General features: G+C 34.9%; 17 protein-coding genes across 26 annotated transcripts in view; 9 read left to right on the top strand and 8 right to left on the bottom strand.

The window, feature by feature from the left end:
• Window positions 1-701, top strand: part of LOC121754054 (protein SPA1-RELATED 2-like) — a 4,218-nt gene extending 3,517 nt beyond the window's left edge. For both annotated transcript variants that reach the window (XM_042149394.1, XM_042149386.1), the window contains exon 8: window positions 339-701. In XM_042149394.1, the coding sequence (XP_042005328.1) occupies window positions 339-545 (207 nt within the window). In that variant the 3' untranslated portion in view covers window positions 546-701. The remainder of the gene's footprint in view (window positions 1-338) is intronic.
• Window positions 702-9,186: 8,485 nt separating this feature from the next.
• Window positions 9,187-12,452, top strand: LOC121754045 (probable xyloglucan glycosyltransferase 12). Its single transcript, XM_042149377.1, has 5 exons — window positions 9,187-10,193; window positions 10,263-10,571; window positions 10,749-11,039; window positions 11,133-11,246; window positions 11,346-12,452. Exons 1-5 carry the CDS (start codon window positions 9,492-9,494, stop codon window positions 11,985-11,987), a joined length of 2,058 nt encoding a protein of 685 aa, XP_042005311.1. The 5' UTR covers window positions 9,187-9,491; the 3' UTR covers window positions 11,988-12,452.
• Window positions 12,453-24,448: 11,996 nt separating this feature from the next.
• On the bottom strand, window positions 24,449-28,083 carry LOC121801102. The gene is made up of 7 exons (XM_042200562.1): window positions 27,813-28,083; window positions 26,524-26,565; window positions 26,313-26,447; window positions 25,671-25,909; window positions 25,266-25,302; window positions 25,053-25,110; window positions 24,449-24,958 (listed from the first exon to the last, which is right to left on the bottom strand). Exons 1-7 carry the CDS (start codon window positions 27,957-27,959, stop codon window positions 24,873-24,875), a joined length of 744 nt encoding a protein of 247 aa, XP_042056496.1. The 5' UTR covers window positions 27,960-28,083; the 3' UTR covers window positions 24,449-24,872.
• Window positions 28,084-32,572: 4,489 nt separating this feature from the next.
• LOC121754035 (probable pectin methylesterase CGR3) lies at window positions 32,573-35,512 on the top strand. The gene is made up of 6 exons (XM_042149366.1): window positions 32,573-32,908; window positions 33,020-33,059; window positions 33,640-33,672; window positions 34,305-34,679; window positions 34,857-34,903; window positions 35,173-35,512. Exons 1-6 carry the CDS (start codon window positions 32,780-32,782, stop codon window positions 35,323-35,325), a joined length of 777 nt encoding a protein of 258 aa, XP_042005300.1. The 5' UTR covers window positions 32,573-32,779; the 3' UTR covers window positions 35,326-35,512.
• Window positions 33,735-37,887, bottom strand: LOC121754007 (pentatricopeptide repeat-containing protein At2g13420, mitochondrial-like). Of its 4 annotated transcripts, none has more exons than XM_042149355.1 (2): window positions 35,592-37,887; window positions 33,735-34,029 (listed from the first exon to the last, which is right to left on the bottom strand). In XM_042149355.1, the coding sequence occupies exon 1, from the start codon at window positions 37,506-37,508 to the stop codon at window positions 35,865-35,867; it is 1,644 nt and encodes a 547-aa protein (XP_042005289.1). In that variant the 5' UTR covers window positions 37,509-37,887; the 3' UTR covers window positions 33,735-34,029; window positions 35,592-35,864. The 4 variants fall into 4 exon arrangements, with proteins under 4 accessions (XP_042005289.1, XP_042005276.1, XP_042005283.1 ...); XM_042149342.1 differs by lacking the exon at window positions 33,735-34,029 and adding an exon at window positions 34,487-34,618; XM_042149349.1 differs by lacking the exon at window positions 33,735-34,029 and adding an exon at window positions 34,686-34,850.
• Window positions 37,888-39,051: 1,164 nt separating this feature from the next.
• On the top strand, window positions 39,052-43,943 carry LOC121792325 (CSC1-like protein RXW8). The gene is made up of 9 exons (XM_042190227.1): window positions 39,052-39,332; window positions 39,717-39,863; window positions 39,961-40,024; window positions 40,353-40,562; window positions 40,644-40,833; window positions 41,477-41,777; window positions 42,251-42,539; window positions 42,792-43,301; window positions 43,764-43,943. The coding sequence occupies exons 1-9, from the start codon at window positions 39,052-39,054 to the stop codon at window positions 43,941-43,943; spliced, it is 2,172 nt and encodes a 723-aa protein (XP_042046161.1).
• Window positions 43,944-46,882: 2,939 nt separating this feature from the next.
• On the bottom strand, window positions 46,883-50,080 carry LOC121753996 (homeotic protein knotted-1-like). Its single transcript, XM_042149324.1, has 5 exons — window positions 49,464-50,080; window positions 49,261-49,386; window positions 49,053-49,173; window positions 47,448-47,701; window positions 46,883-47,360 (listed from the first exon to the last, which is right to left on the bottom strand). The coding sequence occupies exons 1-5, from the start codon at window positions 49,794-49,796 to the stop codon at window positions 47,151-47,153; spliced, it is 1,044 nt and encodes a 347-aa protein (XP_042005258.1). The 5' UTR covers window positions 49,797-50,080; the 3' UTR covers window positions 46,883-47,150.
• Window positions 50,081-56,687: 6,607 nt separating this feature from the next.
• LOC121801085 (putative lipase ROG1) lies at window positions 56,688-60,521 on the top strand. 2 transcript variants are annotated; one of them, XM_042200555.1, is made up of 10 exons: window positions 56,688-57,254; window positions 57,417-57,484; window positions 58,161-58,231; window positions 58,581-58,850; window positions 59,284-59,444; window positions 59,519-59,574; window positions 59,707-59,759; window positions 59,834-59,948; window positions 60,063-60,164; window positions 60,261-60,521. In XM_042200555.1, exons 1-10 carry the CDS (start codon window positions 56,962-56,964, stop codon window positions 60,263-60,265), a joined length of 1,194 nt encoding a protein of 397 aa, XP_042056489.1. In that variant the 5' UTR covers window positions 56,688-56,961; the 3' UTR covers window positions 60,266-60,521. The 2 variants fall into 2 exon arrangements, with proteins under 2 accessions (XP_042056489.1, XP_042056481.1); XM_042200547.1 differs by having other exon boundaries at window positions 56,689-57,254; window positions 60,063-60,160.
• A 1,321-nt stretch (window positions 60,522-61,842) lies between these two features.
• Window positions 61,843-62,498, top strand: LOC121805421 (EPIDERMAL PATTERNING FACTOR-like protein 2). The gene is made up of 3 exons (XM_042205267.1): window positions 61,843-62,044; window positions 62,137-62,162; window positions 62,259-62,498. The coding sequence occupies exons 1-3, from the start codon at window positions 61,981-61,983 to the stop codon at window positions 62,496-62,498; spliced, it is 330 nt and encodes a 109-aa protein (XP_042061201.1). The 5' UTR covers window positions 61,843-61,980.
• Window positions 62,499-63,653: 1,155 nt separating this feature from the next.
• Window positions 63,654-65,592, top strand: LOC121753990. Its single transcript, XM_042149311.1, has 4 exons — window positions 63,654-63,764; window positions 64,157-64,214; window positions 64,292-64,644; window positions 64,742-65,592. The coding sequence occupies exons 2-4, from the start codon at window positions 64,160-64,162 to the stop codon at window positions 65,345-65,347; spliced, it is 1,014 nt and encodes a 337-aa protein (XP_042005245.1). The 5' UTR covers window positions 63,654-63,764; window positions 64,157-64,159; the 3' UTR covers window positions 65,348-65,592.
• A 264-nt stretch (window positions 65,593-65,856) lies between these two features.
• Window positions 65,857-71,122, bottom strand: LOC121753976. Of its 2 annotated transcripts, none has more exons than XM_042149291.1 (6): window positions 70,998-71,122; window positions 69,207-69,321; window positions 68,047-68,126; window positions 67,295-67,826; window positions 66,559-66,784; window positions 65,857-66,455 (listed from the first exon to the last, which is right to left on the bottom strand). In XM_042149291.1, the coding sequence occupies exons 2-6, from the start codon at window positions 69,228-69,230 to the stop codon at window positions 66,004-66,006; spliced, it is 1,314 nt and encodes a 437-aa protein (XP_042005225.1). In that variant the 5' UTR covers window positions 69,231-69,321; window positions 70,998-71,122; the 3' UTR covers window positions 65,857-66,003. The 2 variants fall into 2 exon arrangements, with proteins under 2 accessions (XP_042005225.1, XP_042005234.1); XM_042149300.1 differs by having other exon boundaries at window positions 68,386-69,321; window positions 70,998-71,119.
• Window positions 69,254-71,112, bottom strand: LOC121792316 (ergosterol biosynthetic protein 28-like). Its single transcript, XM_042190216.1, has 3 exons — window positions 70,998-71,112; window positions 69,743-69,966; window positions 69,254-69,292 (listed from the first exon to the last, which is right to left on the bottom strand). The coding sequence occupies exons 1-3, from the start codon at window positions 71,110-71,112 to the stop codon at window positions 69,254-69,256; spliced, it is 378 nt and encodes a 125-aa protein (XP_042046150.1).
• Window positions 71,123-72,492: 1,370 nt separating the features above from the next.
• LOC121753966 lies at window positions 72,493-74,564 on the bottom strand. Its single transcript, XM_042149281.1, has 2 exons — window positions 73,698-74,564; window positions 72,493-73,456 (listed from the first exon to the last, which is right to left on the bottom strand). Exons 1-2 carry the CDS (start codon window positions 74,324-74,326, stop codon window positions 72,724-72,726), a joined length of 1,362 nt encoding a protein of 453 aa, XP_042005215.1. The 5' UTR covers window positions 74,327-74,564; the 3' UTR covers window positions 72,493-72,723.
• A 7,098-nt stretch (window positions 74,565-81,662) lies between these two features.
• Window positions 81,663-85,672, bottom strand: LOC121753958 (auxin-responsive protein IAA8-like). The gene is made up of 7 exons (XM_042149270.1): window positions 85,516-85,672; window positions 84,358-84,777; window positions 84,057-84,280; window positions 83,734-83,960; window positions 83,496-83,637; window positions 82,771-82,832; window positions 81,663-82,029 (listed from the first exon to the last, which is right to left on the bottom strand). Exons 2-7 carry the CDS (start codon window positions 84,736-84,738, stop codon window positions 81,992-81,994), a joined length of 1,074 nt encoding a protein of 357 aa, XP_042005204.1. The 5' UTR covers window positions 84,739-84,777; window positions 85,516-85,672; the 3' UTR covers window positions 81,663-81,991.
• A 5,462-nt stretch (window positions 85,673-91,134) lies between these two features.
• Window positions 91,135-108,032, bottom strand: LOC121753939 (DNA-directed RNA polymerase III subunit 1-like). 3 transcript variants are annotated; one of them, XM_042149241.1, is made up of 28 exons: window positions 107,931-108,032; window positions 107,205-107,284; window positions 106,693-106,822; window positions 105,656-105,805; window positions 104,775-104,952; window positions 104,363-104,541; window positions 104,101-104,213; window positions 103,601-103,703; window positions 102,367-102,588; window positions 102,147-102,295; window positions 101,871-102,012; window positions 101,654-101,794; window positions 100,670-100,858; window positions 99,581-99,776; window positions 98,654-98,747; window positions 97,614-97,848; window positions 96,823-97,014; window positions 96,490-96,588; window positions 96,000-96,203; window positions 95,588-95,914; window positions 94,893-95,040; window positions 94,637-94,788; window positions 94,235-94,393; window positions 93,996-94,109; window positions 93,786-93,874; window positions 93,158-93,362; window positions 92,351-92,553; window positions 91,135-92,056 (listed from the first exon to the last, which is right to left on the bottom strand). In XM_042149241.1, exons 2-28 carry the CDS (start codon window positions 107,276-107,278, stop codon window positions 92,008-92,010), a joined length of 4,236 nt encoding a protein of 1,411 aa, XP_042005175.1. In that variant the 5' UTR covers window positions 107,279-107,284; window positions 107,931-108,032; the 3' UTR covers window positions 91,135-92,007. The 3 variants fall into 3 exon arrangements, with proteins under 3 accessions (XP_042005175.1, XP_042005183.1, XP_042005193.1); XM_042149249.1 differs by lacking the exon at window positions 107,931-108,032 and adding an exon at window positions 107,649-107,741; XM_042149259.1 differs by lacking the exon at window positions 93,996-94,109.
• A 19,510-nt stretch (window positions 108,033-127,542) lies between these two features.
• LOC121792307 (glutaredoxin-C9-like) lies at window positions 127,543-127,941 on the top strand. Its single transcript, XM_042190203.1, has one exon. It carries the CDS (start codon window positions 127,543-127,545, stop codon window positions 127,939-127,941), a length of 399 nt encoding a protein of 132 aa, XP_042046137.1.
• A 9,285-nt stretch (window positions 127,942-137,226) lies between these two features.
• LOC121801071 (transcription factor bHLH93-like) lies at window positions 137,227-139,795 on the top strand. Of its 2 annotated transcripts, none has more exons than XM_042200537.1 (4): window positions 137,227-137,887; window positions 138,134-138,301; window positions 138,376-138,549; window positions 139,457-139,795. In XM_042200537.1, the coding sequence occupies exons 1-4, from the start codon at window positions 137,348-137,350 to the stop codon at window positions 139,541-139,543; spliced, it is 969 nt and encodes a 322-aa protein (XP_042056471.1). In that variant the 5' UTR covers window positions 137,227-137,347; the 3' UTR covers window positions 139,544-139,795. The 2 variants fall into 2 exon arrangements, with proteins under 2 accessions (XP_042056471.1, XP_042056475.1); XM_042200541.1 differs by having other exon boundaries at window positions 137,231-137,887; window positions 138,376-138,543.
• The last annotated feature ends 2,000 nt before the right edge of the window (window positions 139,796-141,795 follow it).

The raw sequence follows: 141,795 nt of genomic DNA, 5'->3' as shown, positions 1-141,795 counted from the left end.
AACGGAACGAGGGTAGAAACTTTAACAAGGGCTAAAATTGTAATCTGATAACGTAAGTTTTTATCAAATCAAAATGATGTCATTCGACTGTCTTCTTCTATTTCAAAAAAATATGTGTAGAAAAGAATGGCGGTAGTATCATCAAATCTAACTTCATTTGATCGATAATTTTGAATCGTACTATTAAGATTGACATATATAGATACAAGCTTTTTTATTTATTTGTAAATTTGAGCTAGAAAGACATCATATGATCAAAATATAGGCTATAATTTAAGAATAACATTTTTAGAAAATAAAGTAAGATGAGAAGATGAAGGGATTTGTTTATGTTTCAGGTATATGCTTATTACAAATCTCTACCCATGCCTATTTGTTGCCACAAATTTGGAAGCATTGACCCAACATTAGAAGAAGAGAATATTGGTCATTTTGTAACAAGTGTGTGTTGGAGGAAAAAATTTCAAATGATTGCTGCTGCTAACTCCAGTGGAATCGTAAAGATACTACGGTTGGCAAATTCGGCCGTGGAGAGGGAGGAATGATATGCTACATCTTTTTAAATTGCTCATGTCTAGCTTGTTAGTACGTGCTGCTACTATTTTGGCCTTTGTACATAAAAATTAAAGCTTGATTAATTTGTCATCGAAGTTAACCAGACATGGGATTAAAATTAATAAAAAAAAATCGATTTTTATGAATTGACGGCGGTGTCAGTCGACACCTTCTCCCGCGCCGGCAGTAATCTCCTGCAAGTCGGCATCGTCATAAATAACGTCGGCATGCTCGTAGTTTGTATGATTATCATCTGTAAAAAAAAAGCCCCCTTTTCGACCTATTTTAACTGATTATTTAGTTGAAATCTCAAGGGGTTTTGGCAATGTTTGATTATTATGAGTTGTGTGAATTGAATCACTAACTATAAATTCTGTAATTTCTAGCTAGTGAGATGAATTCGTTTAGGGATTAGAGTGCCAATTTTCCGGTGTCTGAATTCTTATATGAAAAGAGATTTTCTTGCTCTTTTTGGTTATATCTTTGGATGATTGTAATTTGTAAAGCAATAGCCACGTGTGACAGGAAATGTAGAATAATGCCATATGCGGATAATAATTCGGAATTTGGATAGTGTGATCTGATCTGGTCTAATAAGTAATCCAGTCATATTTGTCTTTCAATGGTCATTATTAAAAATTTAAAACCTTTACTGATTTTAATTAATTAAGACCAATGTCATTATGTCTCTCCCAGTATTATACTGGCATAATGATTATCTATTCTTTTTCATTCTAATATTTTGAATTATTTAAACATTGATGGCTATGGAATCCAGAGAAGATCAATGTAATGGTGTCGAATTATTTGTTAATTATAGTATCACATTCATCATTCATTGTAAAAAGGAAATGTAAATTAATAACCTCAATGGGTCATTAGATACTTTTCCTTTATTCACATATATTCAATAGATATCTACTACCCAGAGGCTACTTGTAAAATAGAACAAAGGAATAATGGACGACAAAGAAAGCGTTCATATACAAATTATAAAAACAAATCAATGTAAACAAATGAGAAAAAGCTCTATCTAAAATTAATAATTACGTATATACGAGTAGAATCAGATCGAATAAGAAGTTCCAAACAACAAATGAGAAAAAGCTCTATCTAAAATTAATAATTATGTATATACGAGTAGAACCCGATCGAATAAGAAGTTCCAAACAACATAGTAACAGTAGAGAAACAGTTCATACTATAAATTATAATAAATCAGCGAAATCAATGTAAATACAAAAGCAAATGCCACGTTCTGCCACGTCATAAGGACATCCCACTGCACAATAGCGGACATCCCCAAGGACATCCAGGCGAACAAGAACAATAAAAATTCACCAAATTAAACAATTTACGGAATTAAAATTTCAACATGAATACGGACGGAGAAAGTGCAATAATAATTTCATTAAATAAAAATAAATAAAAAAAGTACAATTCAAAAAAAAAAATTAAACAAATTACATTATAAATATCAACGTGCACCCCTCCACGTCCATAGCTCTTCAATTATATCGTTCTGGAGTCGAATATGAGCTTCTTGTTGGCGCATGTCGGCAAATGCACGGACCCGATCGGCCTCTCCATGGGGTATCCCCATACGTACATTGGCGGTGGCCACGCCGTGGCTTGGACTGGCAGCATCAACATCATCATTGGTCCAATCAGTCGGTGCTGACCTTCATTTTCGACAACCATGTTGTGCATGATAATACATATGTACATGACATCAGCGATGTAGTCGATATACCACAGCCGTGTTGGACCCTTCGCTGCCGCCCATCGAGCCTGTAGCACACCAAATGCCCGCTCCACATCCTTTCGCGATGCTTCCTGACGTTGCGCAAAGTAGATCTTCTTTTCTTCTACTGGGCATCTGATCGTCTTCACAAAGACGTGCCACATAGGGTATATCCCATCCGCCAAATAGTAACCCATATCGTGCTGATTGCCGTTAGCGACGAAACTGATGGCCGGACCAACGCCCATGCACTGCTCGTTGAAAAGGGGCGACGACTAGAGGACGTTGATGTCATTGTTCGACCCGACTACTCCAAAATACGCATGCCAAATCCATAGCCAGTAGTCAGCTACGGCTTCGAGGATCATCGTGGAATTCTTGCCTTTGAAGTCGGTAGTGTACACCCCTTTCCAGGTGGCGGAGCAGTTCTTCCACTCCCAATGCATACAATCTATGCTGCCCAACATTCTCGGAAACCCGGGCTGATTCCCGTGCATATCCATCAGAGCCTGGCAGTCTTCGGGGGTAGGATTCCGAAGATACCTATCCCCGAATCTCCCTAACGCCCTCACAAAAATACTTCAGACAATCACGGGCAGTCGTCTCACCGATGTGGAGGTACTCGTCGAAGATGTCGGCCGCGCCTCCGTATGCCAGCTGCCTGATTGCGGAGCCTTCTGTATGGGCGCTCACGATACTCATAAATAGCGGACGATGCATCCTAAAACGTCGTCAGAATAAGTTATCCCCAAATCGCGGCTCCGGAGCGAAGTAGTCCTCGTACAACCGACGATGTGTAGCGAGGTGGTCCCAGGGTACTACAGCTCGACGATGGATGGGGCGGGGTACCGCCGGCTGCTGCTGCAAGGCCGCTTGTATCTTGCGATTTATCTCCCGGGACGTATAGGCCCGCACCTCTTCATTAATTTGCCGGCGTGCGTCATCAGCATCCCCACCACTGCCACCCGCATCACTACCACTACCACCAACACTAGCCATTTTGGATATACCGATAGAAACGTAGAGAGAGAAGAGAAACCCGTTAATACAAGTGGTGCGAATGAAATGAAGCTCAATGAGCCGTATATATAGAGTTTAAAAAAATAAAAAATCGGGATGTCCGTCGTGGCACCACAATGGCGGACTGCCGTGGATACCTCACGTCCGTCGGGGACGTCCGCGTCCGCCTCTCCCGACCTAATAGCATAACATCGAACTATGCTAATCTACCGTTTTCGAGAATTTAAATACTCTCTTTGTCCCACAAAAGATGTCACACTTGTGGGACAACACGTGATTTTAGGAGATTTTATTTTGTGTGTTAGGTGGAAAGAAAAAATATAATATTTATATCACTGTGTGAGAGAACTTTTTCTAAAAATGAAAATATGACATCGACAAACTAAAAAGGAAAGTGAGACATCTTTTATGGTACGGATAGAGTATCTTTGAGAATCGGAAATTATAATATGACGACGATTTGGTCAGTATAACAAGCATTGAGGTTGTGAATTTAACATTAATGGCGAGAATATATAGTAGTATTTGATTGTATTAAATGTGAAGCTGAAGCCCAAAATTATAAAAACATATAAAGCGACAAAACTATAAATGTAAGATAGTAAAATTCAATTTTAGTTATTAGAATCATACATATAATCTGAAGTGGCGACAAACGCCGCTCGCCGGCGGTGGCTGACACTCTACCAAATACTGTCTATACATAGTTCGAAACAGATTCATCTGCCACGTGTCACTCCATCCGGCTATCACGCTTCTCTGCTTCACACTACATTCCAAACTACTATTGACCTAGCAATATTCCACCTAATTAATATTGTAACCTTATTTTATTTATTTATTTATTTATTTTCAAGTTATAAAGTTGGACTTTTAAGTCTTAACAAAAATAATAAAAATATTGCAAATAAATATAATATGCAGTTTACACCATCATAAAATTATAATGTTCAACATAATTAGGAGTGTATTAGATTATTAGCATTACTTGGGGTGTTTTCTTGAATTTGTGTTATTTTTTTGCGATTAATAGATATTTCTGGATGGATGGTCTGGAAAGATGGCAGTATAATAATTGGTACGCATGTATTTATGGAAGACGGATATATACAATGAATGTGAAAATATAATAACTTTTTTAATTTATTGGTTATTCACAGAATATTAAATATCTACTATCTAGCAAATGCTAGTAACTACTCGTATGTAAATTAGGCCATAGAAAATAAAAAAAAACAAGTGTTTTGGATTTTTAACATTTTTATTTAAATTATCAATTTTGTTATAGTGTTATCAAAATTACACCTTACCAGCTAATATCACTTGGTTGAAAGTTATAAATTTGTTAATTGAATAAAGTTAAGTGAAACTAATAAAGACAAGTGAAATTATAGCTAAAAGATAGTATTTCGTATTAATGGTAAATTAAATCAATGTCACCTTCAATTCCTTCCTACCATATTAGACGTGTAATCAATTAAAATATTAAAGGTGTAGTGTAATTAAAAAAATTCGTGAAAATGGTTATCTCACACTTTTGAATTGTATGATGTTGATGCAATAATATTTCCGAGTACGATACACCATTTCTTACTTTAGAGTTTAGACTTTTCTTTCTAAAATCTAATCCATTATTTTTGGGCAAAAATATTCAATTTTTAGAATAAATATGTGCAAATATACAGAACGCAAATTCTGGTTTTATTATTTAAGGAATATCCACCAAACATTTTTATCCAATTTATCTTCGTTAATGTGTTTCATATATTTATATAAAGTATAATTATGTTTCTCCAACAACTAAATGTACGTAGCTCTATTTCCGGCAAGTGTTTGATATCGGTAATAGGTTAATTAATTTATTGATTTTGATACAATGTTTTACTCGTATTTTTTCCGAAAAATGTCTCACATTATAATCGTTTTATCATTAAGCGTTTTAGTCAAAATTAAAAAAATGTCTCAGATTAAAATAGTTTCAACCTAATGTTAATGTGAGATATTTTCGACAATTATGATAACGCGAGATATTTCTCTGGTAAAACCAGAGTCAATCTTTTGATAATTTTCTTGAATCGAAAAATTTCGTTAGACAATATTATATATTTGAATTATCCGACCTCAACTAATCAAAAAAGAAGTAAAAATATGTTTCGATGTATAAAATCGAATAATTTCACAACCCGTTTAGTAATTCAATATAATTGGACTATTGATTATTTAATTGTTATCCAAGATATATGCATAACATATTTAGAGAATAATGTAGTATGCGCATGTGGAATATCATTGATGTGATAGTTTTGTTATAATATTCTATAGTTTTTTTTTTTTATCATATTTCTCTGACTTGACCTTTTATCACTCATGAGTCATGACTTCCATGTAGACAGAATAAAGAAATTAAAAAAGAAATAAATAATAAAGGGATTCTGAATATATTATAAAAAAAATTATCATTGGAATTTTGTCAAACAAGATTGAACCCAGCCATATTTTCCAACAAATACAATGGATGATGATGTGAAATTAAGTACTCCGTGCTACTAACATAGTGACGTTTCTAAACAGTTATTCAAATTGATTAAAAAAGAAAAATAAAATTATATCCTTATTATACCGCACCACACAAAGACAAGATTCTTAGTGAAATAATACTTCTTCTATCCCATAAGAATATGAACAGATAATATAATAAGAGAATTAAGATAAAACTAGTAAAATAAGAGATATGAGGAAATAATAGTTAAGGAAGTGTTAGTAGATAGTGAGATCCATATTATTAGTAGTATTGTAATGGTGATATAAGTTGTAAATAACTTGATATATAGAATAATAAATTGAGATAATTTTGCACAAATGGAGTTGCCATACGTTTATAGATGGACGAAAATAAAAAGGTGTATATATTATTATAATAATAGAAAGAAAAGTTGAAGTACAAAAGAATGTTCTTTTATAATTGAATGGAAGAGCTTCGAGACTATATCCCCGGCCTAAGCAAAGTCTTCTAAAGTAGTAGGAGTATTAAATTCGGTTAAAACCAAAATAATTATTTCAAAATAAGTATTATTAAAGTAATTATAATTATTTTAATCATAAATTTTAATCAAATCATAACTAGTCTCATAAAAATTTAAAATAGAATATAACATCACCAGGTTTTAATTATTCTTATACTACAAAATATCGTTATTGGGTGATGCTCGAAATGATATTATTTCATTAAAATTAAAAAATAAAAAAAATAAAAGAATATTATTTTGAACATCACATTAGATTGTACAATAAGTTAATTGCAATAAAAAAATTGAAATTTCGTGATTTAAGTTTTTTGACTTTGTAAAACTAATTACAAATTGGCCAAATATTGTACTCCACTTATTCCAAAAATAAAAATACTTCTACATTGAATTAAAAATTAAGAAATAATTAATTAATTTAAAATACTACACCTTCATGAATAATACTCCTATATAAGCAATACGAGTATATGCTCATTCTTTCATCATTTTTTATTTATCAAATCATATTACACGCATCACAAGCCATTCATTAAAAAATGCACGACATGATTCACATCCAAGTTTAACAATTGTTTGGTGGAAAATCAAACAGGATCTGGATAAAGTGATACTAAAAAAAATTATATATATATATATATATATATTTCATTATACTGTTTATAATAAAGTCCAAATATTTTATTTGGTGTTATAATGTTTTAAATAAGTAGACAGTAGTTGACGTCTCTTTTCTTTATCAATATGCCTTTACTCCCTTTTAGCACCGCATTAACTTGTCGATGTCGCGCCTTTATGTAAATTTACGAAAGTGGACATCATAGATTTAAGCTACCTACTACAAAAACTGTCGGTGCATGAAGTACACGGGAGGGCTATTTTCGTCATTATGTCGATTATTTAATCATTATTTTTGAAAAATTTTATTTTCCTTTGAATGGATCTTCAAAAGTATATCCTATTTTTCAAATAGTGATGATTTAGAACCTCTACACTAAGTACACCTACTATAATGAATGAATTTTTTTACTGCATAACATTTGAAAAAACTCAATTTTGAAAAATTATTGGCTTTCTTCTCCTATCACATTAACCTTATTCGTTATATTTCGATCTTTTCAACATATTAACCGCACACACTAACGTTGAAATGCACGAGTGAGTGTGCCATAGTTAGCACACATTTGCTACTCTAGAGAAAAAAACTCAATCAACGAAACTTACAATTTCATTACAAACAATTTTTGGGGGGTTTTAGGCTTTAAATAGCATTTGTAGGCTTTATATCAGAATCAAGGTATCTTTATAGCAGTTGAGCTATACTAAACCATCCCAATTCTAGCATTTTTAGGCATTTCTATTTACCTATGGATATGTTAATTATTAGGTCAATTATCTTGAAATTTAAACACTAGATTTGTACTCCTAAATTTCAAGTAAAGAGGGAAATTAGGTCATTAAAGACATTAAAATTCGGCTATACTTTAGATTACGATGGTATAATGCGATTTTTAATACACAAAACTTCACCCTCAAAAATATGGATCTGTGTCAAATTTTGGCCGTAGTTATAACCATTTTAAAGTAAGGTTGAAATCCTAACTAACTAATTCCATATATTTCTTAAGGTAATTGGCTCCGAATTAAATAAAAATCGGGTATTGAAGTGGCAATATTTTGTTTGCACATTTGTCTTCTGCTGAATAAGTATATATAATTGCTATAGTTTAGTCAAACACACACTTCCACAGACAACATAATATCATAACATAAGCAATCAATTTGGAAAAATCCAACTATACCAGAAAATATCTGACTAAGTCGTTAAATAAAAAAGTAATTTAATTCCTTCCTAACTAGCTAGAAATTGACAAATAAAATTGCAATATCATTATCCTTTTCACATGCAATAGAAAAGGTTGAGTTAAATTGTTGATATACATATATTCAATATTACTTTTGCTAATATTATAAGTAGTGCGATCTAATTGTCCACTATATTAAATTTCACATTTTATAAATTTATTTTATTATAAAATTAGTATATAAAATATAAAAATATTATTAACTTTTTTTACTCATTTTTAAATTTTTTTTTTTCGTTATGTTAAAGTCAGACATTTATAGACTATCATTTTTTTCACCACAATTGGTTAGTCAACTAATCAATTTTGTAGTAAGAGATAAAATGATAAATTCAAGAAAATGAAAAGGAATAAATGAAAATTTGCTTTATTTCCACTCCAAATCAGAAAAATAAACTTTTTAGTTTATATCTTCCAAATCCCATAATTGAATATATTTCACCGCACAAATCCATTAAATTCTTCTCCCCTTTCTTTCTTTTAAAAGTTAGGATTTTCTTTATTTCCAACATTTAACTCTTATTGAACAATTTTTGCTTCTAGGCTGCTATACATTCATTTAAAAATTACTACAGTAGGAGTACTATATTTCCACATTATTATTATATTAATAAATCCTTGTTTGCCCACAATATTGTGTCGGTTTTATTGTATGATCTATTCTTATTTCATTGATTGGCCTTTTACCTTTGTCCCTCTTTCCAAATACCAAAAACTCACATTTTCCCAATCCCTTCATTCGCAAAAATCATAAAAAAGATAGATTTTGAGATTAAAATATTTATCTTTATTTTTTTCTTGAGGGTTTTTGGTTTGGTAGTGGAGAAGATAGTCTTTCTTACACAGAACATGCTGTCGGTTTTATTTTTGGTATTTTCATAATTTACCTTTTCTTTTTCCAATTAATACTAGTATAATTTCTTGATGCAAGCTGTAATTTTGTAGTATAGGACTATTGTACTATACTTGTGCTCAACAGTCTTTACATTACTCCATTTCTCTCTCTCTCTCACTAAATGGATAGTGTTTTTCATCATAATTTAAGCTCCTGCTGCAAATAATTCTCCAAACCAATGTCTCCATTGTTTTGGAGACGTCTAGCTTCATCTCATAACTCCCACGCGTCGTTCTCTCTCTGCACCTCTTCTCTCTCTCATCCAAAATGAAGTTTTTGTAGCATTCCCTCTCTCCAAAACTCCCCCCTTTTCACCTCTCAACCTTTCTGCAGCAGCATTACCCCCAATTCAAGAAAAGTGCCACCGAAAAATCCAATCTTGAATCGAAATGTCTCCTCCATCTCTGTGGTGGGCGGCGAAGGAGACACACCGAGGCACGCCGGTGGTGGTGAAGATGGAGAATCCCAACAATTGGTCCATGGTGGAGCTCGAATCCCCCTCCGACGACGACTTCCTCTGCCAAACCGAGGCCGTTAAGGGAGGCCGCAACCGCAACGCCAAGCAGCTGACTTGGGTCCTCCTCCTCAGGGCCCACCGCGCCGCCGGCTGCCTCGCCTCCCTCGCCGCCGCATTCCTCTCCCTCACCTCCGCCGTCCGCCGCCGCGTCGCCTCGGGCCGCACCGACACCCCCGGGAAGTCGAGATTATTCGCCTGCATCAAGGGGTTCCTGCTTCTGTCGCTCCTCCTTCTCGGTTTTGAGACGGCGGCCTACTTCAAAGGCTGGCATTTCCGGCAGCCGGATCTCCACCTCTACGACGTTAGGGGCGCCTTTGATTGGCTCTACTCCACTTGGGTTTTGATCAGGGTGGCCTATCTCGCTCCGCCGCTGCAGCTTTTGACCACTGTTTGCATAGTCCTCTTCCTTATCCAGAGCTTGGATAGGCTGATTCTCTGCCTGGGTTGCCTCTGGATCAAGCTGAGAAACATTAAACCTCTTGCCAAACATGGCATTGTGGATCTTGAGTCTGGTGATGCTGATGGCTATTTCCCAATGGTGCTAGTTCAGATCCCTATGTGCAATGAGAAAGAGGTATTTCTTTCTTGAATTCTTGAATTTTGGGGGTTGTTTATTGAGTTTGGGGGTTTTGGATTGTGATAGGTTTATCAGCAATCTATTGCTGCTGTGTGCAATTTGGAGTGGCCAAAGGGGAGAATGTTGGTTCAAGTATTGGATGATTCGGATGATCCGGTAACGCAGTCGATGATAAAGGAGGATGTGCATAAATGGCAGCAAAATGGTGCCAATATCATATACAGACATAGAGTTATTAGGGAGGGGTATAAAGCAGGCAATCTTAAGTCAGCCATGAATTGCAGTTATGTCAAAGATTACGAATTTGTTGCCATTTTCGACGCTGATTTCCAGCCCAATCCTGACTTTCTGATGAGAACCATTCCTCACTTTAAGGTATCTTTTGATTTTCCCTACTTTTGAGTGACTAAATTTGGTCTTGATTGAATCTTGAATTGCTTGTGATGTTGTGGGATTGAGTAGTTATTGCATTATGTCATGATGCTTTTGTTTGTAAGTGAAAAGTGTAGTGAATTGTAAGTAAAAAGTGTGGTTTCACTTTGGATTTTGTAGGATAATGAGGATGTAGGATTGGTTCAGGCAAGATGGTCATTTGTGAACAGGGAAGAGAATCTGCTTACGCGGTTGCAGCTGATTAATCTGGCTTTTCACTTTGAGGTTGAGCAGCAGGTTAATGGGATTTTCTTGAATTTCTTCGGTTTCAATGGGACTGCTGGTATATGGAGGATAAAGGCGTTGGAGGAGTCGGGCGGGTGGTTGGAGAGGACCACTGTTGAGGATATGGATATTGCTGTTCGCGCTCATCTTCATGGATGGAAGTTCGTTTTCCTTAACGATGTTGAGGTAGTAGCTAATTCAATTGTTGTGGTGATGGTTTTCGGCCCTTTTCTTGCTTTCCTTATGTGTGTTAGTTATGTTGCTTTGTTGAATGTCCAGTGCCAGTGTGAACTGCCCGAGTCGTATGAGGCTTACCGGAAGCAGCAGCACAGATGGCATTCCGGGCCAATGCAGCTCTTCCGCCTCTGTTTGCCTGACATTATTCGATCAGAGGTATATCGAAAAGGCTGCCTTTTTATACAAAAAATGTGTTGAAGATTTTGCTATTGTAATTAGAGGTAATGATATATGTATGTGAATGTGATTTTGCAGATAAGCATTTTGAAGAAGGCCAATATAATATTCCTATTTTTCCTTCTAAGAAAATTGATACTCCCATTTTACTCATTCACACTTTTCTGCATCATTCTCCCCATGACCATGTTCATCCCGGAGGCGACGCTCCCGTCGTGGGTCGTTTGCTACATACCGGCCACCATGTCGTTTCTCAACATACTCCCGTCTCCAAAGTCGTTCCCATTCATTGTCCCTTACCTCCTCTTCGAGAACACCATGTCCGTAACCAAATTCAATGCCATGATCTCCGGCCTCTTCCAGCTTGGGAGCGCATACGAGTGGGTCGTCACCAAGAAATCGGGGCGCTCCTCCGAGGGCGACCTCATCTCCCTGGCCGAGAAGGAGCAGTCCCCCGCACCGCCCCACAGGAACAACTCAGAGCCTAATCTAGACGAGATGCGTGAGGAGATAATGCAGCAGGAGCAGCTCGCGGCTGAAAAGAAGAAAAAGAAGCACAACTGGATTTACATGAAAGAGCTGGCGCTCGCATTCCTTCTGCTCACAGCTTCGGCGAGAAGCCTTCTGTCGGCTCAAGGTATCCACTTTTACTTCCTGCTCTTCCAAGGGATATCGTTCTTGCTCGTTGGCCTAGATTTGATCGGTGAGCAAGTCGAGTAGGGTGGAAACATCCCATAGCAATGTAAATCAGTAGGCAAAATTGTCTTTGGATCGGAATGTGGATACTTGAGATTAAGCTTATATTATACGACACGAACTTGGACACGAGAAACCCGCGATCATGTGGGATGAAAGTCGCCTTCTCCCCACATCGGGGATGGGATGATCTCTCTTTGAAGGAGAAGTGAAAAGGGAAAATAGAGACAGATCACCATTTCCATTGTTAGTTTTCTTGTTTGGATTCTTTTGTTTTTTTTTCTAGTAAAATTCCTTTGTAAGAAGAATTTGTGTTCCCTCACAGCTGAGGGATTTAGGAAAGTAGTGATCTGATAAAATGTGATTCACTTGTTGAGGTGTGGATGGAGATTCATCTATATATCTCTTTCTCCCCTCTCACTTTGTTAGAAGGTATATATTGTAATAAATCCATTTGTCTTCCAAGAATTTCTCTACCCTTCAATTGTACTCTTTCCACCATAAAATCTACTAGTATGTCAGTAGGGAAAATTGTCGGAAAATTTAGGTTGGTCAAATTCATGGTTTTTACTAAGCTGATTTTTTAAATTGTTGGACATACTAAAATTTGACCAAATTTCATGATTTTCGACAAATTACCCTTAATAAAATGTTAGAGATATTTAGAAAATGGTGAAAGTGCCTTATAAAGGACAAGTAGTATTAGGTTAAAATGGTAGATCGTGAATTATTAACCTAATACTATCAAATCAAACAGGTTTCATAAGTCTCGATCTTATCTAATTTAGGAAACCGATCAACACCTTGAGAATAATTCGTAACTACTACGATCCACCTTCTGTAACCAGCATTTAATTTGAACATTTGTCGTGACAATAAAATTTGGAGTTAAGATGAATAATTAAAGAAGCACCAAAATCAATTAATGAATATTAATGGAAGAAGGGCCTATCCGTTGTGTTGCAGCTAAGAGCATGGATGAACATTCATTGAACAATATGTTACACTCTGCTGTAATTGTTATGCACCATTAATTATAACCAACCTCTTTTCTTCTTCTTTTTTTCTTTTTAATTTAATTTTCTTTTTTTATAACAGTTGAAATTTATAAATCACGTTGCAAATATCATAACAATTAACAAATAAGTATTTGTGGAAGTTATTTCACCCTCTATAATAAAGACAAGATAGTAATGTAACATATACTAAGGAAAAAATAAAATAAATTAAATCCTAACTTGTCTCTTATCATATTTGTTGTTTAATGTGTGTGTGGGTGTGAGTCATAGATGAATCAAGTTGTTAATGGAAATGAACGGTTAGCATATTTTGTGTTGAGACACACATGTGGAAGAATATGACCTTTGTCCTTGAATGAATTTTTTTTCACAAACAACAACATGCTCCCACATCACCCAATAGGGACAATCTAACTAACTTTTCCAATTATTTTATCTTATTCAAAACCTATAAACTAATTTCTTTCATTTTACACAAAGAAGTAACATGAGAAAAGTTGAGTCCTATATATATTTATTGAATCATTATTCTACAATTGAATTTGTATTAATGCCTTGGATCTAGGTGGAATTGGAGTCAATTGATCCCACTATCGTTCTATAATGCCCGAAAACTTCATTAAATTAGGTCTTTAGACCGGTGCCGATCCCATGGTGTGATAGTCTCATCTCAATCCGTTCACTTTCATACTTCGTCTGCCATCTATTGCTAGCAACAACCACCGCACTGCATCTGCTTTTCAATACCAACGACGACCTTCTTCACTATATCCAACTTCACGAGTTTCATTTTCTAGATCCAACACTGATATCTCATCGCTTAAATGGTCACCCATTATTCATCTAATTTAAGATAAGTGTACCAACTTCACTATATCCAACATGTATACGTAATAATGTATGTGGAGTTTTTAGATTTGTTTGAGTCCAATTTCCCTGTAATTAACAGCTCATACAATACAAGTGAACTAGCTAGGGTATAATTAAGACAATCTTTAAAATCAATATATAATTGTGACCTCATATGTTTCGTGACCATATTACATATACCTATACCAATAAATAAGGTTGGTGGCGTAACCTACTACTGCCAAAATCATTACTTATTATCACCATCATTATTAATATAACTGTAATAATTTAAATATTTAAGTGTTATCTTAATTTTAATTTATTGCTGAATTAGTATTTTCTATTCATACTTTATATTTTCTTAATTAAGTTGGTTGGCATTGTTTACTGAATTTGTTTGGTTTTCATTTTTTTTAGAGGGGCGAAGTGCTCAAGAACAACGCTACAAAGATATAATCATACAAACTCCATAAATTTGATACTATTATTATCATTATTTCTTTTTTAAATAATAGTATATCATAAAAAAATTTAGCAGTTAGTTGGATGGATTCAGACATGTTTCAGCATTATTATGTGTATTTATTCACTCTTTTCTGCAACTGGGGCGACATGAATGAAGATTTTGTGGAGGTGGACTCTTTAAAAAGCAAGTGTCCAGCAATCAAGACCAAAGCAAGAAACGAAAAACAAAGATCAAGAATTAAATTAATTGGTTTACATGAACTTACATGCCATTATTATTTTATTGTTATAGGAATTAGTCTTAAGATTTTTTCGATGATTTTTGACATTTGAATTCTAAATATTTTCTATCACCCAACAAAAATAAACCACTAATAAGGGAAATAAGTGAAAAGAATACCAATGAAAGCGTAGCTACTAGAAAATGCGCATTTTGGATCTAGTATATATATAGATCAATAAAATTATTAAAAGGTGCGAATCTCGTATTCTCGTGAATCTTTATAATTTGCCTGCATGTGACCTAATATTCTAATGAATTAAATAAGGTAGAAAGATTCACATTTTATAGATATCTATTTTACTAATTAAAGGCATTTTTATACCAATTGATATGGATGTGTCTTTTCTATTTCTTTAAGGGAATGACATGTAGCTCTCTATTTTAAAAAGGCCACTTTCTTTTTTTATATAAATATTCGATCATGAGAAATCCACACCATTAATAACTTCATTACTTTCGTTATTAAAAAAATTTGTGAGGCTTGTCTCCTCCTCCTAAGGTCAAAATTAGGATATATTAAAATTCCTATTCCGTAGTATATTTTGAATGATATTTGTAATTATTTTATACTCTATCCATCCACTAACATGGTTCTTATTGTGGCAAATATTTTAATAAATAGTGTGAATTAAAATAGTTAGTATAATGTTTATTCCATTTTTATATAATACTACTAATATTAAAATGAAATGAGTTAATGAAAGGTGAAATCTATTAGTATCATTTATCATAAAGCGAAATGAGATTCTGTTTGATGGACGAACAAATTACTGACAGTCAATTTGTTCATGATTTGATGCATTGTGTAGTTTGATGCCTAACTTTATATGTTGAGCTCTTGAAACCTTTATTTCCAATGGGTCATCCTTAAGAATTTATTCGAATTCAAACACTTCTAATGGAAGTCCAATAGCAAGCCCGACCCATCGATTAAAGAATTTTTTGGATTTTATTAACATTTAATTAAAAAATTGAGACCCATATTAAAACTAAGAGTGAACTATAAAAATAGTCCATGGACTATGTGTTTATCTCGCTCATGGTCACTGGACTTTAAAAATATTATCAGACATCCCTGAATTAAGGGTTTATTTCAAAAATGGTCATTTTGGCTTTTTTCTCACCCAAAAATGCCCTTTTGGGGTGTTGGAAAATTTGGTCTTTTTACCCTTTTAACTTTTTAAATTTGATATTATTTCAGTGATTTACTAAATCTGATATTATTTCAAAATTATCAATTCTTCCCTTTTGCCATCTTTCACTTTGTTTCTTTATTTCAATATTAGATTTAATTTTATAAAATTAAATTTTAAATTTAGATTTTTAAATAATAATATTTTTTATTAATTATTAAAATTATTAAATAACAAAATTTATAGTTTTAATCAATATTTGATAGTGTCTAATATTTAATCAATAAGGTATGCCAACACCAACTTAGTTTTAACCAATATTTAATAGTTTATCATAAATAGATCATATAACACGATTTATTCTGAAATAAATATGCATCTAATGTAATACTAATATAATTTTCGCTTATTTATTTGTAAACAATCAAAATTAACTAGAAAATTTAAATAAAATACTCCTATATAAAATTTTTAGTTAACTTCATATTATTTAATCAGATGCAATTATAACAACCGAACAAAGGCTAAGTAGAATAGCTCTTGTTTTTCCTTCATGATTAATATTATTTTTCCATACTTTTTCAATTCAACTGAATATTATTTAAATAATAAAAATTAATAGTTTTAATCAATATTTATAGTGTCCATGAATTAATAGTTTTAATTAAATTTTTTTTATTGATATTTAAAAATCTAAATTTAAAATTTAATTTTATAAAATTAAATCTAATATTGAAATAAAGAAACAAAGTGAAGGATGACAAAATGGGAGAAGAATGATAATTTTGAAATAATATCAGATTTAGTATACCACTGAAATAATATCAGATTTAAAAAGTTAAAAGGGTGAAAAGACTAAATTGCCCAACACCCCAAAAGGGCATTTTTTTGTGAGAAAAAGCTAGAATGACCATTTTTGAAATAAAACCCTTAATTCAGGGATGTCTGGCGATATTTTTAAAGTTCAGAGACTATGAGCGAGATAAACCCATAGTCCAGAGACCATTTTTATAGTTCACTCTAAAACTAAAACAAAATATAGCCCACAAAAACCCTAGAAGCCAAAACCCTAGAATCTTCCTCAAAACTCTTTAAATACATTATTCCCATCACTAATTCTTCTCACCTCCATTCATATTCCTCCAACTAGTTCTTGATTTACGGCGACTAGGTATCATTTTCACTGATTTCCTTCTTTTCGTTTTTAACATTTTCCACTAGAATCGATTATTTACCGTTGATTTTGTTAAAATATTTAGAAGATCTTTATTCGTAGACTGTTTATTTTACCTGAAGAAGTTCTTTCTTTGTCGTACTGTTCTGATCATAGTAGACAGCAGTACTAGGTTGATTTGATGTTTTTTCGATTCAATTTGACGAAACTAATGCACATTTATGATTATTTGTATTCGTATAATAGTAGTACAATGCTTTTACTTTTGGAATATTTATTAACTGGTGTTTTTTTATTTTTGTAGGAATATTACTATGAAACGAGTGCTATTTTTCAGCGCTCTAATTAAGGGGCTCTATTTAGATAAGTTTGTTGAAGGTTAAAATTAATTTAAAAATAAGGCTGCTTCAGAAATTGTGTGGCTTAATGAATCGTCAATGTTTGTAATTTGAATGATTCATTAGAGCATCTGCATACGTGCTCTTGCGATTCATTAGAGCATCCACATTCGTGCTCTTTGGCAAGAGCACGAATGTGGGTCCGGATCCACTATTATTAGTTTTTTACTCTATGCTCTTTCCCAAGAGTACAACACCCACATCCATGCAAGGACATGCTCAAGGATCCCATCATTCCATTATTTAATTTAAATACTTCAATTACTTAAAACATTTCCATAATATTAAAATGCATTAAAAATATCTGATACCATTACAAATTACTAAAAAATTAAAAATTACTCTCTCCGTCCGCGAATAGGAGTTTCGTTTTTCCATTTTAGTCCGTCCGCGAATAGGAGTCTCGTTTTTCCATTTTAGTCCGTCAGCGAATAGGAGTCTCGGTTCACTTTTACCATAAATGGTAATAGGGCCCCACCTTCCACTAACTCACTTCACTCACATTTTATTTAACACTAATATATATATATATATATATATATATATATATATATATATATATATATATATATATATATATATATATATATATATGTGGGACCCATATTCCACTAACTTTTTTTCCACCAACTTTTCTTAACATTTCTTAAAACTCGTGCCGCCAAGAAATGAGACTCCTATTGGAGGGAGTACATAATTAAAATCCTAAAAATTAAAAATTACATAATTAATGTGTGAATGAGTAAAATGCATTTCTTCGCGCTCCGCTTCAGCCATGATATCGGTGAAATCCATTTTTAGAGAGGGTTTGAGTGAGAGAGGAAGATGTAGAGGAAGATGTAGATGAGTTGTATGAAAAATGATGATTTAGAGAGGGTTTGAGTGAGAGAGGAAGATGTAGAGGAAGATGTAGATGAGTTGTATGAAAAATGATGAATGAGAAATAAATTTGATGTGAAAAATGGATGATGAATGTGTGTATTTATAGATGATTTTGGGGTTTTAAAAAATTTAAAAAAAAATCCCAAAAAGGGTAAAAAACAGCTATATTTTTGGGAATTTGATTTTTTTTTTTATAATTTTTGGTATTATTTTCGATTTTTTTTAAAAAAAAAGTCATACGAAAAATCCATTGGCGAATAGAAACGTGTCACGTCGCCTGCTCAGCGGCACGGACGAGCTCGATGCATCGAGCAGCGCCGTGTTAGCGGTGAGCCGCGCCAGCAGCACGGAAGTCGTCCGTCCCAGCGAGCACCGCTGCGAATGCTCTTAGGCTCACACAATTTCCCAATCAACAATATTTTAAACGATTTTATTTCAACCAACTTATAAATGTATTTAGAGCCCTTTGATTAGAGTGCCAAATATAGCCATATGGACACATTCCTTTTGAGGAAATTTTGATGATTGGAAGATGCTATCAAATTAGCGATGACCTCTAACTCCTTAAGTAAAATGTTTTCTACTATCTTTTTATAATCTTTATTGCAATTTAATAACGTTTTATCTTCGTGTTTTAATTACCATGGATGAAGGTGCTGCACTTGTCATCGAGAGTGAGCTGTTGTGTGGACCTACCACTCGGATCCGTCTATAATTCTTTGTACACATTTTTTTTATAGTTTGAGCAAGATGTAATTCAATTAAAAATATCATGAGCCAATCAGAAAATTAAGGGATCATTCTGGAACAGTTTTCGCTCGTTTTTATTTTTATTTTTATTTTTATTTTTATTTTTTTATAATATGTATTTAATATGTGTGTATATATATGGGAAAAATAATTAATGAGTAATTCGACTCCACGCTTATTGTGTTGTTAAAAAATGTAAGCATCAACATGGTTCTTCTATCTTCAAATTTTATCTTGAGCCACTAATTTTATTGTTAGAGAGAATCATCTGTTGCATAAATCATAATGTTGAGCATGGAAACAAAGATACTACTACTAATTAGGAAGGCTTTGCTATGAATGTGGTTCAGAATTCCAAACATATAACATCACGAAATATAAATATGTGTGATTATGAAATGGATCCCAAGTTACCCAACAAATATTTGAAGATTTGTACTGAATATTTTAGTTGATTACTATGAAATTAGAAAGTAGTAGTTACTATTCGTTAAATGAGTCAATGTAATCTAGATGGAGAGGTAAAGATTTAATTTTAGTGGTCATACCAATTTACGAGTGTGACTGTGACCGATTGTAAAAGTTGATGACTAAAGATACACTTTATATATAAAAGAAATTACATTTAAAATTTGATGACTATTTATTTTTGTGAAAATCAAGATTCTTTTTGAAGGATATAGTTTTCTTTTAACCAAGAATATGCACTTTTGATTTTAGTGGCCATGCATGGGACACATTATATAAAATGTAGATTTGGTTTTCTAAAATTAGGTGGCCAAATCCATCCAACAGATAATTAATTAGGCATGGCAAATCAGATAGAAACCCATTTAATAACATTTTGAGAATAATTATACCGAAAGAATATGCTATAAAAAGGCAAAGCCAGGAGCACATTTTACCTATCAATAATATCATAATCAAATTCCTAGAAAATGGAATCGAAAAGAGTTGCTACCATCATGTTGTATGATGTTTATGTTGGACTCATTTGCATGTCTTTGATCTCAAGCTCTGAAGGCAAGTGTGTTTGTATGATCTTTTTTACATTAGTAATTAATTAAGTATTTTACATATGTATTTAACATTTTTATGTGTGATTTTCAGCTGCAGGACGTGACAAAGAAACATGGATTCTTCAAGGGCCATGCTCAAAATATCCAAATTGCAATGATCATTGTGTTAAATCAGGATATGCAAAATATGGAGGTAAATGTATTAGACTTATTCCTGAAAAAAAGTGATCCCATCGTTTGTGTATGCATAGTGCAAAATTAGATACTACTATTAATTCCATTTGGAGTTTAGAATAATAGTTCACTTTGTATGATGATAATTGTAATATGAGAACTTTTTGTTACCTCTTTCACTTCGACTTTTAGTTTGATGCATAATTTGTAATCATAGTGTCAAAAACTTACCACATTATTGATCTTTGATAAAAATTCAAGTAGCTTATTTTTAGACAAAATTAGCTGCTTGAGAGAGCAAAAGTGACAGAGATCAACCAAAGCAATGTCATCGATTCGATCATTAGCTCATAAATACTTGACTAATACACTCTCACAAGTATTTGGTTTCCTTCGTTTGGTTGATGAAAACAAAATAAATAAACTAACAATGTTTCTAAATACTAAAAGATTATGATATTTTAGATCCATTTTAAAATTAGTGAAACATAGCAAAACTAGATGAAAGTTTATAATTTTAGGAACCAATATTGATTTTTCGATTTTGTAAAAACCGAATCGGAAATCGAATACTCATCCCTATACATAGATCCGACTCAACTTAATTTATTTTTATTTAGTAGTAGGAGGGATGGTCATCAATTGCTAACTAATAATCCAAAATAGAGACCAATTCCTGACCGTTAGATGAGCAGATCTAGTGGTTGAAATAATGCCAAGTAGATTATAATATAAATTTAAATAATAATTAAATAGTTTCAAATGGTGTTAATCTCAATTCATAAATATAGTAGTTAAAACTAACTATTTTCTCTCTCTTCAAAATCATCTCAAAACTTTAAATTTACGTAACTCTCTAGATTTAAATTATTTTTTCGCAAAAAATATATCAAATTAAAGATAATTTTATAAGGATTCTAACGAGATCTCAATTGCATATGTTCCGATGACGTTCGAATGGTGAAATTTGATAATTTTTATTTCAGAGTTTTCATATATGTTGATAAGCAGATTTTTATCAATAAATGCATAAAACAATCTCAATATAATACATGTACAATATCAATAAAACTGTGTTAATATTTTCTGGTACTTGTATTGAAATTTTCATGTCATTGTATTGATATTTGTAATGCAATATGTTCATATAAAAAAACCACAAAAATTATAATATGTTAATTAAATGACTATCTTACCTAATTGTTGATATTTTATCTACTATTTATTGAAATTCATGAGATTTAATATCATCCATTCATTTTAAAATCTAAGAGTATAGATTTAGTCTTAATTTTGGATTATGATGTTATAAATAATGTAAGATGACCCATACTATGAATACCCATTGTTATTTATTAACACAATCGTTTTTATATTACGAATCTTATCACTCTTACAATATTACTTCTAATCACAAGAGTATCATTTTTTATTTAGAATATTATCACATTAATTTATTCATGTTTTTATTGTAACAATAATATTTACACAATGTCGAAGTTAAAAGTCATGCTACTATTTACTTAGTAATCTGAAACCACACGTGTTCAATTAAACTGAGTAATAGAGTAATAAAGATCCATCCATAAGAAAGTATTATAGATTTATAGTAGTAGTTAATATGAGAGACAGGATTTTATTTAGAACTAAAATGGTGAGTAGATGAAGACTATAGAGAGAGGAGAAGATGGGTAAGCCAGGCAAGGTGAGTGTAGAATGTATTGAGATGAGTCATGCATCAGGTATCGAACCAACAATGTGATTGCTCGATTTGTTTCTCCAAATGTTTTCAATGCTGCTATCCTCGTAGCCACTTTCAATGTTTTCAACTAAATCATACTTTCATCGTCTCAAAAAAAAAAAATAGACTAATCTTATCATTTTAGGCAATTCCCCAAAATTAGACAAAGTCTAAATATGTAAAATTTTTAACAAATAATAATCCTACACATTATTTATAATGTGGACACCACAATCCACTAACACTTATTTCACTACTCATTTTCCTCTTCCTTATTTTTTTTTCAGTCTCTTTATTACTTTATCAATTGTTCATTAAACTTCATACAATTTACAAATTTGTCAATTATTTGAAAACAGAAAAACATAAAATTCTACTCCTTGTAATCAATGTCCGTGTACCTCCACGCTGAGTCACAAGGAGTGGTGGAGTTTTAATGTATGGTTCAATCAATCATATACTCCATCCGTCTCGCTTTAGGAGTTCCGGTTGTGATATACTAATAAAGAAATACCTAGAAAGTAAATAAAAAAATGTTAAAAGTGGGTCCCAACATCCACTACAATATTTATTTATTACACACTCAATTAAAAGTGGGTCCCAACATCCACTACAATATTTATTTATTACACAATTAAACATTTTCTTAAAACATGTGTCCGACTCAACCGAGACTCCTAAAGCAGGACGGAGGGAGTATGATTCAGTACTGATATTAGCTGGTGTATAGTACTCTCCCGTCCTATCTTTTTTAGTTGGGACGTATATAATATATACTCTCACGTTCTATTAAAGATGATTCATTTTTTTTGGTTGTCCCAACCAAAATGATCAATTATTAAAAAATAAAAATACATTTATCTCTACTTTATTTCTTTTCTCTTATTATACACTCTCATGCCGCCCAAGAAGGTCACCTTCCTTGGGCCGAAGAGAGTAATTTTTTTGAAGCTTTATATAATCAATTTTAAAGTTTATAATATGTCAGCAAATACAGTTCCTAGTTATGATTGTTTTAAATAAATTACTCACATTATAAAAATAAAAACTTCCCTCATCCTAAAAAAAATAGATAAATTTGTAAACAACACAAATTTTAATGTGTAATTGGTAAAGTAAGAGATAGATGAAAAAACGTGAGAGAGAAAAGATAATAGTATTAGTGGATTGTGAGATCCACATTATTAGAGATATGAAATTAATTAAAACTTTTCCGTATTTAGACTTGGTCTAATTTTGAGAGGCGGCCAAAATGGTAAAATTAGTCTAATTTTTTTTAAGACAGAGAGAATATTAATTTATTGCTATGAAATTAGAAATAGCTACTATCCGTTAAATACGTTAATGATGAAAGTCGTATGTACGACTTAGAGGGATATCTTTTATATCTTTCCAGATCCACCCTACAATATGGGGTGAAAAGCCAAAAGAGTAGTACTCCATAATTTAAATGGAAAGGTAAATATGGTCTCCTACTAATTTACAGAAAAATAAAGTCATTTTCTATTTTGGGATTTCTTATAAAAATATCTCTTCTATATTTGGTAACTTCCTTCTCTCTAATAAGATGAGCTACATTCTCCACTAACAATATTATAATTACTTTTTCTTTTTATATCTCTCTTACTTTACCAATTGTGTGTTAATTCTCGTACCGTCCCAAATATCTATTTTTTTTATGGGACGGAGGGGGTATAAAAGAACCTACATTTTAAAAATATGATGGCTAAATATAGAATCTGTTAGTTTATTTTTGTGAAAATCAAGATTTGTTTTGGAGAATATAGTTATAACTACACTTTTCTTTATACCAATATTATAAGCCATAGGACATGGAGTATATAAAATGTAGATTTGGTTTCTTAAAATTAGGTGGCCAAATCAATCCAACAGATTAGGCATTGCAAATCAGAAACTGGCATATTATGAGAATAAATATACGAATAAATATGCTATAAAAAGGCAAAGCCAGGAACACATTTTATCTATCAATTTCCTAATCAAAAAATGGAATCGAAAAGAGTTGCTACCATCATGTTGTTTGCTGTTTATGTTGGACTCATTTGCATGTCTCTCATCTCAAGCTCTGAAGGCAAGTGTATTTATATATCGATCTTTTATTTTCTTTTATTATAATTAATTATTTTTGCATAAATGAACTATTTAACATTTTTGGTTGTGATTTTCAGCTGCAGGACGTGACAAAGAAACATGGATTCTTCAAGGGTCATGCTCAAAATATCTAAATTGCAATGATCATTGTGCTAAATCAGGATATGCAAAATATGGAGGAAGATGTGTTAGACTTATTCCTGATAAAAGTGATCCCATCGTTTGTGCATGCATAATGCAAAATTAGATACTATTAATTCCATTTGAAGTTGGAATAGTAGTTTGTATTATGATAATTATAATAATAGAGTTTTATTTTTTTTTACCCTTCACTTCAATTTATGGTTTTCAGGCATAATTTGTAGTAGTATATCTTGAGAGTTGAATATATGTTAATATCTGTCAAACAATTCAGATAAGGGAGATCATAATTTGGTTTCCTTCGTTTGTATGATGATGAAAACAAAATAAATGAAACTAACATTGCTTCTAAATAGCAGTTTCACTAAAATATCAAATAACCTTAAATGAGAACAATTCACCAAGAAAGCAATGCTCCATAGCCACTTAGAGGAGTCATTTAGTCTACAAAATATTCTCTAATCCTTTCTCTAATTTGATCCTAAACTGGCAAAAATTACCAAGCATTCCATCTAAGATATTTGAGCATGCTTATTAATTCCTTTATGATACGATTATTGCCTGCTACAACGATATGAAGCATGTCGACTATAATTACATTACAAACTCATCGGCCAAGTTCTTGATCATGGCTCTGCTTAGAAGAGGTTCAAATGGAATATACTGCAGTAGACCTCAACGTGGCGAATCTAATTACATTGTATACGAAATGTAGAGATGCTTGAATACGTACTCCTTGGAGAACATTGGAATGGAATCCTCGAGATCACCTGCTGGGGCTGTTGTTTTTTCTTTCGGACTTGATGGCCTCGTAAGACACCATAACTTCCTTGAATTTTGTTTCAGCGTAATCTGTGGGAAATGTGCGCATCATAGAAAGTTAGTGCAATTGATAGATGGGCAAGAGATAAAACAGTTTGTATGATATCTGCTGTTGATAAACAACCTTTATTGTCCTGATTCTGGTCCGGATGGAACTCCTTCGCCTTTGTTCTGAAGGCCGACTGCAAATAATGAAGGTATTAGGCAAAGAAGTTGACAACAAAATGACGAGCATAGATATCAACAACAGAGATAAGCTGTAATGGTGTTCCTAGGTGGACTATAGCAATTAGCAACATCTACGTATCCTATGTAGATGTCAAGGTAAGAGAGCTACCTTTATCTCTTCATCTGTGTAGGGCTTTGTCCTCCGCCTGAAACAATAAAGACATGCAGAGTGAATTGCAAGTGTTGTTCATAATAGAAAAGTAAAAGATTGTATAGATCCCGAGGGGGGGGATCTCATTCAGCAGCTACGTTTTTAGTACAAGGAAAAAAAGTAACTGGAATGGGAGAGTCAGACTCGGAAAGATGATTCCTCACTTCATTCTCTCATTTGAAAACGTGCATCATTAAGCAAAGCTTCTATGACCGCTAGCACAAGACGGCATACCAAACACAATATAAATCCATGAAAATTATTTCCTTCATTAAGAAGTGGACCTCCTGTTGAGGAGTAGGAAAACTATCAATGATATTGTATTTTCTCACTGTTACTCAAAGCATGGCTGCAGTCTTATACCTGTCAAGGCCAAGGACCGAGTAATGCTGTGATAACGAAACATTTGTGCTGGCCCTTGGATTGTTCTGCCTAAAATTGCTTTGTTGATATCTGTATGAAGCTTCTGCTTTCCAGTACCAATCATTCCTCTGAAAATTCTGATGATATGCACCTGAATCATGTTCGTTCCATCCCTCATAACCCCTTCTGAATTTATTTCTCTCTCTATTGAATACACTTTGCATCCTCCGAATTCGCTCCTATGAAAATCATCAATACAATAATATGTCAAATTACACAAAAGACTTAATTACACAAGCAAAGGTAAAATGAGAGAGCAAACCATCCAGGCAGGCAAAGAAAAAGTATAATTCTCCTTTGGAGAGAGTTACAATTCAATTAATTGGTTAGACTAAGAACAAGCTATATCAACTGGTATTCGATTCAGAAAAAAGATGTACACCAGTGTCTATAGCAAGGTATTATTACAACACAAACTTCTGAAAAAAAGTAGCCTTTTCACACTGAAAAATGTGAACAGAAAAACTAAGTACTATTAAGCTAATTTATCTACCTTTGCATGAAACAGGGAAACAAACAAGAAAAAATGAGTGTATATGTGCAATGGGATGTTCAAAATAGAATATTAATAGAAAATCTCACCACTCTCTCCATTTCTTCTTCATATTCTTCTTGCATACGGCGGTTATATCTTTTCCATGCTTCCTTTTGAAAACTAGATCGAAAAGAATGCCTGTTCTTCCATGCTGATTGAGAACTGCTCAACTTTTCGCAGGCCTATAACATTGAATGTTAGTATATGTTAAGGGCTGTCTTATTTCCTACATAGAAATAATAGAAAAACAATGACTACCTGACTATAAACCCAATCAGCTGTCCTTCGCAATTGAGTGACCTGCAATTTTCTTTTATCAGGAATCATGATTCTTCTGAAGCACATAGATATGCTGACAAAAAAAATCAAAAATTGCCAACTTTCACTTTCACCATCATACGGGCCTTCTAGAAAGCAAAAGCTAATGTTTTTCTAGACAATATTCACATAGGAACAACATTTAAAATAATTGCTTCTATTTCATAAAATCTCACATAACACTGAATTCTACCATGGTCCTTTGGGACTGGTATTTCTCAATCATAGATTTTCCAGACTTATTATCATGGTTGCATGCACAATCTTTTAGATCATGGACATAATAATATAGCCTCCAAGAACCAAATTTCGGGATAATTTTGTTGCCTATAGAAGAAACAAGCCTACAAAAGAACTACAATAGCTCCCAACACCTTCTAAGCAAGAAAAGCAAAGCATAAAAAAGTAAGCAAGAAACCAAACAGCACAGATGGTGGGGGATTCTAACTTTTCACTATCCCTATCGTTGTTACAAACCGAACAGGTTAGGACTGTAGATTGAGTCTGGCAGAGAGTAGGTCAAAGGTTAGACTCCTTCGTCATTCTTTACCTTCAGGTTAGAATACAAACCTGTGCTTATAAAGGAAAACATATAAAAAAAAACTCAACTTTGTGCCCGTCCCTTACCAGTTGTGCTCCTAAAGGATGACATGATATAATTATATTGGTTATTGCATACCAAGAAGGCAATAAAAGATAATTAGTCCATCAAATATCCATTAGCATACCTAGCAGTATGCAGAACGGCTAGATCTATCTTCTATCCAAAATCCCAAAACAGGGTTCTGCTTCTAAGTTCTAACTTTACAAGCGTAAACTTAAAACTTGGCAAAGTAGAAGTGAGACGCACCATCATGAATACCCCAAAAATAGATACATTAATCCTAAACCAGTATGCTAGCTCACTAATCAGGGGGGTATTTGTTGGTTACTTGGTCTACTATCAGAAACCAGTAAGGTAGCTCCTTTTATCACTGGCTTATTTTCTACCATGTCATACGCCTAACACCATAATCTATGTAGAAGTTGTAAACCAAAAAGAGTTTCAATATTTCACAAAATATTCAACAGTATATATAACCAATTCATCGAACACCATTGCTACACAAACTCATTCAAAAACTTTATCCCATTTGCAATGAAGTAGCATTCCCACAAAATCAAACAAAGCAAAATACCATAAAATCAAACAATTCTAAAAAAAATCGAAAGAAACGCAACAAACTTACGGCTAATGTGGTGACGGTGGCTCCGATTAATCCAAAAACAACAATGCCCCATAGCTTCATGTCCCCATCTTTATCCTGACAGCCACTGGTTTGTTGCTGCCATGGATTATTAACCTTGTTCCGTTTATCCTCCTCCTCGTTGCTCATTTTGAAGAACAATTATTCGATTAGGGTTCTGGAATCACTCAATCTATAGAAACAATTGAGGGTTTTGAAGCTCCGATTGAGTCTTCAAGCACCATCTTCAAATTTTAACGAACACGACCTTTCTCCTGCGAGTAGCTGATTTCTGTTCTTCGGGCCATCCACAATAGGAATAGCCCAGCAATAGCCCAGCCATAGCCCAGCCACTGCCACATCATCAGCACTAAAAATCCTCCTGCCACATCATCAAAACAAGCAAATAGCCCAGCCACATGCTATCCACATCATTATTAACAAATATATACAAAATGAAATAATTAAAAATCACACAATATACGGAATTAAATTTACGACACAAAAACGAGAAAATTCACTAATATTAATAAAATATAAAAAGTACATTAATTAAAAAAAATTACATAATTAAAAAAAACTAATGGCGGTCAATCCTCCGTGCCCATAACTCTTCAATTAAATCCTTTTGGAGTCGAATATGAGCCGCCGTTTGGCGCATGTCGGCGTGTGCTTGTAAGAGGCCGGCTTCATCGTGAGGTATCCCACTCCGTACGTTGGGGGCGGCCACGCCGTGGCTTGGACCAGCTTCATTATCGTCGTTGACCCAATTGGTCAGTTCGCCACCTTCATCTTCGACAATCATGTTGTGCATGATAATACATGCGTACATGATATCAGCAATGCATTGGACATCCCACAAACGCGTTGGACCCTTAATTGCCGCCCATCGAGACTGGAGCACACCAAATGCGCGCTCCACGTCCTTGCGCGCCGACTCCTGCCGTGCCGCAAAGTAGGCCTTCTTCGTATCTCCTGGGCATCGGATCGTCTTCACAAAGACGGGCCACCTAGGGTATATCCCATCCGCCAAGTAGTAGCCCATATCATGTTGGTTGCCGTTGGCGACAAAACTGATGGCCGGACCGACGCCCTGACACTGCTCGTTGAAAAGTGGCGACGAGTTGAGGACGTTGAGGTCGTTGTTCGAACCAGCTATCCCAAAATACGCGTGTCAAATCCAAAGCCGGTAATCAGCTACGGCCTCCAGGATCATCGTGGGATTCTTTCCCTTGTAGCCGGACGTGTAGAACCCCTTCCAGGCTGCGGGACAGTTCTTCCAGTCCCAATGCATACAATCTATGCTGCCTAACATACCCGGGAACCCATGCTGACTCCCGTGCATCCGCAACAGATCTTGGCAGTCTTCGGGGGTAGGCTTTCGCAGATACTGATCACCGAATACTTCTATCACTCCCAGACAGAAATTCTTCAGACATTGCAAGACAGTCGTCTCACCGATGTGGAGATACTCGTCCCACATGTCTGCCGCGCCTCCGTAGGCCAACTGCCGGATTGCCGCAGTGCACTTTTGAATAGGTGTGTGGCCGGGTCTGCCAGACGCATCGTGTCTGAAGCGGAAATACAGATATCGAGACTCCAAAGCGTTGACAATACGCATAAACAGGTTCCTGGTCATCCTAAAACGACGCCTGAAAAGGTTGGCGTTGAACCGAGGCTCCTGTGCGAAGTAGTCTTCGTATAGGCGCTGATGTGCAGCTACGTGATCCCGATCAATCACACTGCGGCGGTGGACCACTGGGGGAGGTCGAGGTATCGTCGGCTGCAAGGCCCTTTCCATCCATTGGTTTATCGCGTTGGTCGTATAGGCGTCCAACGCCTCGGCCATTCGACGTTCGTACTCCTCAGCATCCCCTCCGCTACCACCACTACTACCACCAGCATTACTCATTTTGCGTTGTTGATCTTGAACAGAAATTAAGATAGAGAGAGTACTCGTTAAAACAAGTCGTGCGAATGAAAATGACGAACAAAGCGCGTATATATAGTGTTTCGAAAAGAAAAAAATTATTTTTTCGCGCTAGGCGGTGCGCTGGGCCATCCGGGCGCTGCAATAGCGCCGAACGGACCGCCCAGCCGACCGCCCAGCGCCACATAACCGCCCAGCGCTGCGCGGTTTCTCTCTCCACTCAGCCGCTGGGCGGCTGCAATAGACCGCCCAGCGAACCGCCCAGCGCCGGCGCTTGGCTGGGCGGTCGCTGGGCGCCTATTGTGGATGGTCTCAATGAATCTATCCTTTGGTCTAATTAGAAATTAGAATCGCAATTTTATTTTAATATATAGTAAAAATTTGATATCTACGTAATTTTTAAATTTTTTTAGTTAGGTAATTATTTTTAAAGCTCAAAAATTCTATAATTTGATATCAACGTAATTTTATAATTTTAACTAAAGCCGTAATTCATGTCTTATTACAAATTAGTATTCCATTTAGGCCATCACAACGCTGTCTCTATACCGTCTCTTAAACTGTCTCTTAACTACTATTTGAGCACTATTTGAGGGCCCCACTGTCCTTTTTTCCTCCCTCTCTTAACTAAGAGACGGAACCTGCAACGCTCCATCTCTTAACCGTCTCTTAATTACTATTCATTCAATTTAATTTATAAATTTTTTTTAAAACCCAATTCAAACAAACACACTTTATTAAAATTAAAACAACATTACAACTTAACATTAAAAAAACGAAGACATAATTAAAATTCTAAAAAACGGAAATAGGTATCTCCCCAAATCGGGTTATCGCAGAAGTAGTCGCGTACTAACCGTGCGGCGGCTTCCTCCCGGTTCCGATTGATGTACTTCCGGGAGCGTCGTGGGGGTGGTGCGGCTTCCTCCGCCTCTCGTCGTCGATCTTCTTCGAGTGATTGTTCCATTAATTGACGCATTTGCTCAAAAGGATCCATTTGTTTGAGTTGATTGAAGATGGAAATTGGAGTGATAGAGAGGATTTGAGAGGAATAGATGTGTGTTTGTGTTTGAAATGAGTATGAAATAGAATTATTTATAGAGTAAAAAAATTAAAAAATTTTAAAAATGAAAATAAAAATTTAACGGTAATATTACCGTTTGAAAAAAAAATTAATTAAAAATCGATTTTTTTTTAAAAAAATGAATTATTGCGTCATCAGTGACGACGCCCACTCGCGAGCCAGCGAGTGGGCGTCACGCACGCATGGGGACGTGCCACGTGTCCCTGGCGCGTGACGAGCCATCTCGTCTCGTGTCTCGCCGAGACGAGCTACGCGACGAGACGGGCGCGAGATAGAGACGAGATGGGCGCTGCAATGCGTCTCGCGGGGGTCTCGTCTCTCCGAGACGAGACGCGAGCCCGGCGCGAGACGCATTGTGGATGGTCTTACTTGTCATAGGTATTTATAAGTTTCACACTACACACTAAAAATGATTAGCGTTATCTCACAAAAGTCTTAATACAGTACAAAATATATACTCCTAACTTTAGTAAATTAAATCTCCATTCGACATTTGACAAATGGAAGCTCCGACTTATGTAGATGATAACACTTTATAGATACTATATTCAAATTCTGAATTTAATCAATAAAAAATCCATATCTTAAGATAACAGAGCTATAAATTTAATTTGATCCAAATTATCCGAAAACCATTTTTTATCACTAAATAGGAGCTGGCAATTCAAAAAAATAATAACATAAAATCAGCATATATAAAACAAAAATCAAAATTTTGGTTTTTCTCAAATTTTTTTAAAAAATCAATAAGTACGTGAACGGAACCATATATTCAAATTTTGAAGGAAAAAAGTTCACTTTGCTCCGAAAATTTGAAAAATCAATACGAACATGAACGAAATAGTTTAAATAAAGTATTCAAAATCTGAAAATCCGATCGTGACAAGTCAAATTTAAAATATGATTCAACTTTTTTACTTTTCAATCGGATAGTATTTTAAAAAATTTTCGGATGTTCGGATTAGATAGGATATTTTAAATCTAAAAGTAATTTAAATTCCAAAATGTTATAATCTTTTTTATATAATAAAAATACAGTATTAAAACTATAAAACATTTGTATTGAACAAGCATTTGGTAAGAGTACTACATTTTCAGATTTTGATATTGGATTTTAGAATTTTTGATATTGCATTTTAGGAATTTTATATAGTGTAATACAATTTAAAATTTTTAGATCGAATCATTTCATAGTTTGAATGTTTCAAACGGGATGAATTCATTTTCAATAAAATATTAATTTTTTTTATAAGTCGGGGTTCGAATCACCGTAGGTGCAGCATAGATAAACGATGAAAATAATAGCTGAGTTATTTTTTGGAAAAAGGTGAAAAAACTATAGCATGAGGTTCAAATGCCATTCATTTGACTTTATAGTGTAGAGGTCAAAACTGGTTACGAACATATGTCAATTTTACGATTTTGGTTCTATAGTTTATCTTTTTAATTTTTGCATCTGGAACATTTTAACTCGGATCACAATTGGTCCTACACTAACAATTCCGTCAATTTTTAAACGGTTTTAACCCGATTTTGATCGATTTTTAAACGATTTTAACCCGAATTAGACTGTTAAAACCATTGAAATCGGGTTAAAACCATTTAAAAATTGATGAAATTATTAGTGTAGGACTAACTGTGATCCGAATTGAAATGTTCAGGATGTAAAAATTCAAAAGATAAAGTATATAACCAAAATTATAAAATAAACATATGTTTTGTATAACACAGTTGGATCATAAGCTTAGCGCCAACTAACCAATTTATGCTTTCAATATCAATTCTCTCCAATCCATCGATTCACTCACCAATCAACCAACACAAATCATAATCACAAATTTCAATCAAAACGGATCTGTATTGATTTCATTATCGATTAATTCCCGCGTTGTCGGCTGTTTACAGTGCATGTTGTTGATGCGTCAAAATCTGTAAATCACTCAAGTTTTGGGAACGATGATGGTCTCGCGACGGCCGGTGAATCCTGCTCGGCGCCATTCTGAAGGCGGCGCAGCTGCATTTTCATCTCCCGCCCATTTCAGATCGCGCCCTCCTCCCTACTTATCAATTGCCGCCTTAATTCTGGTTTTTTTTTTATGAATTCGCGATTTCGTTTTATAGTAATGTGATTAGGGTTTCTGCAATGAATTCGCGATTTTGTTTATGGTTTATTTTTTTTTTATTTTCACTTTGCAGGGAGCAATCCTTCTCATTGGCTATCTCCGTCTTGGTCAAGGTCTAATGCTTTCCCTTGCTCCGATATATATTTGGGTGATTTTGCTCTTGATTTCACTACTGAAAGATTTTGCTAGAATTGCTTCCAAATTAAACAGTTTTACTACCAATTCGCAGTTTCTAGCTCCGCTTGTTCTTGTTTAGAATGATAATTCTTTTATTCGCTAATGCTCTGTTGTGTTAAAGTGAGAGACGCGCTGTCACTTAAACGACATGTCACGTCCTTAAAGACGTGCTCCTGTTTTCGAGGGCTCTTCCTTGGGTGACGCGCTTCCATTTCGCGATTTATCCATGTTTGCAACTTTAAAAAACAGTCTCCCATTTTGGGAGGTTAGTTCCTATATCATGTTCAACTATCAGAGTTAACTTTAACAGAGATTAAAGTAGAAACCGATGTTACCTTCAAAATCCAAAATGGTTACCTCATTTTATTTCCAGTATTCTGTGCAGGTTTTCATAATAGTAAAATGTCCTACCTTTCTTGTGGTTAGGAATTGTATTGATTGTTAGTTCGACTTTATGCTTTTAGGCAACAAAGCTTTATGTTTTGCTTTGACTGATGAGCAATGATTGTGTTGTAGATTCCTTGGGGAGTAAACTCAGTTGGGTTCAAGGTAATTATATTTGCTTGCTCTTTGTATAATTTGAAGTATAATCTGTTATATCCATCTCCTTATAACTGGATGCAAGACAGCATGTTATTTGATACCCTGTCTTAAGCAGCAATTAGTGATACATACCCTCTCCAAGAACATATATTGATTTAACTGATTGCCACAGTCATGTTGATTCGACGAGTGTGGTTTTCTTCTCCTTGAGATGGGTCTTTTGATCTTTTGATACACAAATCTTCTAGATGTTTCTCGTGCAAATCTTCCAAAGCCCGTCGTTGAACTCATTCGACCTGACGAGCTAGATGGAAAGAAAACCGCTCCTGCAACATCTGTCTCAGTGTTGCATGGATCCAAACACTGCCAACATTAGAGACAACACCAAGATCTCAGCATCTGATCCATCTTTATACATTCAGTTGGGGGATTGAGTTTGCCAGATATTAAAAGTTGATTGCATTTTAGATAACAACTTTCACCAACAAAAAAATACTACTACTAATTTAGTGTTAGTTTCCATTAAGATATCAACTACTACATCTAGTAGTAGCTGTTATATCTGTAAATTGAACAAAGAGAAAAAAACTGATGACTGATACACTGCATCTCACTAAAAACTCCTAGTCTCTGTTCAGGTGAGGTTTCATGTAGCGGAGAAGTTCAACGCGCCATTCCAATTCTGAAAGCGGCATATGGGGATAGCTTGCACAAGGTGCTGCATGTTGGTCCAGAAGCTTGTTCTACTGTTTCCAGATTGTTAAGAGAGGACGAGGCTGATGCTTGGGGCGTGGAGCCATATGATATAGAGGATGCTGATCGGAAGTGCAAAAGAATGGTGCAAAGTGGCCTCGTCCGAGTGGCTGATATAAGGTTTTTACTTCCCTACAGGACAAAGTCATTTTCCCTAGTGATTGTGTCGGATGCATTAGATTACTTGTCTGCAAAGTACCTGAATAGGACTATTCCTGAATTAGCAAGGATGTCATCGGATGGCCTTATCATTTTCACTGGTACGAGAAACATCCCACAATCTACTCTAGACTTGCTCTTTTGCACAAATGTGTTGTAGGTAGTGTATAACTACAACACATTTGTGCAAAGCTTCTATCAATAGTGCAAAGCTTCTATCTTTGTTCTCATAATGCTCTTGAACTTGTTTCTCAAACTTTAATCTTGTGCATCTGTAGGATACCCGCGTAATGTTAAAGCTAAATCTGACAGAAATGGACGTTCGGTAACTCATCTGCCTCATGCTATTATATTTATGTTTTCATTTACACAACACGGATATTAGGTTTGGTTCAAGGAGGGGAAAATGATCGCATACTTGTGTTTTCATTTTTGTCACCAAATATAAGGCCAAAGTAGCATCATTGGTTTAAATACGAAAACCAAAGATCTATATATGTTGCTGCCAAAGACAACATTGAGGAATATCAAAAGAATGATTTAACTTGCCTTATATTTATCATTTGCTTTTTGTAAACCACCCTTTTCCGACAGGTTAAATTGAGGAGCGTGAACTGGTGGGCTGAATACTTTGATCATCTGAGCTTAGATGAGAATGAAGATATGACTAAGAAGTTCGAACAAGCTTCAGAAAGAATGTCACACATCCCACTTTGCCAAATTTTTCATCTCAAGCCATATAACTGATATGGCACTGGAAGTATGTTTTTGATGTCTCTTCCTTTAATTTATAAAGAAAAGCCATATAGCTGATATAGCAGTAGAAGTATAGAGGGAAATGGAACATAGTCAATTAGAAAGGATATGTTCATTTAGGCACTGGATTTCCACAAACAATGTCATATCTATATTTGAACACTTATATTACCACATTTGTCCATTAGCTTATCATAGTAGTAACTTTTTAAGTGATGGCAAATTGCAATCTATTTTTCCTACAAAAGAAATCTCACCTCAAGAATGTGTAAACAATCCATCATGGGTATGAGGGGAACAAGTCAAATGTAGTCCCAAGAAAGCATCCAGAAAATTCCAACCTGAATACCATAAACCTTGAAACTCACTTTCAAAGTTTAGACAGTAATTGCCTCTTCCAATAGGGCCACATAACATGCCACTTGACTTGATCTAGTCAAAGGTGAATATATGCTTCTTCCATTGTTCCTAGCCTTCATCTTGTTTGATGAAGGAGAGCTTGACTATTGAAGGGAGGCAAACAACAAAATTCACCTCTTGTAAGGGTTGAGGTGATACTGTTTGAACTCTTCACCAAATGATATCGACTCTTCCTCGAGCTTCTTCTTCAACATCCTCCAAGTTCTCAACATATCAGCTTGAATCAACCCTCGATACAGTGTCTCAAAAGTGAACTTCTGCGGAAGAAATCCTTTCTCTATCATATCCACGAACAACTCACACGCTTGTCTCCATTTCCTCTTCTCGCACAATCCATGAACCAAAATCGTGTAAGCATCCAAGTCAGGCCCGATTCCACTTGAGCACAGATCATTCCAAACCTCCCACAGTAGTCCCATTTTATCCAACACCATAAGCATTCTCAACAATATATTATACGTATGCATATTGAGAGAATGCAAAGACCCCTCCTTCATCTTCCTATACAACCTCATTGCACCATCCACATCCTTCCTACCTCTATACTCCTTAAAAAAGCAATTGTATGTCTCTGCCGTGGGAGTAACCCCATGCTGTAGCATCTCATCTAACAACTCCTCGGCCTCCTCCATCCTCCCACAAGACGAAAGACACTTCACAACAGAGGTATACGTGGCCACACTCGGGCAAACCCCCTTCTCCTTCATCATTGCCAGCTTATCCAAACACAGCTGCGGCTTATGTGCCCTGCTATACACGTGTAACAAAATTGAGTAACTCGTGACATCAGGCTCCAACCCCTTCTCACGCATTTCGCCAAGAACACTCTCTGCCTCCCTGATAACCATCTCAAACCTCCCCTCCGGGTGCAGGCTCGCACGCCTGCAAATCCCGTTTAACAGCACGTTGTAAGTAACCACATTCGGCTCAATCCCTCTCTCCAACATCTCCCCAAGAAACCTCTCTGCCATATCGATCCTCCCGACCTTACACCACCCGTAGATCAAAACAGTATACAATTTTGCATTTGCTTCAACTCTATACTTCTCCTTATTGAAAACCTCAACCGCCACCTTCACATATCCATACTTGCAGAGCGTATCCAACAGATAACAGAAACAGAAACTAAACTGTGAATCGAAAACCTCATCGCCAATAAAAATACTCATATCGTAAAACGCACGAATCGCACTTCTCGTGAGGCCAGCAGATACAAGCCGCCTGATCAAGACGAAGAAGGTCGTGAAATCCGGCTTTGAAGCGCTGTTCTCACTATCCATCTGCATAATCAGCTGCCACGCGACATCGAACTGGCGAACTCTGCACAAGATGTTGATGATAAGGTTGTAGGCTGCGGTGTCGAGAAGATGAGAAGGGGATGGGGAGTAGGATTGGGTGAATTTGAAGAAGGCGAGTGCGATTTTGGAATGGTGATTTAATCGGAGTAGGGTTTGGTGGACTAAATGCGGGGATAAGGAAATGCCGTGGAGCTGGATGGAGGATTCCATGTGGTGGAAGGGGTTGTGGTGGCGGATTAAGATTTGGCAGAGAGAGTCCGCCTCCGGGGAGTTTTGAAGCGGCGGGAGAGATGGTTTCCGTACACTGAGCGACGGTGGAGAGCTGTCATCTTCGGAGTCGGAAAATGAGTGGAAGAATTTGAGCTGCGAGGCAGTTTTAACAAAATTGAAGCGGGATAGGAAGAAATCATTGGCAGGAAGCCCCAAGCCGCGAACCCTAACTGAGAAATTCATCATGCCCAATCGATTTCAGGCAAATTATACTGCAATTAAGAGCTGGAGTATTTGCTGAATCTACCGGAATTGCATTTCCCGCCACCAGTGAGAGAATCTGGGGCAGCTACGGCGGCGGTCAGCCTGGTTAGAGAGTGGACAGGGGCGGCGGTTGTGTGAGCTGCTGGAGGTCCGACGAGAACGGTGAGATGGCGGCGAGTGGCTGTTTCTACTGGCGTTACGACTACAATTCAGAGATACGACGGCCGCAGCGGATGATGAGCGGCGAGACTTCGCCGGATTTATGAGAGGAGAGAAATTTTTTCCTGTGTTTTGACGGTGAAGGGAGAGAAGAGAAAGGCCAGCCGGCGAGGTGAGAGGGAGATTATTTTATGGGCCTTATTTTTATTTAAGTATTATTTGGGCCCAAAATCAATTAAATTGGAAAGAGATTTTATTCGTGGGCCCACAAATTGGTAAAAGAACGATTTTATACTACTCCATATATGTTGTAAAATTCTTTTTTAGTCATTAATATTCATCCCAAAAAAGGTCATTGTAAAATTCATGTACGCATTTAATTTATTTTGAATGATACATTTATATGGTAGTATTTATTTTGAATGATACATTTATATTTTACTGTGGTAGTATTTATTATTTCAAAAGTTAACATCATAAATAGACTTTTGTAGTCACAAAATTTTATGTAGTAGTATTATTTTATAAATTAATTTTTAAAATAGGAAAAGTGATATTTCAATTAGAAATATGTCAATTAAATAAGACCTAGGAAATAATTAAGCATATAATTAAAAATAGGATAATAAAAATCATAAACAAGTCTACTAATTCCTATGAACTTTGAAAGTGGTTTTAAAAAATCACAAACGTTAAAATTGGTGTCGGTTTTCAATCCCAACAAATTTACGAAACATAACTTTTTTTCCTATTACGAGCATATTATTCAACATCAAATTCAAAAATTAGGGCATCGAAATGACGTCGTTTCATCCATAATTCAGACTATGCCACATAGATTTCAAGGCTAGCCACAAAGAATTAGAATTTACCGAAAATTTATATTTAGGCCGAGTTGAAGAAATTGTAAACTTCTAAACGATTGTGATTTTTGAGAATATTTTCAATATTCGTGAAAAATACTGGAATTCGCTCAAAATTCATGATTTTTAAGACCAATAAAAAATGTAAAAGTTAAATGATTGAACTAACCATCTATATATATTCTTTACACATGTATTTATACTAAACTTCACAAATATATTTTCTAATCATACCTCAATTAAGAGCTTTTTTAGAATGTCTAAATCAAGATATATATTTCATCTCCCTCCTTTATCTTCTCTTCTCTTCTCTTCTCTTTCTCCCTCCCTTCCTCCATCCCCCTTTTCCTGCAATTTCCTAATCCTAAACCTAAATATCATTCATTAGCAATTTCAATTTGTTTTCTTCCCCTTTCGTAGCAATTCAACCACATTTTTTTTCCATTTTGTTTCATTCTAATTTTGCCATGCAAGATTCCATGCATGTTTATTCGTAGAGAGAGATGAACGTTGGTGGTCTGTTGGCTTCTGCTGGTGTGAATAGTGTTATCTGCCTTGGCGTCTTCTCCTTGTATTCTGTGTTGAGAAAGCAACCAAGCTTCGTGGCTGTCTACTTTGGGCACAAGATTGCTGAATCCAAATCCAAGCGCCACGATCCCTTCTGGCTCGGGAGGCTCGTCCCTTCCGCGAGCTGGGTCGTCAAGGCCTGGGACGCAACCGAGGACGAATTGTACGTCGCCGGGGGCGTCGACGCCGTTGTCTTTCTACGTGCAGTCGTCTTCAGGTCAATTTGTGTTCTGTTTGATGGATTAGATAAAATTCAATTTTATAAATATTGTTTGGTTGGATACTTAATCTCAAGACGACAATGTCGTGTGAGATTGGCTTTGGTTTGTGAGCCATGACAAAATAAAATTACTCTTGGGTTATTTTGGGCAAATTGAATCTCACGACAAGTTAATCTTATCAGATTGTGCACTATTACTTCTATTATATGCTTGCTCGGTTGGGATAGGTACGGTTTGATACTTAATCTCGAGATAATGTCACATAAAATTTGTATTGCCATTTGAGTCTGTCTGATTGAATCTCTCATAATAAGTTAATCTTGAGTAACAGAACACTCAATGTGTGTTTTACTATAATAAATTTGTAATGATTTGTGCAGTATCAAATTGTGCACCGTGGCATCTATCATATGCCTGGCGTTTGTTCTTCCTCTTAATTATTTTGGGAAGAAAAGGCAGCACAAGCACATCAGAGAAGAGCTTTTAACTGTTTTCACCATTGGCAATGTCCAAAGAGGATCAGAATGGTATGGAAACTTATTTATTTAGTCATATAAGCATATATACTCTAATAGTATTATGCATGTATCCTAATTGGACATTTGATTTTTCCCTCTTTTTCAGGCTAGGTTTTCATTGTCTTGTATTACATATCATAACTATATGCGCATGTGTCTTTCTTTACTCTGTAAGTACTTTTTTTTCCTTTTGGCTTTGTAACTAACCAAATAAAGGTCTAAGCAACATTTTAAAATCGGACTGGATTGGCTTGCTCAACCGGTTTGGCTGCGTGTTGGTGTGATGTCCGGTCCAATCTAGTCATAAATATCGTCATTAGTTTGGGCATTTGCAAACTGAAAAAACACTGGTTTGCAATCTAGGGCTTCCTAACCCCCTATCTTATACTCAATCTCACTCGATCGAACCAACCATGAATCGATAACTTCATTGGTCTAATTTCTTAAAACATTGGGCCTATGTTCATCCAAAAATAATAATGTTTCATTGCTTGTCAGGAATTCAAGTACATCATGAAGATGAGATTAAACCACATAAATTCACCTCTTTACCATCCTAGTCAGTTTACAGTAGTTGTCCGAGCAATCCCATGGATAGACCAAGAATCATATAGTGATACTCTAGCCAGATTCTTCACAGATTTCTATGCATCAAGCTACTTATCCCATCAAATGGTTTATGAGAGGAGTGCAATCCAGAAATTGATGGTAAGAATGTTACAAACATGATTGAATATGTATCTCAACAAATGGTTTATGTTTAATATACACATTATTACATATGTTTAGAGTGATGCTGAAAGGATGTACACGATACTCAGAAACATCCACATGGAGAGACGATATGTGAAAAGACTATTGAGATGCGGGTTTTGTGGAAGCCATAATAATGCTTCACAAGATTTCAGGGCACTTTCCGACGAATCTAATAGTGTTACGAATGAAGAAACCTTCCTTGACGATTCAGATGTAAGAAAAATGTTTGATTCCGAATCAATTTTGTACTTGCGTGTATGTATGCAGGATCACATAGATCTCAATATTTCCGTAGTATGTAGATTAATTTGTCCACGCATACTGTTAAACATAAAAATGCATAAACCCTAAAGACCATAAAGTGCACAAAATGCATATTAGCTGCCAATATTAGGGTTGAGTCAATATCGTTGTTAACCTAATTTGAACAATCAATCTCCGTAGGAATAATTTTAATGTGCATGCTGTGTTGCCTTTGTGTGCCTGTAAATTCTTGGTGTCGTTTGATATTTATTATTGCTTTTGTTGCATGTGTCATTTACCACAAACTTCATATAAATAAATCAATGTGACACATGAACAACCACATTATTGAATGTCATTATTCACGTCTTACACCAATCCGATCACCTTGAGTTCATAGATCCGAGGTGAATGTGCACATGCAATTCTTACTAGACCCCAATCTTGCAGCGCACACACAAAAGTTGATTGTGATTCAAATAAAAATCTTTTAACACGAGAACTGTAAGAACTCATGACATAAACGCAATAAACCCTACATTAAACAAAATATGGCAAATTCGTGACACCAATTCAGTGCAAGAATGTACACAATCATACTCGCGTTTTGTGTGCGGCTGTGCAGGAGTGTGGAGCAGCACTAGTTTTCTTCACGACTCGTTATGCTGCGCTGGTTGCATCGGAGGCTCTTCAATCGCAGAACCCCATGGCATGGGTGACCAATGCTGCTCCTGAACCACGTGACGTGTTTTGGGCTAATCTCTGCGTCTCTTACCAAAGCCTTTGGATTCGAAAGATTATAGTTGTAGTTGCCTCCATTTTTTTCGTCACTTTCTTCCTTTTCCCTGTTGTTTTTACACAGTCTCTTGTCCATCTTGATAAACTAACAAAGTTGCTACCATTCTTGGAGAAGGTTGTAAAAAGGTAATTACATGTTCCAAACTTTTCTATTTACTCTTTTTATATGTATCCCAACTAGGAACGAGTAGTTATAATTATTTAATTACAAGTTATTTACATGCCAAACTGTTTAACATACTTACCATAACTGAGGATATGTATATATAAAATTTATTACTGTAAAATTTATTTATTTTAATCTATTTATTACTAAATTTTCCCGTATATTCATTTTATCCACGAAATAATAGTCTCATTTTTACTATAAATGGAAGTCTGCCATTAATAGTCTTGTTTGACTATTCTATAGATCATTACTCACTTCTAGAGAGGTTCATTTAGTTTTTTGCATCATAGGTTTCGGTTTGATTCGGTTACAAATACAATCGACAAGTTGAGTTAGTTTTTTTGCATCATAGTTTTTCGGTTTGATAACTTTCATTCAGTAATCAATCGAACCGACCGCATACTCACCCCTATAGGCTACCATTTTGCAGGGTAGTTTTGGAACAACTGGTGACCGGATATCTGCCTAGTGTTATACTAACTTTATTTCTATGCTTGGTTCCACCGGTGATGTATGTGTTCTCGACGTTGGAGGGCGTGATTTCGCGCAGCGAGAGGAAGAGAAGTGCTTGCATCAAAGTTCTATACTTCGTCATATGGAATGTTTTCTTTGCTAACATCTTGACAGAGGCAGCTATCGACCATTACCAAATCTCAATCCTCAGGCTAGGAGACTACAAAAACATACCTACTTTGCTTGCCAAAGCCGTCCCAACCACGGTCATTCTCTCTCTCTCTCTCTCTCTCTCTCTCTCTCTCTCTCTCTCTCTCTCTCTCTCTCTCTCTCTCTCTCTCTCTCTCTCTCTCTCTCTCTCTCTCTCTCTCTCTCTCTCTCTCTCTCTCTCTCTCTCTCTCTCTCTCTCTCTCTCTCTCTCTCTCTCTCTCTCATACTAACGTGTAATCCTACTCGTAAGTAGAATCAAGAAAAAACAACATTTCTTTTTTTTTCCCTGAAAATTTTAACTTTTTCAGGCAACCTTCTTCATGACATACTGTCTAACATCAGGGTGGGCTAGCTTGGCTTGTGAGCTGATTCAGCCATTCCCTCTCGTCGCCAACCTGTTCACTAGATACGTACTTCGAAGCACTGAAGACTCATCCATTCCATATACATTTCCTTACCACACAGAAGTTCCGAGAGTTCTCTTGTTTGGTCTGCTCGGTATCACATGCTCCACCTTAGCGCCGTTGATACTGCCATTCGTGCTTGTCTACTTCATGCTCGCATTCCTCGTGTATCGCAACCAAATACTTAATGTGTATGTGACTGACTACGACACCGGCGGCCAGTATTGGCCGATTATCCACAACACCACTATCTTCTCCCTCGTCCTGACGCAGGTCATTGCTCTCGGAGTCTTTGGGATAAAAGACGCACCAGGGCCTTCCACGTTTACTTTCCCTCTCATCGTCGTGACTCTTCTTTTTAACCAGTTCTGCAGGCAGAGGTTTCTGCCAGTCTTCTTCAGAACTCCTGCTAAGGTAATTGTATTCTTATTGTAGGGTTAATGTTTCGTGTGTTCAGATATTCACATGTGACTTGTCCCACCTAGAAAAATATGAAATAAAAGATAGTACATCTCTCATTTCCTTTAAAAATAAAAATTATTTCTATTTTGGTCTATCGCTTAAAATTTAAAACTTTCTATTTTAGGAAAGGTTTTTTCTAGATGAACTCATTTTCCATTAACAATACTCCAATCACTTTTTTTCTTTCTGTATCTCTTTTACTTATCAGTTGTGCATTAAAAACTTGGGTTGTTTCAAAAGTTTAATTTTAAAAGACGGTGTTTGTATCAACTTAAATGTTCAAAATATCACCGACTGGTTTTGACAACGAATCAGTATGCTTTAATGAATATGACTGTACCTAGCCGTTGTAAAATCTAACAGTTTGATTATGATTGAAATATTTCCTCACTCTTTTTTTTCTCTTTCGGGTAGAGTGTTATTGAGATGGACCGTAGAGACGAACAAAGCGGGCAAATGGCGGAAATCCATCAGAGCTTGCTAACAGATTACACTCAGTACACTTCAGAGAGTGAGAATAAGAATAAAGAAATGATTAGTAGAACTGATGCTGAACTTGATGAAACTGAGAAGGGAGATATATCTCATGCTTAAGATTGACATGATCATTCATGATGATGAATTTTGAGTTCGGAATTTCCTTACAATAATCTTCGCCTGAAGATCCGCTGCTAATTATGGTGGTATATATTATAGCGATCATTCCACCACTAATCCGCTGCTAATAATGTAAAACGTGAGTTTTTTTGTAGAGAGCTGCTAATATCTCTACCTAACACTTTTACTTTAGCACATCCTGAATCCTTTCTCAATTTTCGTAAATACATTTGTAACTGTTAATTTAGAGAAACGTATATATCATTTCGATTGAAGGTTTTTTGTGTGTTTGAAGGGTTGAATGACCTTATTTATAAAGCATGTTATGATCTATATATGATGGGATAGTGATTAAATGCATAATTATATCTTAATGCATAACTAAAGATCAAATCTTAACCATTAGATAAAAAATGGAAGAATGAGATTTGGATGAATTTAGAAAACACGTAGTTCAAGGGCTATTTTTTTGTTACGACTAGCCCATGTTTTAACCTAAAAAATGAATTTGTCCTCTTTGAGAGTTGGATTATGAGATGAAATTACTAAACTATCCGTTAGCTTTTCTACACTCCGTTTGTGCTGATATTATGGAGTACTATTCTATTTATACTCCCTCCGTCTCACTCTAAGTAAACCATTTTCTTTTTTAGAATGTCTCACTCTATAATACATTTCTAAAAATAGAAATATCATTCTTACTTTTTCCCTCTCTCTTACTTTATTCTCTCCACTTAACTCACAAAACAATACTATTTAAAATCTCGTGGCGGAATAGAAATGCTCCAATTAGAGTGGGACAGAGGGAGTATCAATCATAAAATTAAAAAAAGAGTAAATTTTAAATTAAGCTATCAAACACAATAATCAAATACTTTCTTTGTCCCCTAAAATTATAAAATCTTTCTTTTTTAGTCTGTCGACTAAAAATAAAAACTTTCGATTTAAGGAAACTTCATTCTTTCGAATAAAGTAGGACCTATTTTCACTAATCACACTTTTCTTTTTATCTCTTTCTTTATTAATAGTGAGTTAAACCCATACCTTTTCAAAAAAAATTATTTTTAAAGAACGGAAGGAGTATAACAAATATCATATTCATTATTTTAGCTAGCCAAGATATGGATTGTGTACGAAATTAATGGGCTTCGTTATTATATTGGGCCTTCAAAGGATGCAATAATCGAATTTGGACTGGATCGGGCCCACGCAATTGTGGAGAGGCATGACACGAGTCCCCAACAATTTTGTAAATTTTTATGGGTAACTTTACCAATTTTATGTCACAATTATAATTTTGAAGTTAGTGTAAACTCATAAAACACAATAATTTAATTAAATGGAAATATGGAACATTACAGTTTTTGCTCTACTTTCCAGATTACAACAGTACTACCTAATTATTCATTTTTTCATATGTATTTAAAACAAATGAAATCTAATCGCACAAACCTTATAATTATTTATAAAAAGAAAAGGAAAAGGAAAAAAGGAGACTCATCAGATCAGAGGATAGTGCAAAAGGAGGAAGAGGCGCCGGAATCTGCGGCCACGGCGGAGGAATTAGCGCCGGAATCGACGCCGGGCCAAGCCTTGCAGTTGCAGTGTTGACCTTCCGGAATTCGTTTGTACACCGCCGGAACGTGGCGGCCGCAGCCGCCCCAGCTAGTTTTGCCGCAATTGGAGCACTTGCTTTCGTAACACATCTTTAATCTTTCTCTTCTTCCCTTTTTTTTCTCTCTGTCTCCTCTCCCAATTTGTGCGTGTATATATATTAGAGTAAATTTCAAATTAAATTCTTGAAAAATAGGTTTACATCTAGATCCTTGAATTCTACAAAATATCGCCACGGGTATCTCAAAAATTATTAATCACATTTCAGGTCATTTTCAACTTTTTTATTCCCATTTTACGCGTACTTAGCTAAAATTTCTTAATTAAAATTTTCATTCATTACTTTTGTACGTAATAATATTAATTTATACAAAAATATAATGTACATATATATAAATAATAAACAATTAAAATAGTACATGTAAATCTTAAATGTTAGATTTGAAAATGCTAGCTAATGATTTTAGACTAATTTGGAATTGAGAAGGACGTTATTGACGATTTTCACAAGATTTGTAGTGATATTATTTGAAGATCAAGGGTCTAAAGACTTAATTTAAAGTTCATTCTATATTAATATATTAAATTTTAGCTGCATTATTTGATTGACGAACAAAACGATGGCCGGATGGCTTGCATTTATTATAAATTGAAGATTGATTCGGTTGTGTTGTTGGACCGTTGATATCAATGAATTAATGCCTTGCTTATGGTTCATACAGTATATACTACTTATTACTTATATTCCTATTCATAGACATATATATTCATGCTTATGATTCATAGATATATTATTATCATATTCCTATGGATATCAAAGACTAAATTGTCTGAAACTTTTTCAAATTCGATCATTGTTACAAAATTTATGAAGTTAAGATTTATTTTTGCAATTACTCTACGGTAAAAAATCAAAATCTGTTCGTCTAAGTGCAATATATTATTGATCTATTTTCTACTAAGATTTAGCTCGTTAATATTGAAGCTCACATATGATTTAAATACTGTCATATTATAACTGCACCAAAAAAAGTGACATAAGATACATCAGTACTTTTTAACTCCATTACTTTTTTTTTGGCAATTTTCAATAAATTAGTCACTATTACAATCGTTTTTATGGGTTTTTAATGTGATGAAAATGAATATTAATCAAATTACTTGTCATTCGGTCGAAATTGTCTTTATCTAGTTACGGCTATACAAAGATACATTAATAAGTAGTATTTGGGTAAAAAATAATGTATTTATATTAAGAAGAATTTTTATAATACTCATAAATATTATAAGTAAAATTGAAGAGTGGACTGAATCTGTACTGCTTATCAGGTTAAGATACACAATTATTTCAACATTTAAACACCAATAATACAGATACATTTCACCAAGAAACATCATACAAAAACAAAAAAAAAACACTTAGATTAACACAACTAGCAACAATAACAAGAAGAAATACAAGCTTAATGAGCTGTCAAATTGCTACCAATTACCAAACCAGCAGCATCAGCTCCCTTGCAAATTTCCACAGATTTATATAATTAACTAACCACAAGGCAGAGGCAGCAGAACTATGACGGACGAACGACGTCACGGCCCCAATCTGTAAGGCCCGTCACCCATATAATGGCCTTCCATGTAAAGCCCTGCTGCAGCATGTGGGTGCTGCAGCCCATCCATCACCATGAACTGCATATCTTCAGACGGCTTCCAATGCCGTTTCCTTTGGTTTATGAACCAGTTGTTTATCTGCTTCTGGTCCAACCCTGTCGACTCTGCCAGCGCCAGCTTCTCCGACTCCTGCACCAACATTCACATTCAACACGTTGATAATGATGACGATGCCAACGATGATCAAAAGCATTTGCATATGTATTGTATGTATACCGAAGGGTAAGGCCACTTGTAGTGCAACTCCCACCAGCTGAGGAGCGTTTGCCTCGCGTCTTTGGGGAGTTTCCCTTTCTTCTTCTTCTTCGAGAGCTCCTGCTTGAGGCTGCTCAGGTATCCGCTGTACTTCTTCAAGAGGTGGTTCTTCAGCTCCCGGTCTTCTGCTCTCGGGTCAATCTCCGCAACTTCTGTCTCGATGCCACTGTCCTCGTGCTCTTCTTCAGACGAACCATTGCCCTCGTATTTCTCCTCTTTTGTGTCCAAACCAAAGAAACACATGTTGGGAACATTTCATTGAATTCGTAATAGCATGTGAAACAAAAGTGTGTGCAATGTTACATATATTCCCGTTGTTCACTTAATAGCTTCAGTAAAAATTTTCAGCCAATCTGAAGTTGCCAAATCAGCTTTCGACGAAGATCAGATTCAGTTGGATGACCACAAAGCTATATTTATAATTTAAAAGGTCACCATGATGTTAAAGTACGAATTATATACTTGTGAATTCAAATTAAAAAAGTATCCTTGATGTTAAAGTACGAACTAAAAATCACTATTAGATCCAAGTTCAAATTATAATTTAGAAACAACCTTATATATATACACTACTGCAGCACAGAATATGCAATAGTATAATAGAGTTTTCATTATTTGTTTTTTGCCAAAAATACTGTTATTGACAATTTGCAACGATGAATAGATAGTTTAATAGACATTGTCAGTTAGTAAAAAAAACAACATATCCACGTAAATTTTTGTAAACTTAAAAAACAATCAATTAAATCACAAATTTTTGAGTTTCGTGTAATATTTCCACTAAGGATTTTCAGACATATCCACGTAGATTTATCGGCATGCCAAGTCAGCTAAATTTCACCACAAAAGAACTGGTCGGGTGAGGTTTGGAAAATTACCAAACATACAAAAGTTATTTATTTAATTGGCTATTTTAAGTTCACGGGTAAAATCAGAAACAACATAGGGCACGGACACACAGCTTATCAATGCCAGTGCACTATAAAATATTTATAGTAGTACTATAAAAACTTCATTATACATTTATATTTTAAGGTAAGCTCACAGTAATATCAACAAATGTTATACAGTCATAAAATATACGTTACCAAAAATTAATAATGAAATCTGTGTATAGTATCCCAGTAGTTATATATCCATTTCAGAAAAGAGGAAACCAAGAAATTGCTGTTTATATACTTTGAATCAAGAAAGGAAACATGGATTATTTATGCCCTCGTGATTAGGGTTTTATCTTTTTGTTTTATTTCAAAAGTGAGAAATAAATAAATAAACTCAATATTGGCACTCGTGAACAAAGCGTTGGAAAATGATTGTATCAGTCAATGTTTTTGTCTTCTGGAAAAATAGCAAACGGTCAGTAATTGATGAAAGGTGTAATTCCTTGAGAGAGAAAACTGAAAAGAGAGAGTCAAACACAATTCGGATAGTGAGCAGTTTCAACTACCAGTTTTGTACTGCACAACAAAAATCTGGGCAATATTTATCACTGGATATCTGAGCTCCACTAATTTGTGTGTGTGTGTGTGTGTGTGTGTGTGTGTGTGTGTGTGTGAGAGAGAGTACCTGTAGTGTTTTTGGTGAGCAAATTGAGCTGCTTCTCAATGCGTCGCATGAACTCCATAGCTTCATGAATCGGCTTCGTCAGCTCCTCTCTATACTTCACTAACATATCATAATACGCTTCCTAAAATTCATCATCGGAATCAATTACAACCAATTTCAAAAATTTAAATCAAATTATACATATATATAGAGAGGGGAAAAAATTCACCATGAATTGGTCGAGTTCTGGATCCTTCGAGACGTTTCTGCCGGTAGCCGCCGCAGCCCGCTGGCTCGCCTCAAACTCCTGCCGCACCACCGCCAGCCGCGCCACCACATCCGGCGGCGCTCCCACCTAATTAAAAAAATTAGGTTTTGGATTAAAAACACTATGCATGTATCTCTGTCTAGAGAGAGAAAGAGAGATCTAACCTTTTGGCAGCCCATATAAGCATCCAAAAGGCTTGAATACTGAGGATGAGCGACAATTTTCGCTTTAATAGACTCAGCTTCGCCGGAATCGTCCCGATCGTGGCGGCGGCGGTGGTCCTCCACTGCAGCCGGAGTAATCGCGGAGTATTGGAACCTCGAAGCGTGATTTCGCGATTCAATTTTGACCGCCTGCTGCTTGGTCTCCGATTGATCGTAGCAATTCGGTGATTGGAGATGGAAGGAGCTGCTTCTTCCGTAAACAGATGAATCTCCGTACAGGAAATTGCACCTCGAATTCGAGTTCCCGCTCATCTCGTGATTGTACTCCTCCATTACACTGAATTGCAGATCAGAAACGGTAAAATCGAGAAGGAGATGGAAGAAACCCTAGAAGCTAGCGAGGATTAATAATCTGATCTCTACTGCTTTTTCATCAGAAAAACTAGTGAATCGGAACATTCTAAGAGATTTTTTAGCGTTGAAGCCGGTGTACTACTGTAGCGCATGGAGATGAAGTGCGGCGGAGATGAGGAGCGGCGGTGGTTGACGAGGTGGAGATTTTTTTAGTGAAATTGGGAAAATTATTGGAAGGCAAAGAAGATAGTACCGCTTTGAAAAGCAACTGAAGCAGTTTTATTGTTTTTTTCTTTTCCTTTTTCCCATTTATTTTCAACTGGTTTATTTTGACATCTTAACATTCTAAATTAGCCATTATTAGGTAATACAAGTTTTAATGAATGATTTCAGATTAATTTGTTTCGAGATTAACATGAGACTGGATTGGATTAAAGTAGAAAAACATTTGTGGAATTGTGACTATCAGTCTCATTCATTAATTTCACCTAGCTAGATGAATTAATATGATAATTGACAATATATACTACAATATTGTTTTGATTTATCGTTATCCAGTGTAGTTTTAAGTTTTCAGTGGACTGATATACTGATTAGATTGATCAAAGAGAATAAACTTTTAGTTTAGAGCTACTACTACATTAATTTATTGCATTAGATAAATAAGAATGTTTTGATTATAAAATCAAGCGATATGAGTGCATGACAAAATTTCTGTTGATTAGACATCTGTGTTTATAGTTCCAAAGAATACTATAGTATATTTCTTCAACCTGCGTACATTCAATTTTCATTTAGTTTAAGATTTTACATAGTTCCAAGATGATTTTCTTACTGTGAAAGATTAAATTAAGTTTCAATGTTACCTTCTCATCATATGGAATAAATCATGATTTAGCAATTGTCTCATGCGACTATTTCAAGTGAAGTTGGTGGTGGTATGCAAGATGGATTTGCCGATATATATGAGAAAAATGTTGATCCTCTACATTTGTATAAGTAGATTTGAAGCGGAGTTGTTTTTATCATTTTAATCAATTTTATGTCGGTTTGAGTTTTTTATGGAAAATAATGAACTGTATTAAATTTACAATTTAATTTGCACGGTGTAAACTTGAATTTATCAAGAATCAAGTTATGATTTAAATAAATTTTTATAGGCTTATGTTTACACATTCATACAACGTACTTAAATATAATCATACACATGTACTGAAGATTACTAGAAGTTTTGTGCTTATGGGAAATATTTTGTAAGTAAATTTTGGTTAGTCGTTTAAATTTACATAAAAAGGAATATAGTGGCGAGTTGCAGGTATTTGGACCCATTGGAACAAGAGGTGACATTTCCTATCATTTCATTGCTCCCTTTTATCAGCTTTATTTTCCATCTCTTCTCTTCTCCATCAATTATACAACGCATTTCCAACTGCTAACCTTTCTTTGAGATGACACCCCCATGTTTTCTTGTCAATCTTTCTCTCACCACACAACCATATTTTTCATGGAGATTAATGCTTTTCTACATTTATGGAGTAATTAATACTGGCATTTCTTCACATACCAATACCAGAGGTGTGTAATGCAATCAACCCTAATCTCAAAATTAAGTTTAAGTTAGATTTGCTACAAGTTCAATTCCAATTAAGTTTTTAAATTTAGTTATGTTCTAAGTCACTTAGATAATTAGATTAATTGTGCTACGTATTTACCGCAGCTAAAGATATAAAATATTACATTAATTATTTTATATTGAAATTATTGAGCTTTATTTATTTTAAACAACTACCACCAACTATATAAAACAAGACGTTATTTGCTTGTCGGCGTTGACAGATAGTCAACAATATAAATTATACTCATAAATTCCCTAATAAATACTGTACTTAATTATTAATTAAATTAATACAGCAATATTTTACGTCTATAACACGCAGCAGAAGTTAGGGTTAGGGTTGTGCAAAATTGTAAACAAAATATTATTTTAATTGTATTAAAATGATTATTCGACTACAAAAAATTAGGATTATAAAAGATATAATATTGTATATATGTCGAAAAATGTTATTGCAGAAATGTTCCTAAAAAGCCGTCTGAATATTAATCTTGATAAATTCATTAATCAAAATATGTGGACTAATTAAGTTGATTTTTTTTGTTATTAAAATGATAAGTACTACTCCATAGTTTAATTTATCTTGTATCACGTGTTATGTGAAAAAAGATTTTCTTTCTACACAGGTTGAATTCTTTATTTTTAGTATAAATCTAAGTCAAAGGAGATACTTTGCATCTTTCCAAAAACTAACAAAGCAACAAAGAAGAGTACTAATTAAAAGCATCTAGCAAGAATCCAACGATACAACTGGCTAATACTACAGTAATATGATACGTGGTTTAGCATCTTTCACATACATATTGATTATTTTATTTTCCCCTAAACCAATAATTTAATTGGTCCAGTTGCTAAATATTATTAATAGGTTAATCCAATCCTAATCATTTAGTATTATTCAAGAAATGTTTTACACTTTTATCATTCGAAGAAGAAAGACAGTTCAGTGTACAGGAGAATTGACTAAAAATAGGAAGATATTATATCAATGTTAAAACCAGTTGTGCATAGCAATTTAGACATATATAGATTTTTAATTTGAACGTGTAACATCCTGATTTCTATATGATATTCATTAATTTAGTTACAAAATGGTAAGTGTATATAAATATATAGCAATCTCAAACAATTATTATAACGTTTCAAATATTTTTAATTTGACTTGGAAGTTCTAATAATAATCCCAAACAATTAATTACTACTTAGTATACTATTTCGACTATCTTTTTACATGTTACCATTCCGCATGTACTAAATTATTGTGTCAATGAGAATGCCTATCTCATAAGTTGTGATTCATAATTTTCGACTGACAAATTAAACTATATTATTTTTAAGATAAAAAGTTTTATCCTGTGCTATTAGCATTAGGTTATTTTTCTAAAAGAAATCTAGCCACAAATGATGACAGTCTAGAGGCATAATAATGGAACAAAAAAACAACATTTATTTAATGAAAAAATGTAACATTATCTCATATATACACAGTACTCCTATTATGTACGTATAACGTACTCTAACTCATTTTAAGCTACATTTTCCTTTTAATTGTCAGCATGAGAGTTTATCCAATAGTATGTAGTGTGATAAGTGTTGAGAAAATAAAGTATTCATTTACTTACTATCAATAGTATATAGTAAATGAGATTTTATGCAAAATTGACATATATTAGTACTATAAAAAGAAACGAAAAATGGTTGAGGTAATTGAAAAATTGGACCAATCTTATTACAGAAAAAACTTAACAAGATTGAAGACACTAATTGTTGTGTACGTGCAAAATAAAATAGAAAGTTAATAAAACTATTAATCGTGGATAGAAAAATTTAAAATAAATTAAATAGAACGAATGGTGTTTTCAAATAATCTCCCTGGCTCATTTTAACGATAAAATTTATTTTTGTGGGATGGGCTGAGAGTATATTATATACTCCATAGTAAGTTACAATTAAGTGATAATAACTTTTTAAATTAGGATCATATATACATTGTACATTAAATTGTACCTATAGTTATTACTTCCTCAATTTATCTTTTTAGTTTATCTCATACAAGTCAAATCTTTTTAGAAAAAATATATCTCACATTAATATCAATATTCTATTTTATCTCTCTACTTAACCCACAAAATAATACTACTATCTCTTAAAATTCCTTAGCATTATTCAAGTATGACATCTATTAGGAGAGAGAATGTAATTATGCGTGGAACTTATCCACTTTCTGATTATGATACTCACTCCGTCCGCCATTAGGAGTCTCATTTCTTAGCGGCACGAGTTTTACGAAATATTAAGAAAAGTGGATGGAAAAAAGTTAGTGGAATAAGTGTCTCACTTATATATATATTAGTTTTAAATGAAATGTGAGTGAAATGAGTTAGTGGAAGGTGAGATCCTATTACTATTTATGATAAAAGTGAACCGGACTCTTATTCGCGGACAGAGGGAGTAGGAGAGTAGTAAAAAATACAGTACTTATTGAAATTATTTTAAAATAAAGTGGGAGTGGGTACAGTCAGATGAAGTACAGAGGGAGGAGTGGTGTAGAGAGAGAAAATGGTAGTGGGTCCCACCTTTACAGACGTGGAGCGCGCGAAAACAGCGCGGGAGCTGTCCCCCATCTCACGTACAAGGACAATTCCAACACCATCTTATTTATTTTCCTTCAAAACCCTTTGTAAAACCTAACCTTTTTATTACTACTGCTATTAATCTATAACAGTAATAAAATCATATATGAATTTCACTAATTGAGTTAAATAATATCGTTTAGAAAATGAGATTATTTAATTTGAAATATATCATGGAATAGTTTACAATATGATATAATGATTTAATATAATTATCTTGTAACAAACACGCCATATTTATTTATGCCACCCGGTACAAAGTAGTATTTTATATGGATCATATGACACAAGATGAAAGGAGCTCTATTTACCTAAATTATATAATCTAATTTGATCACTCTCGTAAATCAACAATTATATTTATATATCAAGAACACTTAAACTTTTACTTATTATGCTAAGCTTGAGATAACCATTTTCTTTAGTTAAAGGTTTATTATAATCTAACACAGACAAAACATAATAAATTTAATTAACCAGTTGTTTGTAAACAGATAAATTTACATTTTTAATAAAAATTTTACATATTATTTGCATGATTTTTGGATCTTAAGTAAAAAATTAGATTCAAAATTGGATTTTAAGTAAAAAAAATTCAATCGTGAGTTTTTTAGAGGTGGTGGTTGTGGGCTAAGACGTACGTGGGATTGGGAACATTACATATATCGTATTTCCATTTAATGTGTTATTTAATTTGTTTTTTTTATACTCCATTCGTCCTATAATACGAGTCACATTTGATGTGGGCACGAGTTTTAAAGAATGTAAAACAGAGTGGGTTGGGAAAATTAGTGGAATATGTGATTTACTTTTTTATATTGATTTTATAATAAAATGTGAATGAAGTAAGTTAGTGGAATGTGAGACATACATCCCATTTATGATAAAAGTGAAATGTGACTTTTATTTTGGGACGAAATGAAATGATAAAATGTGACTCTTGGGACGAAGAGAATATTTGTAATCATTAAAATATAAATATAAAAGGTCTAGTATTTTGGATAATCTACAAGAGAATGAATTAAACCGTTGAAATATAAGCTTAATCTTTTGAATCAAATTTGAGATGATCTGACAGAGAAATTAAAAGAAAATCCATTATACTATTGATTATGTTCCTCTTTATCCTAACATATCCCCACAACAAAGCGAACTTCAAATAGTCTTAAACGAATATATATGTTCAATACAACGATTATTATAGAATTTGTTTACCTATAATCCTTTTTGCATATACAATATCAATGTTGTTATGTTACATGTACTATGATTTGTATATATAAAGTAAATCTATGCAAAACTAAATCTTACTAATATAAAAATGCAGAACAAAATTATACCAAAGATATTTTTAGGTTATTCTTAGTTTATTCTTAGGTCATTTTAATACAGGATGACCTAAAATGATATCAAACCCGGATTTTATAAAATGACTTAAAATGATCTGAAAATAACATCAAATTAGGATTTTATAAAATGACCTAAAACTAATTAATTCCTGTTTTTGGCTAATTATTGACCTTCAGATCGTATAATCTTATGGCCACGATTTAGACTGCATTTCAATATTAAGATGCATTTTTGTTTTGATCATTTTTCTATAAAGCACAACACTTTCTTTCACCTTAGTTATTAATTATATATGGGTGTATGTATTTTATGAAAACAAAAATAAATCTAGGATCAAATGCCAAAAAAAGTGTGAGCTTAATCAATTTCATGATAAGTTCGATATAGTGCACGTATCCAAATTAAATCATAGTAGTATATTTGTATTAAATCACACTCTTAATCATTTGTTTTGCGACCTAGATACATTGCATGACGCGTAGATGAGTTGTTTGAAAATACTCTGATGAAAATCAGCATTAAAAGAAACTTTTTTTTATAATTTATTTTTCAATAAATAGATGGAGAAAAACCGATAAAAAAAATCAATTCATTAATACGGAAAATTTCCACTTTGAATTTCCTCAATCGTGGCCCATTTCCGCTTGGCCCATCTTTTGCAATTTTACTACTTTTTGTTTTTATTATTTCAGTTATTTGGTGAAAATTGCAATCTGATTTTATTCAAGATATTACCGGTTAATCAGTACTGCATTTTTTTTTTCATTTCAAGTTAATCCAGATTATTATTTAGCACGAATCAAGAAAACCAATATTTAATGAATTAAATTTAGAAAGAATAATATAGAGAAATAAATCAGATAAGTAGAGATGAAATGACGTATGAGTAAATAAAAATTTATACTTATTTATATATTTTTTTGTTAAACAAGAAAATGAGGTGCACCTTATGTAATATTGTGCTTTAATTGATAGTGCATACTATATAAATACAATAAAATAACAGTGGTTCTACTCAATGTTTTAAATTCAACATTATGCTCTATTGTCCCATATTATTCGCACTTTTTTAATTTCAGTTCGTCCAAATTATTTACATTATTTATATTTTAACTAAGAATCAGTGTATTAATTAATCTTTCATTATTAATTTAATTATATTAAAAATATTAACAATCTAAAATGAAAAGTTCGAGCTATATGGAACTGAGTTTAAAAATGATAGTAACTCAAAATCTGGTAAAAAAATGCAGAGATTTGTCAATTCTCTATCATAATCCAAACAATGAAAATTCATAATACTACTATTCAAAGACAAAACATAGAGATGATTGCAGAAGAGTACAAACCACCTTTGCCTTGACTTTCTTCCAAATTTCCCAAACAGAAACATCATCAGATGATGAGAATACACTTGATTGTTGTTGCTCTTCTAGAATATCAAGCACAGTAGTTAAGTCTGAAGGATTTCAGGCATACTACCGTTGCTACTGATCCAAACAATTATAAGCAAAGTTTGCATAAAACACAGTGTGTGTGCTCAGCGATGGAGAACAGAGGCGCGGAGGCTGCCGGAGAGCCAAAAATTAAGAAATTTGAAATGGATTCGGAGGGAAAAGATGAGCTGAGCAGCAATCGGAATAATAAAACGAAGCCGAAGAAGAAAAGGCACTCCTGGATCCCGAGATTTCCGTGTGCCAGATTAGACGACGACGATGACGATGACGATGAAGACGTTGTGGTTGCGGAGAAGCCGGATGCCGGAGGTTTGGAAGTCTCTAATGCGAAGGATCAGTCGGCGGCGCATCTGATTGTTATGGTTAATGGAATTATTGGAAGGTTTGGTGTTGCTTGAATAAATGTTTAGTCAGTTGTAGTTAAAGTGTTTGATGAAATGACGGTTTTGCTTTGCTTTGTTATGTCAGCGTAGGTGTTTGTTTATGCTTAAGAATTGGGATTCATTAGCAAATGTAACATGTTTATTGTTTCAAATTTGTGCAGTGCTCAAGACTGGAGATATGCGGCGAAGCATTTTGTGAAGGCGTATCCTAGTGAAGTTGTAGTGCATTGTGAGTTTGGTGCTGTCTTATGTCACCTTTTCTTTGGATTATAGTACTATGTTATTGCCAATTGTTTAACAAGTTCTGTTGTAGTTTAGTTTCCAAGTCTTAATGAATATGTGCGTCTTTATTTATCTCAAGTTAAGAATGCCTCAATGATACATACCATCTGACTTATGAGATTTCTTTGTTATGAATAACTATTTGAGTTGATGCAAGATTTGGGCAAGCAATGTCGACTCGGAAGAGTTCATTGGTCTCATGATCTCATCTGTGGTGCTAAGTTATGTGTTGATACAATATGTGAAGCAAAAGAAATGTGCACTTTTTCTTCTTTTAGATGGAAATCTTCCCTTCTTGGATAGTACTTTAAAACTCCTCCAGATGTTATACCTGCAAATAGAATCACAAATGTCAGTGCATGTTAGTCTGAGTACTCTCTCTAGTAACGTACTCCATGTTCAACTCTATTACTCGAGCAACATACATCTTAAATCTCATGAGAATTGCAGAATGGTTTACAAGATTAACCTACATCCACCACAATTCTGAAGCTATTATGTCTTTATTTTATTTTTTCCAATGAAACTTTATTATGTTGTCATGGCTAGAATGTAAATAAATGAAGCCAAAAGCTTTAAACGTAATTAGAATTGTTTCCAACTAATCATGTTGCTGCATCCAGGCAGTGAAGCCAATTCTTCAATGTTGACACTGGATGGAGTTGACATTATGGGGAAGAGATTAGCTGATGAGGTAAGTTCATGACCTAAGACAGACTTCTTTCTTATACTCCCTCCATCCCATAAAAATATGGGCATATAATATGGCACGCGAATTAAGACAAAATTGGTAAAGTAAGAGAGATGAGGGGAAGGGTAGTCAAAGTAGTGTTAATGGATAGTGGGATTAATGGTGGTAAAAGTTGTACTCCATAAATGGAAATGCCCATATTTTTATGGGACGGAAGAAAATGGAAAGTGCACATATTTTTATGGGACGGAGGGAGTATATCGTAATCTCCTCACGAATCATCAATACATGATCGACTTAGTTCTTGTAGAAATACAGCTTAAAGCTTCATTTTTAGTGATTGAATCTCCAGGTGGTTTCTGTTGTCGGTCGTCATTCAAATCTTGAGAAGATTTCTTTTGTGGGTCACTCCCTTGGTGGCTTGGTAGCAAGGTATGCTATTGCGGTGCTTTATCAACAAGATTTGACAAGAAAAGAATCTGAGGAAAATGGCGAACATGGAGAAGAAGAGCTTAGCACATCCCCTTTAGAAGAGAAAACGAGAGGGAAAATAGCTGGACTTCAACCTATAAATTTCATTACCTCTGCCACGCCTCATCTTGGTGCTAGAGGTCACAGACAGGTTCTCCTCATTAGATGTGCTTCTTCTTACCTGTCAGAATGGATTCATTGCAATATTCGAGGACAATGTGTTTCAACAGTCTTATGCATCAGTTGGCCTCATAGGTTTGCAGGATTGCTTTTAAAACATGCACTCGATATATGCATGATCTGACATTATGCATCTCATGATTAGATCTATCCTTTGTTAACGAGGAATTCTGATAAATATCACATGACTTTCACTTGATCATTTGATCGTCCATATAGCTTTTCGTGCATAAGAACATTCCTGTCAATGACCATGTTTGCGTCTTTCTTGATCCCTAAAGTTTGGTTCTTATAGGGGCGAAGAAACTTGTTGCTTCTACGCATGCTCGAATAATTTCCTTTTCTGTGGTAGGGTTCTCGTCCATTTTAGTTATTTCTGGGGTTTGATGATGATCTTGTTACAGATCCCTGTGCTCTGCGGTTTTACCAGCTTGGAGAAAGCAGCAATGCATACTTCAGGTGTACTGCGAAGGACAGGGAAGCACTTATTCTTGAGGGATAACGACAATGGGAAACCTCCACTTCTGCTTCAGATGGTTGATGATTCTGATGATCTTAAGTTCATGTGAGTCGCCCGTTCTTCTTAGTGTTGAGTTGACGCATAACTACTGAAACATATGACTCTAAATCTTGTTCCAGATCTGCATTGGAGTCGTTCACGAGGCGTGTGGCCTATGCAAACACCAGCTTTGATCGTATCCTCATCTTACTCTTAAGTTTTAACCATCACTATCTCTTTAATTAGCTCCGAGTTTCAATGGATAATGGAGCATCAACAAGTATCAATTTTCTCAGATTCAGTTTCACCCTTGACATGTTTTTCCTAGATATAGTTGGTTGGAGCTCATCATCAATACGCCGTCACAGTGAGCTCCCAAAGGTAAGGATTTTGTTACCGTTCCTCGGAATACACACCATACATAATTACATTTCACAACCTGCTCTTTCCCTCAGCGCCGGAATCTTGTCAAAATTGCCAAGTACAGATACATATTTGCCGAAGACACATCAAAATCCGGCGACATTCGTGAAGCCAAGGTCTCTAGAAGGAGGATAAGTGAAATGGAAGGTTTTTCTCATTCACTATATACAGCTTTGCCAATCGCATCACATTTCATCTTCTTTTTAAGCTCATTATTGAAAGTTAAATTCATATACTCTTTTTTCTTTCTATAAATTATAGAGGTGATGATCCAAGGGCTAACGAGACTCAGCTGGGAGCGAATTGACGTTGATTTCAGTACAAGTATACAAGGGCCTCTCGCTCACACCACGATTCTGGCAAGTAATTGAACTCTATCATGTGATCGCGTCACATATATTGTTTCTTGAACCGACGAGGAACCTAAGCTACTGAAATAATCGTGATTTCACTGTGTAGGTTAAAACTTACTGCATCAACTCTCATGGAACCAATGTGATACAACATATGATCGACAACTTCCAATTGTAGCAAGTGTTAATGTTGTTGAAAAGGTAATTTGTAATGTGATGATCAAATTAATTCATTACTGAGCACATCTACATATAGATAGATAGTTTATTTACTAGTTATTACGACATGTAAAAAAATATATCCATAAAAGAGTGTAAAATTTTTTCAAAGGATTTGCTTTAAGAGCTTTGGAATTGTATTTGAAAATTCTGAATTTCCGTCATTTTTTTTGGGTCTAATTATTCTGTTCTTGTTCCAAAGGAAATTGCATTTTGAGCATTACAGTACTATGTAAGATGGTATTTTCAATTTTTTTATACTTCTTTATCCGAAAAATGGCTTGGATTTGGAGAGAAAACATGGAGGTCAAGGACTCAAGAGCATTGCCCCTACCTGCATACTCCATGTTCCAAGGTGGTTGAGTTGTTTCTATTTTGCCCTCGTTTTGCAAAAAATAATAGTAATAAATATCTAGAATGGAGATAATATAATATAGAAAGAGAATATTGTAGAGAAGAGTTTCATGTAGTAGTAATATATTATTCTATCTTGCTTTATTCTCTCACCTCTTTAAATATTTATTATCATTTTCACAAAATGAGTGCGAAAAAGAAATGACTCAACTACCTTGAGACCTAGGGAGTAGTACTACAAATGCAGACTACACCTATATGTATATCTCTATCTATATATGACATCTAGGAGCACTCACAATGGATAGGCCCATCTCAAGGGCCTGTCTTTTTTTTTCTTATTTCCACGTTAGCATTTTACCCATGGGGCCTATCTCCCTGCAATAAAAGGGCCTATCTCAAGGCTTATTCCATCATCTCATTTTCACATCATTATTATATGTTTATTTTATTTTTAATTGTTGGTATCAAATAAATTGAAATAAAATAGTATATAAAACTAAATTCAACACAAAAACAATTATAAAAAAAACATATTTCATTTAAAAAAACATCCTATGTTAAAAAAACAGAAAAAAAAAGTATAAAACGAGAATGAAGTCAGACATTCCTAATATGGACTTATCAAGCTCACACATGAAGGCCCAAGTTTTTGTAACATGAACTCTAGAACCTATCTACATCCCCAAAACAACCCAAGCACAATGACTATATAATTCCTTATTTCCTTAAAAAAATCATATTATTTATTCCCTTTTTCGTAAAATGTTGTTCAGTTCTGACATTTTAGTTCGTCTGCGAAATATTATCCACTTTGCCATTTTCCTATTTTTGATAAATGGACCCTCTTTTCACTAATTTATTACACTCACATGTTGTTATAAAACTAATATATAAATGTGAGACCTACAATTCACTAACTTTTTCCAATCACTTTTCTTCACAATTTTTAAAACTCGTATCGAATCAAACTTGGACAAATATTTTGCAAGACGGAGGGAGTATATAGTAATTCCACATAAAAATAAAAATAAAATAAAAAAGGCTCCCAATATAAAGCATTGTTTCCATTTCTCATCTCATCACAGCAAACGAGGGACAAAAATCAAGAAACGTCTATCCCTTTTTCAACCCTTTTATCAAGTTCCTTTTTCTTCGAATCCCACCTTTTTCCTTCTTGTAACTTCAAATTCAATCATTGCTACCTTCTTCTCGAAACGAGTCATGCCTGCTGCTTAATTCTCTCTATAACAATGGCCATTATTCTACACACCTATCTCATCGTTCTTGCATTTCTCTTCATCTTCATCACTCAAGGTATATTATTACTAGTACTATTAACATGAATTTATAATTTTTTATCATAATGACAATTGACACCTCTCTCTTCTCTCTGCATGTTTGATCAGGCAGACAGCTTCCCAATGCCCACCTGGTAAGATTTACACACACACACACACACACGTACAAATAGACAATATATGTTAAATAAATTAATATATATATTTTCCTGACAAATAAATAAATGTAGATGAAAGATGAGGAAATAAGGGAAGAAATGAGGTCTGTGATAGGATCAAGGCCACCAAAATGTAAAGAGAGATGTGGGAAGTGTGGGCATTGTGAAGCAGTTGAAGTTCCAATAGGAGCAGCTATCAAATATGGGAAAATGCCAAGAAATAGAGCTGAATATTCGAGAGGAGATGATGTCTCTGCTTACAAGCCCATGTGTTGGAAGTGTAAATGTGGGAATTTCATTTTCAACCCTTAGATTTTTTTTTATTTCCTCAAATTGTTAGTAGTACTACTTCATTCTATGTTGAAATTAATACAGTTGAGATTATACGTAGCACAACTTTGAGTCTCTAAATTAATTTTCATACTATTCAAATAGCATGTTAATAAGGTCTAATTTTTTCAGACATAAATATTGATATCTACTTCATAAAATTAATTTGTAGAGTATATTGAGTAATAGATAGAGTACTGTCTTAGTGTTTTTTGTATTTTTAGTTTTGTTGAGTTGTGTGAATGGAAGTACGGTAAGACCAAATTTTCACACACCAGGAATAAAAATAAAAATATATAAATAAATAAATAAAGAAAAAAAGAAAGTGAAGTGACATGATTTAGATAATTCCAACGTAGAAAAGAAGTTAATTACGACAACAGGGCACTGTAGATTTCAGTATGGTACTGCCTTTCATATATTGCTAGATTTTGATCATATCAATTCAAAAAACCAGAAAAATCTCTCTTTTTTACATGTGCCTCATTAACATGACAATAATAAATGCATATTGACATATATTTTAATAAATAATACTCCATATAGTTTGAAAGGATATATGGTGGAGTATTATTCAAAATTAGAAGTTAAAGTATGTTAGATTTATCTATTAAAAAAGCCTTGTTTGGATAGTAATAACTAATAATGTAGCCGCATAATTTTTTTATTGTTAAAAAAATAATTGTAATATTAAAGTATTTGAAATTTTCAAATTATAAAAACCACAATCTTGTATACTACTAGTACTACTACTTACAAAATTATTATGAAATCGTATAATCGACCAAACAAAAAAAGATGGATAGAATGACAAACCACTAGAATTTTGTGGAACTGGAAGCTGTCGATTTCCAGCCAATAAATCTTGAATTTCATGATAATAATACTACTACTATTAAGGGAGAGTTCGCTTTCTTTAGATCAGAAATGCAAGGAAATATATATAGATCAGAAATGGGAGTGTAGGGCCCACATAATTGCGGCTGTAAAATAGTGTTCGCCTTTCTTTATTGCTGATAGGCTTGTGAAGTATATAAAATGCAAATTTTGTGAAAAATATTGTGTCATGACTTAAATACCCTTGTTAAATTTCCCCAAAATCAGCAGAACGCGCCAAAACCAAAAATTAGGCGCCTACATTTGGAAAATTTTCAGATTTTTGCCGCTACAAATTGGGGGCGACTGCACTTCTTTCTTCAGGAAATCCACTCTACCTTTTTTCTCTACAGCATTTCAATTGGGTGGCAGGTAATATCTAAACTTCTATTTACCTCTCTATTTTTCATTTGGTGGGTTCGTTTGTATTACTCTGTGTCAACAGTAGGGTTCATTCATCTATCTGAAACAGGGTTGTGAATTTTTTTTGAGTTATCCGTTTTTACTTGATCATGCGAAGTACGGATTTGATTGATGGTGTCCAATGTGTGCAATTGCAGATAATTTTGGATTGTCTTGTGTGTTTTTGGTTGGGTATTGTTGGTTGTGGAGGCTATTGGTCTTGAATTTCTATTTCAGTTGTCTGTTGTTAAATTTGGGTTGTCTACATTATCGGCATGCCTACTCATACACCAAGGAGGATTCCCAATGGTTGCTCCGTTCTCGTATGCTGAAATGTTTGTTTGTATTTGATGTGTTCATAGGTTATGTCGAACCTAAAGCCACCATCTACCTTGCAAGGAATTGGGACTACCAGCGATGGTTTGTTTGTATTGCTTCACATACGCCAATGTTTAGGCTTCACTACTGCTCACCTCTATTCTGTTTTCCTTGTGTAGGAGCTACTGCCACACCGCGACAGAAGTTTCGTAAAGGAGATCGTTCGCGCCGAATGTGGACACCACGTGAAGAGGAGATTTTGGCTAGCTGTTTGGTTGAACTTGTTGCCGGTGGCTGGAAATCAGACAACGGCTTTCGTGCGGGCTATCTGCAAAAAATTGAGGACAGTATCCGCATTGAATTCCCAAATACTGACATCCAGGGAACTCCACATGTAACTTCCAGGATTTCTGCTTGGAAGAAAAGTTATGGCATTCTCCGCAACATCCTTGCAAGAACTGGGGTTGGATTCAACCACGATGGTACTCATAAGATCGATTGTGATGACGAGCAATGGGCGCATATAGTCATGGTTTGGTGTCTGTTTGCATTTGGTGTCTAAACAGTTATGTTTTAGATTTTGGGAGTGGTCTAACATGTTAACCAAGTTATTTTTCCATGACTGGCAGGCTGATAAGAATGCACGGGGCATGCGGAGCAAATCGTGGCCGCTATGGGGAACCTGGCAGATGATTTTTGGGAAGGATCGAGCTAGCGGAGGTGCGGCTGAAGAAGTTCAAAAAGCTGCTGCAGAATTGCGCCCACAACGAGCCACTGTGAGCGAGTGCAATGAGAACAACTTCTCACCCTCTACAGATGATGTTCTAGATTCTGAGGCCAATGGAGGCCCACTCCACACTGATCTTCATGACGATGGTTCTGGCAATGAAGGTAGAGTGACATCTACGACGACCAAGGGCACTGGAAAGAAGCACAAAGTTGTGAGTAGCGACGAGGCGATGATGGATTTTATGGCTAAGCTGCATGCAGACACGAACTCCCGTCTCGACTTGGTGGCTTCGAAAATTGGATACGAGTTTGATTTGGGGAAGGCACGACAGGAGGTATTCAACAAACTGGAGATCGTTGAAGGCCTATCTCTTGAGGAAAGGTATGACCTATGCAACATACTAGGTGACAAATCGCAACGCTTAGAAATCTTCATCGGCATGCCTGCTCATGCTCGATTGGGGTACCTAAAGAGGCTGTTGAGCAAGCATCGCGACTTCAATTGATGGTTGGAGCAGTGATTGGGTTTGATTATGTACATACAATGCCAACTATGAAAATTAGTGACCGCTTTTTTGGTGTGTAATGCGGCTGGGTATTAGTGACCGTTTTTTTGGTGTGTAATGTGGTCAAAAGTAGTGTGCTATATTTTGTACTGGGCTATGCGGCATATGCGTTGTACTACGTATATACCCCGTAACGTTTTTGGGTGTGCTTCCATATGAATATTATATATGTGTATTTTGTGTTAGAAGTTTGTTGCTGTAATTATTTGTGTAAAACTTTCAATTTATATCCAACAGTCAAGGCTTTGCGCACAGATTATCAAGTCATAAACCATACAGCCTGCATTTCAATAATTACAATACAAAAAACATGGCCATTCTTAGTGGAGGCCACATAAAAATTGGATCACACCAAAGGATCATGCAATTTGATTTAAAGTCTGCAATTTGGTTTATCAAGTCATAAACCATACAGCCTGCACAGATTAGCAACTGAGAGGCAGCAAATGTGTGCAAAATAAAATCAGAGTCATTGTTTCACCACGTTGCTCACAAAAACACACACACAACTTCAAGGTTATATGTGCAGCGTCGTACAGTCATCTTGAACTAAAATAGACATCAGGTTCACAACAACTACACAACACCTAACACCACTAGCGGTTGTTCCACATATTTAAAGCCAAATTGTCACGGAACGACGTCCACTCAGCGGTCGGTTCAACACAGTTTACATAAGGGTTGGCGCCAATGTCTTCAGCCACTGCAACAGGAGGGTTCGTTTCATCCAACTCAACTTCAATAGGGTCGACTCCCATTTCACGTCTGATAAAGTTGTGTAAGAGGAAGCATGCCATTATTAGTCGAATTTGAGTCTTGATTGGATAGAATGATGCGCAACGAAGGATGCCCCAACGCATTTTTAGCACCGCAAAAGCACGCTCAATAACGTTTCTTGCTTTAGTGTGTCTCATGTTGAACAATTCTTTAGGGTTTTGAGGAGCTGCCATCCCCGGCCCCCACTCCTTAAGGTGGTATCGGACCCCTTTATACGGAGTGAGGAAGCCGTTGCTGTTTGCATATGCATTATCACACAAGTAATAACAGCCTGTAGAAGAGCACAAAATACATAACCATAGCTACCAATTACCAAACCAGATATAGATAAATTTAATAATTGTTTGAAAGTTGTAAAGATTTTCACAACTAACCTTCTGGGACCTTAAACCCATTTTGTTTAGCGACAGCATCACGTAGTACACGCGAGTCGCCGGCGGATCCCTCCCATCCCGGTAAAAAGTACACGAATTGCATATTGCGATTGCACACCGCCAAAGTGTTGGTAGCAATCTGGCCTTTTCGCGTTCGATACCTTGGTTTGTCGGCGGACCTAACCAACACATTGATGTGTGTGCCGTCGAGAGCCCCTAGGCAACCCTGAATCCAAATTATACTGCAGCAATCATAAACATGACGAAAGCATATGGAATCATATACACAGAGGTGGTAATTAGTATAATTTGTTGATTTTATAGTGAATGGTCCTATCTGTGGGCGTATAAAGGTGAACAGGTTGATCACCTTTCGTTTTTCTCACAATCTGAAGTTCATTTTTGTCCATTGTTCTCTCAATTTTCTTTTCTCTATAATAGCTATCATTTACCACCCCTCCTTCCGAATATGATTGCCAAATTTTCATTTTTAACTTATACACATACACGTAGCAATGCATAACAATACACTTTACCCTAAACTTATCTATTTATATCTATTAAATAATATTTTGCAATGATGGCTATAGACATATATTCTATTATATTTTATTCAAAATGTCCACTAAATTAGTAAACAAATTTGAGACTATACGTATAATATTCAGGAACAAATATATGTACAAGAATACTCCGTAAATAATGTGTATCTTAGTCAAGGATGTTACAATATTACCTTGAACCACTTCCATCGGTGGTCGGTAAAGTCGTCGCCTACAGGAACCGGAGGAGTTAGAAGGTCAACATGTAGACTAAGAACCGCACCTAGAACTTTGTTCACATAGAACGAAACGGTTGCCCCAGACCTCCAAAATAAGTGTTGTTGGGCTCTGTTTTTGTTATGGTGTGCAAGAACACCCAAGAATATTGCTACTTGTTCTTCAACGCCCAAGCATTTAGCAACCTTTAGCCCCCCGCGTTCAGTTAGAATACGACATAATTTTCCGAACGTGTTGCGGTCCATTCGTAGGTTAGCAAGGCAAGTAGTGTCAGTGACATGTACGAGCCGGTCCAGGTGTTTGATCTGATCTGGAATTTTGTTTAGAACACTGTATTTGCGGGCGTACTCTAGTATTCGCCGCTTTCGCCGTTCAGTTCGTGCGTTCCGAAACCGAGTCATTAGCACATTAGTTTCCTTACGGGACACGGACAACATGTCTTCCAACATCATGTAGATGCGTGCATCATTCGTGGTAGAGCTCGACATCCTAGCAATGGCTCAAACTTTGAAACTTAATTTCCCACACAAACAAGTGAATGTCGGCAACACAAGGTGGTTTTAAACTAGTGAAGATGTAGATGGCATGTGTGGCTAACCAATGCAGCCAAATATATGAACGAATCAACAATAGAATACACATAAATGTCGCACAACCCAGAACAACCAACCACAAAACAAATTAATGGCTTAGGAAAACATCAACTTACTTTTCTGAGTAAAAGACCCCCAATTTTCGAATGAAGAAGGAAACTTTCTCCTCTGCGACAGAGTAACACCGTCCGAAACGCTATCTCCAATAAACCGGGGTGTGAACACCAACCACACGAATACACCGCATCCACGCCGAGTTGAAGTCGTAGATTCAGACATAAAACGAAATACAAACAATCAGAAGTCGAAACCCAACAAATATGTACTCAGTCGTTAAGAATCACACATCGAAGAAGTCCATATTCTTCGTCCAACAAACGCGACACACACGAATCGCTAACTCAGAACCGTATTTAAAAGGAGTGTATTGTTAATAATCGGTTACAGATACTCACCTAAACAAGAAGATGGTTGAGACTTGAGTCAATTAAGGGTCTTGCTGTGCAATGCCGAGAACATATGAACTAGGGTTTGGTGGATTTCGCGCTCAGGCAGAATTTGGGGAACGTGATTTTTGGAGGTGGATGTCAAATGCAGAGGGTAAAAACGTAATCTTGTTACCAATTCTGGACCTTCTCCCCGCGTCCAGAATCGAAAACCACGTTGCAGTCGATTTTCAATTGTGGGCAATTCTAAAAGCAACAGTGCGGGCCGATGGATTTTTCTTGGGCCCGTCTAGAGTTAAACAAGAAAGGTGAACAGCAGAATTAACCCAGAATTGGGCCCATATCTTGGTATTTGCAAGAAAGCGAACGCTCCCTAAACATATTGTGTGATATTTCTGATTTCATTTACACTAGAAAGAATGGTAGTGGCAGCCAAATTTCCTCAACTGACAAAACTAGAAGAATAATTTGGATTTGGTGAATCGAAAAAGAGCTGCTTCAGCTTTGAGCATTCCAACTTTCGAAGCAACTTTTTTACTATTGCATCTCAAACTTCTATTTATGATATTCTAGAATATCATTCCCACTGTTTCAACAACCATAAAGTATCTTATTCCATCACTCAAATCAAATCAAATTCCACTAGTATTCAAACAATCTCTCTACACTACAAATTCATAATAGTACATCACATTAATTTGAGATCATTTTACCATGGAATTCTGAAATGGAGTTTTTTCATAAATCCTTTGCAAATTGTTACAGATAGGCTGATACTTAATTATCACAACAGATGGTATGTAATGGTTGTGAAAGAATAATTAGATTACCTTTAATCTGCCAACACAAAGCATCCAAAGAATCAATGCTCTCTATCTCATTGAGGCTTAGCCTTGACTGGTTGGTGTGAATTCCACTGCAACAACATCAAAATGATAGATGTTCCTGAAATATAAGAGAATGTAATAAGCCTATGATCTTGGTCCCCACCAATTAAATGACACTGGAATATCCATTGTTCTCTTCTAATGATGCTGAAACCTCCATCACATAATCATACATATCTTATTGTTAACTAATAAAATAGTACAATAAACGCTCTATAAGATTAATCGGACTAGGCAATGGTATTCTGTAGTCTGAGTTCCAAAAGAGAATGAAACAAGCGTTGAAAACAGCCACGATTTCATATCCTAATCACAGTTGAACCATCGTGCCTCCGGCTTTGCCTATATAAATAAATCCAATATTTTCTTATAGCGATCCGTGTGATAGGCATGTTCCCAATTCTTATTAATAGAATTAATATAAACAAACACAATACAAGAGCAATGGCAGGCATAATAAATCTTGGTTTTAAGTTAACAGTGCGGTGAGCATTACCAGCAAAAATGCCAATAGTTGTCAGATTTCCAATAACCATTGTGTGGTAAATCAGATACTCCGACAGGAAATGGCCAAACGCATAGATGAAGGATAGAAACGTGGCCAAATATAGAGGCTTGTTATCAAGGTTGAAAGCGCATAGATAGCAAAGAGTGCAAGTCAACAATGTCCAAACACCAAAAGTGCGGCCATGAACTTCAGTCACTACAATGCCATAGAAAAGATGATCAAAGCTATTATAAGAGATAATCAAAACACAATTGTTCGGAAAATGAAGTTACACAATCTTCTCCCAAATGCCAACAATTGTAGAGAGAATATAAGGAAAAGATACGAGTATCCACATAGTCCTTAGGTCAGTATACAATCTTCCTTTCATTATTTCTGAACCTAACTGCTCTATGGCATAATGTGCATGGTTAAAGGCAACTTGATTTCGATAAAAAACCAATGAAATCTAAGAAATCTTAAATCACAAAGGAAATAAAACCATGCCAATAAGGCTGGTCATGGTTTTGGAGAACTAACCTGCTTATTTCACTACACAGACAAGTAGTCACAAACCGTTTGTGGGCGCAAAAGCCAATCAGTTGGTGATGGAACACGAAACTTAAATAAACTCAGTACCACAGGAATCACTTCATGATCTATTCTATATTCTATTATTCGACTTCGACTAGATCTTGAATTAGTTCATTGACAATTATCTTAACATATACTAGTAGTAGTATGTGTGTGGATTCCAAATCTCCAATTGGAATGGAGTACTATTTTCTCCATCTGTTTAATTTTCAGGAATCAAATTGTGGTGTCAAGTCTAAAGAGGTAGGAAATCACAAAAACCAGATATTGCTCTCTGAAATTGTGCATAATAATATTTGCAAATAAAATAACTAAAACCTTGTTCAGAAACACAATATACTCAAATGAGAATCAAACATAGCAAACATCATATATTTCACACAGATTTGATCACAGTGAAATCGCGAGCTGGGCATAATAAAGAAAGAACAAATAAACATAATCTTCTTAATCATGAGCATTGAGCATCGATATTTTGGTTATTATCAAATAGAAATAAGAAATAAACAAAGCAGCAACTTTAATCAAATCAAATCCCAATGCACACAAAACAGTAGTAGGCGCTATAAATTTCCATGTAGAGATAGATGATTTGGTGGATTACATTGTGCATCGGAGGAAATTATGAGTAGTGAATGGGGAAGCAAACATACTGGTGGATTTGGAGTAAACGGCGAGGCGAAGAGCCCATATATCGAAGAATCCGAACCACACCGAAGCTAATCGGAGGGTGCCCACAAGCATCAGCCACCACCCTAGTAGCTTCATTTCCTCTCCCTCTCTCTTGCGCCGCCGTCGTTTTCAATGTTTCTTCCGAATTTTCCAGTTAAAAGAAAGCATCTTTTTTAACTAAAGAATTGAAAATTAAAATGAATATTTAATGTTCAAAATCTTATAAGCATTAAATTAAACAAATACTGTGCTAGTAAAAAATATTTTAGGGATACAATATTTTAGAAAAATAAAAAACTTAGTTGAACTGTGAATCAATTCTAATTAAATTCAATTAATAAGGGTGTTTCGAATTCGTCAAATCAAAGTATACTCTTCAACAAGTTATATATGATGAGTGCAATTTTGCATCAGAACAAGAAAAAATGTAGTTCAATTAATTATATTATGAGTCAATTGAAGCAAGGACGATATGATCGATGATTTATAATAATAGGGATTTAATAATTCAAGTCCCAACGAATTATTAAAGCATTACAGATAGTCCCAATTTTCAACAATTGGCAACATAGGATACCACTAATTGTATGATTTTTGAGATTATCTGTATTAAAAATAACTATCACGTGCACGTTGCATCGTATGGTTTACACTTTCCATCATCATCATCATACGCTAATGGAATTTAATATTACTCGGAGAATACAACCGTGAATCTCGATTGTCACGACATTTATAATTAGGAAAACTTAGCTATAGTCTATATCATAATTATCGTTAATTTAATAATCTATTTTGAATTATTAATAATAAAGTTAATATATATATATATATATACGAACCGTTGATAACTTTCTTAAATTTACGACCGACAATTATATCAATTACATATATTATATAGGTCAACACTAAGACATTTGTATATCAAAATATTCTAAAAAAGCATTGATTATCTAATTAACATAACATAAGAGCATCAACAATGGCGACTCTTCTCGGGTCACTAACTATTTCTTGCGGCTTGTTCCACTAAGACAATGTTGGTCGCTGGCTTTGTCTAAAGTCGGGCTCATGAGCGGTGTTTTTTACTTTTATTATTTTATATAAATGTTTGTATTAAAAATGAGGTCAAGTAGGTAAAGAATAAAAATGATTCGAATTTTTTTATATACGATTGCATGTGCATATGTAACGTATCAAAAAACTAAAATTAATAACAATTCAAAATAGGACAATTAATGATTAACAGGGGACTCGTGGGGATTTCAAATAGGGCAACTATTGACGAGCATAGGACAATTAGTAGCAGTAGTAGGCCAACTCACGGTAGAATGGTTAATGCATGAGAATTTTGATCTCGGATTCAAGTTCACCGTGACAAGAGTTTAAATTTCCCAATAGAAAAACCCACAAATTTGTGAATCAAAAACTGATGGGCAAAACAAATGCACAACAGCTGAAAATCTACAAGCAACATTGAACAATGATGAATATCATAAATCTAAGCAACAAAACATCATACTAGTATGATGAGTGAGTCATACAAATTTGAAGGAACAAAAAAGTAAAAAATGACCAACAAGAATGGTGAAAAAATGAAAAAGCCTCGCACTAAACAAAAAACACAGCGGGCTTCCCTTCTGTACATTTCTCCTACTCTTCTTGGTTAGTCCTAAACCTCTCCCTACCACACTCAACAAATTCCTGTCAAAACAGTATATCTTGCGGCGGCGGAGGGCACAGCTCCTTCCGCAGCTTCTGAGAGAAAAGCCTGCAAGCATCCATGCTCAAGTCCAGCGCCGCCGACAGCGCCACGAACGCCGCTGCATCCTCCGTGCAGTTCACCTGCTGCACGCCCACCTCCATCAGCGGCGCCCCGCTGCCACCCTCCCCTTGCACCGTGGCCGACATCACGAACCCTCGGTACATGCAGTACGGCCACAGCCCGTACCCAAAATCCCCGCTGCTCCGGGGGCTGCAGCCAGGCGACGTGGCGGTGCTTCTCGGCGTTGTCGAGGCGTTCGACCCGACGCAGTTGCCGTTCAAATCTATCACGAACTTCCCTCCCTTGCTGCAGCTGAGGTTGGACTCAGCTAGGACGATGCCGGCGGCGGCCGAGTCGGGAATCAGCTCGAACCGGTAGCCAAGGCCGTCAGCTGAACCACGCTCGCGCCATGCCTCAAGACGACCCCAGGGTTTCCACGTCCCGTCCCCCGGGCGCAGGATGAGCCAGCATCCGGGGTTGGAGCGGCTTACCCGATCCGAGCCGGGTGAGGCGACGAATGGGGTGACCATTGAGGCGACTGCGACCTGTGAACCGGAGAGGTCGTGGATGGTGATGGACCATCCTTTTCTTTCTTTGCAAGGTCTTTCTCTTTCACTGCCGAAAGAGCTCAACCAACCTCTTGCGCCACTGTAACTAGCCTCCAGTGGCAATGACCTATCAATAAACGTCATTATCTACTGTTAATCGTCTATTCATTCTAAACCATCAATTAATTACTATAGCATTGGTAAATTTATCCTAAAGATTAGGGTTCTACGGATGGAAGCGTGAATTGGGAGAATTTCTACAGCGTGAATTTCAAAACCCTAAATTATGAAAATAAATCACATGAAATTCCGGTAAATTAGGGCAAAGAAAATTCAATTCGAATTAAATTCGGCAACATTTAATTCACCTGGAGCGTTGATTGCGGTCAGCTGCGCGTAAACTGAACTTGCAGGTGAAAACAGGCTGGCGTATATTGCCGCGAATTTGGAAAACCTGCGGGCTGCATTCAGGCGATCCGTCAAACTGGAACACGAACCTCGGGTCAGGCTCAGCCCGCACGTTGAGGTGAAACTGCGCCGACTTCTTCGTCTCCTTCCCCATACTAATCCAGCCATTGTGAAACACCGCCGCCTTCGATTCCGCCGCCACCAAATCCAGAGGCACGGCGATTCTCCCCAGCAGCCTCCCCGAGCTGACTCCGCACGTGGCGCCGCGGCGGCCGGAGTAGACCGAGATACTGAGCTGCGCCGTCTTGGACGTGGAGAACAGAGAGGATTTCCCCGTAAGCCTGTCGAGATCGGATTTCGTGAGGTGGAACGTCGCCGCCGGCGCCTGAGAGGTGGCATCGGGGAAGGTGCTGTTCTCCGGCGGAATGTAGGACACGACGGCGCTCTGAACGGGGAAGTTTTTCAGCTTGATTGTGCAGTAACAGGGCGAGGAGGAGGGGTGGACGGCGGCGCGAGCAGGTTTGGCAGCGACCGGGAACTGGAGCGCTAAACTCCCCACCGTCAACCTGACGAAAGGGCAGGGATCCATGAATCCAGGGAGAATGTGTGCGGAATTAGTTGATTAGTGCAATGGAGGAAGAAGAGTGTTGTTCCATAAGGATGCGCAGTGCGCACTGACGCTTACACTTAACGACATGGTGCAGTTGCCGCTTTCTTCCTCTCTGTGGTTTGCTAACCTAAGCCGTGGGGTTGGAGATATGCATGACAGCTGTGAACAGCCTGGTTTGTTCAATGTTTGCCAGTAGGATTGAAGTTGACGGACATCTAAATTACAGATATACCCCTATCATCGATATTGGATATATTTGCGTTTTCGTTTGCCCATGGCATGCATTGTTTGTTGAACTACTTATTTTCTTTATTAATTAAAAAGTGTATTTACTATACTAGTACTACTATTACTACTAGTAAATAGTAATCCCCATTACTCGTACAAATTACGTACATTACAACTAGCAAAAAAAAAAGAAAAAAAGGTTATACTAAGTACTATAAAATATTAAGTAAGAACTTTTAGCTATTCCCTATGTTCCTTATAATTTATCACTATTTAATCTGATACGGGTAATAAATGTAATAGAAAGTAGGTTCAAAAAATATGGATTGAAAAAATTAGTGAAATGTGGATCATACTTTTATATATTAGTTTTTAATAAAATGTGAGCGGGTAAATTAGTGAAATATGGGGTTTATTATAAAAATAGTAAAAATAAAAATTAACAAATTTTTAGAAATGAGTAAAAATATATATAAATAAAAAAATTTCAAGAATGCACAGAATAAAAATTAATTAAAACTATGGCACATGGTGGGGATTAACTCGGATCTTTTCAACAAATTAATTATGATGTGAAAGATCAGATAACACTGCCGTCACATAACATAAGTACCTAACAAATATCTCAATCTGATTTTGATATCACTTGTTTGAAATCAATTTTCTTACTCTTTGGAAAGTAAAAGGACAAGAAAAACACTCATTTTGGAAGTCCCAATTAACTCTTTTTGGATGACCTTTTTTTAACTATATTGTTTGAAATATTTCATAAATGGTAATAGGCTCCATCTATCATATTTCACTATTTTTTTAACTCACATTTTATGATAAAACTAATACTCCATATAAAAGCAATATTTATATTTTACTATTTTTTTTCACTAGCTTTCCTTTACTTTTCTTAAATTCCATGTCGAACTCAAATGAGACTCCTAAAGTGAGACGGAGGAAGCATTTAACAAGAAAATTAAGTTTTGATTATTATAAAAATCATAAAATGAAAATATGACAATACATTTCTTAATATTAGAGCAAGCACAAGAGTTGGGGGAGAGCTGGGCTCGTGCCGTGACGAGCTCGCTGTTGTGCACGTGCCAGAACGAGCACGCTCTTAGCTAAGAGCATTAGCAACGGGGCGCCCTTAGGCGCGCCCTATGCACCGCCACGTCATCATTTTTATCCTCCTACCCTCCCACCTGCAGTGTGGCGCTCTAAGGCACGCCCTATGCATTATCTTTTATTTGAATATTTAAATAACTACAAAAATTGGGAAAAAACTTCATTTCATTTATAAAAATTAATACATTACAATACGAATTAAAAAAATACGCAAACTCAGCGACGGCGGTTACGTGCCCACACTTTTTTTATAAAATTAACTCCTATATAAGTGAGGAAATTACAAATAAACGCATATACTATAGATATGAGGAAATTACAACTGATGTCAAGAGGGCTCGAACTCGGCACCTCATGCAATAATGTCTAAGCTCCTTGCCGCTAGGACAAAGGCTCTGGACCGGTTACGGGCCCACACTTCTTCAATCATGTCGTTCATGAGCTGGGCATGGTCTTGTTGGTTGCGCATTGAGGCCTGTCTAGATAGAACCTTATTGAAGCCCGTCGGTAATCCTCTAGCGGGGGGCTCGGTCGTCGTTCTGGACGAGCTAGATGCACCTTCATCATCGTTCCAGTCGGTGATGGTCCCACCTTCATGCTCGACTATCATGTTGTGCATGATTATGCACGCATACATGACATCGGCGATGACTTCGTTGAACCAGAGACGAGTCGGCCCTTTCACAATTGCCCACCATGCTTGGAGCACACCAAATGCCCGCTCGACATCCTTCAGCGCCGCCTCCTGCTTTTGCGCAAATAAAACCTTCTTCTCACCAATTGGGCAGCTGATCGTCTTCACAAAAACAGGTCATCGTGGGTATATGTCATCGGCCAAGTAGTACCCCATGTGGTATTGGCGCTTGTTGGCAGTGAACTCGATGGCCGGGCCGTTGCCATTGTATTGCTCGGTGAAGATGGTGGATGAGTTGAGGAAGTTAATGTCGTTGTTCGACCCGACCACGCCGAAGTAAGCATGCCGATCCAGAGCCGATGGTCAGCGACGGCTTCGAGGATCATCGTCGGGTGGCTGCCCTTGTATCCACTAGTGAATTGGCCTCTCCACGCCGTCGGACAATTCTTCCACTCCCAGTGCATACAATCGATGCTCCCTAGCATCCCAGGTAAGTCGTGCACCGTCTCGTGCATCTTCATCAGGCCCTGGCAATCAACGGCAGTCGGCCGACGCAAATATGTGTCGCCGTAGGCCTCCACAACTCCCCTACAAAATCTCTTCAGGCACTCCCAGCCTGTTGTCTCCCCGACGTGGAGGTACTCGTCGAAAATATCCGTCGTGGTGCCGTAGGCCAACTGACGGAGTGCTGCCGTGCACTTTTGCAACGGTGTAAGGTCGGGTCTGCCGACGCCATCTTTCCGATACGTCATGTATTCATCACGTGACGATAAAGTTCGGACAATGCTAAGAAAAATGTAACGCGGCATTCTAAACCGGCGGCGGAAAACGGTCGGTCCCCACTTTGGTTGCTCGGCAAAATAGTCTGTAATCAGACGTTGGTGAGCTGCCGCGTGGTCGCGTTGGACAACCGTCCGACGTCGAATAGGCATGTGGATCTGCTCCGCCGCCGCCGCCGCCGCCTCCTCGCGCTGCATTTCGACTAAGCATTCCACCATGGCCTCTTCAACGGCTGCATCTAAGGCTTCTGAGGTCGGACTACCTGACTCCGAGGAACTAGAACTAGTGTCGTCGTCGTAGTTCATTTTGATATGTGAGAGAGGTAGAAATGTGAGAGATGAGAGAAATGAGAGAGGCGAGATGTTCGTATGAACAAGTGAATGAGAAACGAGGTTTAAATAGACAAAATTCGAAAAAAAAAATCAAAAACGCGTGCCATCGTCCGCCGAGCCCACAATGGTTTAAATACTTTTAATCAAACAATGTCGGACAAATTTTTTATTTAAAATAAAAAATATTTAATGGTTTACAAAACTTTTTTCCTCTTTAATCACACAATGTATGAAAAAAATTTCTTACAAATTCGAACAATATACTCATGGTAAGATAAAAATATAAAATAGTATAATATTAAATGTATTTATCCTATCAATATTGTATTTTATTTTATTTTTCTTTGCTGTGGTTCTGTTTTAAATTGAATAGACTTCGTGACTTGGGTGTGCTGAATAGGTGCCACTCCCGGCCTGTTGTCTCCCCGACGTGAAGGTACTCGTCGAAAATGTCCGTCGTGGTGCCGTAGGCCAACTGACGGAGTGCAGCCGTGCACTTTTGCAACGGTGTAAGGTCGGGTCTGCCGACGCCATCTTTCCGATACGTCATGTATTCATCACGTGACGACAAAGTTCGGACAATGCTAAGAAAAATGTAACGCGACATTCTAAACCGGCGGCGGAAAACGGTCGGTCCCCACTTTGGTTGCTCGGCAAAATAGTCTGTAATCAGACGTTGGTGAGCTGCCGCGTGGTCGCGTTGGACAACCGTCCGACGTCGAATAGGCATGTGGATCTGCTCCGCCGCCGCCGCCGCCGCCTCCTCGCGCTGCATTTCGACTAAGCATTCCACCATGGCCTCTTCAACGGCTGCATCTAAGGCTTCTGAGGTCGGACTACCTGACTCCGAGGAACTAGAACTAGTGTCGTCGTCGTAGTTCATTTTGATATGTGAGAGAGGTAGAAATGTGAGAGATGAGAGAAATGAGAGAGGCGAGATGTTCGTATGAACAAGTGAATGAGAAACGAGGTTTAAATAGACAAAATTCGAAAAAAAAAATCAAAAACGCGTGTCATCGTCCGCCGAGCCCACAATGGTTTAAATACTTTTAATCAAACAATGTCGGACAAATTTTTTATTTAAAATAAAAAATATTTAATGGTTTACAAAACTTTTTTCCTCTTTAATCACACAATGTATGAAAAAAATTTCTTACAAATTCGAACAATATACTCATGGTAAGATAAAAATATAAAATAGTATAATATTAAATGTATTTATCCTATCAATATTGTATTTTATTTTATTTTTCTTTGCTGTGGTTCTGTTTTAAATTGAATAGACTTCGTGACTTGGGTGTGCTGAATAGGTGCCACTCCCGGCCTGTTGTCTCCCCGACGTGAAGGTACTCGTCGAAAATGTCCGTCGTGGTGCCGTAGGCCAACTGACGGAGTGCAGCCGTGCACTTTTGCAACGGTGTAAGGTCGGGTCTGCCGACGCCATCTTTCCGATACGTCATGTATTCATCACGTGACGACAAAGTTCGGACAATGCTAAGAAAAATGTAACGCGACATTCTAAACCGGCGGCGGAAAACGGTCGGTCCCCACTTTGGTTGCTCGGCAAAATAGTCTGTAATCAGACGTTGGTGAGCTGCCGCGTGGTCGCGTTGGACAACCGTCCGACGTCGAATAGGCATGTGGATCTGCTCCGCCGCCGCCGCCGCCGCCTCCTCGCGCTGCATTTCGACTAAGCATTCCACCATGGCCTCTTCAACGGCTGCATCTAAGGCTTCTGAGGTCGGACTACCTGACTCCGAGGAACTAGAACTAGTGTCGTCGTCGTAGTTCATTTTGATATGTGAGAGAGGTAGAAATGTGAGAGATGAGAGAAATGAGAGAGGCGAGATGTTCGTATGAACAAGTGAATGAGAAACGGGGTTTAAATAGACAAAATTCGAAAAAAAAAATCAAAAACGCGTGCCATCGTCCGCCGAGCCCACAATGGTTTAAATACTTTTAATCAAACAATGTCGGACAAATTTTTTATTTAAAATAAAAAATATTTAATGGTTTACAAAACTTTTTTCCTCTTTAATCACACAATGTATGAAAAAAATTTCTTACAAATTCGAACAATATACTCATGGTAAGATAAAAATATAAAATAGTATAATATTAAATGTATTTATCCTATCAATATTGTATTTTATTTTATTTTTCTTTGCTGTGGTTCTGTTTTAAATTGAATAGACTTCGTGACTTGGGTGTGCTGAATAGGTGCCACGTGGCGACTGATTATTACATATTAATAGAGGCTCGTGTGCACGTGATCTGCACTCGATTGTGTCAGTGTCGCCTATGCATGCCTTTTCTCTATTTCCACTTTCATCCCTACTACTAATATATTTTTTTTTTACTTTTTCCAAATATTATTTCTACCTTTATTTTGGTACAGAGATAGAAAATAAGCACTTTAGATCACATATAGCATTTCCTAGTCCATTTCCTAGTCCATTTCCTACTTATATATAGGGCTGGGGAAAAATACCGAAATAACGAAATACCGGCCTTATCGTACCGAAAAAATATCAAAAATACCGAATTTTTGGTATACCGTGACTTTCGGTACGGTATGATACCTTACCGAAAAATTTTGGTAAGGTAACGGTATGGATTTTCAAATACCGCGGTATACCGCTGCATACCGAAATTCGGTATATACCGTAAATTAAGGTATATACTGTAAACTAAGGTATATACCACAAAAATATAAGCACAATTATATATAAAATATATTTTATATATTTTTAAATTATAAAATCTATTGTGAAATATAAATATAATTATGAATAAATTATATTTAATTTATTTTTAAAATTATAAAATATAAATAATATTCTAAAAACTCTAATTTTCTATTTTAATTGATGTTGAAAGTCATGTATACCGAACTTCGGTATGGTATACCGAAAATGAGGTACGGTATCGGTATGGAAATTCGTCATACCGAAAATAAGGTATACCGAAGTTCGGTATACCGAAAACTTTGGTAAGGTAAAGGTATGATTTTTTCGCATACCGTATTTACGGTAAGGTATACGGTATGGTAGTTTCGGTAAGGTATACCGTACCTACCCACCCCTACTTATATACACACAAATATGATATTACTCATATTTGTGTGTATACAATAAGAGATGAAGTAGGAAATGTCGTAGGTGATCCTCCTTGAAAAATAAGATGCTTAGTACAGTATGTTAAATAAAAGAAAAATAAAGTTAATGAATTGAAATAAAATAAAATAAAGAATTAAACAGAAAAATGATATACTAGTATTTTTTTGCTGAAAATATAATAACTCAATTATCTTAGAATGTTCCAAAATAAAAAATATTGTTAGACGTTTGCTTTTTAGATTATTCTGGGAAAAAGATCGTGCTTAAAATTTCAATTAATGTAAGAACTTTTTCGCATCTCATTTAGAGGCAAGTGGAAATTATTAATCGTAAGTTCGTAACTGAATGTGATTCTCATGCATCATCACAAAGGTTTAAAAATCACTAATATTAGAAGGAAATCCAAATTGATAAACCTATATTTATATGTACATGATTTTAAAATTCTATATTCGGTTGATTCAAAGAAAGGTAACAAAAAAAAATCTGAAAAAATAGAAAAAGTATGCGACTTTTCAACATTCCGATTTTCTAACTAATTTTTTACTAGAATGGGAAAAGTTTTTACTAGATTTTACTACTAGTTTGTTAGTATATTTTTCATTTTTCATTTTTCAGTGGGTTAACGAAACCATGTTTACCCATATTGTGATGTTGATATAGTTGAAGATTCAAACATCAAGGTATTTTTCATACCTTCGGTCTTATATAACAAGGTGTTTATCTAAAAAATCAAATATATGCAGGTGAATTAATTTGTTTGGCATGCATGTTGATGTCCATTTAATAAATCAGATGATTGAGTCTTATACTATTAATCTCACTGATCCAACACAATTAAAATTCGAGAAAAATTAATCTTGAGCGACCAAACAACCCCGAAGTCTAGTACGAAATAAAGCGTAATTTGTCATTTATAGTTCTAGTCGTCCTTTAAAAGCCCTTATTCTAGTATTTTGGTATTCAATACTCAATGTCCTCAAAATGACACATTATTTTTATCGAGATATTTCACTATCTGTTTGATTTTTATATCCAATATAAGAGAATGCTAAATATCACGAATTGCATCCAAGCATAAAAATGAAATGGACTAATAATACTAACAGCAGCAAACGCAGTCTTTAAATAGCACACATAATCAAGTTCGATAAGAAATGCACTTTACAAACTAATAGTAGTATTTGATAAGTAAATACACAAAACAGCATCCACACTCTACACCACACAATAAGTAGAGTATCACATTACAAGCTTCACAATAAATTTTGTAGCAATGCAATATAACAACCAGACATAGCACCTGCCAACGATCCGCTATCCAAAAACCAACAATAAATATACGACTTACCGCACCTTGGCAAGAAGCCTACAGCGAGTTACAATGTCGCCACATAATGCTGGACTGGAACGGACCATTTCATGTCGAGCATTATTTCTTGCTTTGATTTTTTTGGACAGCTCTTGGAGCTGCACGTAAGTTCGCCAATGTCATGTTTAATATCAACAGGGTGATCAGCGAAACCGGGTAGTAAATATTTTACTATGAAATGCAGGAGTTACATTAACACTAACATGTCTCTACTTAAGCAATTGCATCACTCAATTCTTCCACAGATTAGGCTTTCTAGATACTCCATAGGAAAAATTACTATGATAGCTAAGAAACAAAGAATGTTGAATCAAATAAGTTCGGAGTCCCAAGAAACAACCCCCCGTGTCTGAATCCTAAACCTCGTTTTAAAAGAATGTAATTCTTAGATGATCACACCATTTGTGATCTCAAGCATGAGTAAATGAGTAAACCAAATGTGTCCTATGAAAACAAACATAACAATCTTCTACGATCAAACCATATGACACACTAAGACGATCTTAAAAGTGAATTTCTCAGAACAGTTTCTGAAAGCCAATTTAGACGTACCAGATATTTTAATCAAGTATATCGTTCCATGGATTTAGAGCTAAAGCATGAAAAATTAACTTGTCTACGACGGTAACGAATATTTTTTAGAATTTGATCATGAGGGTCCCTCCACCAATAGACTTTCATATTTATACATGAAAGCCACTAAGTGGCAGGAATATCTAGAAATACAACATGATTTTCTGGTTGATGATTAATCAATTGATCTTGTAAACATTCGTGAATATGAGAAAAGTTGAACAGCGCAAGATTCTATCAAAACTATGAACAAAATATAAACTCACCTAGCCCAATTGCATCCGAACTCTTCATGATCCTCAGCCTCTTACACGTGTCAATAAACATCCTATAAGTAAAGTAGAGTGATGCCACATTACACAAATTACTATAAAGTCTCAAGGTTCAAACAATTTTCATGTTTCAAAACAACTTAAATGTAAAAATAACCAGAACACTATCCAAGGCCTTGACAATTGAACAACCAGAATCATATTTTAGGCTTCACCAATCGAATATCCAGAACAGTATATCCATGGCATGACTCCATTCACTACCTTGCAGTAACACATGACACAAAGTAAAGGCAGTTCTAAGTACTAATCGAGGCTGCAGCTAATATCCAAGAAGCCCATCTATAATTGGTTGTACATTAAATATGGAGTATTGCAGTTCATAAAACATTATGTTCAAGCAAGGTAAAATAGTTATCAGGGATTCTAGTATTATGAGGTGATATTGGATTATATATCAAGCATAAAACTTCACTTTTTATGACACATAATGATAATGAGTAGAAGCCGTAACCCCATCATAGGGCAAACTTCACAATTTCTTTCTAAGCATTTACCATCTACAACCATATATCTTAGGTAATCAATTTAGAGGTGCATTAGGTCTTGAAATAATGTGCAGAACTACCAAATTAAAATCATCAACATATGGTATCATGTAAACTGGCAGATGAAAGCCAATTAAAACAACTAGAAAACAGAAGGTGGTTGGATCTTACTCCCAAGGAACATCGCCAACAAGCATCCAGTCGCCATCTTTATCCTCGTAAGTTAGAACATATTCAGATCCATTTAGCAAGTCCTTCAATTTGCTCTCACTCATCATCTCACCCCCAGAAACTCCATGGGAACCATACTGGCCTGCATCATACAATGACAATGACTTTTCCTTCTAGAAAGAACTTAAATAGCGGTATTAACTTATAAAGAATCGACCCATACAGCAACATAACTCACCTATCGTAAAGCAGCTGAACATTTTCTCAAGAGCAGATGAGAGTCCCTGGTAGGCAGAGTAAGTTCTGAGATCGACCTTCCTTAGGTATGGGGCACCATCCATGCTCACTTTCACAAAGGATGCACCAGTTGATGCCTTACCATCTACCTCTTCATTGTTCTTTGAGGTCGATGCCAGAGTATTTTTTCTGAACTGTCTGACAGGTGGCCAACCAACAACTTGTGCCCTGCAAGACGAGTATGAGATCAAGAAATGTAATCACAAATTTTATATCTCAAAGACAAAGTATACAGTACTTTTCCTACCATCTATTACGACTTACTTGGTAGCAGGGGCACTAGCATAGTTATTATTTGCAGCAGCAAAATGACCCGGGCGGCTCTCAGTAGGAGCATGAGGCATCTCTAGCGCAGCACCTTGGTATACCGCATCTTTCACCTTAGTTGGTTGTGTTGGAGAGACTTCTTTTGAAGCTTTGATAATGGGGTTCAAGGAATGCCTAGGAGAGAGCACAGCATCAACTTCCGAAGCAGAGAGATGCTTCCCCTACATGACAGGTTCAGGATTTACAATACAAATCAGGGAATAGAAAAGGAATTGATAAATTACACTTCCCCAATCACCTCTGAGGTTCCATTCATAGCATCAGAAAACCCTCTTTTGTTTCCTGTAACAAGTGACTTCAAGGGATGAAGAGGAAACAGCAGCTTCTCATCGATTGCAGCAGAACTCACGGGACAATGCTCTGAATGCCTCCCCAGAGACAGGGATCCCGGGGGCCCAAGCCTTAGTTCTGTGGCCTTTAAGTTGAGACCACTCGGACTGTATTCTGGCGTGTTGGATAATGGCGAGCTATCAACGGATGAACAGTCAGATAACCCCATGTAGTTACGCTCCTTGAGTTCTGATCCATTTTGGCAGACACTTTCTAAGGAGGAAGAATCCAGCAAGGTAATGTTGCTTTGGTACTCGTCCCCACCAACACCGAGCAGAGGCGCAGACATCAAGATTTATGCGGTAGTCTAGTTATAAACTCAGTAAAACTACAAATAAAACACAGATTACATCAGATTTATTCCCTTCTCGATGGAAACAGAAAACTCACACAGCTCCGACAACAAATTAAATGCAACAAGTTATTATGATCCGGAATTTCAATAATTCAAACCCAAACTAACACTGCAATCAGGTAACAACAGAGTATCAAAATCTCAAAATCCTACTCTGGCATAACATAACCATGGATTTGCTTAAAATGATCGTCGTTTCGCAGTCTCATCCTACAGTACGACAATGTATTCAATCTATCAAACCATAGCCATGGAAGCTTTTAGCTCCAGAGCCAAGCTAACACCTTCATATACTAACATAGATTAAACAGAAAACTGAGCACTTTCAATGGTTAATTATTGCTGTATTTTTGTTGAAAATTAAATGCATTAATTAAATCTAACAGCTCCCTCCCTTAAAGGAAATCATCAAAACAAAGACGCCACAGCAGATTTTGACCAAATGGAACCAAAACCTACTACTTCAGAGAAAATGCATAAATTAAAACATGTGAAAAATGTTGACAACTATATTCCATAGAAATGAAATGAAACCAAAAAATAAATAAAAAACACAAGAGCGAGACGAAATTGAAGAAGCTAGCATATTAACAACACGCTAAAACACAAAACGCAGGAAATTTCTCTCGAGAAATAGTGGAATAGAAACATAGGTAGGAAAATATAAACCCCAAAATCAAGCAGCTCATACATAGTAAGGAAGAAATTTACCAGTAAATTAGCAGCAGAGCAGCTAAAAGGAGAGATTTGCAGGAGAAATTCGTACAACGGAGAGAAGAACTATGGACCTTCCATGTGTGACAGAGATAGTAGAGTTGATTTTGGTGTGGGGATAGAGTTATATTCCACATATGAGAGAGAGAAGAAGAGTAATAAAAAAGGAGAAATTATAATTTTAATTTTCCCTATTTTGGGAAGACAAACTTAAAAGATAATCCAATTTAGGGCTATCATTTGTTTGTTGATTATATCGTGTTTTCTGTTTCTTGCTATTTTTAGTGTTGGTGGATTAGGATAACCGATAGCGTGAGAATGTGTAATGTTCCTACAACCTTATTTTTTAGGAGTGATTTTGGATAGAATGTTTATCTTTATTTATATGATTTCTTTTTTGTATGATCTGAATTGCTTTGTATTGCATTCGTCCATTTTTAGAACTGTCTAATATATATTTTACTATTTATATTATTATTATTATTATTATTAAATGGAGTGTAAATATCATCATAAGGAGACGTCAATATACTTGTAAATTTATAAAGGGATTGGTTAGAGTACACACCACTTTTAATATGAGAATATAAATGGATTGGTTAGAATAAAAACCACTTTTAGTATGAGAATATTGTATTTGCAGCAAAAATTAACTTTATCAGAAAAAATTACCCCTTTCTTTACACTGAATGTAGCACTTCTTAATTATATTCAATTTTTCATATATTTTTTTTATTTCTACTCTATGAATTTTTAGTTCAAATAAAGATTTAATATATGCACACTACCAATAATATAGAGACAGATAAAAGCAAATATAACTACTTAAAGTTTTCCACTACTCAACATTATTCAAAATTTAAGACAAAATTATTCAAAGCCCGTCATCATAGTTGTACCAAACGAAACATAATTGTCAAAATGATGTTTCCCCCATTTAAAAAAAGCATATGATATTTTAAAATAAAATGAAATTAAATGATATAATAAGTGTATAATACTGTACAGTTTGATAATTGGCATAATATGATTTGTAGCTACACGCATGCACAAACATAAAATGGATCTCACAAAAATGCTGTCGGATTGTGTAGCCCACTCAAACCTCAAATTAAATTATCTTATCCTACTCCAATAAATATCAAACACCAATTATTATTTATGGTTTTTAAAATTAATTTAATGTCCGTAATCTCTGGTTTTATTTTGCTCTCTCTTTACCATTTGATAAAAAGAAACTTAATTAATAGTACTCCATAGGAGTTTCGATTGATTAACTAATATTATTAGATACTTAGTCTTGAATTAACAATATAGACATATTAATAACGTGACATGTGTTTTGAAGAAAATCATATCATAATAACCTTATATTATTATTATTATTATTTTATTTCATAATTATCATTTATAATAATGCTATTAACTATAAAATTTCATAACTCATAATAACATTATACTAATATTTAAAGCTTTTAAATTAATTGATCTTTTTACCAATTAAGCTTCTCAATTTAATAGAGAAAAAGAAACTTGGTTAATACTTATGACTTTCTTCACCGAATTGAGGCACAAGTATTTTTATAGAATAGCATAAAAAATACAAAAACCTTGTAACAAAACTTGTGCAAGAAGCCATAGAAAATGATTCAACTTTTTGGAAAGGTGAAATAATAATGGCTTCCACTTTTGTTTGATTGATAATTTGAAAGTGAAAGAAATACTGTAGTTTTTATTGCATTTGAGAATTAATTGATCATTAAAGTAATTTTTAGAACATACTATTAACATTGAAAAATAGCATAAATTTTACTTCACGCTGATATATATCTAATATATATGCCAAATTATTGTTATAACTTGACGTATACTCATTCCTTAGTATTTTTAGTTATTCAACCTTGCTTGTTTGATGTTTCGCATTCCTAAAAGATTGGTATTCTTTCTAAATTAGGACTTCAAGTAAAAGAAATTAAATACTACTACAAATAATCTAGAATAATATTTAATGAAGTATTACCACTATGAGCTCAACTCTACACAAAACTATTAACTCTCATGTAGTAGTAATTTTTATCTTGAATTATAAATGATTGATTTAGCAAATAAATGAGTGGCTAGAATTCGAGTCGTTCAATGAAAAATATGAGTACTCCAATTTAAATAGTGGTATTTACAATAGTTTGTTATTTTCGCCTATATTTAGCAAACCTATGTATCTTTATAATTGGTGATAAATAAAGGGGGATGGATTTGAGTGGGAGAGTGGAAATAGAGAATGAGGGGACAAAGTGGGATGTCACATGATGCGGTTGGGAGACAATTAACCAGCTTTTCCTACCTCTTTGTCCCCTTTTGGAAGGCGACATCTAACCACTTGTCAATTTTTTAACAAAAATTTATAATACTAGTTCTCTATCTATCTTTTTAATTGTAGTGATTCGAATTTTATTGAAATTAAATTGCAAATTTAGAAATTGGAAGGTTAGTGTTTATGAATCTGCAGTGGAGTGGATAAAAAAAGAAAGTCCGGATTAGTGACGCAGCCATATGTGCATGTTGTCATGTTAAATCTTGTTAAGGGCATCATTAATCTCATCACCATTTTAGGCCCAAAGTCCCCTTCACGTCATCATTTCCCTATAGTTACAGCCCAGACTCCAACTGCTCTAACCCTGCAGGCCACAACCCGGACCGCGATTAATAAATGATACTATTCACAACTTCAACCTATTTTACACGTAAATGCAATACGTTGAACAATTCAAACCGGGAAATTTATTGTACAGTCGAAAAAAGAAAATTACAAATCCTATGAAAAAAAATTACAAATCCTAAAAAAAATTATTAAGCCCTAAAAAATAAAAATTACAAGTCCTACAAAAAATATTAAAATGATTTAGAGGATAGAAATGGAGAAATTGGTGGAAGAATGTTGAAGAAATGAGTATAAATGGGCAAAAAAATCAAAAAAAAAAAGAAAAAATAAATTTTGGGGGTTTGCGGCCCGTCCCGACACCCTCCAACGCTAGCCCGGGCCGGACCCCGGGAGCGTCCCCAGGCCGCAACTGCAGCCCCGGGACCGGCCCAGGCCGCATCTCCGCCTCGTCTAACCCCGCGCCTGGGCCGGGACTCGCTTTTTGCGGCCCGGCCTGGCCCGTTAATGATGCTCTAAGGGCATTAGCAATGGGGCGCCCTATGCATCGCCACATCGTCATTTTATCCTCCTACCCTTCCACCTGTAGTGGGGCGCTCTATAAGCCGTCCTATATGTTTCACTATTGTTTTGTTAATTAATTTAAATGTTTTCAAATATGTCAATGCAAAATAACCACCCCCAAACATCGGACTATTCGGACTTGGGTATTCACCGAAATCCATTTTATAGTGTAATTTGAGAGTGGAAATGTGAATGGAAATGTTAAAAATGTGAATGCAGGGTAGGGGGTATTTATATAAAAATAATTTTTGAAATAAAAAAAAACGCGTTGCATCGTCCGCGCCATCGTCTGCGTCGCTCACAGTGGGCGGACGATGGCGCGGACGATGCCCTATCGTCCGCCGACGATCTATAGGGCGCGGACGATGCATCGGGCATCGTCCGCACACCCACAGTGGCGGACGATGGCGCGCCGAGGCATCGGGCGGCCTATCATCCGCCCCATTGCGGATGCTCTAATATTGTCTTAAATCGACTTAGTAATGATCACGTCTCATCTATATAATTATGGATAATTCTCTTCTTTATGAGACCTTTTAAAGGTGTGAATGACTCATTTCTAATATGCCACCATCTGGACAAAAGAAAAGTGTCTCACATGTGGTTGTCATGCAATTAGGGAGCGCCTCTCATCCAAGTTTATTATTATTATTATTGTTGAAGAGAAGATGGAGTTGTTGACTGGATAGAAGAAGAATAAGGAGAAAGAAAAGAAGAAGAAGCCACACATTAAGCCTCAGATATTATATACATAGACAGAGAACTATTATTGATCTCTATAAAATCTGATGGTGAAAGTGGAAGATGAGGTTTTATTTTGAGCCTAGAAATTCAAAGTTTTAAAAATCTAATTATTTTAAATATATCTCAACTTTTAATTTTATTAGTATTTTCTATTTGGACTATGCATATTTTAAATTAATACTATATGCAAGTGAAAATTAATAAAATCTAGAATAAAAAAGATAAATGATAGAGCCCTAATTAGTAAAGGTCTTGTCGAAATTTAATTGTTAAAATGTTGGTATTCACTATATGATTTGAGATATTGGCATGACACATGAATAGTAATATCTAACTGAAATTTGTAAATGGACTATGTATAACCTTAGATAACTTGATTTAATGTGGTCTGATTCTAAGCACGTTAGTAGGAGGCACAACAAGTGCGCGTCACAATAAGTATGTGCACGTGCTCGAACTCAGATATATTACGTGCACGGAGCACATCTAATTGATACTTTAATGGTGTGGCCGCATAGCCTTTCTTCGCATTTAAGAGCATGCACAACGGTGGAGCTGGGCCCCGCGTCCGTCCGCGCCGCTGGCAAGGACTAGGCTCGCCGCCGCTGGCACGGCGCTGCTCGATGCATTGAGCAGCGCCGTGCCAGCGAGCAGGACACATGGCGAACGGCAATTGGGCAACGGCATAGCCGTTGCCTTTGAATTTTTTTTTTATTAAAAATCGGGTTTTAATTTAAAAAACCGATTAAAAATTAAAAAAAAATTCCTTCCCAAAAAAAATATATCCGTTTATTACCGTTTTTTACCACTTTTTTTTTTATTTTTTTCCCCAAAAAATACACACTTTCATCTATAAATCCCTCACTTTCACACCCAAAAATTCACATCAAACTACACAATATTCATTCTCCCATATCCATTCTCATCTTCATTCTCTCATATCCATTCTCAACGGTTCCCAACGCCCCGAGCGGTTCCCAACGCCGACCTCAAGGAAGGAAGAAGGCGGCGGCCAACTGCCGTCGCGCCGAACCCGCTCCCGAACCCGCTCCCTATACGCCACCTCCACCCCCGAACAACTCGCTGTGGATGCTCTTAGGCCAACTCAATATGGCCGATAGGTCAACTATGACCCCCATTCAACTTCAAACGCACGAGGCCATGATACTGGGTCTCCAAAAACAATTGGGGTTAGTGACGCCGGATCAGTAGTCTTCCACGAGTAATATTAGCCAATAATTATGTAATTTTTAATTTTTAGGAGTTTAATTATGTAATTTTTAATTTTTAGTATTTTAATTATGTAATTTTTAATTTTTAGGATTTTAATTGGCTTTTTTTATTTTATTTGTAATTTGTAATATTTATTGTGATTTTTTAATAAATTTTAATATTATGGAAATGTTTTTGTTTAATTGAATCTTAAATTGAATTGTGCTCGTCCTTGCCGAAGAGCACAGCTGTGGGTGTTGTGCTCTTGCCAAAGAGCAGGCAGGAATAGTGGCGCCGGGCCCACAACCGTGCTCGCTGGCAAGAGCATGGTTGTGAATGCTCTAATATTTTCAAATATAGAACTTGACTTGTACTATTTCGCATTCCTAAGTAATACTACCAGTGAATATTGTACATCAATAATTTAAACATCTCAAATCTAGTTTCAAGAAATAGACGCACCAAATTAATTAACACGAAATATCGTTCAAAATATGTGTGGTACAATCCATTAATTCCAAAGGATGTGTTGTACTAAACCTCTTCCACAACTATTTACCAACGATACAAGACAAAAGCTAATAATTCATTTTAAAATATAGTCACAACTCAACTCACAACTCACAACTCAAATAATACCTTGACATACAAAGTTGAGCAGCAATTGCATCTGAATGAATTGATTGTCTTGGCATGCATTGAACATTATTAAATGATGCATAAGAAAAATGATACATCATCATCATCATCATCATCATCATCATCATCATCATCATCATCATCAAGGCATGCCCATCCATCCATCCATCATGGCCTTACATCTACCATTTGGGATGCTAGCACCTTATCACTTATTACCTCATTTTGGCCTACATTTTTGTTTGAAATGTCACATTAACATTCTCACTCCTCACTCATGGAGAGACACATGATAATGTGCCCTAATGTGGTTTTATATGTCACATGAGGAGTTTCTTCATGTCTTTCGAATTATTCATTCCGTGCTCATCGTGTTTTCTAAAGCCAAACGAGATGACGAAAAATGTCGAAGCTCAAAAATGGAGCAAAGTATTCAAAAAAATATGGATGTAACCATTTAAGTCTAATCTACTCTATTCTAAGAAACTTCCAAACCTACATGCATTCGGCATAAGAAGTCAGAATGTGGGATGGCATTTGTGCTCATCTGATTCGACAAGCCACAGATTTCTGCAGAATGTGAGCAACTGTAAATTCAACTCCAACTATATATACAGTTAGGGAGATGATGATCTGCTAACCAAATGGAAAGCAAGAAATCCCTTCCCAGAGTGTCATCGTATAATTGGATCTGGAGCGTACGTAAACTTAACAGATGGCACACTGCATAGATAATAGTCAAGGATTAGCACAGCAGTTAACCAAATAGTGTGAATCCAAACTGTCATAAACAAGGATAGATAAATGGACGAGATATGGGCATTAATCAATAGCACGTCTATAGCATAAAAACTTGCACGGGCGAGAATTTAAACAAATCGTTAAATATAGATGAATCATGGAAGAATTTACAGTTCAACGAGATATTGTATTGTTTCATGTTTTATTTGGATTGATTGATTGTTTAGGATGAATTGAAGGATTGTGAGTAGAAGAAGCTCGTCTACAGAAACTCACCATTGCTTCACTTTAAGCATTCCCGTTCCAACTTGCATGGGTATGCCCATGATGATGGATTCAGAGACTCCTTCAATCTTATCGACTCTCCCATTCACAGAAGCATTGAAGAGGTGATCTGCGGTCTTTTCAAATGAAGCGAGCATCAAGACACTGTCCCTCATTCTCTCCACGCCAAATCTTGTCATACCCAACACTTCACCCTGAAATAACCAGCATATGCAAAAACAAGGAAATTAGACCATCATTAACTTCGAGTTTAATGGCATAAACAAATTTAATCATAAACGAACAAGGAAATCAGCTCATCATTAACTTCTTGTTATAAGAAGTTTCACATACAATGCAATCAGAAAGGGACACACAAATGGGGCATCGGGGAAGACCATCGGCGATGATGGATAAGAAAGTTTAATTGGCATATGTTTTTGATGAGAATCAAGAAATCGACAACAGAACTTGGGAGATATCGAACTAATCAAGAATTAGCATTTCCTTTATCATATCTTCACATAACTATTTTCACAATTATCCTACTTCCATCATGGTCAGAACTAGGCCATTTCTACTCTCTTCATTAAACCCTTACTAAACACGCGATAGAATTAAAACATGACAAACATAAAAAGTATAATAAACATTGAGAGAGTCTGGTGTTCATGGTAGAGAACAAATGACGTCTTGGATGCTTGCTCAACACTTGCCAAGACCTCTAAACGAGCTCCTCATAGTTGCTAGAGTGACAAAATATGCATATCCTTGCGGTCATAAACAAGAAACATTTCCAATTTGAAAGAACGAAATAACCTTGAATGTCATTAAGTCAGCCAGCAGCATCATGTGTCGTATGTCAATGGTCATGCCATGGCTTGACATGGTGTAGTTTATCTCATCAATTATTTTCTTCCTTGCCGCTTCAATTCCAAGTACCTGTTTTACTTCCATGATGTGATTACTCACTGTCTTGTGACCATTAATTCCTTCAGTGCCCATGACAGACAAAAGACCACTCCTGCACGTAAACATATCATGCTGAAATTACATGCCTTAAACTATTACATGCAAGAATTATGATAATATCATACTCCACTTTTATCTATAGGTTCTGCTGCATATCTAAATCGCAGTTCATATTCAATGAAAATGAAGAGTTGCTTATTGTTGCCTCATCTACAAACACACAGCTACGCTCTCTCGGGTGCTGTTCGTTGTTTATTTTCACAAACCAAAAGTACACACTAACACAACAAACACCAATAATCAAGCACAATCAGAAATCGAGTGTACCTTCCTCTCAAATTTTCTGTCACAAAAAACTCTACAAGGTTTTCCATTATCAAACACTCAATAATCAAGAAAAAAAAGGAACAAGAGTGGAATTCAACTTAGAGCAGTAAATGCAGAAAAGAAAACATGATGTTTTACTGCTACTTACCCCTCTACTAGTAATGTCAATTTTTTGCACGCGGGATCTTTTTCTTTTGATTCATTTAGTATTATAGTCCGCTCAACAGTCCTGATTCCCTGCCATTTATAGAAAATACCCACGAAAGAAATTAGTACTCTCATGAATGAAACTATTGACAGGCCAGCCAATTACCAAAAGGAAAAAGGATATTAAAAAATTGAATTTTGCTAGTTTCACCTTGACTACAACTTTGGCGAGCTTACTCTTAAGCCCATGGAGTTCAAATTGAAGTTTACTTTTATCATCATTCAGATCAACTTCAAGTTTTCGTTCATCCACTACTCTAATTTGCTATCATAAACATGAAGTGGAATCAATTATAACAGCGAGAGTTAAGAACAGGAACCATAGAAAGAGAAGCATGCCAGTATATCCATAACAAACACAAATGAAGTGGTGATGCAAGAAAAATGCACCTGCTCTTTCAGTTTTAACTTTGGGGTGGTTTGTAGAATTGAATCCTTTACCGAGTACGCATCAATATGTAGGTGAGCCTCTTTTATTCTACCCATGTCAAGTGTTACAACAACGGATGCTGACCTCGACGATTGTGAAGTCTTTATACTCTGGGCTACCTAAAGAACACAAAGAAGACCAAGACAAAAGCAACTTCAGTAGTGTCTAAATGAATGAATCTAGAAAGCAAATCACAGAATAATTGTGAAGTAAAAGTTCAATCTAACACTAAGGTTAATTATCTTCTACTTTCAAAGAAAGATCTCAAATGCAGCTACTAGGCTTTTCAACATATCAAATTACATTAAACAAGATCTAAAGCATGCACTCACAGCTCAATCGATTATCATAAAATGGTATACCTGCTCCAGAAGAGTTTTCTCAATACGCCCCTTCACCATTTTAGCTGTTATGGCATTGTTGTTAGCATCCAAATGGGTAGTAATAATTGGTGTCTTGATATTTTTAGCACCATTAACGATTTCTTTAATCCTAGGAACGCCAAGGGTAACATCTTTTTCAAGATTAAGTTAACAACTTAACATATCGGAAGAAACCAGATAAAAGGTTAGGTGTGTAAAATAACAACACTAGAAAAAAAATCATATTTGAGGATACTCATGCTTGCGACTCCAGCAAAGTGGAAAGTTTTTAATGTCATCTGCGTTCCTGGCTCTCCGATACTCTGAGCTCCAATGGCTCCTATTGCAGTTCCCGCTTCAATTTTCTTGGAATTGTAACGAGATATACAAGTTTCTAGGAAGACCTGAAACCAATAAAATAAAAAAAAAGGAAGTGGCATGTCAGGATTATACCATGTACCTTGTATGAATAAAACATAGTTACACAAGAGAGGATTATACATATGATAATATTTTGTAGATGTATATATATATCAACAGAGAACTTTTATATCCTAATAGGCAGTCATAATAAATATTTTTTAGATTGATAGAAGGCATTTCACAAAAAAAATTACAACTATCAATTCAAGATATGATTTGATATTAAATGTGTACTAAGAAAAAAGATTTGTCGCCCAAAATATGCTTCTCTTCAGGAACTCTATAATGGAAGTATTATAAATGAGTCACAGCGAGAACAAATTGAAGATGTGGGATCAGTGCAATCATAATACTAAATTGCAAATGTGCTCCTAACCTAACTTCAAGATTTCTCGTCATATTTTTCCTTTGTTCAAGACTTCATACAACCAAATTGCAAACATACTCCTAACCAAACTTTAAGCAACAAGGAGTGCTCAAAAAGTATGTAGGAATCCTGAGAGAGTGAACCATAGAGAAGAAAAGTACCATTAATTGTCGCTGAGTTATCCCAGATATATTAGAGGCAACATTTTCCAGATAGCGTCTATCTTCTTCAGAATGTGTCCCTTCACTCAATTTCAGTTTCTCGCGAACTGAGCTAGGCTCTTTTTTCTTAATAAAATTTCTTATTGACTCTGCAAAAGCTGCCAAACATTCATCTTTAGATGTTGTCTCTAATGAATGAGAAGACTCTGAAGACCCTCCTTCAAAAGTCATGGATGATTTTACTAGTCTTCTCCCGATCGTGTTTTCAACTATTTTCTCAATTTCATCAGTCGTTAAACTCTTTTGCTCTGTTGCAGGGCAGGTAGCCTGTCAAATCATAGCACATAAATCCAAACTTAGTCAAGATAATTAACTTCCATACAGATTAATGCAAAAAGATTGATCCCGTTACCTTGGCTTTCATATATAATCTTTCAAAGTTCAGCGGGAGCCCACTTTTCTCTTCCATCTGTGCAGGATCCATAGCATCACCACCGTAGGCAAATTGCACAATGCAAGCACTGGCATTTCTCACTGTATTATCATAAAAGATAGATAGATCCTCCAAAGCCTTCATCAATCTACGAGACATGTAACCCGTATCGGCTGTTTTCACCTGTAACAGCAGATGAAAGCTCTAAATGTCTTCTCAACACTCTAGTAATAAGCACCCAAAAATAACCTATGATATTCATGTGGGGCAATAGGGCAATAATAATAATAATAATAATAACAATAATAATAATTATTATTATTATTATAATAATAATGAATTATTATTTTATTATTATTATTTAGTAAGGTTGCATCAATTCTCAAATAAGCATTCTTATAAAGAGCAAACTACCCATCACTCTCAGTTTAAAGAGTAAATTTTTGCAGAAAAGAAAGAATACACATACCGCTGTATCCACAAGACCTTCTCTACCACCCATGGTGTGGAAAAAAAATTCAGTCGCAGATAAACCAGTGTAGAAGGAATTCTGAACAAAGCCTTTAGCCTGACAATAAGCATAAGATGAAGTTTAGCTAGTATGGAGGGTAGTTCTCCATTTGAAAATGTATGTGAGAGTCAGAAACATATTAAGGATAATTTGGCCATATCTATCTGCAATGTAAAAGTCAGATTACTCAAATTGAATTAGCAAGCGATGATGCAGCAACAATTGGTCCACTATTACTACCAAAAAACTTAATAAAATTATTAAAAATAACATAGTGAAAGAGTTGCATACATCTGGGTCTTTTGCTCCTCTTTCAAAATGGGGCAGTGTTCGATCAACAAACCCATTGGGAGCTCTCTGACCTCCTACAGATTGCTGACCAACACACGCAATCATCTGGCAGATATTAATAGGAGAACCTTTAGAACCACACTGGGACATTATTAGAGGGCTGTTCCTCCAATTTAAATTCTTCATGCAAACCTACCAAAATAACATCAACAATGAGTTAGCACATCTATTGTGCTGGACTACAACATAAAATACAATGTTAACCATTTTTTGACAGAAGCTGTGATTCCACAAGTCTTATCACAAACTGAGCATAATCTTTGATGCAGTAATATGCACAAACAGATTATGTTACGAAAAAAGTAACTTACCCTCAATAAATGGATAAATATCTGTGTTAACACATCATAAGACATGATACTGCATGTTATAACAATCTCCAGAAGGCATTGGAACCAAAGTACATAAATACTTAATAGTTTCTTGTCTTATAGTCCTCATGTTGACATAGTAATGAAACAACACGACATGACACAACATACAACAAATTTAACAGCCGATACTAAATTTTAGATACACAAACATAAAAACGCAGAGGGATGTTGAAGAGCCATAAACTCTCCTACCAAGTAGTAGTACCAATATAACCTAAACCTACAATATCATGCATATATCGCAGACTTTCAAGGCAATTTATGCCAATAGAAGCTAGTTGTCCGCCCAGAAGTGAATTCGCAAAGAACACAGGGAGCACCAATACTCACAAATGTCAGAGAATACATAAAACTTACATCGGCAGTAGTTTCTCGAATTTTATTAAGCGTCTCAGTTATCTTGGCTTCAAGAGTCTCTGCATTATTGCAGCCTGGTAACAGCTCCAGGCTTCCAGATGTGTAACTTCTTATGTAATCGGTACAATGACCATACTCATTGTCCAGAGTCGCCTTCTTCTCCTTGTTTAATGTAGCCCCAGGTTGAACATCATTGATCCCAATTGAAAATCCATGATTTCCTATCCATCGTGCACTATAACATAAATTCATTAATAAAATCAACTTTCAATTCTTTCAAGTGAACAGGAGTGTGAGTATTAAAACTAACTAAAAGAAATTGAAGTCCTACCACATAAATTTTATTATTAGGCTAAGTTCCTCAGTCCTAAATCATAAATCTCATTCTACAATTCAATACTAAAGTTCCAGTGGATTCCATTTATTTTCTTCACCTAAGATCTGAAATTTTTGGAGCCAATATGATGCATCATTAACTCTTTTCTAGTTCCAGGCAAGAAAGTTGCACAAGTACACAGATATAGCTGCATGCATTATTTGTTGAGATTTTATGTCATTTCAGTCATTAAATACGTCTATGGATTGCCATATTCTTCCTGGGTACCACTTTCTAGATTCCAAAGAAAGAACAAGACCCGAGAACATGGGGACTATCTAGCATCACCTAACAAAGAATGATTTAGATATAACAATACCTACTTAAGCTTAATGTCATAACTTAACAATGAAATTTGCAAGACACCAAAGATATCCAGCTGTATAATGGTTGATGTAAATGCATTCTAGTTAAGTTTAAATTTATGTTTATAATTGGATGGTTCAATATCAATTCACAAGACGACAACATGGACAATAAGAATGATACTTGTGCATACTTCATTAATATTGATCATGATGCTTATAATAACGACTACATGCTGATGCACTTTTTAACAATATCACTACATGCTGTCTCACAATTAAAGGGAGTACAGACTATAGACATTAGGGCAAATAAATGCACAAAGCTAAAATTTGTATACAATGCTGATATATCTCACCTTAACTTTGCCATGCGATTCATACAGGTAGCAGCAGCATGAGGACCATAATCCCTGAGAAGAACGGAGTAAATACCGTCCTTGTTTCCATTACCTGTTATGATATATTGGATGAATAAGCAATTTAGCAAACAAAAAGAAAAAAAAATGAATCTCTCAACTACTTCTACAATTTCAACTCCACATTTTTCTAAGGTCAATTAGCTAGATATCATGTCCATCATTCTTTCTAGATGCTGGTGAGGCTAAAGAAGTTAAGTAATTCAATGGATCCAAGAACCTAATGCATGTTGGCGAGTTATCAATCTAAATATTTTCTCCCCATGATTGATTTCAATCTAATTTGTGTAACAATTTCAATTCAGAAGTACTTGTTATTCTTCGTGCTGGTGCTAAGAATCCATCACTACACAAATATCCCAAAAAAGCACAAAAGATCTCTTTACAGAGGGAGAAAGCTATTTTCCTAATGCAGTAAACTTATAACTATTAAACTATTTTATATTTACTTTCTCCATCTTTTTTATTTGAGGAAGCCTCTATTCATTTCTATTTTCTAGTTCTACAGTAGAGAACTCTCCTCAAAGATGATGATTGACCAAACATACAAAAGTGTGTTTAGGGTAGCTACAAAATCTCTTCAGCAGTTGACCTTCACTTTAAAGAAAGGATGACGAGTCATCCATTTAAAGAAAGATCTTTCCAATAACCAATTGATGACACACATGCAATCTCTTCAGCAGTTAACCTTTTTGTTAGAGAATTGCCTGCCTACAATGCCTATACTGCAAAAGTATGAACTCAAATAGTATAATGCATAATTAAAAAGACGTGCCTCCTTAAAGTGAGTGTAAGAGAACAACAACAATCAGGGGGAGAGGGAGAAATAAAATGCACCTCCATAAATTGCAAACACATGATACTGACCTAAAGTGGCCTTCCCAAGCTGCCCGCTGATGAGCTCACTATTGCGAATATACACAAAACCATCCTTGGAACACATAGTTTCTCTAGACTTCGAATATGACTTTTCTGCTACAGTTAGATTTAAATATACTCTCATTTTTGCATGGGGACGCAATAGCACACTGAATAATTGTTTGCCAGTCCATAGCTCCACTGGCTACAATGAGAAACATCTAAATCAGATACAAGCATACATCAAGCACATGAGGACGGGGAAGGAAACATGAGAAAAATGTGTAACTATAGCAGCCTTTTAATCTACAAACTGAAGGGGCTAGCAGCAACACCTTCCTAGAGAAGTAAATATGAGCCTCGTCACATCACACATGCATGGGATGCAAAGTACAGTACAAAACGACTCTAGTCCTAACAATCAACTCTTATCCACAAATCATAGATGTGTCAATGCTGATTTAAAGTAAGGCTTTAAGTTTTAAGCTGCATTATGAGTAGATCTTTATGTTAGAAAATTAACCATCGATTTAACCATTAGATCACATTCACAAATGCACATGGTCTTGAAGCATCCAATCAAACCTCTCCTCCCACCCAGCAGCACAACAGTCCTCATTAATAGTAACAAGTAACTGGGAGTGGATGACCTCCTCAACATTTAATCCATAACAAAAAACGAAAGGTACCAACTCCTGATCACCTATAAAGCTACCAAATTCAACCTTTATGTGTGCTTATACTACGGTAAAAGGGTACCATATAGTTACAGACCTGAATATATCTTTATTTTAGCTACATAACTTTGGTTCTAGGTTCTGGTCCTAGATGTTGTGAGAAAACAGAAAAGTAAATGTAACAGCTGTATGAAGTAAGTGCACCAGACAACACATTGCATTTAATGAAATATAAGGACGACGAAAAAATTAATTTCGAAACTTAGTTAAAGAAAGCATAGATGGATGGGATGCAGGAAATAGTTTCACCAAAAATACAGAAAAGACTTTAAATGAACACCAGCACATGGATCAGTACAAGAGCAATGCTAGACAATACTCGAAGCACACTAAGCATAGTGGCATTAGAATGCAAGTTTACCTTAACTAATGCTGGAGTTGGCAAATCAATTGGGTCCATGGCATCACCTATATATGAACACATGAGTGAAAAGGCCGAGCGGTCATAAAATGTGTCTTTTCTTGTTATAAGAAAGGAAGAAGTTAGAAAATCCTGTGTTGATGCAACCAAGATTTCTCCATTTTTCGGGGTGCACAAATTGTTCTGCACCTGCAGTGTCAATGAAGACCACCAAAAAAAAATGAAAACGTGAATCAGGAAAAGCTAATTTACATGTTACCTTTTATATTCCTTGTAGATACAGCTTACAGTTAAATCATCCATATACCACTAGTTCACAATTTCACAACGATATGGAAATACATGGTTTGTGCCCTAGGTTAATTAGTAGGAAATCAAATATTGTTGCACCTTAATCAATATGGCTAGATATTGGAAATTCTATAGACACCAACCATGTTAACCTTTCAAACTTATACACATAAGCTGCCTATACTTTAATGTTCCAGACATCCAAGGTCACCTTGGCCTAAATCAATTCAGACAATCTATCCTCCTATGAAGTGAAATTTTGTTGATTACTTGAATCAGCTTGTATAAGATTTTAGCTACTAACATTTGCTTTGTGTGGCATTATTGCGGAAAAAACTCACCACGACTCCACAAGGTTAGCCATATAATGTTTCCTCCAAGCTACTACTTACCATTGTCAAAAAGGTATTGCAGCTAGCAGAATCCAAGAAAAAGGGGCAACGGATAAAAGATAGTAACATTGAGAAAACTTTTTACTTCAGTCTTATTCAGCATGTTTGCAGAATGAGTGATTATGTGCTCTAAGCCTCTAACTATGGATACCGTGAAGGGCAGCAATAGAGGATGAGGATAAAAAGATTCAAACAATACCATTCTGTTTCGGTAAAAATGCCAATTTAGTGAGGCTAACTATTTTACATGACTATGCCTCGTCGGAGTCAAATCAATGAACAAAAGTAATATTTCACATACCCCCATCAGCATAAGAGCCTCAGTACGGGCCTCTTCTGTTTGTGGTACATGCATATTCATCTCATCACCATCAAAGTCAGCATTGTATGGGTTGCACACTGACTCATTGAATCTCAGTGTTCGCCAAGGCATTATCCTTGCCTGAAGACAACAAATAAAATGAAGCAATTGATAGCATCTTACTGTTATTATATCAATTTTCATTTGCAGTAAATACCCGATGGGACATGATTGACATTCGGTGCAAACTCGGTTGCCTATTAAATAAAACTACATCTCCATCTTCAAGGTGACGATGCACAATGCACCCATACTGCAACTGATCTGCATGATGCTTCCTGGCAGAATACATCAATGATCTACAGGGAAACCAAGAGCAATCAGAAGTTAAACCCTCCAAAAAAGAAAAGAACAAAAAAAGTAAAAGAAACCACAAAAAGAAAAAAAAATAAAAAGGAAAAAGAAATTACTTATGAAACCAGTAAATACTTACATCTCATGACCATCAGGTGTCCTTATAAACTTAGCACCAGGGTATTTTTGGGGGCCATTACGAACACATTGCCGCAATTTCTCAATATTATGGTGTGAAACTCGTTCAGGATAAGTCAAAATCCGAGCCATTAAAATTGGAATAGCAACCTGTCAGTCAGAAAGTCTGTCATCAAATGCAAAGCATCTTCAGTATGACAGATAAAAGTAAAATACTTTACCTCAGTAATTTTCAAATTAGGATCAGGAGAAATAACTGTCCTGCCAGTAAACTCTACACGCTTCCCTGATAAATTGCAACGAAATCTCCCCTGCTTTCCTTTAAGACGCTGAACAAAACCACTCAATGGTCTTCTAGTACTATTTGCAGGTTGTGGTGTCAATCCACGAACATCACTATTCATATATTGTGCAACCTCCTCTTGCAGAAGCTGCCAGCTAACCTGGTTCAACATTTCATGAGAATCTTCAATATCGTGTCGATTATTGAGAAAAACCAAGTAGGGCTGTTGGTAAGGTCATTTTAACATGCATCACTATCCGTTACTAGAAAATCAGTAACCTGCAGGAAAGCAGCAAAAGCTTCCAAGATATGAATATTCATAATTCATTTTCTTAAATAATGAAAAGGATTGCAAATAAATCAATATAGTATTTCACAAATCTAGATACATAGACAAAAACACACAAAAACTAAACAAATTTTTTAGCACTTGTATATTCTTTCTAAGATCAGTTCCTTATCTACATCTGGTGCCATATTATCATTGAAGGGAAGTAAGAACAAATTGCAAACCATTTTTTACAAAGAATTATAACTTCACACCTTGCAGGTGTGGTCCAGGATTATTCAGAATAGAATTCAAATCATCAAATGTTGATTGCTGATGTAGTTGTTATAAAACCACCCACTTTTCTCTGCTAACTAAGACAAGTTCTTAAATTCACTCTAAAGTGGAAAAGCAGCCACCAGCTAACTGACCGTTAAAAGAGTTCTCAGAAACTAAAGTATGACCATCAGAATCCAGAACGTGTGGATCTAATTGTTTTGAAGACTTTAAATGTGCTTGTCTATGTTTACCGAGTTAAGGATTATATGAGGACTTGGTTGACTGGAAAGCCTGGCTCAGTACGGCAAACAAACTAGAAATTACAGTCATGGAGCAGAAAACAATAAAACCAAGTGAAATGCTCAAGTAAACGTGCAGAATAAAGACAAATCTGAAATTACAGCTTACGGCATGCTGGTCTACTACAAAAAGAAAAAGTTGATTACCTTTATTCATCACTAATGGCTCATGCATAGTCATAAAACTGTAGCTTTTATCAACTTAAATTAGATGACATATGTCAAATCGTTGACCAGAAACAATTTAACTTTTTAAACTAACAAAAGTGAACAACACCTTGGAAGAGATATCACAAAAAGGGACCTAAACATAAACAGCATTATACCATGCATCTGTTGCTTTGAGAGTCTGTTTCTGCCATTTCTGAGCGAACACTAGCATTGGCTTGGATGATATATTTTAGTCTCTCTGTGATGTCATTTTCATTACTGCATAAGCCAAACAAAAGTCAGAAATGTGTTGTGGATGACAAGAGACACCGTACAAGTATGACCTTGACCAAGAAGATCTATGCAGTTTTTTCCAGTCTTCGTATAATCAATGCTCATTTATGTGTCTAACTTAATGGCCTAAATGATGCTCTAAAACCAAGAGGCATGGAAAAAGTTCTCTTCAATAACAGAAATCAGGTGATTTATAACTATGATTTATTAAATGTCATTTGAGAATTCAGAGTTATCATCATTAGCAGATTAAAGTTTCTAAAATTCTCAAAAAAGGATGGAGAGATCAATGATTTCGACCATGGAAACAAATATCAAAGCAAATTGATATCTCTATTATGATAAAAGGCAAGAGAATGTGTGTATTCATGCTCAGGGTTACCTCTGTGTTCCACCATCCACAAAAACTGAAGGTCGTGTGGAAGTTGGTGGCACAAGAATACTAGTAAGCATAAGCTTTTCAGGTCTATCATTTAGATAAAGCAACTCACAATCCTGAAGAAAAAATAAAATGGAGGAAAGAAACAAGAGGAGAAATGAATGAATAAATAGATAATGGAAAATATGAAAAATGTCAGTTGTTGTTCTTATAACCATACTGAAACTTAGGACTTAATCATACTGAAACATAAATGTGGAAGTACCTCATCACACATATTTTTCAGTAGCTCATAGACCCTTTTAGGATCAAGATATGAAGGCAAAGGCATATTTGTCTTTGTATGGGATAGAGCTGATCGGCATTCCTCCAAGCTACAATCAGCACTGTCAGCAACTCTAGCACGATCATGTACGATTTTCAATTGTGCCCTTTTAACCATACCTATAACAAATAGTTGTTAAGGACATCTTTATTATATGAAAAGAATAACAATAACAATATTATAATCTGCGATTAAGCTTCTGCAATGTCTTTTAATTCAATTTTACCAATAATCTCAGGTTCATAACCATATCCATGAACAGATAGCTTACATTTTGACACAAATGCACATAGTTTAAGCAAGTTTTATCAAATATGCAATATTGCTGGTTTTAAAGAGGTAGGGTATTAACCATTAATATATCCACATCTGGAGCACACAACAGCGCGCCTAGTTCCTCCCATGCCATTACACCTTTTTACTGTTTTCTTCTGTAACTCAACCTTCTTCAAATGCTCAAGTTTTGGACCTCTCATCTGCTTAAGGAAATCTCGCCGCTCTTTTTCTTCAAGGAGTATTCTGGAGCATTTCTGTTAATAGAGAAAAATGAGAAAAACCTAGGAGAAGTTTCCATAAAAAAAATCATCATCTAGGATATCCACTCTTCATCTGAATAAAAATTGATCACGAAGGAGAGAACTAGAGGGACTAATACAAACAACAAAAGTACAAGACAAGGTATATGGGAATGACTACACATGCAAATTAGTTATCCATTAACTAAATGAAACGAATTAATAGTCACCAACTAGAAGGATGAAAGATGAAAGGAATATAAGTAAGGAATTGCCAAAGTCCTAATCATGAGACAAGCTTAGTTTCACAAAAACAACTTCAAAGGACCAACTAGAAGGATGAAAGATGAAAGGAATATAAGTAAGGAATTGCCAAAGTCCTAATCATGAGACAAGCTTAGTTTCACAAAAAAAACTTCAAAGGTTTACTTGAAACAAGCATCTGTGTTCTCTTGGGCATACAATGTTAGGTATATTGTTAATACAAAAACTCATTTATATTAGAACAAAACTAAAGCATGGGCAGCAGCGTCCCAAAAGTACTACAGAAGTAACTTCAAGTGTAGTAAAAATGCCTAGTAAGTAAACTCCTACGAAATGGATTCAGTTTGAGATAAAGTGACACTTTATACTAATTTTCAGATATCTAGAAATGAGAAGTGTGATATGATACAATATTACGATTGGGAGAAGAGATAATGACTCAAAATTTTGATACCTTGCAAATGCACTTCAATATGTCAACGATCGTAGCCAAAAATCCGACATTATATACAGGAAGGGCTAGATTCAAGTATCCACAATGACCTGGGCAGTTATGAAAATTTCCACCACATGTTTCACATTTGCCAAGCTTGTTTGGTGGTCCCTGAAATACCAAAATATGACATGTAAATGTAATACGCTATAGTATTGATTATTGAATATCTATGAGATATGGAAACCCGCCCTATCAAATGTCAATACCTCTCAGTAAATTCAGATAGACAACTTGGTAAAAAAGACACTTGTATAATATGGTACTGAAAAGAATAAAGACACTACAAGAATCAAGTTGCAGAAAAATCATATACTTTCGTCAACATGCAAGCTATTCCCACACTTTTTAGTTGCCATAATCTCGAAACAATATCCCTAACACTTACAAAGAAGGATATAGCAAAGATCAACCCAAATAAACTACATTTCTGAAAGAAAAACTTCATTGGTCTTACAGGCTAAATATATTTCCAAGATACTATTAATTGGGTGGAATATTTATGCAAGGAAATGGAAAAATAAAGAACCATGTGATTATTGCCTTCTTCTATTCCCGAATATTGTTATTTCCTTGACTTACTGAATCATGGAAAACCCACAAGGAGATCTACGATTAGAGGGTCTATTTATAAGGCACATTTTACCTGGCCAACATTATAAAGTGAATGTTAATACATCACATTTATATTAGGACTGAAAGTCATGAAGTCAAGTAAATACGATAATTAATCATCCCATATACAAATGAAAATGATGATTGGTATTTCTCTCATTTCGAGGAAGTGTTGGAAAGCTTCCAAATTTGCTGAGATGACCTTTGCTTGGAATTTAAGTTAACCAGTGAGCCAAAAGGCCGCCCAGTTGATAGATAGAGTAAAAGCTAGGACTTTGAAATTCTAACTCTTATAATCTAGGATGGAAAAACACAAGTAAACATCTCTATGGCCTATGCATGAATAAATGACAACTTTGAAGGAAATAGAAAAAAGATATTACCATATGAGGATCTAACAACCCACTAGCTTCAGGCTTTCTGACGTCATTGTAGTAAATGCCGCGCGAAACTTGAACTTCAGAAATTTTTAGTATTTCCTTCTCAGATAGTGTACAGAACTTAATACTTTCTCTGGCAATGGCAATAAAATCCAGTCAAAAAAATATCCCAAAACATGATAAACTTTTGTAGAGGGCTGATACTAAACTAAAATAATATCATTTGAGTAAACTAAAAGAGAAACTATTTTCATTAAAAATTGGTTATTTCAAGAATTTCAGACAGTAGCAGATTGTCCAATCAGTCTTAAATTTTCCAGATTCTCAGACATGCAGGTGGCTGGAATGTCCAGAACACCATATCTCTACACTTGGTATACATGTCACACTACTTTAAGAGATCCTAACATCCGCTATGATATGAATGTACTAACCCCACTTTATCCTGGCATATTGACGATGAATGCACTTAAACCCACTTTGCACATAATCAAAGTATCAAGAGAAGTACTTACATCTTTCGGGGGCCGACGTCTTCGACATATGGCTTCTTGGTGAACTGCATACTGCCTTGATCTATAATATTCATCTCCTCCTGTAACAGCCAAAATAAAATGATGGAAACAAGTATTTTGATTTTCAAATATCCAAATTGGCACATCCATGAATCATTATTTTTTAATAACAAAATCACTTTTTTGCTCTGAAATTTTCCAAAACTTTGAATCATAAATATTTGGTGAAGTTCCAAACTACTCTATGAAATACCCCCAATTCAAGTCACAAATTCTACCAGACAAGTTTGAGCATTGCATAAAGCCAATTACTATGAAGTACCCACCAATTCAAGTCATAAATTCTCGCTCCCTTCGCTAGCACAATTCAAGAACTTTCACCTACTTTAATCTTTCAATTCAATGTAAAATACAAGAGGAATAAGATATACAAAAAATTGTTACCAATTATTCGCAGTGGGTGTGAAGCTTCCAGCTTTTAAATATTTCTTCAACATTAGTATGCGTAAATGTGATGGAGAATTTTCTAGGGCTTTTCCTATTTGTTTTTCTCTGTTCTATTTCCTAGTATGCGTATGTCGCAATTACGTTTTTAATCTAGTTTTGAAGAGTAGAATTGCTTGATTGAGTTTCTACTGTTTCAAACACAAACACCTTTGCTAATTAATGGAATATTACAGTATAAATCTTAGCGGATTACATAAAAAGAGAAGGGGAGAGAAATACCGTAATGAAGAAGAAGAAGGTCGGTGGAGAAATCTAGTGAAGAAGGAGGAGGAAAAGAGCGGCGGCGGCTCGGCTGTTTTGATTAGCAGTGGAAGGATTAAGTTAGATTTTGCTTATTTGTATAAATTCAAAATTAATTGTATATTAAATTACAATTTTTTTTTATTTTCTAATTACCGCATAAAACAATGTCTTATGTGACGATCAGAGAATAACATTTTTTTTCTTTTTTATTTTAATACAATAATGTCGTGTTAAAATCACAGTAATCAGATAATGCAAAAATTGAAACTAAATCTTACTAAACTAATTAGAGTTTAACTAAATTTATTAATTATTGTTTTAAACTCCTTTTTTAATATAAGTTATAATTATAAATTTATTATTTTATCATAAGATGGTAATCCATAGCTCAAATTAGAAATCTAATATACTCCCTCCATCCCACGATAGGAGTCACATTTGGTGTGCGCATGAGTTTTAAGAAATGTAAGATACAGTGAGATAGAAAAGTTAGTGGAATAAGAGGTCCACTTTTTTATATTGATTTTATAATAGAATGTGAGTGAAGTGAGTTAGTGGAATGTGTGACCTACTTACTATTTATGGTAAAAAATGAAATATGACACTTATTATGAGACGGATTGAAATGACAAGATGTGACTTTTATTGTGCGACGGAGGAAGTATTATATATCGATCATTTTATTCATACATCATTTTTTTCTAATTATAGCCATTTACTATACTACTAACAAAAATACGATGAACAGTAATTAACAAAATATAATAAATTGATATTTTATACATAACTTATTTCTAATTATAGTAATTTATTTAACTGAAATTCTAAGAATACTAATAAAAGTAGTAATTCATCTGTCTATTAAAAAATTTGCTATACTACTAACAAAAATACGATGAACAGTAATTAACAAAATATAATAAATTGATATTTTATACATAACTTATTTCTAATTATAGTAATTTATTTAACTGAAATTCTAAGAATACTAATAAAAGTAGTAATTCATCTGTCTATTAAAAATATACACTCTTTATTTATTAAAATGAAACTCATTTTTCAACAAAAAAACCAACTCAAATACTTTTTTCTAACTTATCTCTTACTTTACAAATAGTATTAATTATCTATTTTTATAGAAGAATTGGGAGTATATAAGTGTATAACCAAGTGTATAAAACTAGGCGTAGGCCCAACACGATGAGAGCATCCACAACCGTGCTCTTGCCAGCGGCACGGTTGTGGGCCCGGGCGGTACTATTCATGCCTGCTCTCTGGCAAGAGCACAACACCCACAACTGTGCTTTTCCGCAAGGACGAGCACAATTAATATAAAATTCAATTACACAAAAACATTTCCATAATATTAAAATTCATTTAAAACCCACAATAAATATTACAAATGACAAATAAAATTAAACATTGCATAATTAAAATCCTAAAAATTAAAAATTACATAATTAAAATCCTAAAAATTAAAAATTACATAATTAAAATCCTAAAAATTAAAAATGACACTACTCGTTGCCGAATTTCGCCCACATGTGGTTGATTAGGTCTTCTTGTAGTTGATTGTGGATTCGAGTATCGCGCATTGTGTGTCTTGTCTCGATCCTCTGGCCAACCGTCGTATGCTCGCCTCGGCGTAGGGGAGACCTCGTTGTTGAGCTTCCGGCTTCGTCCTCGTCGTAGAAGCTAGCCGCCCTCGGCCCTTCGTCGGCTATAATCATGTTGTGTAATATAATACACGTGAACATGATGTCGGCGATATTATTCACGTACCACAGCCGAGCCGGGGCCTTCACAATGTTGAATCGAGCTTGAAGGACCCCGAAGGCTCTTTCGACATCTTTCCGCGCTGACTCTTGACGCTGCGCAAAAAGAACTCGTCTCGGGTCGTGCGGGTTGTGGAGCGTCTTCACGAACGTCGACCACCTTGGGTAGATACCATCGGCGAGATAGTAACCCATGCGGTATATATTTCCGTTGATGGTGAAGTCGATCGCCGGTGCTACACCATTCATCACATCATTGAAGAGTGGTGACGAATATAGCACATTCAAGTCGTTGTTGGATCCAGCAACGCCGAAATATGCATACCAAATCCATAGGCGGTAGTCGGCGACCGCCTCAAGGATAAGCGTTGGGCCGCCGCCTTTGTGACCGCTCAAGTGTTGCCCCCTCCAAGCAGTCGGACAATTCTTCCACCTCCAATGCATGCAGTCAATGCTGCCAAGCATTCCGGGAAAGCCATGGACTGATTCGTGAAGACGAAGCAACCGTTGGCAATCATCAGTGGTGGGTGCTCGAAGGAATTCATCCCCAAAAGCAGAACGAACGCCCTCGCAAAAATTCTTTAAACATAGGATTCCAGTGGACTCACCGATATGCAAATACTCGTCGAACATGTCGGCCGTTTGCCCAGTAGCGAGTTGTCGGATGGCACACGTACACTTCTGCAACGCCGTGATACTTTGCCGGCCGGCTGCATCTACACCTGTTTGAAAGTATTCAACACGTGCGGACAATGTGTTGACAATTCGCATGAACAAGCGCTTTGACATGCGAAAACGGCGCCTGAAGTAATCTGCCGGAAACCGCGGCTGGTCGGCAAAGTAGTCGGCAACGAGCCTTTCGTGGGCTCCCTCCCGGTCACGATGGATGTACCGTCGATTTGATCTGGTTCGTTGAGGAGGAGGAGCAGGGGTATTCGCCGCGACATATGCTTCGTAAGCGGCACGATGTTGTTCGTAGTATTCTTGTTCTTCGCGTTCCGCTTCCGCCATAATATGGGTGAAATCCATTTGAGAATTTGAGTGGGGGATGAATGTGTTGATAGTTTGTATGAGAATTATGAATGAGAGATGAATGAGAGATGATTTGATGTGATAAATGGATGATGAATGTGTGTATTTATAGATGATTTTGGGGAAAAAAAATAAAAAAAAATCAAAAAATTTAGAAAAAACGGGAAAAAAACGGCCATATTTTTGGGATTTGGAAAATATTTTTTTTTTATTTTTTAGCATTATTTATAATTAAATACCGATTTTTAAAAAAAAAAATAAAAAAAAGTTTAAACACAACGGCTATGCCGTTGACGAATGGGAGCGCGCCACGTGTGCGTCCGCTGGCACGGACGTGCTCGATACATCGAGCAGCGCCGTGCCAGCGGCGCGGCTGCAGCGGCGGCGGTCCTGCGCCTTGCCAACGGCGCGGACGGCGGTGGCGTCTTTCGCCACCGCTGCGGATGCTCTGAAGGTCGTCACCATGTCTTGAATGGCCACATTTTTATATGTGCAAATATTTTCTATGTATGTTTTTATGGATTAATTGTATATAAAATCATGAATAATAGATAATTTATGATTTCTCTGAATAATTTAATTTTTAATAAAGAAATATAAATGTATAAAATATTTAAAATAGAAGAGGTGGTCCTGCAATGATCATATAATGTTGGATTAACTAAAAATTATTTAATTCGAACTGAATTAAACATTACATTACATTCACATTGTCGTCAATAAAATATATCATACCTTAATTATTTACCCGCGCACCATTACTTCTTACTTCATTTTCATTTTCATTTTCATTTTATATTAATCTTCAATTTTATGTATTTAATTGGGATATTTCGCTAATTAAAACTTTGACTACGTTATTAAAATTATTGAAATTTAACAATTACATAACTAAATTTATTGATAAACTAAATAACTGAAACAAAAATTACATATATCTATTGAGAGAGTATGTCCGAATTTTTTGATAAGAAGCTGGCCATGAACCCGTTCTTTGCAATGAGAACTACGTGACTTTGAACACTCAAAAACTAAGGCAATGCACTTTGAGTTGTTGCGGATAGTAGTCAAGCTATAGTCGGCTTCATCATTGCCAAATTTAGTTTTGTCGTGTACTATCCTGGATGAAGGAGTATTAGTCTATAGTAGTAATACAATGTGAACGGAATGAATTAGGGAATATGAGATCCATTACCAAAAGTAGTAAAAAGTAAGTGTAACAAATATTGGTGCACAAACCGAAAAAATAGTAATAAGTGTTTTGGCAGTAGTAGGGATTAATATTTAAAACTAGGGGTAAATCGGTATAGTATACTGCACCGAGTATGTCATACCACATATCGTATCGAAAACTGCGACATGAGAAAAATATCATACTTATATCTTACCAAAATTTTTGGTTCGGTATGATAATTTTTTTCTTGCCGCATAGTTACTGTGGTATATCGTACCATATTTCGGTATATTATATGCTATATCAAAATAAGGAACAATATACTGTGATATCTCTGTTCATCCGAAAAAATTATACTAATATAAAATAGGAAAAATTAATTAAATCACAACTTTCAGTTGAATTCTGGTTAATCCTACAACTTTCAGTTGACTAATTAAACCATAACTTATCATACTTTTGCAATTGTCCCATAACTTAAAAATGTTCGGCGATTATGTGGTGATGTGGATGCCGGTGTTTCCAATGTGGACATAACATCGTTTATTTAAGATAATCAGGGCTAAATTGTGTGAGAATGAAGAAATTCGACGAGAATTAGGGCGACATTTTTTTGAATGGAGAGCAACTGTCATTTTTCTAAATTGGTAATGCATCTCATTGATGGAAGCAGACGTAATCACCATAATTTTTAAGTTATCTATACTAATCTAAAGTGACAGTTTATTGAAAAGTCACAAATGCCCTTTTTGGCTGGAAACTGTGAAGCCTAATTTTTTACCCTTTTAGTCAATTTGTGGGCATGTTATTAATTGCAGAATTTGTGTTCACACTATATATGTATATGGGTTGTGTATGTGGCAGCGTGTATCTATAATAAAAGGTAGCATATATTGGACAAAAAAATGGTGAAATGAATTGCTTTAATTTAATGTGTTGAAATTATTTATAAATATATATTCAAGGTGGGAGAGTAGATGTGGAGGCGTGGGTTTAGTCTATTAGGGTTTAGTTTGGGCTTTTTTGCGTATTTAATAATATGGACTTTTAATAATATAGTAGAATTTTAAATTGAACACATTTTTAAAATTACATTTGGATTGTTATTGTATATAATAGTATATATTTTTTAAATTATTTAAATATATTAATTTAATTTAATGTGTTGAAATTACTTTATAAATATATATTTACATTCAAGATATATATATATATATATAGAAATATATTTATATTTAAATTACTATAAGTAGTAATCATAGTTATAATTGAGTTGATTTTGATTTATTCCACTAGCTAAGATATTGTTATTTATGACTGAGTTCTATTTCTTTTTTTATGATTCTCAAAATATTATGTTTATGAATATTATCATGCATTAATGAAATTAGTATTGATAAAAGTGAATTTATTATTTGTGAAAAAATATGATTTTTGTATTTGTTTGCTCATGTCTTCTTAATTCTAAAAAACATGTTTTAAATCATGAACTATGTAATCGGGTTTGATGGTACTAATAATATGGAAAAGAAAATATTTAATAGTATATATAATTTAAATGTACATATTCCAACAATATCTAAATTGATATCAAGAAATAATGCATTTAAATGACAACATAAGCGTAATATTAAGTTTATAATTTAAAAATAAATATCTTGATGTGGAAAAATTATAATATGATGTCTATGGGACGGGACACCCGCAATGGGGTCTCGACGGATTGTCCCGACGGGATGGGTCCGATCTCCCATGCTGCCATTGGGGTGCTCTAATAAGACACATTGCAAATATACAAATTTATAATTGTATATTATTCTAAAAAATTCTATTAATTCTATATATCTTCCTAAACCATGAATTCTATTAATTTGTTGTACTTTAAAATGTTGAATTTTTTTGTAGTACATTTTATTTAACTTGAAAGGTGGTAATAGTCTATAAATCATACATATACCTGTTAGATTTCAATTTTTGAGAGATTTCAAATTGGGTTCTCCAACAGAGAAGAAATAGAAAAAAAGATATTATACTGATAATAATTCAACATACTATGGTGGAGCAATGGAAATTGTGATGATTTTTTTTCCTTTTAATAAATTGGGGTGTTAAATTAATCGAGAGGAGATAACACAATGACATTTTAATAGCCTTCTCATTTACTTCTATTTTTTTCCTTTTTTTCCTTTTTTTCTTTTGGACCACTTTTTTTAATAAGTATTTGGGTTAGCTTGGATAAAATGATGTGCGCTCGAATTAACTCACATAATTTTGTGGACGTGAGCGGCTGGCCGGCGTCGCCCGCGACGCCTCGGGCGGCCACAAAGAATGGAAAGAAGGATAGAAGAGGCAATTAAAAAAAATCAAGGGAGAGAAACATGGATTAACTTAATTTTTTTTATTTAAATAACTAGGTATAATATATTTTTTTGATTAAAACTATTGAGCTATTTATTTTTTCAAATTATATAATTTCTTCCTCTTTAATTCGTAGTCGCACATTTTCCTTTACTTGCATATCTTATTCTAACTAACACGTACTATTTGATCTTTAGCCGCACATCTTCTATTTATCGTTTATTTTATTTTATGTTGCTCCACTCATATCAAATTAAAATTGTGTAGCATCATTTGTCGAATATGAAATATTTCATTTAGAAGGGGTTTAGAGAAGTACATTTTTCTTTTTGTTATTGTTTATAGTGTTATGAATACTTAGTGTAATTAACACATATTCTTAATTATAAACATCATTATATTTTTTTATGATCTTTTTTTAATCTACTTACCTTAGAATTTATCTTTAATGTTTAAAAATTTTATGTCCCGTGCATAGCACGGGTGATAACACTAGTGTGACAAATGTGAAAGTGTGATAAGTAATGATATAATTAGCTAACCTTGTAAGTGGTGGGATTACCTAGAAGTCAGTCGAAAGTTGTGATTTAATTGGTAATATTCCCTATAAGTTATGTACTACATCTGTTCCATGAGTGTTGGAACATATTCCTTTCTGCGATGTTTTATTAGAGTTGACACATTTTCTTTTTTGGTAAAAATCAATATACTTATCTCAGTTACTTACTTTCTCCCCTACTTTATTCTCAATATCACTCTTCTTAGCTTTTTAAACACTTCATGTATTGCTTAATCTTTTGCACAAAAGAAATGCTCCAACTCTAATGGAACGGAGGGAGTATATTTTAACAAATACTATATTTATCTCCGTGTCCAAAAGAAATGTTCCAATTCCAAATACTATATCAATCGGTAAGATATTATACTGTATTGAAAGTTGTAGAATACATTTTTTATATTTTTTCAATAGGATATGAGTGATATTTAAGTATTTTTATCCTTAGGAGTATTTAAAACTCATCAACACACAAACCAACTATAGATAATTGCATATTTAATATTTTTACTAACCTAGGGATGGTCCGTAATTATAGCCTTAGACTCGTAAGGACTAAGGAACTTTAGCCACATCAATTTCCGCACATGCCAATTAAAGAGATTTATTGTGAAACCTAATGTAGCTTTATTGCCCATATTAGTTACACTTAGGGGTGAGCAAAAAAACCGGAAACCGAATATCCGAACCGAACCAAACCGAAATTTTGAAATTCGGTTCGGTTCGGTTTTGAAAATACAAAAATTTCATTTTTCGGTTCGGTTCGGTTCGGGCGAAGAAAAAAACCGAATAACCGAATTTATTTAATTAATTATTTTATATATATATATATAGGGTAGTGATCAATATATAACTAATCTTAAGTGTATAACTAGAGAACAAATCTCAGCCACACATTTTAATACTCCAAATTAATCCTATGGCTTAAACAAACTTTCAGATTTTTATGAAAAAAAACTTGTCCAGGGGCATTTTGGGAATTCAATACATCAATGTGAATTCATGAATAACATATAATCACCGTGAATCCAATCTTACGAAAGTCATGCGCCGCGCTAGCTGTCTCTGTGGCGGAGCTGCCGCAGGCTCCGCCCACTCCGACGCCTTCTCAGACGTCTCCGACGGCTGCACCGCCGCCGTCGGTGATCTCGTCGACTTCTTCGGCTCCGGCGCTGTATGCTGGAGCAATTATGCATTATATATTTTCTAAGTGAAGATAACATTTTTTCTTTCCGCTTTCGCTCGGCTTTAGCTCGAAAATGATTTAAGTAAAAAAAATTAATTAGTAATTTCTACCGAAATGGATTGGGATTGAAAATTATTCAAGGATTCTAATATCAGTTTTAGGATTTTCTTCCTATGTACTAGTTGAATTAGGTATATGGCTGGTGTAATTCTCCAAAAATAATTATAACTTGATCAGAAATTGGATGCTTAGATGTATGTGTGAGTTGATGAATCCATAACCTTGATAAGAGAAGTGCATGCTAAAAGAGCCGTGGTGTTTCTCAATGGAGAAATTGTCAAATTGAAGTGGATTTTGAATACTTCACTCTTGTTTACAAAACAAATCACTCTTGTTTACAAAACACATCACTCTTACTCAGATTTTACTTCACTCTTGTTCACAAAACACATCACTCTTACTCAGATTTTACTTCACTCTTGTTCACAAAACACATCACTCTTACTCAGATTTTACTTCACTCTTGTTCACAAAACACATCACTCTTACTCAGATTTTACTTCACTCTTGTTCACAAAACACATCACTCTTACTCAGATTTTACTTCACTCTTGTTCACAAAACACATCACTCTTACTCAGATTTTACTTCACTCTTGTTCACAAAACACATCACTCTTACTCAGATTTTACTTCACTCTTGTTCACAAAACACATCACTCTTACTCAGATTTTACTTCACTCTTGTTCACAAAACACATCACTCTTACTCAGATTTTACTTCACTCTTGTTCACAAAACACATCACTCTTACTCAGATTTTACTTCACTCTTGTTCACAAAACACATCACTCTTACTCAGATTTTACTTCACTCTTATTCACAAAACACATCACTCTTACTCAGATTTTACTTCACTCTTGTTCACAAAACACATCACTCGTAGCATGACTTTACTTCACTCTTGTTTACAAAACACATCACTCTTATTGTGATTTTACTTCACTCTTGTTTACAAAACACATCACTCTTATAGTATAAACAACAACAACAAAATAAGTAATGAAATCAATATAATAATAACATCAAAATTGGTAAGAACTTACGGGCAATATGATTTGGAGAAAATGGCAATTTTATACTACTTATCCTAATTAACATCAAATGCACAGTATGAATATCTAATAGTGTGATACACACTGTTAGAAGTCACACATAAAAATGTCGAATGAATATTACAAACCGAAAAAGAATTTCAAAAACCCCAAACACAGCAATTCAACTGATCCAAACCCCCAAACACCGCAAATCAATATATATTACATACACACTCCGCCATAGCCTAGAAAGGAAAATAAAAACTCAGGTCCTGAGCTCCGCGCCGACGACGAACGAAGCTACGGCTACGGCGACGGCGATGGCGAGCGACGGAAGCCAGCGCCGGTGCGGGACCTTCCTGCGCGACTGAGCTACCGATGAGAGCGAAGACGGTTTCGGCAACCGCCATTGTCGCCACCAAAACTCTCTTCAGCGACACCGCCAACTGCGACGAGAAGAGGAGAAGAGAGAAGAAGAGAAGAAGACGCGACACAGTTTGAAACCAATTTTCAAAATTGGATTTAATTCTCTGTGCAATGACCAAAATACCCCTGACTTGTTATTATGGAGTAAATTTGTGATTGAGGGAGCTAATATCTCATTAAATTCGAAAATTAATATTAGCCCTTGATTTTTTTGATCTTGTGGCTATGATTTGTTCTCTAGTTATTTGCTTAAGGAGTGTTTGCCATAGATCACTACCCTATATATATATATATATATATATATATATATATGAACAAAAACAAAAATAAAAATTTAGTAGTAAAAAATATACCAACACTTCAAATTAAAATCAGAAAAAATCCCTAAATTCGGAACAGAACCGCCGCTTTCTTCATCACCAGATTTCTCCTCCATGATTCTTCGTCACACTGAATTTTTGCGTGTTGCAGCGCCATTGTTATGTTGAGAAAATGCTGAGAAGAAGATTCACTGCAGTGTTTCCCAGCTTGATCCGAGCTGCCCTAGTTCAGCGCCCAAACCCTACGTCAACACCAAGGTTTCCTCCTCAGCTACACTATGCATTGCCGTATGCTGATAGCTTCAATCACCGATGCGGTTCAGCGAGCGTGAGGGCTTACAGCAGCCGCCGCCGCCGCCTTCCGAAACGAGGCTTTAAGAATCCCTTCAGTCTCACATTTCAGGTATCCTCATTTTGAATCCCTTCAGCTCATTTCGGTTTTTTATATAATTTCGGTTTTCGGTTTTTCGGTTTTCGGTTTCGGTTCGGTTTTAGTTTTAGGCGAAATTCGATTTTTCAGGTTCGGTTCGGTTAGGGCGAAAAACCGAACCGAAACCCGAATGCACACCCCTAGTTACACTATCGCCCTAACCGAACCGAAACCCGAATGCACACCCCTAGTTACACTATATTTACACTATATTTTATTTGTATTTTTTATTTGTATCAAAATACATTAAGTATATTTGTAATTTGATGTTGTTATAACTACATATACCCCTGCCTCTACAACTCTATATATAGTAATAATTTAAACTTCTATTATTATTATTATTTTAATTTTGTCAGAGCATATTTTATGTGCATGCATGCAATTGAAATCAATTCAAATCAGTGATACATAAATGACATTAATTCAGATAAATAAATATATATACTACTTCCTCCGTCCCACTTTAGGAATCTCGATTTATCATTTTTGGGTATCCCATTTTAGGAGTCCCGATTGGAATATTTCATAAATGGTATTTAGCCTCACATTCTATTAATAACATTTTTCCACCCACATTTTATTATAGAACTAATAGTAATACATACAAGTAGGACTCACATTCCACTATCTTATTTCACCAACTTTCCTCTATATTCTTAAAACTTATTTCAAACTCAAATAAGACTCCTAAAATGGGACGGACTGAGTAACTACTAACGTGGTGCAAGGCTAAAGCACTACAAGTATACATATACCACATTAGGCCATCCATAGTGGGGCGGACGATAGCGCGCCCGATGTATCGGGCGCGCTATCGTCCGCCACTGTGGCTCCGCGGACCACGGACGATGCGTCGTCCGCGCCCGACGCTTAGTCCGCGCCATCGTCTGTCCACTGTGGGCGACGCGGACGATGCAACGCGTTTTAGTTTTTTATTTTATTTTTAAAATTCAAAAAATTTGTTATATATATACCCCAGCTTCACTTTTCATTTTTAACTTTTCGATTAACTTTTAAACTCTCAAATTATGCTATAAAATGGATTTCGGTGGCTACTCAAGTCCTAGTAGCCCGATGTTTGGAGATGGCGCACGGTGGCCGAATACATAACCTGGCGAATATCGGTCGTACGATCCGGACTTCAGTACGGATTCGTACGGTCTCTACATTTATAAATGTAGAGAATATCACAATGAGTAGGTAAGCTTGCCTACACGTTAGTTTGGTGACTCATCAAAGCTATAACTGATACTAGCTTAATTTTATAATATGTTCAAATACTATCTATATACATAGATATATACCGAGGACGTTGGGATTTTTTCGGGAAGGATATTAATCCTCATGTTTTAAAGTTGATCATATACTACACACAAGATATTAACAAATAAATTTAAGAAAACGTGGTCGGACTTTTCATTTGTAAAGGAGAAATGGTTATAGATTCAAAAGTGGAATCAGGTGTTCGCATAGATTATATTTTTACGTCCAGGTGTGTATGAATCATGCTTTTAATTTTACATACATTACGCAGTTAATTACTATATGTAAGATTGGAGTGATATTTGGATTGTATGATGCGAACATAATATAGTTATTGTTTTGTGGAAAGTGATATGGATATGTGATTGGTGCAATAGATATATTTTGTATATTGTAAATGAATTATATGATAGAAATATGTAATTGATGCAATTGATATGTTTACATATGGTTTTGGAATTATTTGACATCATTGGATTAAAGAGGATCTGTGACAGTCTTGCATTGAATTTGGAATCACAGTGGACATATTGGGACTTTCGGGTCAATCATATTGGGACCTTTGGGTCAAACCATATTGGGACCTACGAGTCAAAGTACAGTGGGACCTATGAGTCAATCATATTGGAATATTGGAAATCTCGGACAGATACTAGGCTTGATTTGTCACAAAATAATAAACTGGATAGAGACATAAGCATACCGATCTGAAATTGCCTATGATATTTGATGTCATTTATATGTGCTTAGAATATTTGTAAATAAGCCTAATAGATGATGGATTTTATAATTATAGTATTTTGGATGGTGAAATGATTTATATGTGTTTTCTCTACTTTAATATGTATTTATTTATTATAAATATATAAGTCAGATGAATTGGGGTACGACAGATACATTTAAATCGAACAGGTGAGACTTGATTATAATTAATTTTATTGTCGTAATTTAATTCTATATAAATTATATGGAGTATGTAATATAATTAAGTGTACTCCTTCTCTTAATTTAATTACATGATAAAATCTCTAATATGTATATAAATGGAATAATATATACTACTTTTCTGTCCTATTAATTAAATTAGTCTTTTAGTCATTTTTTAATGTTCCAAAACTTAGCCTAGCTAGGCTTCATAATTAAAATTGTATTAAAGCATTGTTTTATCAAATGTTTTTTAAAATGATACGTGACACAATGAATAAGGGCCAAATCCAACAGCTACATATTATATTGCTATTTCTCAAATCAAACAGTTACTTGGAACTTGAAATTTGGTAAAATAAAGTACACAAATTATTTTATTAAAAACTAGCTTGCATTATACTCCATATGTTCAAAAATAGCTCGAAGTATGTAAATTAAACAATATGTGAAATAATCTAATTAAGTACATTTTGTGAAATGTAACTCCCCCCATATAGTTATGATACTATTGATAGAATCTAATACTATATCTTTACTTCTTGATTGAAAGTAGGGTACAAATTTAGTTCTCGGGTTTCAGGTATACCTGATCCCGACCTGATACCCGACAGGTTTTGGCTATTCAAAACCAAAAATTATAAGTTTGGGTATGGGTTTGATAGTAGATGTTAGGATTTTTCGGGTTTAATTAGGGTATCCGAAACTCGTATTCGGGTACCCGATTAATATCGTAATCCCTAAGTACCTAAGATGAATATGAATTATGAATTGAATGCAATGAATCTTAGTTTTTGAGTTATAAAGTTCGTAGTTTACTAGTATTTGGATTATGTTTGGTTGCTTTGACATTTTATTAATTCTATTATTTAAACTTTAAATCTTTAATACTTCTTTACGTTTGTGCGCTGTTTTATCTAAATATCATGTTGTATTATTTATGTTATTTCTTGTTATCTTTTCAATATATAATTACGCTTTCACAAATGTACATGTTTATTTAAAAAGTCTTAAAAAGTTTATTCTAATCTCTTTTGAGTTTCGATTTATGCAAAAAAAAATTATTTTGAAGTTTGAACTTTTAATAACTTCTATTCTCATCACAATATAATTTATATAAATAGAATAAATTTGAAATATATTAATTTTGGGTTTAAAGGTACCCAATTAGTCGAGTTCGGGTACCCGCATCGGGTATTAGGGTACCCGAATTCGCATACGGATCGGATATTGAGTATGATATTTTTGAAATTTCGGGTCAGGTACCGGAATTTAGAGACCTAATTGAAATGGTAATTAATCCAACTCTTACTATTTTGGTGACATTGATACTAATAACACATTATACTATAATGCCAATATAGTGATATGAGTACGTCAACATAGATTTAGATTGACATACTTTGTCTTTATATTGACATTTAAGTATAAATGTCAATCTAAATTTATGTTGATATATTTATATCATGGACTCATGATATTGACATTTTTAATTTTAAAATGTTGATTAATTATCAAAGTTATCCCATTAAGGTAGATGTTATTAGATTACACCCATAATAAGATTATAATGCACAAAGTGTATCCAATTGAAGAAGTTGGGAAATTTAATTTTTTTTCAACAAAGATTATAATGCACAAAGTGTATCCAACTGAAAAAATTGGAAATTTAATTTTTTTTTAACAAAGTGAGTCATATATGACATGGGAAGGTATGCGAGTATTATGCATTAAACGCCACACGCAAAATATGGTACTCCGTCCGTTCCTATTGAAAATGACTCACTTTCTTTTTTAATTTATCCTAATTAAAATGACTTATTAATAAAATTAGAAATATTTTTCTCCTTACTTTATTCCTCTTTCTCTTAGTTTAGTCTCTCCCTTTCACATATAAAATAAAATTAGCATAAATTCTCATACCACCATCTTCAATGAATTAGAGTATTTTACGATTGTTGGGTCCAGATTTTTGTATTAGGTGATTATTAACATTCATATATAGTCCCAATTTTCATCCAAAAACTGACAATTTCTGACAAAGCAAAGGTCACGTGCCTATCATCATGTGCAGGTTCTTTGACTGCGTAGAGCATTCCCATCCGTGCTCTTGCCAAAGAGTATGGATATGGGCTCGGACTCACTTTGGCAAGAGCACGGATATGGGTTCGGACTCACTTTTATTACTTTTTTACTCTCTGCTCTTAGGTAAGAGCACAACACCCACATCTATGCTCTTCCGCAAGGACATGCTCAAGGGTCCCACCATTCTATTATTCAATCTAAATAAAAACATTTCCACAATATTAAAATGCATTAAAAATATCCGGAATACTATTCCAAATTACAAAAAAATTAAAAATTACATAATTAAAATACTAAAAATTAAAATTTACATAATTGAAATACTAAAAATTTAAAATTACATAATTACAATCTTAAAAAATAAAAAATACATAATTAAAGGCTAAAAAATACCCTCGTGGAAGACTATTCCTCTGGCCCTATCCCCAATGTTCTTTGGAGACCTCGTATCATTGCCAAATGTGAATCAAGTTGCTCGGGGGTCATATTTGACATATCGGCCAAATTGAGTTGGGTCAAAAGGGTCCACAACGAGTTGGTGGGGGGTTGAGGTGGCACAAAGGGAGCGGGAGCGGGGGTGGATGGAGTCGCGGCGCGACGGCGGTTGGTCGTCGCCTTCTTCCTTCCTTGCGGCCGGCGTTGGGAACTGCTCGGGCCGGCGTCGGGGCCACCCAAATTAGCTCCGGCGAGCTGGCTAGCCACCTCATCCTCACCGGCGTCGGATAGGGATACCTACCTCGACCGTTTGCTGGAGGAGCTGGAGGAGGATGATACGCCTCCCCTATACTTCGGATGCACATGCACCTCCTACCAAACGCTGAGGTACTTGAACGGTTTGTAATTTATGGATTGGTAGGTCGCCAAGGCGGCACTGATAATGTCGAGCTCGCTCCTACCGCTCCCCGCCGACCGCTCTTCCTGGAGGTAATACCCCTGGAACTTTTGGATTTCTTCGTTGGCTCTGAATATGGCATTGCGCACCATACTCTCATTGCGCTCGATGGTTCTAGCCGGGCGGTTTTCATTGTATCGGCGAGAGACGCGCCACCAAAACCTATCCCCGCTTTGGTTCTTGCCTATCTCCGGATCTTCGGAGATAATCATATAGACTTTGAATAATTGATTCATCTCCGCCGGAGTGTACGGGGTGCGGACACCACGAGGAGTAGGAGTAGGAAGAAGAGGAGTTTGAAAGCCGCCGCTCCCTCCCGATCTGGGTTCGGGTGCCCACCCGTATCTCCCATTGGGGGCATCTTGGTTGTCCACCGGGTAAGGCCGGTAGCCACCCAGAACTTGAGAACCTTGGGTTTGAGGAGGGGCCGAAAATTGCATTTCCGGACTAGGAAATGGCTGTGAGTCGAACCATTCGTGGTTCCAACCGCTGGAGTCGGAGGGGTGATCGCCGGAGTCGGACTTTTTTTTTTGTAAGTAAGAGTGAAAGATTGAGAATTGATAAGAGAAGATGAGAGAATTTAGATGAGAATTGTGTAGTGTGGTTTTGGTGTGGGAGTGGATGTATTTATAGATGAAAATGTGAATTTTGGGGAAAAAATTGAAAAATAAATTAAAAGTGGGGAGAGAACGGATATAATTTATTGGGAAGTGGGAAAATATTTTTTTTATTTAATTCGGAAATTAAATCCGATTTTTTTTTTTAAAAAAAAGAAAAACGAGACTTCTATTTGCGGGATGTGATGCCTTTTTACCATTTATAGTAAATTAGTAATTATGAATCGAAACTTCTATTTGCGGAACTAAAATAAAAAATCGGGACTCTTATTCGCGGACATAGATACTATAATACAATATTAGTACATAGTATTTGTTAACTACACTGCATGATTAAAAACAGCTGGCATCTTCTTCACTCAGCCTATGTACTCCATATATAAAATTCTATTAATGTAATTTAAATTATTTATAACACTATTTTACATCGAGCAGTGTAAGGGTTGTAGTTAGTAAATTGTACTCCCTCCGTCCCAATAATTTTATAATATTTGGTTTTTGGTATGCGATTTTTATGCATTGTTGTTTATTAAGATAATGAAGCTAGAGTAAAGTACGAAAGATGAAAAAGTAGAGATAATGTTGTTTCTTTTTTAAGAATGTTTCGTTTTTAATGAGACAATCTAAAAAGGAAAACGTTTCATTTTTAATTGGACAAATGGAGTAATTTATAAATAAAAGCACTCGTTGTAGCATGATTGTGTTATATTCAAAGTTAATTTTAAATGCGAAACATAGAACTATAACACGGAGGTTATTGCTGGGTAACACGATGTTATTTTTTAATTTATTTTAGAAAATTCCATGTTAAGGTTCATCATCCTATAAATGTCAAACATATTGTAAAAAAATGTTAATGAACTAAAACCAAACTCATAATGAACTTCGTATTGTCATACAATGATTCTGCATTTTTCATCATTATTCAAACTCCCATTGTAGTATTCACTAATGTTCAGTTGGAAGCCAATGTAGCCCAAAATTCATGGATTACCTCAACTGCAATTACCTTAATTCAAATAGTTAGAACCTTAATACGGTTGGCCCGAAAAATAGCTTGAGCATGATAATATTAAATACTTATTTTAAAGGACAAAAATAGTATATATATAGATAGCTCATTTACCAAACTTTATTGTATTGGAGTAGTATTTATAGGATTATATGTACTTCTGATAATAAAAGATAAATTGACCATAATATCATGTATAATATAATCAAATTTCAATTCTTTATATATATGAAGTTTGTGCCCAATACAATTTTTTCTATTATTTCTAGAGCTTTTCCTGATTCGAATTTCCCTTAAATCGAAACTGATAGATAATACTCCGTAATATATTATTCACTGGGGGATATTAGCTAGTTCTAGAATTTAAAACAAACGATAAAGGTAATAATTTATTGAAGACAAAACAATAAGTTTTCAATTAAAACGTATTCTATATAACAAAGTAACAAAAAAGTAGTAGGAACGAAGATTAATTGGAAAGATGCAAAAAGTCTTGCGTTGGTTTGATGGTATTTACAACTGAAATAATTATCATAGCTACCAAATTAAAAGAAGAAATGTCAAAATGAAAAGAAACGTCAAATGAAAATTTCGGTTGTTACTTTAAATTAAATGTTTGAATACAACAATAAAAGGCCTAATTAATCTAAAGACGTTAAAATTAAATTTAATAATAAAATTTGAACATAGTCCATTCATTTCATCAAGGTGGTTCACTTTCATTGTCACACATAGTATTTGCTTATTAACTTTAGAAAACAATAAAATTTTTCCCAATCGGAATATATGCAAGTGAGAACTATATTCCACTAACTTTTTTTCCACACATTATCTTTACATTTCTTAAACGTGTAGCTAAGAAATGAGACTTCTAATGACGGATAGAGGATATACAACTTACAACGATTCAAAATTAAGCAAAAATAATACTACTGATATTCTAATAATTTAATGCGTATTCCAACGACTATGACTATGTGGCAAATGAAAGCGTGTATACGTTACCACATCATTAAATGTTATCCATCTTATTCCTTAAAAAGTTATACGTATTCCATTTCATCAATTGAATATTAAGGGTAAATTAAGAAAAAAGCAAACACGTACTTATACTTTTATTCTAATTTTTAATAGTTCCTCGTACAATTTTTTTTACTTTAATATAGGTCCTTATATTTTTATCATAATTTTTATAAAGTCTTCGTACATTTTTTTAGGTCATTATACTTTTATCATAATTTTCATTGAATCCTCGTAAAATTTTTCATTTTAGTAGGTTCTTTTTACTTTTATATTGGATAGCATGCAATCTCTTTTTAATAAAACTTAGCGAACTTTTTAATTTTGCATTATTTAACTTAGCCTATGATTATTAATATTCAGTCAAACTTATACTTCAGTATAAATTAATGCAAGCATGCTATATATATTTTTTAAAATATAAATAGTCAATTGAAAATTTGCACAGTTCTTCTCTAAATCTTCGATTTTAATTTTCAATCACAAAGGTTATAGATTTTATATTTTCTCCGACTTAGTGAAATTTTTAGGTAAAACTAGGTTAAGTTAAATAATGGAAAGTTAAAAAGTTCCTTAAATTTCATTTTATATGGATTATATCTTATCCAAGATAAAAGTAAAGGGACTCTCTTGAACATGAAAAAATTGTACAAGAACCTACTGAAAATTGTGATAAAAGTGAAAGGACATATTAAAACGAAAAATTGTACAAGGATCTTATGAAAATTATGATAAAAGCATAAGGACCTAAAAGTATGTTTTGCCAAAAAAAACACCGTAAAAATATGTCAAATCCTGATCGATCCTACAATTTTGAAAATCAGGTACAAAAAACCATGATGTTTAGTTTTATTCTCGAATATCCTAACAGTCCATGTGTAATATATTGTTCCTATTTTCAACCAAATAATGTCATTTTCTTTATGAATAAACAACACTGTTTAGTTAATCGGTGGTGACATTTAGATATGATTCTCCAGCTGTTATATGGTACAATTTCATAAAAAAAAATCACCATATGATACTCCATTGTTAATAAATCTAAACTTCATGATTTTTCTATTTAATTTTCAAAATTGCAAAATAAATTAAAATTTGACAAAACTTCATAAATTTTCCATCAATTTACAACTACATTAATAGCCTGGTCCATTAATTAGATTAAAAAATGATTATCTTCTCAACCTCAACTTCCATATTTATTCCACAAGCATAACATTAAATACTTGGTTTATTAGGTTAAAATTTTTTTTCTTTGGTGCTATAAATTTTCAGCCCTTTATATGTATACGTGGATCCAAAATCGATGTGTTGTAAAATCAATATATTTAAACGAGTAGATATAAACATGCCATAACAACAAGTACATAGAATTTAATAGCTAGGACATAGGAGCATTTACCCAATTATTTATAACCAATGACGCATGCAACTCAATTTGCATCCAACATGTCAATAGGCCAAGAATTCAAGAATATGCAACGGCGGCTCTCCTCCGTCGCCGGAGCGGCCGAGTGCAAGAGCATGGTGGAGGAGAGCCCCGTGGTAGTGGTGGCACTACGAGGCTGCTGCATGAGCTTCGTCGTGAGGCGCCTACTCCAGTCTGTTGGCGCCAACCCGGAGGTGTGTGAGGTGGAGGAGAGGCATGTCGACGAGCTGGCTCGTCATTTGGGGGAGTCGGGCGGTGGAGTGCTGATGCAGTTGCCAGCCGTGTTCGTTGGGGGCCGGTGGTTTGGTGGGATCGAACGGGTTATTGCCACGCTCATCAGGGAAGAGCTCAGGCCATTGCTCAAGCAAGCAGGAGGATTGTGGCTATGAGCAGTGGCGGATGCAGAAAAAAATGTTGGTTGGAATATTTTTTAAAATGTGGGTCAACCATTTCTAATAATTTCTACAAATTGTAAAGTAGGGAAAAGTTGGTAAATCCTTACTCTCTCCTTATTGTGCCTATGATATAATTTATTAATTTCCTTTTTTATTACAAAACTATGTAGGTCGTGTGCTTAATATTGAAGATGAAATATGAGCTAATTAAAACAATTTCATTGTGAAATCTGCGCATGTTATTCCTTCTTTTCGCTAATATATATCTCATGTTGCCATTACTGTGAAATTTGCATTTAATATAATAGTAGAAGGCCTTCCAAAACCATGTTAATTAGTTTGAAATATCATTTCTTTAAATCTCTTGCTAAAAATACATTAGTACTACTATTAGTTACTTGAGGTGGGACAGAGGAAGTTTTAAACTATAGTTAAAAATTAAGTAAAAGCTAATATGGATGTAATAAATACATGGAGTTTTGTATGAGTGATTTTTAAAATAATAGTAATTGATTTATTAAACTCATTATGTTTTTAAGCGTCCATTACATTATTATTTTGGATATATCTTCCACGCATGGCACCATTTACATTTTCTCTATTTAATAAATATTTTATTGTTAAAAAACTAGAATTATTCCCCAAACAATTAGAGTATTCTATAAAAATGATATATCAAATTATCAAATTTACCTGTGTTCATTTTCAAATTAAATGCAATTATGAGTTTAGACAGTAGACGTAAAACACTGGACTTGGCCCATCATATACTCTTATGCATTTTAATTGAAGAAAAACTTTACCGAAGCACATTTATATATAGTCATATTTTTGGATATATATAAAAATTCCAGTCACAAATTTAAAATTTATAACTTTTCTAGCTAGTTTTTTTTTTCTTTTTTACAATTAAATCAATAATGGAGCCCTTTAATTACCATGCAGACTCATACTTTTTATATATTAATTGGAGGGAAAACGTCTTACCGACTATTGAACACAGTAGCTAAGTAGCTAAGTAGGAAGAGAAATAGAATAACGATGGAGTGAAGGCTTGGACCATAGAGAGAAAGGGATTCTGATATGTTTTTTCTCTTTTTCATGCTGTACTTTTTCTACTAACTATACTTTATAGTTAATTCTTTCATATAAAATCGACTTACATTAAAGTGAAGTCACCATAATAAACAATTCTATTAAATATCCGCAAAAAAAGTATAAAACAATAATTTAAATTGAAAAACTTTTTCCATCGTTATATTTGCAGGTGGGAAATTGAAAATGATTTCTAAATAATATAAATATTATTTATTGCCAATTCTTTAAAAAGGTCGAACAGCTTTTTTTGAAATAGTAATTCCAGTGATACTTTTTTCTAACTTAATTGGTTCACTTTAGAGTTGGTGGGAATTTTAATTTTGGTAATGAGATATTCATCTAGATGTTACACTACGTCGTACAGATATATAATTTCCCTATAATAGTAAATGAATGAAAAACATTTTATTTGGTGACAGGTGTAAATATATAGATATATGCATACAGGAATAAATTAATTAATACTATTAGGGGTTGTTCGATCGATTAGCAAGATTGTATCCCGGGATTAAATATATATAGTGTGTTTGGTTCATAAGATTGAATCTCACAACTCAATCCTAGACGAATAATCATGTGATAAACCCAATCGTAGATTATAATATATCTAATACATTGTCTAAACGTTCCAAGTTTAAATTTCAAAAATCTTGTTTGTAGGCATTGAATCATTTCCGATTGTAATGTGAGGTTTTTTTCTTCTAAAAAATAAAACAACATAAAGGTTCACCAAATTTCCGGGTGGATACTCTGGTCTAATAACAAAACACGAGATTTACTTTTTACACACAATGAGTTTTTTTATTGAGACGATATCTACGTTACTCGTATTTGTTGGTATTAGACCAAAGGTATTCACCGACCATAGGGTCCAATAACCATCCCATGCATGTGATGATTTGTAGGCCACTTGAAGGGTGGAACAGTGACCTAAGGATTTAAAATTGCTATATTTTGAAATATGGAGACCGGTCCCCTAAACATTTGATTAAGTATGAACGAGTCTCATGCCACTCGATCACACCCATTGGATTACGTTGCTCGTATTTTGATTCATTTACAATAATTCAAAAATATAAGTAGGATCATAACTCGTAAGTCTATTTCATCAATTTTGGAAACGTGTTATAGAAAAAAAGAAAAATTAAATTGAGGAACTTGAAGGACGAGCATTGTGTGAAACCACCTTACATACTGCCATACTCCAACAAAATTGACTATACATGAACTTCTAATGTATGATTATTTGATTTTCCAAATTGATTTAATTCTAACTGCGCATATACAAATAGAATACAAAATCAATTATAAAATTAATTAAACGAATCGATAATCTCTCAAATGATCATCGAAAAAGAAAAGGAGAATCATTGACGTATTTTAAAATACTACGGGAAAAGAATACCATGAAGAGAATCAATATATTCTACTCCCCCTCCGTTCCGTGGTAGTTGAGTCATTTCATCTTCTGTATTTGTTTTGGAAAAATGATAAGAAATAGTTAAAATGAAGATAGAGTAAAGTAAGTGACAAAATAAGTTAGATAAGAGTCTTATATATATTATTCTCCCTCTAACTTTATTTTTTCTCCATTTTAACTATTTATTATCATTTTTCTAAAATGAGTGCAGAAAATGAAATGACTCAACTACCGCGGAACGGAGGGAGTACTATTTACGTAACTTTCCACATTTCTATAATTAAATCATTTTCCTTATTTTCTTAATAAATGGAAATCAAATTAATTTCTCATTTACTAGAAAGTAAACAAAACGAAACAATCATTGTTTCTAACATGGGTAGCTACTAACTCGACCTTTGAGATTTTCATCTCCAGCATTTTTTAGAAAAAAATTAACAAAAATTATGAGCTAATAGAATAATCACGGGCGAAACCATTTAGATAATTAAATCAAGTGAGTAATTGAAACAATCAACTCTGGAAATATATAAACCAAACTAGCCAATAGTTTCACTACCACGTAGATTGTACTGGCCGAAGGTAATTAACTTATTTAGAACATGGTTTTGCTTTAATCATTTTTCAATCATATAAAGAATTGACAATGCCTAGAGATTCGTCGTTTCGAAGTTGCACAGAAAACAATGGACCAAAAAAAGACAAAATTAATCAATAATCAAATTTGCCCATGAATTCCAATCTCTGCAAACATGTACGTTTTCATGTGTAAATTTTTTTATTAAAAAAAGTTGTTTTAAAACTCAAGTTGGTATATTGATCACCTGTGATCTAGCTGATGGGAACTGGATACCTTGTTTAGATTTTCTTGATTTCATGGATTTTCTTTCCAAAAATGTCTGAAGATAAACAAGATTGATTGTTTAACTTGGTTGGCGGGTGTGTTTATCGCATATGCTATTATCGGATACATAAATTCAATACATATCATATTTATACGATATGTTTCAAATTTTTGGTACACTACAGTTTACAAGAACTTATACTATAACCATACCATAACTGTCTAGTACTGTATCATGCATGTTATATTGAAAATTACGATATGAGTATCAAAGTTTCAATTTTACTTTTCATAAATGAAAATGGGCTATTTTTGTGGGACGGACAAAAAAGAAAAGTGTCTTTATTTTTATGGAAATGAGGAAGTATATGATAGGTATGATATACTGATATCAGTATTTGTCCCATTACCAGCTGAGTCATTAGTTTTTCGAATAAGTTTGATTAAGGTAATTACAAAACAAATAATTTTATAAAATATTTACATATGCTCTAGTAAAGAAAACTTAAGGCTTTATAGTAGTAGTACCATATTCCAACGAAAAAAATTCCTCAACCATGACGTGACAGAGTAAACTATAACCTAATTACAAAAAAAAACTAATTTTAGACTCTAATCTTACAAATAAAAAATAAAGATGGTACTATAAGTATTGTTTTTGTGGGCTTATATTTGTTTAGTAAAATATGATTTTGAATTATGTTTGTGTTCGATAAGAGTTTGGCGATGTTTAATGTTGTGTTAAACCATAAAAATAGAAAAAAGGAATTAAACACATAATAGCAAATATTCATTAAATTTAAAATTTAAATGTGGTAGGGGCAAAAAGATTTCTTTGCATATGGGGCATGCTACATAGAAATTAACAAAAAGCTGATGTCGTAAGATCATAAAAGAATCTCTTACACATAACGTACTAATCGTGTACTTTTACCTTGAAAGTGCTGAATAGGTGGTAATAATTGTGTTATGAATTTTACGATTGCATTAACTTTTAATTTTTCTAAGAATAATGTTACGCGGCCACATTATAGCCAGCCATAAATTAATTAAATAAAAAAATGATTCTTTTTAAAAATTTTGGTTTAATACTACTTGATTTTACTTTTATATCATCTTCATTATATATTGCTCAACATGTTAGTGTTGCTCTTTCGTAGTTTTTGCTCAACTTACTACTACTGTCATTTCTTAATTGTTGCTCAACGTATATAGTAATTCGTGATATTAATGTGTTTTACGTAATGAAATTCAAAGATAAGTATCAACTTACAAGTCCATTCACACACATATAAGTTTATATCGGTAATTCTAATTTTTTTATACATGTAAATGGACTAAATTAAATCTTTATGGCCGGCCACATTATGGCCATTTATCATCACTCTTTTTCTAAACCACAATATTCTTGTAGTCAATCTCAATATATGCATGTCTAAAGCCTTTATTCTAGTGACAAGAAGTTTAGATATTATTGTATAAAGTGTCGAATTCGATGCTTCGCGAATGTCCATATGTGTAAGTATTCAAATCATGGTGTAGAGTTGCAAATCCCAATTCTGACTTCCATGTTACGGTGAGTTGTAAATTGAAATTGTGAAACCTAAATATCAAAAGCTCTAAATTCAAACATTAATAACGCAAATTAAGAAAAATACTCTTTCTGTTTTAAAAAAATAAACTAGTTTTACCACTTTTGTTGTCCCTCAAAATTAGACCAAGTCTAAGCATAAAAATTGTTCAACAAATAATAATTCTACATATTATTTAAAATGTGGGCCTCGCTAGAGATATAGATAAATAATACAGTAATTGAAGTGTATTGGTAGAAATTGAGTTGTCTCATAGAAAGAAAAACTTACTGCAAATAATTAAATAAATTTTATAGACTTCAAAAATAAAAAAATAGGATTATTTTCAGAATGATATGTATGTACAAGTAAATAATGAAACAAATGATACTCACTTCGTCCCCAAAATATATATTAGTTTTATCATCTTGTGTCGTCTCCCAAAATTAGATAAAGTCTAAATATGACAAGTTTTTAACCAACTACACACCACTAAAATTGTGGACCCACGATCCACTAACACTATTCCGAGTACCTTTTCTCTCTCTTATTTTTTTCAATCTCTCTCTTACTTTATCAATTGCATATTAAAATTCGTGCCACGTACAAGTTTGTTTTTTTTTTGGGATGGAGGGCGTATAATATTAGAAGAGTTAGGAATTTAAAATGACGTGTATTACACATTTTTCTTCGAATTGATTTTATTTTCTTTATTTTAATGTAGATCGAGTTACCCCAATTTCACTCCATTGAACATTGAGAGTCTCGAATGTGACAAGACATGTCTATAGTTTAGATTCATTTTCTCTTCACCAAATGCATCGATTCTAGCCAATCGTTTGCTATGTCTTGTAACTGTTTATTAGCCTGTGACTTACAAAGACTATATGCACAATTATGTAAACGTGGGTAAAATCTTGCACAACATAATCTTTAGTTTTAAAATCGTTGATTTTTTTATAAATAAAAAATGTTCAAAGTTAGAAGCTAGTAAGTTGAGTCCATCACGATAATACAAATAATAGTACTAATACCAAAACAATATAAAAAATGCACTAATAGACCAACATCAGAGCTAACAAATGATATAAAAACCAACTACCAAACTATAATCAACAACATTGTTCAACAATATCAAATCCATAATAATATCAATCTTACAACACATTACAAATCCAAGGGCTACATAGCAAATAATACAAACTCTCAAACTAACATCTAATGATCATAAATAGCAAGAAAAGAGAGAACCCACAAAGAATATAAAACTAAACCACATTACTAGATTGAATATCGCCTATCCAAACAAAAATTGGTCTCTAACATCTAGGTAATTTAAAAACTAGGAGACTTAGTCAATTTATCCTAGCAACTCCTAAGATCAAGACATTGTCACACTTGATGCGATGCAAACTGACTCATTAATTTAAGATGATGGGAGCACAAAATAAATTTAAGCGGTGTTGATATTGTAAACGATACAATCTTCTTAAATTTTGATTTGATGACCACAAGTTAAAAAAAATAATCAATGCAAAACTAAGACTTTAAAGTGTTTGATTCACTTAAATAAGTTTTTTTTGTTGAAATCTTACTTATTTTATGAGTTTGATAACCCTCCCTTTTTGGATAATCCATACCTTTTATAAAGCCTTTTCAAGAGTATGATGAACCTAATGATGAGGAGTACTATATACTCCCTCCGTTCCACAGTAGTGGAGTCATTTTGCCATTTTGGTACGTTCCATAGTAGTGGAGTCATTTTCCTTTTTAGTAAAAGTTAACACATTTCTTCTCACTTACTTTACTCTCTCTTACTTTATTCTCTCTTCATCTCTCTACTTTCTTAATCTCCGTGCCGAAAAGAAATGCCCCCACTACTATGGAACGGAGGGAGTATTAAACTATTACTATTTTATTTGATTTTCTCATTATGTAAGAGTTTTACATAAACACACTTGTGTACTTATATCTGTTTTTCTCCATTTTACTGATTTATATGTCACATTAAAAAAGGTACGTACCTAACCAACGGGTCGCAGCGCAGTTGGTAGCGCGGGACTGTGGTGACCTTAAGGTCACAGGCTCAAACCCCGCCACCCGCTAGGAGACTTTCGGCCTTAATCTGCAAGTCCGGTCGAGCATGATTAGTTGGATTCCGCCAAAAGGCGGATTCGGTACACATTTGGTTAAACAAAAAAAAAGGTACGTAACTAGCAAACAAATGCTACATGACAAATACTACTCCATAGAAAACCACGGTTTTGAGTTTATTCCGTGGGCTGCCAATAATTAAGTAAATAGTAGTAATATATAAACATTAAATACATATAAAATAATAAAATTCCCCCTTCTTTGCGCTTGATTGGGGAGGAATATAGTTGAGAATAAAAATATTGTATTTTAAGAAAATAATATTCATATCGTTTGATCAATACAATAAAAACATATTTGTGTGATCTCTATTGGGTTTCGATTCTCATATAAAAATGTGAAATAATATGAATGTTAGTATATCATTTAATTGTTATGTATTTTGGCAACAATCATAATTTATAAGATGCGTAAATTTCGGCAATTGTAAGAAAGATATGAGCTAGAAACAAACATGGCCAACAACTCTGTTGAATCTTAGAACAAAGCCAAAAAATAGAAAGTGGCTCACACTTCATTCTTTTCACCATGACAATGTATTGAATACTTGATCCATATAAGAGATTGGTCGGGCACAAGGATTACAATAAATATTTGGCATGCTATTTGCACATCTGTTGGGTATGTATCTTCACTACCTATATGGATGTCATTTGTTACACATATGTGGTATGATATATCTTCTACCCGAGTAAATTTCTCGTATCTTCTGTATATCTACTAAGCAAACAATCACAAACCATCTACCAGCCAAACGAACTAAAAAAAAGTCACAAAAACAAAATTAAACCCAATTGATCAAATAGTAGGAAAAGAAGAAACACCAAAACCATGAAATTAAACAATACCTAAACCATAGCAAGTAAATTGCATTGTTAGCGGTATGCTCTCCACCCATAGACACAACACCATTTGGTCATGGGCATTTGATACTATACAATGCCAGATATTTTAATTGTCTTAAAATTGATCTCAAAAATCAAATTTGTGTGGCATATAATTATTGATCTATATATTGTTATAACTTGTAGGCTAGCTGATTTTCCGTGTATGGTACGTGAGGTAGAAGTTGGTTTTGCACATGTAGATGAGCAAAGTACATAAAGTATATAGGTAACAAAAAATTAAATTTGAAAATATTTTAGAAATTAGCTGACAGGTCTATGTCTATGATGCAAAGTCCATCCTTTTTGGTTGAGACAGAAAAGTAGGTCAAAGTTGTAAGCTTCCCAATTTAAATATTTACTCTGTTTGATGCTCCATATTTCCATGATAAGGGCATTATATTTATATCCCATTCACTTAATTACCCTTCACCCACGTTCCCCTCTATTTTAGTAATTCGAAAAAAATTGCCATTTAAATCAAATCTTCTGACCAATCTCCTGGTTTTCAGTGGGAATTAAATCATAATTTTCTATACCCATGAGATTAAATTTTAATGATATTGGTTATAATTATTGATTTGGAAGTCGAATTTTTTGATTCACGATTGAGGCCGAATTGAGGCTCAGCTTGAATCAAAATCAGCGCCATAAAGTGCCATCTTATTAAAAATGAGCGTCATTTAGAAACTAAGTCTGATGGGGCAATTACGAATTCAAATACGAATTGTAGTAAAATTTTGATTTAATTTGCAAGATTTGAAAGTTATTAGTTGATCACAAGTCAACTAAAAAGTAATTTTGATTAGGAGTTTCGATTAGCTACTTTGGTCCGTCTGCAATTAGAAGTTCCAGTTCAATTTTTCAATCAATAGTAAGTAGGGTTATGCATTCCACTCACACTTTATTACAAAATCAATATATAAAAATAAACTGCGCGTTTGATTTATATTTTTCACTAACTTTTCTTGATATTTCTTAAAAACTCAAACTTAACCGGACTCCTAATCACAAAAACAAAAAAAATGGAAGTTTTTCTAATTATTAATACCAATCACATCTCAATTCAAGTAGAGTTTATCTAAAAAAAGATAAAATATAATCAATCACATGCATACTAACATCAAATTTGGACATTAGAATTACACCTCATCCTACCATACCCCCCTCTCTCTCTTCCTATGTATTGCATCATGGGCGAATCGTGGGCCAAATGCCCCTCCTCAATTCTTGTTTGCCTTTATAAATTTGTTATAAATTTTTAAATATATATTAAAATTTGCACTTATTGCCCCGACTCAAATATAATTTTTTTCATATATATATCATTTTGCCCTTCTTACAATAAAATCCTGGATAAGCCCCTATATTGCATCACGAAGATGCAAATCTTGAAAACCAACACATCAATAAAAAGATTAAGAGAGAAATGGAGTTGTGCTCAAAGGAACAACAAGGTTTCTTGGAAGAGTTACTAGGGCTAAGAGAGATGGAGGATCACTACAACAACACAAGCATGAATCAAGACTTCACCACAAATTGGAACATTCTCGAAGATGTTTCCATCCCAACAAACACTTGCTTCCAAGACTTGTCTCTCCCCATCCTCGACCACCACTACTACTACAGCGCCCCGTTTGGCGACGACCTTTCGCCTCCCGGTTTCTCCTCCGATTCATCAAACCCCAACCTCAACTCCCAAACACTCCCTTACGCCGCCACTCCCCAATTCGAAGACTGCTCCTTCTCCTTCCTCCACGACTTCGGAAACGGGCTGGATGTTGGGCCTCCCCTCAAGCCCGAGCCCGGCTTCAACGTCGGTTTTGGCCATGAGACTGAGAGGAAGAGCAAGATGAAGAAGCTCAACAACGGCCAGCCCTCCAAGAACCTCATGGCCGAGAGAAGGCGGCGCAAGCGCCTCAACGACCGCCTCTCCATGCTCCGATCAGTCGTTCCCAAGATAAGCAAGGTAACAAACGACGTCATTTAACTCACTACCAGCGTTCTGCTACTAAAATTTGACCAAAATTTATGATTAATCTGTACATTTGTATGAATGTACAAATTAATATAATAATTGCAAAAATTGCGAAAGAGCCAAAATTTTACCAAACTTTATTATTTTTACAGCAAAGTCTAGGTGAATAAATTATACTACTACTACTATGAATATCCAAATTATGTTTAATTTTTTAATATATGAAATGGTTTGAAGATGGACAGGACATCTATACTTGGTGACACAATAGATTACATGAAGGAGATGCTTAATAGCATAAACAATTTGCAAGAAGAAATGAATTTGGGAGGGAATGAATTGGGATTTTTGAGCATATTCAAGAACCCCAAGCCTGAGGAGATCTTGATCAGAAATTCACCCAAGGTATATAAATCTTAATTAATTAATTTGATTTATGTGAATAAATAAAATGATAAAAATAAGTGGTTGCAATGTAGTTTGAAGTGGAAAGGATGGATTCAGAGACAAGAATTGGGATATGCTGTGGTGCAAAGCCAGGATTGTTGCTATCAACAGTGACAACTCTAGAGGCATTGGGCATTGATATTCAACATTGTGTTATTAGTTGCTTCAACGATTTCGCAATGCAAGCTTCATGCTCCGAGGTAAATGTATGTTACATATTATTGAGAAATGTTTAATAAGTATTTGTTTAATTTAGAGATAATCGTGGCTAAATATATGATTTTTTGGGTTCAATTCTAGTTTTGCATATGACGTAGGAAAATTATATTCGAATTGGAGATAGGATAAATTTGGACATATACATGTGGGTGGCCTTGTTTGAGTGTGAATAGTGTATGTTACATGAGATGTATTTGATGAGGTCGGTCCATACCATGTTATCCCAAACAAGTCATTACACGACAAGTAACTGAAACAAATTATCATGTTGTGTGACAGAAATTGACCGACTATACTTATTTTTTATTACAAATATTGTTAAATTTTACGTTCCTTTTTATTAAAGCAACCTGCTACGTGCAAGTACAAGGAAGATTAATCAAACCCTAGCAGATTTTTTCTTAAAACTAATCAGTGATAGGAAAAGTGAGTCACTATGTATTTAATCCATATTTTATGATGGACATTTATGAAGTTTGATTAAATTTCGATCTGCCTTGTTATTATAAAAATCAATCTGATCAATAACCACGAAACTCAGACTTGTTATGCATAATGACTTTTTCTTGGCGAAATGTGTTGTATCTGATATGACACCGGGAAATAGTGAGTTGAACGAGGTCATCTATTCTTAAAGAAAATGACATTGTTGGTTAAAAAATAGCAACAATATGTTATATGCAGGCAATTAGATTTTTTTGAAAAAAATTCAAACTTTATGATTTTCCGATTGATTTTTAAGATGCGGGATGAGCCATAATTTGACCGAACTACATTCATGGTTTCTGTTGTTTTCTCATCATATAATTTTTTTTGAATAACAATAAAGTTGGATTTATTTATAATTTAGATTAAGTAAATCAATTACTCCATTAGTAATTATGTGATTGGCAGGATATGAAGAAGAGGGCAGCTTTGGGTGCAGAAGACATAAAGCAAGCACTGTTTAAAAACGCGGGATATGGAGGAAGATGTCTCTGATAATCAAGTGTCAATTTAATTGATTGGATCTCGAATTATTTTAAAAAATATTGTGTATTTAGTTCTGCTAAGGATAATAATTTTATGTTGAGTAGGTTTATATCCCGCGTGTTTTTAATTTTATTTTCAAGTGGAGGGAAGTAGTTGTTTGTTTTTTGTTTTTTGTTTTTTTCCCCAACAAAATATTGTATTAGGGGTGTAGTTTATTTTGATTGTACGGTTAATAAAAATGTGTGATTTTTATGACCTTTATTTTGTCTCTACCGTCGTCGTTATATAACATTACCAGAGCCCAGAGGTGTGTTCTTTGACACATTTATTATTAAAAAATTAGGGAAAATAAAATCTCATCTGTAAATTCCTCCTTTAAAAAATATTCACCATTTGTTATTTAACTTTTCATTTTAATAAACAAAAAATATATCATGCCAAATAATTCGTGATAATATTCTACTATATATTTTTTAGTTGCGAGTCTTGTAACTTTGAGAGTCGATTGTACAAATTCCGGTGCAAAGAAATATATCAATACCACTTGTCTAAAAGAATAAGGACATTTGAACTTTAAAGAGGAGTCAATCGTTACTCAAACGCAAGGAAACTTGTCTTACATCAGTTAAATAGAGCTACTAAAAATATTTTGGTACTTAAGTTATTCTATTTACTACTCCCTCCGTCCCATTTTAGGAGTCTCGGTCACTTTTGCACATCCGTTTTGTAAAAATCATAATGTAAATAGTTAAAGTGAAGAAATGGTAAAGTAAGGGAGATAATAATGTAGAGAATAATGTGCAAAAGTGACTGAGACTCCTAAAGTGAGACGGAGAGAGTAATATGTGTAACCTATGACAATTCTTTAGATTGAAATGAATATTTGAGTTATATGTAACTTAGAAATTGTTATTTGTGTTCTATTGTGAAATTAGAATGCAGAAGTTAAATCGACTAAGATTCGATAGTACTAGAAAATATATTCAACTCACTTTTGAATATTTGTATTCGAAACTTTGAAACATTTTAATATTTTTAAATATATTGTACTCGTATATATTTTCATAACAGTCTTAGACCATGCAAAGATCAATTAGTCCAAATTAAGTTTCATTTAAATTTTACTACGTATATTATTATAATCTTTCATGTGCTAAAGTCCTAACGGGCTATGTTAAATTCCTCCATGAAAGCCCAATTTCATGATGATAAAAAAAACTTGCAGTTACTATTGGGCCAAGTAGTACTTTTAATGGGCCCATAACCATCATTTTCACTTAGGTCAAACTTGACTTAGATGGTAATTATATAGATGTGAATTTTGTGTCATATCATACGAGATGTTCCACTTGTCGAACTGTCGAAGTATATATGGCCTTAGTAGCTAGATATAATGATTGGATGTTCGAAACTCAGTACAATTAATTAAAAAATAATGGTCACACTAAGAGAAAATGGGAGTTCCATTAAGCCAAAAATATTATAGTTTGCATACACTATAGAGTGTGTGAATTTTGGAATCATGACTATATATTGACTTTTTTTAGGGCAAAATATTCTATTTAGAGCATAACATGAAGATGCCATTGCAATTCTGACAACTGGGATGCGGCCTATCGCAACCTCACTCTCACTATAATCCACACACAAATGATTCCCAACTAAATTAAATTTTTATTCGTATTTTTGTCTAAATAGAGAACTTCATATAGCCAATCGAACTTCACGATTACTTCAAAATTTTGGTTTGTACTTTTTAAAAATAAATAATTCTATATAGCCAATGGAACGACGAGATTACTTCTCCTTTTGTTTGGAATCACTCCTCTCTAAGGGATAATATTGACGGATGATGATGGTGTTGGAGTATGAAGCCTAGAAAAAATTGAATCAATTTATGATCACAACAATCCAATTGGATTTCTACAATAATATATATTTATACACACCAAATTCCTATTATATTACTAATATAAGGATTCAATGTCTTTTCAATGTATATATTTGTTCTCTCGTTGTTGTAGGATGTATTCGTAAATTATATAGAGAAATCTTTGGTTTGACATCACCCCGGCGTAGATATTCATCGTATTGAACTGTATAAACAATTCACGAGTTTATCTTATTATGTTCGTGATTACCTATGCATTTATTTAGGATGTGTGTTATGATTTTGCTTATGTTCTCTTATATTCGTCCACCATTTTACTTTCCTGGTGATTTTGGATAAAACGTTTGATCCTATGCATACCTTATTTTTG

The sequence above is a fragment of the Salvia splendens genome, chromosome 1 (genome assembly GCF_004379255.2).
Source record: "Salvia splendens isolate huo1 chromosome 1, SspV2, whole genome shotgun sequence".
Taxonomy (NCBI): domain Eukaryota; kingdom Viridiplantae; phylum Streptophyta; class Magnoliopsida; order Lamiales; family Lamiaceae; genus Salvia; species Salvia splendens.
The sequence above is the reverse complement of the archived record's forward strand: the minus strand, read 5'-3'. Positions and strand labels throughout refer to the sequence as shown.

Bases quoted from the DNA above. Each gene is read 5' to 3' on its own strand.
- LOC121754045 (XM_042149377.1), top strand. From the start codon at position 9,492: ATGTCTCCTCCATCTCTGTGGTGGGCGGCGAAGGAGACACACCGAGGC. The intron at 11,040-11,132 runs GTAGTAGCTAAT...TTGAATGTCCAG, and splicing joins TTTTCCTTAACGATGTTGAG to TGCCAGTGTGAACTGCCCGA. The intron at 11,247-11,345 runs GTATATCGAAAA...GTGATTTTGCAG, and splicing joins CTGACATTATTCGATCAGAG to ATAAGCATTTTGAAGAAGGC.
- LOC121801102 (XM_042200562.1), bottom strand. From the start codon at position 27,959: ATGAGCAACGAGGAGGAGGATAAACGGAACAAGGTTAATAATCCATGG. The intron at 26,448-26,523 runs GTAGTCATTGTT...TCAATGTTATAG, and splicing joins CTGATTGGGTTTATAGTCAG to GCCTGCGAAAAGTTGAGCAG. The intron at 25,303-25,670 runs GTATAAGACTGC...TTATTGTTTCAG, and splicing joins TCGGTCCTTGGCCTTGACAG to GCGGAGGACAAAGCCCTACA.
- LOC121754035 (XM_042149366.1), top strand. From the start codon at position 32,780: ATGATGGTCTCGCGACGGCCGGTGAATCCTGCTCGGCGCCATTCTGAA. The intron at 33,673-34,304 runs GTAATTATATTT...GTCTCTGTTCAG, and splicing joins TAAACTCAGTTGGGTTCAAG to GTGAGGTTTCATGTAGCGGA. The intron at 34,680-34,856 runs GTACGAGAAACA...GTGCATCTGTAG, and splicing joins TGGCCTTATCATTTTCACTG to GATACCCGCGTAATGTTAAA.
- LOC121754007 (XM_042149355.1), bottom strand. From the start codon at position 37,508: ATGATGAATTTCTCAGTTAGGGTTCGCGGCTTGGGGCTTCCTGCCAAT.
- LOC121792325 (XM_042190227.1), top strand. From the start codon at position 39,052: ATGAACGTTGGTGGTCTGTTGGCTTCTGCTGGTGTGAATAGTGTTATC. The intron at 40,834-41,476 runs TGTTTGATTCCG...GTGCGGCTGTGC, and splicing joins CGATTCAGATGTAAGAAAAA to AGGAGTGTGGAGCAGCACTA. The intron at 42,540-42,791 runs GTCATTCTCTCT...TAACTTTTTCAG, and splicing joins CCAAAGCCGTCCCAACCACG to GCAACCTTCTTCATGACATA.
- LOC121753996 (XM_042149324.1), bottom strand. From the start codon at position 49,796: ATGGAGGAGTACAATCACGAGATGAGCGGGAACTCGAATTCGAGGTGC. The intron at 49,387-49,463 runs GTTAGATCTCTC...TTTTTTAATTAG, and splicing joins CTTATATGGGCTGCCAAAAG to GTGGGAGCGCCGCCGGATGT. The intron at 49,174-49,260 runs GTGAATTTTTTC...GATGAATTTTAG, and splicing joins CAGAACTCGACCAATTCATG to GAAGCGTATTATGATATGTT.
- LOC121801085 (XM_042200547.1), top strand. From the start codon at position 56,962: ATGGAGAACAGAGGCGCGGAGGCTGCCGGAGAGCCAAAAATTAAGAAA. The intron at 57,485-58,160 runs GTGAGTTTGGTG...TGCTGCATCCAG, and splicing joins TAGTGAAGTTGTAGTGCATT to GCAGTGAAGCCAATTCTTCA. The intron at 58,851-59,283 runs GTTCTCCTCATT...ATCTTGTTACAG, and splicing joins GTGCTAGAGGTCACAGACAG to ATCCCTGTGCTCTGCGGTTT.
- LOC121805421 (XM_042205267.1), top strand. From the start codon at position 61,981: ATGGCCATTATTCTACACACCTATCTCATCGTTCTTGCATTTCTCTTC. The intron at 62,045-62,136 runs GTATATTATTAC...ATGTTTGATCAG, and splicing joins CTTCATCTTCATCACTCAAG to GCAGACAGCTTCCCAATGCC. The intron at 62,163-62,258 runs GTAAGATTTACA...AAATAAATGTAG, and splicing joins AGCTTCCCAATGCCCACCTG to ATGAAAGATGAGGAAATAAG.
- LOC121753990 (XM_042149311.1), top strand. From the start codon at position 64,160: ATGTCGAACCTAAAGCCACCATCTACCTTGCAAGGAATTGGGACTACC. The intron at 64,215-64,291 runs GTTTGTTTGTAT...TTCCTTGTGTAG, and splicing joins AATTGGGACTACCAGCGATG to GAGCTACTGCCACACCGCGA. The intron at 64,645-64,741 runs GTTTGGTGTCTG...CATGACTGGCAG, and splicing joins AATGGGCGCATATAGTCATG to GCTGATAAGAATGCACGGGG.
- LOC121753976 (XM_042149291.1), bottom strand. From the start codon at position 69,230: ATGCTTTGTGTTGGCAGATTAAAG. The intron at 68,127-69,206 runs GTAATCTAATTA...TATTGGAGATAG, and splicing joins TTTGTGTTGGCAGATTAAAG to CGTTTCGGACGGTGTTACTC. The intron at 66,785-67,294 runs GTAATATTGTAA...ATTTGGATTCAG, and splicing joins ACCGATGGAAGTGGTTCAAG to GGTTGCCTAGGGGCTCTCGA.
- LOC121792316 (XM_042190216.1), bottom strand. From the start codon at position 71,112: ATGAAGCTACTAGGGTGGTGGCTGATGCTTGTGGGCACCCTCCGATTA. The intron at 69,967-70,997 runs GTATGTTTGCTT...ATGGCATTGTAG, and splicing joins CGTTTACTCCAAATCCACCA to TGACTGAAGTTCATGGCCGC. The intron at 69,293-69,742 runs GTTAACTTAAAA...ATGTTGTTGCAG, and splicing joins CTGGTAATGCTCACCGCACT to TGGAATTCACACCAACCAGT.
- LOC121753966 (XM_042149281.1), bottom strand. From the start codon at position 74,326: ATGGATCCCTGCCCTTTCGTCAGGTTGACGGTGGGGAGTTTAGCGCTC. The intron at 73,457-73,697 runs GTGAATTAAATG...GTTTATTGATAG, and splicing joins GACCGCAATCAACGCTCCAG to GTCATTGCCACTGGAGGCTA.
- LOC121753958 (XM_042149270.1), bottom strand. From the start codon at position 84,738: ATGTCTGCGCCTCTGCTCGGTGTTGGTGGGGACGAGTACCAAAGCAAC. The intron at 83,638-83,733 runs GTGAGTTATGTT...TGTATGATGCAG, and splicing joins GTTCAGCTGCTTTACGATAG to GCCAGTATGGTTCCCATGGA. The intron at 82,030-82,770 runs GTGAGTTTATAT...ACTTACGTGCAG, and splicing joins TTCGGATGCAATTGGGCTAG to CTCCAAGAGCTGTCCAAAAA.
- LOC121753939 (XM_042149241.1), bottom strand. From the start codon at position 107,278: ATGAATATTATAGATCAAGGCAGTATGCAGTTCACCAAGAAGCCATAT. The intron at 94,789-94,892 runs GTATCCTCAAAT...ATCTTGAAAAAG, and splicing joins TGCTGGAGTCGCAAGCATGA to ATGTTACCCTTGGCGTTCCT. The intron at 92,554-93,157 runs GTTATTTCGTTC...TGGTTATTTCAG, and splicing joins CTGACTTAATGACATTCAAG to GGTGAAGTGTTGGGTATGAC.
- LOC121792307 (XM_042190203.1), top strand. From the start codon at position 127,543: ATGACGCATGCAACTCAATTTGCATCCAACATGTCAATAGGCCAAGAA.
- LOC121801071 (XM_042200537.1), top strand. From the start codon at position 137,348: ATGGAGTTGTGCTCAAAGGAACAACAAGGTTTCTTGGAAGAGTTACTA. The intron at 138,302-138,375 runs GTATATAAATCT...GTTGCAATGTAG, and splicing joins TGATCAGAAATTCACCCAAG to TTTGAAGTGGAAAGGATGGA. The intron at 138,550-139,456 runs GTATGTTACATA...TGTGATTGGCAG, and splicing joins CTTCATGCTCCGAGGTAAAT to GATATGAAGAAGAGGGCAGC.